Here is a 144179-nt window from a genome sequence, read left to right as displayed (position 1 = left end):
GCACTATGGTCTGAAACGGATGGACACATTGAATGAGTATAGACTCATACGTATTTAAATCAGAAGTTTCTGCAGGAATATCAACCAATTCTAAATTATTATGTACAGCTCTGGCTGGCATTCTATTTTCTTCTAACTTGTTATAACAGTATTTACAAATACGCTGATCTTTACCCAAATCAAAACTATTTGCCAGAAATATATATGTTGCAAAATCCTTCCACTTATAATTATCTTCATTTTCACTTTTTTTATACAGATCAACATTTCTTGTTTGAATTTTATAATGGCTTCTCTGGCAACAAATCTAAGTAATATTTGGTCTTTCATTAGAGAGGATAGTAAATTTTGTCATTTGATCTTCAAAATTTTTACTGACAGTGGGTTCTACATTCTCTTCCACATTTTCTTCAATAACTGTGTCATTTCCTGCACTTTCTTGTTCTGGACCAAAGTAACATAACTGAATTTCATCAGTAACCTTCTCTACATCTGATACAGATCCACGGAACAGAGCCCTATTCAACTCATTTAACTTTAGTGCTGGACTTTTAGCAAAATACAATCTTCTCACAAACTTTCTCATTTCAGTATGATGAACTGCCAGCATCCTAAAATGGTGAAAAACACTTTGGCAAACTTTCCTAGAAAGACAAGCCAGAGAATGTCCTTGCAAACCAGTATTCTCTCTCACTCTACATGGATGTAGTCTTTGAAGCACCTTAATCTTCTGTTTAACACTTTTTTTTACTATATTCTCTTAGAAACTCGCGTAATTTATCAATAGATTCTTGTTGTACAGTACAAATACTACTACAATTCCAAGTGTACACTGGGGCTTTAGGACGTCTCCCCATAACCTCATCATCTATCACTTCTTCCTCATTTCTTGGAACCATTTTCTCCTTTTCCATTACACAACCATCTTTCACTTCATAAGCACGACCTCTGGCGTCAACTGCATGCAGCAAACTATTACTTTGAAGATAACTCTCTTCATTAAAAAATGGTTCAGTACTTGAACTATGCATCCATTCTCCTAAAAACACTTTACAAAAGTTATTTCTTTTCACTTCTCTTTTCGTTTTGCTTTGTGACTTCATTACATTGACCATTTTATCTAATGTATGGATCCTGTTCAAAATTAAAATGAATAGTTTTCTTTTTAATTCTAAAGCCTTAGCTACAATTGATTCAATATCTTTCTTTCTCTTATAAAATTTCGCTTTCTTCTTATATTTTTTCACATCCTTTAGCAAATTGGACATCACTCTTCTCTGAAACATTTTTCTACGAATGTCTTTAAATGCTGTTTTTCTTTTTAAGTCAATCTTTATTGCTTCTGATTGTACATTAGCATTTAGTAATTTCTCACTTTTGTCCTGTTGTTTTCTACTTGAAACACTATTTGCAGTGGGGACATTTTTCAAATTTTTTCTTTTTTTGAAGATATTTTTAAAAAAAATCCTTAGTCTGCTTACCAGAAGACTTTCTTTTTTCCAACATGAGGATCTTCAACTAATTTGGGTCCTCCAGTTGTCTTCAAATATAAATGTTTTTTCTGTTCTTTTCTCTTTCTTGATTTTATAGTCATCTTTAATTTATTTCACTGATGTTCAGCAATACCTGAAAGAAACTAAAAAAAAATCCCTTAATGTAATTTAAATATATTACTATATTTTTTTTGAGCTTTTCAAATCTTATAATACTATCTACCCCTTTCCTACGAGTGAAAAACACAATAAAACCAATAAATCTCTGAGAACAATTCCTGTGTGCACAGAGACTCATGGTGTGATTCTAGACAGAAAACGAAATTTGATTTGCAATTTGAAAGCACACTTACTACTGTGGTAGAGCAAGTGATAATTACTCTAACAGTCTGACACATTTTCATTATAGTTTTCAGAAACAGAAAAGAGCACATGTCCAAACAGCTTTTTGAGACCATGAACATGTGTAACCTGGATGACATACTACACTCCAGCAAAAGAAATGAGCCTTGGTGATGTTGAATGTATTAGCGTTACTCACTGCTATCTGAAACACCACACAGTTGTGAATACTAAGCATGATAGTACATGATAAGCAGCTGGGTGTGTGCTAAGAGTCTGCTTCTGCAGACTGTGTATTTTCAGTTACAATAGACATGTGCATGGACGCTTCCACAACAGCATAAACATTGGAGTGATGTATGTAAAAGTACATGTGTGGTAAGGGTTAATTGGAGTTTTGTACATGTAGGAACAACCTCACCCATTGCATGATTGGAAGTAAAATCTACCATATCAATTTCAAATGTTTTAGCATTTGCCTCCCATTTGTGAGATACTGTTTTATGCTGAATGCAAACCATCACAGTTCTAAAAAACAAGCTGCCCCTTTCCTACGAATGCCATTCTTACAGACCCAGACCAACACAAATTAAATCTCTGACAACAATTCCTGTGTGCACACAGACTCATGCTTTGATTCTAGGCACAAAACAGTATTCCTCACCGATACCAGTACACCTTCACTTATGGTGAAGACATACTCCATAATATCTTACAAGTTCAAGACAGTTAAATATCTCCCAAAACACAAAATGTGAAACACAACTTTAAAAGAAGAATCACATTTCTATTATTTATATCAAAATGCACCACATACATCCCCTCTCAAATTCATAACTCACCTTTAAAAGTAGTTAGTTGAGAAAGAAATGTGGCACTCAAACAGCAGATTATCAGAGCAACAATCTCTGAGCTGTACACCTCTCTCCTCTCACCAGAACCAGTTAATGGCAATGTTTTCCTCTCTTTTTTCACACATATACATGTTAACTCCAAATCACAGTGCTTCCCACATTTTTTTCAAATGAAAACACACATTTCTATTGGTTGGAAATTTCAACCCTTTCCAAATGATCCCTACCCCCAACTTTACTTCTGCCTGCTACCATAGCAACAGGTCATGGAACACTGGTGTGAGCAGAGAGGTTTGAAGTTCAGCACACAATGTTTCTAATCCTTAGAGCAAGAGTGCTTGACTTTTCAAACCTAACAGCAAATCCAAAGTAATGTTCTGTGGGTACACATTTTTCTGAACCAATACAAAACATGCTTGTAAAAATCTAAACATACAGCCTAGTTTTAACTGTAAAATGGTTTGAATCAGCCAATGAGTTTTTTTTTTAAAGTATGTTAGCCTCCATTTTACAACTATCTTTCTTTTCATATTGCCATTCTACTGAAAGACACCTTCTGAGTGCATCCAGATCTCCTTGAAAGATGTTCACAGTGTGGATTGTAGTTCATAGCTATGTCTTCTGGAGTGAAAAGTTTGCAGAAAAAAGAGGTATTGTGAAAGACCTTGCTTTGCCAAATGTAGACATTAAATGGATTGGTCAGAGAGGGTTAAAGTGGCACCAATTAATGCCTTTGGTGAAAACCTTTCTACATCTCCCACAGCCTAACCTTATAATTGTGCACTGTGGTGGAAATGACCTAGGCACTTTAACTGGGGTAGGTCTGGAAATGCTTATTAAGGACACATTTGTGCAATTGATGTCACTTTTTCCACAAACTGCCTTTGTATATTCTAATATATGCCAAAGGCAAAAGGGGAACTGGACCAACCAATTTTGTCCGCAGATTGACAAAGCAAGAAAGCACGTCAATAAGTCTGTTTCTGCTCTCCTCAGAGACTATGGTATGGGTTCTATATACCACAACAACTTGCGTTACAACATGCAAGACATTTATAGAGGAGACGGTGTACATTTCAATGATGAAGGGAACAGAGTCTTCCTCTTGAACTTTAGACTCTGCATCGGTACTTACTTGTAGGTACCAAAAAAACACTTCATAAACACAACAGCTCTTTTTAGAGCCACCTAACATCTAAACATTTTATTATGTTTTTTAATTCTATTTTTTGTATTTTTTTTTACCGCCGTACGCGTACTGTACGCGCACAGTACGCACACTCCACGATTTAAAAAAAAAAAAAAAATTAATTTCACACTTCTGGGTCCTTCTTGGACCCCCTGACAAAGGCTAGGGGGTCTGCAACTCTCTACCTTGCCCCCTTTTCACGTTCTCCACCTTTGTTTTTCAGTGCGAGACACACAAAATGGCAGCCGACACTTCCTGATTTCGACCGACTGGAATGTTTACTGTCATGTAACCACCAATCAGAATTACGCTCGCGCACGGCAGCATGCGCGTACGGTATGTGTACCGTGCGCGCACGGTGCGCGGCTATAGATATGTATGTACTTTTAACTGCAATTTTCTCAGGAACTACTGAACAGATTGACTCCAGATATGCAAAAGGCACATCCCTGACCTGAGGACTTTCTCTTTGCCAAATTTCAAATAATCCTGTTTAGCCGTTTGGGCTGTACCTTGGACTAAAGGTCCCTATGGAAAATTGCATGGGAAAAACGCGTTTTGGGACCCCCCTTTTTTCTCAGCCAAATAGAATGTTGCGGATTTCCTATGGAAACACGGTCCTAACTATAACTATCTACTGGCGACCGCCAGTAGATTATATATATATATATATATATATATATATATATATATATAGTCACTGAAAAAACCATAGGTTTTACAGCTGTTATAGTCAGGAATTAGCATTTTAAAAAACCATAGAAATTCACTGAAAAAAACCATACGTTTCAGGGACGTTATAGTTAGTTTGACATTTGACTCATATAAAACCAGATAAATTCACCCGTTATAGTTAGTTGAGCTAACTATAACTCACGCACCTTCAATGCACTGGTGAGGACGTCACATATTACATCACTCATGACATGGTCAGTGACATCATTGACATCACTGATGACATCTCATATGACATCACTGATGATGTCACTGATGACATCATCCAATGAATGTTTGTTTCTGTAAAGTTTAAATATTTTTCATATATATCTATGCCAAGGTGTATTGAAGAAAGAGAGGATTTCCAAGTGCCTAAATGGACTATTTAGTAGGTGCGTGACTGACTGTATAAGTGAGTGATTGAACTTGTGGAAGTGTGGCTCAATGATTAGAGCGGCAGACCCTGATGCAGAGGTCTAGCCCGGGACCAGGGTTCAATTCCCCGGCGGCGGGTCTTGGGCTCAAAATTCCACGGACCTGATAATTCTTGCCTCTGTGCCATTCCAATCATGGAGTCCCACTCTGCAACTCTGGGCAATAGCTTGCTTAATCTCCACAATGGCCCCCACAACGCTAAGGATGCCTGGCCTCCACCTTGGGGGTGCCCAGGAGTGGACGCCTCACAGGGAAAGTCAGGATGGGTTCCACAGCGGTATTCGTACAAGCGCCTTGAGACCCTTGCGGGTGAGTAGTGCGCTATACAAGTATCAATTTACATTTAACATGTGTTACTGAATGTATGGGTTAGTTACTAAACTGTGTGAAAGTCTGTATTAGTGTCTCAGTTGGTGTATAACCGGCTGCATGGGTTGGTGAGTAGCTACATGAGTGTCTATATGGGTTATTGATTTGTTGTCTGAGTATCTGTATGGGTGCCTGAGTGTCTGTATGGGTGGGTGGGGGGTGTGCGACTATGTGCATAGATGTCGGAGTGGGTGATTCACTGGTTGTATGTATTAAAAAGTGCATCTGGGAAGGGCTGTATGGGTGAGTTAGAGTGTGTATGGGTGTGTTGGTGAGTGAATGAATGTCTCATTGGTATATGTGTGAGTAACTACATATGTTTTAAGACAGTATATGTGAGTGTTGGAGTATATAAATGACTATAGGTGAGAGTAAGTTATTTGAAGAGTGGGTGTATAAATGAGTGTCTGCTTATGTCAGTGATTGTATAAGATAATAAGTATGTGTTAGTATCTGCATAAATAAGTGATGTGTGTGTATAAATAATGGAGTTAGTGTGTATAACTGTATACATGAGTAAATGGGTATGTGATAGATTCTTTGCATGACTGACATGGTGTGTGAGTAACTGTATGGATGAGTGGCGGAGTGTGACTGTATGTATAGATCTATAAGTGCATATTATAATACTGTATTGATGATTAACTGCATGTATAAGTAACTGGAAATGTGTAGAGCTAGGAAATAGTGGGTGGTATGTAGTATCTGGCATTCTTGTGTGTATGGTTTCAAAAATAGTAGTCTGTTTTTCAGAGTGCGGGTATCAAAGTTTATATCAGGGCATCAGTATGTGCATCAGATTATCATGTGCATGTTGTAATCAGTGATGTCACTTACCATGTCATGAGTGATGTAATATGCGACGTCATCACCAGTGCATTGCAGGCGCGCGAGTTAAAGTTAGCTCAACTAAGTATAACGGGCAAATTTCTCTGGTTTTATGAGTCAAATGTCCAACTAACTATAACGTCCCTGAAACCTATGGTTTTTTCAGTGAATATATATATATATATACACACACACACATATATATATATATATACACACACACACACACACATATATATATACATATACACATGACTAAAAACACTAAGAGGAGAGACCCTGTGGGTAAAACTACAGAACCGGTGAGGATGATCACACAGTTTAACAGCAGATCTGCTCAGATTATGCAGATCTTTAAGAAGAATTGGAGAATTCTCCAAACTGATCAGATACTGCGTAGAGACCTCCCACCCAGACCCATGATCACCTACAGAAGAGGGAAATCTATGGGTGATCATCTTGTGCACAGCCATTTCCAACCCATCCATCCCAGAAAAGACATAGCTACAGGCTTCTTCCCCTGCATGCGCTGTAAGGTGTGCAAATATAGCAAAAAAGTCTCCAGCTACAGGATTAATAATAAAGATCCTAAAAGCCTGTGGAAAATAAACTTGCTACTTAATTGCAATTCGGAATATACTGTCTATTGCTTGACCTGTCCTTGCAATAAGCGGTATATTGGTAGCACGATACACCCCGCCCAAAAGCGAATCCTGGAGCATGTGCGGGCGATTAGTCATAAAGATACCAACTACCCCATCGCCCGCCATTTTGAGGAAGCCACCAGAGTAACCGAGATCTACTCAGCTTCTTCTGTTTAGATCAAATACAGAAGAATGAAAGGGGCGGTGATAGAACTAGGAAACTGAGGGTCTTGTAATAAAAGTAGATCATTAAACTCCAAACCATGACTCCGGATGGCTTGAACAGGGATGAAGAGATGTGGGTCCATCTAGACTCGGATTCCCACTCTTCTCCTATGCTTTATTGCTGCACATATGATAACATCTTAGGCAACACCTTTTATCTTGTAAAGTTGTGTCCGCTAATGCCCTAGATCTTTAGATTTTTTCATTTCCCACTTGTTGTACATTTGGACCATATACATCATACTTAGGAATTTGCCTGATTGTTTTAGCTTAAGCCAACGCTTTGCCATTACCACAATACTTGCAGAATGATTAATGAAATGCGTAGCTTGTTCTGTCAATATGCAGTAAAATGATCGTAGATATATGTGGGATTAATGAATTTCAAATCATAGTATTAGCTCAACCACTATGAACCGTATATTGTTTTTGTCTTTGATTTTAGCCCATTCAGGGCACAATTATGAGGGGTATACGAGATTCTCTCGAGAATTGAAATTTCTATGCACTTTCTATTGAAATAGGTGTATATTTTTCATAAATTTTAAGAACATGATTAATGTGCATTCCCATCCCCTACATACGTAATTATTTACGTTTTTCACCATTATCACTGATTACCTTTGCACGTTTCAAGATGGCCGCTATGAATTTGAGCCGTCAATATTGTTTTTTGTTTCTATTTTTATTTATGTCAGTATCACATGCACCAATGGGTTTGTACTTAAGTCAGTGCTTGGCTTGAGGACATTGAGAAAGGCGTTGTACGCCGAAACGCGTCTGTCGGTGCAGGGGGGGTCCGCACAATAAAAAAAACATAAGGAATTGACCCGCGGGTGCGTCCGTTTGTGGCTTTGATTGCACCGCTATGGAAAAATATATACATACATACACACATATATACACATACACATATATATATACACCACGAATGATCAAGGTTCAGTATAGCCACGAGGAATCCCTTCTAGTCACGACATGGATTAGAAACAAGGGCACTTGTCCTTCCACTTCTTCAACGGAGCCGACTTGCAACTATGGCACTAGTCCTCTTATTTCTTTAAACTAAGTCTCTTAGATGTGACTATTTTCTTTCACTACAGTTAATACGGACCATGAATTGCCCTTGGAACTGTATTTTGTGGAATTAATTTCCATTACTGTTTTTTTGATTGCTAAACAGCTGCGTCTGTTTTCTGTTTATCACACACATATATATATATATATTCACTGAAAAAACCATAGGTTTCACACATGTTATAGTTAGCTGGGCATTTCACTCGTACAAAACCATTGAAATTCCCCCATTATAGTTAGTTCAGCTAACTATAACTCGCGCGACCGCAGTCCACTGCTGATGACGTCACATATTACATCACTGATGACATCTCAAATAACATCTCAAATGACATCACTGATGACATCATCCAGTGAATATGTGGCTTTCTGAAAAATAAATATTTTTTATATATGTATATCTAAAGGTTAATGGAAGAATAAATGGGTAAATAAGTGTCTAAATGGATGGTTTTTTTTGTAAAATTAATTGTATAACTGACTTATTAACAGTATCTTAGTGAATAAAAGTATAAGTGAGTAATGTTTAAATATTTAAATATCTGTATCAGTGTCTCACTTTGTGTATAAGTGGCTGCATGAGTTGGTGAGTAGCTACATGAGTGTGTATATAGGTTATTAGTTTGTTTTTAGAGTATCAGTATGAGTGTCTGTATGGTTCAGTGGGGGATGTTACTTAGCGTATGGATGCATGAATGAGTGACTCACTGTTTGTATGTATTTTGAAGACAGTATGTGAGCAGGACAGTATGGGTGGATGAGTGTGTGTATGGGTGAGTAAGAGAGTGAATGACTGTCTCAATAGTGTCTTTATGAGTAAGTCCATATGTTTTGAACTAGTATATGTGAGTATTGATGTATATAAGTGAGGATATATGAGAGTGAGAGATTGGAAGAGTTCCTGTATAAATAAGTATGTGTTTCTATAAGTGATTGTTTAAGAGAGTAAGTATGTGTACGTTTCTGTAGAAGTAAGTGTACTGGTGTGTGTATAGCTGTATATGCAAGTAAATGGATGTTTATTTACATGTGTGAGTATGTGTGTGAGTAACTATGTATGAGTGTAGGTGTGTAACAGGATGTATAGGTGTATGAGTACATATGATGACTGAGTACATGTATGAGTGACTATATAGAAGTGTTGATGAATGAGTGGATGCGTATGTAGATTTTGGAATTACTAAATAGGTTGTTCTAACTGGTATTGGTATCTTGATAGTTTTCAAAACTTTAGTTTGTATTTTTCAATGTGTGTATCAAAGTTTATATTCGGATAAGAGGAGGTCTGCCACTCTTACACAGGGATGATGTCATCAGTGATGTCATTTGAGATGTCATCAGTGATGTCACTGACCATGTCATGAGTGATGTAATATGTGACGTCATCAGCAGTGGATTGCGGTTGCGCGAGTTATAGTTAGCTGAACTAACAATAACGGGGGAATTTCAATGGTTTTGTACAAGTGAAATGTCCAGCTAACTATAACATGTGTGAAACCTATGGTTTTTTCAGTGAATTTGCAAGGTTTTTTAAATGCTAATTCCTAACTATAACGTGTGTGAAACCAATGGTTTTTTCAGTGAATTTGCAAGGTTTTTTAAATGCTAATTCCTAACTATAACGTGTGTGAAACCTATGGTTTTTTCAGTGAATTTGCAAGGTTTTTTAAATGCTAATTCCTAACTATAACGTGTGTGAAACCTATGGTTTAAGTGAATTTGCAAGGTTTTTTAAATGCTAATTCCTAACTATAACGTGTGTGAAACCTATGGTTTTTTTAGTGAATTTGTAAGGTTTTTTAAATGCTAATTTATGTATGTATTATTATATTTTTAAAATATTTATTTTACAATAAACTACCTATGTATATAGTTATAGATTGACTGTATCCTGTAATATGGAATGGCTCAGCTCTTTTTTTGAATTTGGATAAAGTTGAACAGCATAGTTAATATCTTCTATAAACTTATAAACAGTTTAAAATTTTTTTTTTTTTTTTAAAGGGTTTTTCACGGTGCGCGCAATTTTTTTTATTAAAGGAAATGTTTTTTTTTTTTTTATTTACGAGGTCCTTTAGGGACCCCCTGAGAAGGTCTAGGGGGTCAGGGAGTGTCTTCCCTGTCTCCTTTTCATGTTTTAGAAATCGGGTTAAAAGTAATGCATTTCTGATGCGTGCATGCACCGTGCGCGCAAGCACCGTGCGCGCACCGGCAATTTTTTTTATTAAACGAAATGTTTTTTTTTTTATTTACGAGGTCCTTTAGGGACCCCCTGAGAAGGTCTAGGGGGTCAGGGAGTGTCTTCCCTGCCTCCTTTTCATGTTTTAGAAATCGGTTTAAAAGTAATTCATTTCCGATCCGTGCGTGCACCGTGCGCGCATGCGTGCGAGCACCGTGCGCGCACGGCAAGTCATGTGATTACGAAACACTTTTCATTCGTTCATAGTAGTTTCTGTTCCAGAATCTTCAAACACCACACCCACTCCCCTCACTATCTCTTCTTATTTCCTGGGAGAAGGAGCTGAACTGCTACTCGAGTGAAATCTTACTTGAAAATGGCAGAACAGCAGTCAACTTCAGGGAGTGAGGAGGAGACCTTTGTGGAACCACCAAGGAAGAGCAAACAAAAACACTCTTTCATCTGGAATTATTTCACCTTTCCAGAGGGCCAAAAGAAGGTGAATGCGCCGAAGGTGACATGCACTATTTGTGGAAGTGTCTTATCTAGAGGAGATCCCAGCAAAAAATACACTTCAAAACAGTGCATCCTATACGTTATGCTCGTGAAACAACTAGAGCCCTAAGGGACAACCCTCCACCTGCTCAGCCGAGCACATCATCTGCGGTCGCAGATTCACCGTGTACCAGGCCACTGGACATCCGCCCCCTTTTCGAGAAGGTGCACATACATTGCAATGTGTGCAGTGCTGTCATTTGCTACGGTGGGAGCAGTATAAACTTGATTGAAAACAGAATACAGCAGCACACATGCTCCAGCCCATAATTTTTTTCATTTTTTTTTGTTCCTGTTAAACAGATTTTAATTACCAGTTTTTTTTGGTGCTCTAAAAAAATAAAATACAAAATTGTTAGAAAAAAAAATACAAAACAAAAAAGACAAAAAAAACAGTTCTTTTCAGAACTCACTTCACTTCTCCAAGTAGAGCTATATTCCTAATATACTGTGTTGTAATTTTATTGAATGAATGTGTAGTGTATACATGAATGATTGAAATGATTGAAATGACAGTGAAGAGGAGGAAAGGACAGAAAAAATGAGTGAGAAAAGGAAAGTATGATCAGTCATGAAAGGGAAGTGAAAGTGACTGCAACAAAAGGACTAAGGGTAGAGGATACAGGTAAGAAGAGTGAATGAGTAAGAGAATGGCAGTGAGTAATGGAGAGTGATGGAGAGGGAGTGATTAAAGGGGATTAAGGGACGGAGATAGGAAAAGGGAGTAACAGATGAAGCGGATGAAGTACAGCAGGGTAAAGGGATTGAAAGTAAGAAGTGGAGTGATGGTGAGATAAGGGGTATGAGGATTAGAAAAGGGGGTAAGGGAAAGTGAGAGATGGGGAGTGAGGGGATGGAGGGATTTAGGAAACTGGAGTGAGAGAAAGGGAGTCAGGATTTCAATGAGCAAAGTGGAGTGAGGGAGAGTGAAGGAAAGAATGCGAAAAGATGAAGGGGTGTGAGATACAGACAGGAGGAAGTGAAGTAGGGGAATAGGAGTGACTATGAGTAAAGGATCGTGACAGTTAGGGAAGGTGAGGGAAGGAGAATGACGGAGAAGGTTAAAAAATTAACATAGATGGAAAATGAGTGATGGAGAGAGGAGGAGTGGTAGAAACAGATGTTAAGGAAATTAAGGGTAAGACAGACAAAGGGAGAGAGACAGAGAGCAAGGAACTGAGAAGGAGTAAGGCAGTTAGAATGACAGACATATGGAGACAGGGAGAGAAACATGGTTGAAAAAATAGTGATGGAGGCAGTAAACCTAGAGGAGTAGTAGAGTAGGAGTGAGGGAGTTATGAAAGAGCAGTAAAGGAAGAAGAGAGAGGGAAGGGGAATGAGAAAAGCAGAGTGAGGAGAAGTGAAGAAGAGGGAGCATGAAAGTGAAGGGGTGAGAAATAAAGATATTTTAAACTTACCTGACCAACAAAATAACTTAAATAGAAATAAAAAAAAAAAATTAATTATAAGAAAAATGGATTCAATTTCCTAAATTTTCTTTCTCGATCTGAAAAAAAAGAAAAAAGTAGTAATATTTAACAATACATTTTAGAATACAGTACACATATTTTCATATTTAACAAAGTAATTGTTTGCCCTTTTTCTGCTGTTTTCAGAATATATTGACTTTCACTGAAAATAGTGATATCAATTGCATTCATCACTTAACAGCGGGCAAAAAAATAAACAATCTGAAAGATTGTTTAAAAAAACCCTGAATTTATCCTCAGTAAAACATACCTTGATAGAAATGTAACATATATATTAAAAAATATCTTCTAAGAACAATAACTATTTGCAATAAATAACGTCTGTAAATCTTATTGCTTAAGCACATACACCAAAATAATATCTGTCAAAGAAGTCCACAATAGAAACATTTACCTTTCCATGAGGCCAAATGGTAATTTTTAAATCTTTTTTAGGTGAAATATCCAATGGTAATCCTATAAAATCGAAATAATGGTTTCTTCACATGCTGCAATTTGTATCTAAAATTTTGGTTTTAGAAAAATTAAGTAGGAATTTGGTAATTCTGCAGGCAAACGTTGCTTGAAAATCAATTGAGAATCATTACACAGTGTCCAGCCTTTTTCACATTTTAGATAAACTGTGTAATGACCAGAAGTTATAGAAGGTCCATCATGGAAAATTATTGCAACTGCAAAAAAAGTCTTTCCTGATATTGATAATTGATTTCCTACAAACTTCTTTATTAAAGTGTCCAATTTTGTTCCATCAGCTCTACAACGATGCATCATTAAAATTATATACTGTCCATATTTCTTTAAAAATAACGTTGATAACATTTCTGATTTACATTGAGAACATTCCATGTTGTGATTTGCATCTTTAACTAATTTACTAAAAGTCACTGATTTACTCTCTGGTAATGTTAAATGTATGAACCTTTCAGAATCAACATTAGTGCTGCATGTGTTCATACAGTTTTCACAACAATGTTCCCATTTATAAGAGAGACCAAACATATTTTCTATTTCTACCCCTTCATCTTCCAGTACCATAAGCATATACATTAAGAATTCCTGTGTATCTTGCTGGACATTTTGAGTAAACTGTGTACATCCAGAACATACATCTAAAAGATTTCTAACATCAGAAGCACTTTCTATTTTAGTTTTATCATTACTCAACTTCTCATAAAGGAAACTCAGCAGAGAACAAAATCTTTTTTCATGATTTAGTATCATCTGCTCTTGCAAACTTTCAAGATAAAATACAACATTCAGCACTACATTAGCGTAGCAGTTGACACCAGAGCTATTTTCAAAATGACAACCAACAACCTCTTCAACATTGTCCTTTTCTTTTTGCTTGCAATCACATCACTCTCCTTTTGTTTTCTCTTCTGAACATCCTCATTACAGATATTCTCAATTCTCCTTTTCCGACAAACAACACGTTTTCCAAACACAGGATACTGACCTAAATGAGGAGCATAGCTTCTTCTTAATCTATTATACTCCTTTACACAATTTGCATCACCACTAACTTTTGAGTCATCAAAGTCTATCATGAATAAACCAGATAATTTTTTCACTCGTGACAAAGCAACATATGTCATACCTTCTTTAAACACACTAGATCCAATGTTTACAAAAGCAGTATCTACAGTTGATCCTTGAGATTTGTGAATAGTTACAGCATATGCTAGAGAAAACGGAAACTGCTTCCTACGTACATATAAGTCTTTCACAAGCAAAAAACGAACTGAACAACGACTAATGTCTTTAACCTCTTCAATCTGATCAAATTTTATTTTTAAAAATTCAATTCTATCTTTTTTCTGGTAATTAACAAAACCCAAAACTTTACCCATAGCTCCAATCACTAAACCTTTTTCTACATTCAAATTAAGTCTTAAAATTACTCGACAGTTCATACATACATAAAGATTCTTTTCTAAACCAGCTGTTTGATATGTTTTTCTCTAGAGAATCCAATTTAGTTTTCAATTTGCCTGTCAATATAATAGTTATTCCTTCATGCTGTATTTTATCCACGGCTTCCATTTTCAGAATCTCTTCATTTTCCAATTTCAAAAGTTCTTCATTGAATATAGAGCATTCATGTAGTGTTGGCATTAAGCAGATTACAGTATTGTTTTCTGCAATTTCCTTGTATATTTTCTCTGGAACTATTTGTTCTGTTGGAAACAAATTACATAGCAATCGACTCTGTAAAGCTTTTCTGCCATGTTCTGTGAGTAGTCCAATTCTGATATCTTTGAGAATACTTGCATAATCATCATCATTTGCTTGCCGCATATTGGCAATGAGTTCTTTGTACTCAAAGTATGACCAAATATTCACATTACCTATACTTCCTAATGACTTTTTCGTGTCTTCATGTGCAAGAGTATTAAATACTGGTTGTCCTTTAACTGGAGTGAGCTGCAGTAGATCCCCAAAAACTATAACATGTTTTCCTCCAAATAACACGCCATAGTCTGTCTTTAGAATTTGCTGCATTCTTAAATGCACAAAGGCAAGCATTACGTTTGATACCATGCTTACCTCATCAATAATGAGAACTTTCATTTTCTTCAACAGTCTTGAAACTTCAAAACATGCTTCTCCTGTTAGCTTGTGGTATTCGATTTTGTTCTCATGCTCTACTGGTAACATTAGCAAACGATGTAAGGTAATTCCTTTTATGTTATATGCTGCTAACTCAGTTGGAGCAGTAACAACACAAGACAAAGTTGAATCAGTTTTTTTTCTGTAGGTAGCTTCTAATTACTTTAATTAAGAAACGTTTTCCAGTTCCAGCTTGTCCACTCACATACATTCTGATTGGTTCAAATGATGTGCATGAGCACTCTTTATTTTCATGTAGTAATCCATGATCAATTTGTTTTGTGACTTCTTCATAAATTTGTTGTTGTTCATCATTCAGTTGTTGTTCCAAATTTGGTAAGTCTATTAAATCTTCCTGAGCTTGATTGATAGCTGTTTCTACTTCAGTCATGGCTATTGCAGCTTCATTTTCTACGATTGGTTGACCTAGGGGATCTTGACTGAGCGTACCAGAACTTTGACTGTCTTGAGAACTGTCTCTAGCTACTTCAGCTGCAATTGTAGCTTCTTGTTCAATTTCTTCATTTAACATTTGTACATAATTTGTGAAAGTACTGCATTCTATGCTATCTTTACATGCATTAAATGAATCTTCATAGCTCTGAAAATCTCCAAGTAATTCATCCTCTGAACGCCATGGTTTAAACAGCTGTAAAAGTGCTAAGTAGTAAAATTCCTTTGTCAGTAGTGTCGCAACTCAGCTTCCTGTGATTAATCAAACTTCCTTTTGTTTGTTTCACCAAACATCCTTCCTCACCAATGACTTTATATTTTCCATTGTTGATGTCTTCTGTGGCATTCCGTGTAAAAATGTAGTTCTGCAGCACGTCATAGATACACATGTTCTCAAGATGATGACTTCTGTTTGGGTAATATGTGTCCAACATATTTGTTTTCAAAATGTCTGTACTTTCTGGTTCGTTCTCTGCTAAATATTAAATTTCTCCAATAGATTTCAGTACCCGATTTCGCATTCCTGCAAGGCCTAAACTTACCCAAATTATTCTTCTGGATTTGGAGTACAGACTTGCAGATGATAACCTATCTGAGCATTCGTATGACCCAATTTCTCGATGCGATAACATCTTTAAACTGAAACTGTATAGCTTTTTACTGACAGTCTTCTCATGAGAAATCTCTTCCCACATTTCTATTAAATTCAGTTTTCTCAGATTTAGTGATGTAAGATGTGACATACCGAGCAACAGCAATAGAATTTTCAGCTACATACTGAATATCCATGTTAGCATTCCACATGGATAAAATGACTGGGTTGTAGTCATTTATATATTTTGACTCTTCTTTTCTTCTTAGGTTATAGGTATTTTTCGGAGATTTTCTTGTAATGGTATGTCGCACAGCTGACATAAAACGGTTTACTTTTCCTTTTGAAAGAACAGGTCGTGGAAATCCAAATCGACATTTTGTGTAGAATTTATCCTTACTCTTGTACTTTCGTCGACAGTATTTTCCACACCGATGACTTTGGAAACGTAAAACTTGCTCTTTTAAGTTTTTTTCTTCTGTGCTTTTAGGTATAGCACATGTTGCATATTCTTCAATGAAAGATAAAACTGCATCATCAGAATCTGTTCCAAATTTTGGGGCATCCTTGATCCACAACAGCATATGAATATGGAGGAGCACCTCTTGCTTGGTACTCTTTTCTCCAAAAGAAATCCACAACTTCTCCAAGAGGTGGATTTTTTTTATTGCAGATGAAGGACATCATAGCCTCAAATCTATGATTGAAATATCTGCAAACATTAACCGGATCCAATGAGCACAATTCTCCTGCTGTCTTGTATTGGATGTTTTCAATATTTGAATTTGCCTCTCGAAGAAAATCCAGTAAATCATCCCAAGCGTACTCAGCACAGCTTAGGGTAAGGAACCATGTAGGAGTTCCTAAATTCCGTAACATACATTTCAATTCTCCATGGCGTCGGTACCAATATTCATTAATTCCACGCTGACAAGCCATCAGATTAATCAATTGAGATTCCAAATGATCATCTCGCTGTTGCACTTTGTTCATAAAATCCTTTGCAGACACATTATGTAGATGTACTCCAGTTTTTAAAATGTGATTTACTGCATAAGATAGTGCAGACAAGTCACTTTCAAATAAAAGATGGAACAAATAAGGAATACTTTGACGAAATCTTGGATCTTCTGCATATAATCTTGTAGTCCGATACTTGGAAGCAGGAATCTGTACTGGGCGTTCATCATATCGTCCATCTTTTCCTGTAGGAAACAGCTGGGGAAAACAACGAGCTTCCAAGCTCTCCTCCAATACACTCACGGGAGTTCCTTTTGCTTTTTTCATCTGAAACAGATCAATAGTGTTTCCCATAACTTCTTTAGAATGAAGAGGATGTATGCTGAAATGTTCATAAATTTCTTCTTCTTTAGACTTATCCACTTTTTCAATTTTCCTAGTTGGTATTCCTGTGTCTGCTAGTAAAACTTCTACATCTTCATCCATATAAATTGATTCATACCATTTATTATTTCTTTTCAAATATAAATTTGCTCTTTGTACTTTTCGTACATCTACTAGCTCCTGCCAAATTTTCTTATTCTTTGTAGGTACACCATTAACCAGAATAACGAATGGTTCAGTTTCCAAACTATCTGCATCAATTGTTTCAATATTTTTTTCAAATCTAATGGCAAATAGACAACTCTTCCTTTTAAACCGCTTTGTAAATCTGAAGGAGGTAATTTACCTGTTTTGGGCTCCATACGAACTATAGTCTGAAACGGATGGACAGATTGAATGAGTATAGACTCATACGTATTTAAATCACTAAGTTCTGCAGGAATATCAACCAATTCTAAATTATTATGTACAGCTCTCGCTGGCATTTTATTTTCTTCTAACTTGTTATAACAGTATTTACAAATACGCTGACCTATACCCAAATCAAAACAATTTTCCAGAAACAAATATGCAGCAAAATCCTTCCACTCATAATTATTTTCTTTTTCACTTTTTTTTATAGAGATCAACATTCTTTGTTTGAGTTTTATAATGGCTTCTCCGGCAACAAATACAAGTAATATTTGTTCTTTCATTAGAGATGATAGTACATTTTGTCATTTGATCTTCAAAATTTTTACTAACAGTGGGTTCTACATTCTCTTCCACATTTTCTTCAATAACTGTGTCATTTCCTGCACTTTGATGTTCTGGACCAAAGTAACAAAACTGAATATCATCAGTAACCTTCACTACATCTGATACAGATCCACGCAACACAGCACTATTCAACTCATTTAACTTTAGTGCTGGACTTTTAGCAAAATACAATCTTCTCACAAACTTTCTCATTTCAGTATGATGTACTGCCCGCATCCTAATATGGTGAAAAACACTTTGACAAACTTTCCTAGAAAGACAAGCCAGAGAATGTCCTTGCAAACCAGTATTCTTTCTCACTCTGCATGGATCTAGTCTTTGAAGCACCTTAATCTTCTGTTTAAACTTTTTTTTTTACTATATTCTCTTAGAAAGTCACGTAATTTATCAATAGATTCTTGTCGTACAGTACAAATACTACTACAATTCCAAGTGTACACTGGGGCTTTAGGACTTTTCCCCATAACCTCATCAGCTAACACTTCTTCCTCATTTCTTGGAACGATTTTCTCCTTTTCCATTACACAACCATCTTTAACTTCATAACTTCGACCACTGGTGTCAACTGCATGCAGCAAACTATTACTTTGAAGATAACTCTCTTCATTAAAAAATGGTTCAGTACTTGAACTATGCATCCATTCTCCTAAGAACACATTACAAAAGTTATTTTTTTTCACTACTCTTTTCCTTTTGCTTTTTGACTTCATTACATTGACTATTTTATCTAATGTACGGATCCTGTTCAAAATTAAAATGAATAGTTTTCTTTTTAATTCCAAAGCCTTTGAACAATTGATTCAATATGTTTCTTTTTCTTATAAAATATTGCTTTCTTCCTATATTTTTTCACATCCTTTAGCAAATTGAACACCACTCTTCTCTGAAACATTTTTTTACGAATGTTTAGAAATTCTGTTTTTCTTTTTAAGTCATTCTTTCTTGCTTCTGATTGTACATTAGCATTTAGTAATTTCTTTCTATTGTCTTGTTTTCTTCTTGAAACACTATTTGCAGTGGATATAGTTTGTACATTTTTTCTATGTTTCAGGATATTTTAAAAAAAATCCTTAGTCTGCTTACCAGAAGACTTTATTTTTTTCCAACATGAGGTTCTTCAACTAATTTCTGTTGTCCAGTTGTCTTCAAATATAGATGTTTTTGCTGTTCTTTTCTCTTTCTTGATTTTATAGGCATGTTTAATTTATTTCAGTGTTGTTTAGCAATACCTAAAGGAAACTAAAAAAATAAATATCTATGCAATTTAAATATATTACTATATTTTTTTGCGCTTTTCAAATCCTATCATATGAGCTGCCCCTTTCCTACGAGTGCAAGTCTTACAGAACAAGAGCAACACGAATTAAATCTCTGACAACAATTCCTGTGTGCAGACAGACTCATGGTGTGATTCTAGGCAGAAAACGATATTTGATTGGCAATTCCAAAGCACATTTACTACTGTGGTAGAGCAAGGGATAATTACTGTAACAGTCTGACACATTTTCCTTATAGTTTAGAGAGGCAGAAAAGAGCACATGTCCTAACAGCTACTTGAGACCATGAGCATGTGGAACCTGGGTGAGTGATTAGACTAGAGCAAAGGAAATGAGCCTTGGTGATGTTGAATGTGTTAGCGCTACACACTGCTATCTGAAATACCACACAGTGCTGAAGCATGGGAATGCAGGAGAAGCAGCTGCCTGTGTGCTAAGAGTGTGTTTCTAGAGACTGTGTATTGTCAGGTGCAAGAGAGATCTGCATGGACGCTTGCACAACTGCATGAAGACTGCAGAGATGTATGTAAGATCACCTGTGGTAAGGGTTAATTGGAGTTTTGAACATGTAGGAACTACCTCACCCATTGCAGGAGTGGAAGGAAAATCTACCCTGTGGTTTTCAAATATGTTAGCATTTGTCTCTCATCTGTGAGATATTGATTTGTGCTGAATGCGAACCATCACAGTTCAAGAAAACAAGCTGCCCCTTTCCTACGAGTGCAAGTCTTACAGAACAAGAGCAACACAAATTAAATCTCTGACAACAATTCCTGTGTGCACGAGAGTGACGGACCACAACAAGGCACACGATGAGCTAGTGGAGAACATGGCGGCCGCAGGTTAGGCGGTGCGCGCATCCTAGTTCTCGCCCTCACCCTTACCGCACACTTCCTTCTCCTTTCCATGCCAGAGCCAGAGCAATGAAGATTTCGGGTAACGGGTAACAGGAGCTTTCCTTGTTTCATCCCGTTTCTACAGCTCTATCGGCATCCCCTTCGGCATCCACTTCAGTGCTTTTGCCACGGCCTCTGATGTGTTTTGGCACAGTCCTACAGCCCCAACACCCCGCCTTCCTGCCGCGGTGGAAGCGTGCAGCCGTGGAGCTGAGGCGCGGCCGAAGGGCGGCGGCTCGTGGCCTCTTCCGGGGGATCACCGGCGGTGTCAGAACAAGCTCTGCAGCCGGTCAGCGCCTGGCATTTCCCTCTTCTTTTTTTGATCCTACGAGGAAGTCCGAGACGCTGGAGGTTGGGGGCGCTGAGAACGAGACCTGCAAGAACTCCTTTGCGGATGGCGTGAGTAGGGCTGGGGATTTAGCCAGAGGCAGTGAGTGCCCCTGCGACTCTGTGTAACTTTCAAGAGAAAAAACAGGCTGTAAGGAGGGCAGCAAAGGGAAAAATGCGGGGCAAGGGATTTAGAGGCTCCGATATCCCACAGGGATTGGGGGGGCTCACCAGCCTAGAAGAGAGTTCTAACTCAGTGGCAGATGAGGTTTTGGTGGGTGAGGTGGACAGGCGGAGTCTTCGCCGTAGGCAAGCACTTAGGAAGGTGGAACCAGATGTAAGCTCCAATCTCTGTAGGGGTTCCCAGAGAAAAGATGCTCAGAGAGGAGCAAAAAAAGACCGCGCATTAAGAAATGCAGTCCTCATTACCCCCTCACTACGCTCCTTTTTCAGTCTGTTGCCTCAGGTGTTAGATATACATCCTCTGTCATCCACAGGTCTCCCTACTACCCAAAACATCAGTATGGCTGAACCCTCCCAGGTTTCTTTAGCCCCTCTGGCTCCACCGCTCCCTCCTATTGAGGTCATTGTTACAGGGGGGGCCACGCAGGATGATATATCAGGGGTGGCGAACCTTACAGCCCCTTGTTCTGCCTCTCCGGCTATTCAGAGCCAGCATGTTGAGGGGGTTATAGAGAATGGGGGTGGAATGTCGCTAGAGGCTCTTCTCACTTCTATGAGGGAAGAGATAAGGAGCGGCTTCTTGATTTCTAAGGAAAATCAGAATGAGATTAGGGTTGCTTGCAAAATACTGGAGAGGAAAGTAGATGGACTTTACGCAAGAACAGAATCTCTAGAGGTTTCGGTGGGCTCTCTCAAGTCCAGTTTGTAGTCTGCTGAAGTAAAGATCCAAAGTCTCCACAAGGAAGGGGACGCTCTGCGTGAAAGAGTCAAATCACTGGAAAACTACTCCCGACGTAATAATCTTCGTCTCATGAAGGTCCCGGAGGGCAAAGAAGGGAGTGATTTAAAGTCTTATGTGGTTTCGTTGTTAAAAAATTCTTTAATGCTAGAGGAGTCTTTCGATGTCCTGCTGAAAGATATCCAGCGGATACACAGGGATCCCTTTCGATTAAATCCTGGCAGAACTAAACCTAGAAAAATTTTGGTTAACTTTCACACGTATACTTTGAAAGAAATGATCCTAAATTTAGCATTGAAAGCTAAATCACTAAAGGGCCCAGACTTTTCTTTTGAAGTCCGTTCGGACCTTTCCAAATCCACCCTGGAGCGGCAGTGGGAACTTGGCCAAAGGATGGACAAATTTAGAACATTGGGTGCAACGGTACAAATGAGGTTCCCTGCTTTTTTGCGGATTATGTTCAACAACAAAATGTATAACATCAGATCCCCCTTGGACGCTGATCAACTGTTGGAGTCTATCAAGGGCTCCTCGGGTGGTCCCAGTTAGTCAGCAGATCAAGTTCGGTATAACTGTCTAGAAACACTCAATAGCTTCTGTCCCTTGTTCTGGTTCCTCCTTGTAGGTGAGGAAACGATAGTTTTCAAAACCCCCCCCCCCAAATAGGGGGATCTTTAATAGGGGGAAACAAAAAAAACAAAAAAGTATAAAATAAATGCGAAATATACAAGTATAGAAGGGTGAATAGTAAAAATAACCAAAATGGGAAAGAAAAAAAAAAGAAAAAAATAACACACTATATACGGGAGCTTCAACACACATTCTAGGTCTTAGGGGTGTTTCAAGTGAATTGAATTGAAGGTAGTTGAACTTTTTTTCATTTATCACTCTCCCCAACACTTTACTTGTTACTCTTCGTTCTTCACTTCTCTGACAGGGATTCTTAGCAGCGTTAGGTGTGTAGGGGAGGGGGCAGGACTGCCAGAGGGCATCAAACTGGCCATATATCTAGCCAGTTTAAGAGGGGAGGGGTTCTCCAGGGGAGGGGAGGGGTGGGGTAGAGAGATGGGGACACGGGGTGTTCTGGGGAAAGGGGAAAAATCCAAAAATAATCCTCACATGCCAACCCTCTTATTTTGTCTTATGGGTGGGCAAGGGTGAGTGTTCACCCTTATACTTTCAAAATCTCTTACTTCTGGAGGCAGGGATGCGTCACTTAACGTCGGTTTGCTGGTCGGACGGGACATTGAGGGGGAAGATCTGATATGAATTCCCTTCATTATTTATCCAGGAATGTCAATGGCCTGCGTGGTAAACATAGAAGAGATCGCATTTTTCAATATCTAGGAGACTCTCCCGCGCAGGTCATTGCCTTACAGGAGACACACCTCCTCAAAGCAGAGATTACGGATATACTAAAAAAACAGAAATGGATTGATAAATTCGCAGCCACAGATCAATCGGCGAATATAAGAGGGATCGTCCGTATTTTTAAAAAGCGCGCTAATGCCCACATTTTAGAGCATAAAGAGGATCAGAGCGGGAGATGGCTTCTGTTAAGAGCCTCATTAGGCGAGAGGATATATTCACTGGTCGCTTACTATGGCCCAAACCAAGATGATCCCTCGTATTTAGACATCATTCGGAACCATTTGGTAATTGTCAATGACCCGATTATTTGGTGTGGGGATTTCAATGTCGTGTTGAACCCTAAGCTTGATAAGTCTCCAAACTCGAGAGCTTGTGTGGCCTCTAAATCACGGCAAACTTTGATGTCAATAATGGTACAAATGGGCCTAGCCGATATATGGAGGGAAAAGGCGGGGGATAAATTGGGAGTCTCATTTCGGAATCTTAAATTTAAACATAAATCTAGAATTGATCATGCTTTGTTTAGTTTTTGTCTTAAAGTTCTATTAGTGAAGATATCATATCTCCCTTCCCATCTCTCCGATCACTCAGCCATCTGTTTTACCTTGAAATCTGGCCAACAGATAGGACACGCTTCTTGGTCATTTGATCGGTCTATCTTATATGCAGAGGACGAAATTAGTTTCTTACTAACTGAATCTAAGTTTTTTTTAGAAGTAAATATGGATTCCACTGAAATCGCCATTGTATGGGATGCTCTGAAGGCATTTTGGAGAGGCACTATTACCAGTAGAGCCTCTCGGAGACGGAAGAAATATAGGGAGAAGATCACAAACCTAGAAGTGGAGATGAACTCTATCGAACAACAACTTAGTTCCTCTATAGGGTCTAAAAGAGAGCAAGAAAAATTGGCAAACTTAAAAAGACAATTGGAGAATATCTTACAAGAAAGGGTTGCTAGGAGATGGGAGACAACGAAAAATTCCAAGTTTGAGTTCGGGGAAGCTGCGGGGAAGGTTTTAGCCTGGAAAATAAAATCAGATCAAACAAAAAAATATATTAGAGAGAGAAAGATGGAAGGCGAACAATCCCCTCGAATCTCAAATTTGGATATCGGGAGAGCTTTTCACGATTTTTTTCAGGCCATCTATAAAGAGGAAATCTTAGATGACCACTCCGTAAGAGATTCTTGGTTGAATAAAGTATCCTTGCCAAGCCTCACACATATTCAAAGTTGCTGCTTGGAATCTGAAATCTCAGAAGCAGAGGTTAGAGAAGTTATAGGGCAACTTAAGCAAGGGAAGGCAGCTGGCCCCGACGGTCTACCAGCAGAATTATATCATACTATGAGCGAAGCTATTACACCAATTCTGACGATCCTTTTTAATAACATTCTTTTAAGAGGTGATGACCCTCCAAAATCGTGGAGTGAAGCTACTATAGTTTTGATACTCAAATCTGGAAAGGACCCGACTGAGTGCGGATCCTACCGTCCGATCTCACTCCTCGATAATGACTATAAAATATTTGCGGCCATCATGTCCATCAGGTTGGGGAAGGTCATCGGCTCTATTATACATCAGGATCAGAAAGGTTTCATAAAGGGTCGTCAGCTGGCAAACCTCACGCATGACTTAGTCGGGGCCATAGACATCGCTTTTAATTTCTCCCTTCCGTTAGCTACTCTCACTCTAGATGCAACTAAGGCCTTTGATAGGGTGAGTTGGCCCTATTTGGCTGCGGTTCTGAAAAAATTTAAGTTTGGAGACAATTTTTGTCGGATGATCTCTCTTTTGTACAAGGCTCCAGCTGCTAGACTCTTAGTTAATAATACTCTAACAGAACCCGTTAAGATCACAAGGGGGACAAGACAGGGCTGCCCCCTTTCTCCCCTTCTCTTTGATTTGTACATTGAGCCCTTTGCTCAGGTACTTCGAGAAGAGGTTAATATCCCCCCATTTAAGTTTGAGGGATGGGAAAGGAGGGTAGCCCTGTATGCGGACGACATTCTTATTTTTACAGCAGATCCGGTTTTAGCCTTCCCAACAGTCATCAAGCGCGCAGAGGAATTTGGGCAGGTATCCGGATACGAGATAAATGCCAGTAAAACTGAGATAATGGTGTGGAACATCAATAATATACAACTTGACGTGACCTTGTCCATGCGATATCTCGGTATTCGTATCACCCATGGAGCTGGGAACATTGCTCAAAATAACTTAGAGCGGGTCTTTAAAGAATGTAAAAAAAAAATTAAAAGCTTGGTCCTACCTTCCTTTATCTGTATTGGGGAGAGTTAATTTAGTGAAGATGTCTATCCTTCCTAAGTACACATTTATTTTTAACACCATTCCTCTAGCCTTTGATCCTAAACAAATAGATAAATCTCAGCGAGAAATTAACTCTTTTATCTGGAAATATAAAGCCACTAGATTGGCATGGAAGAAACTGAGAAGGAGGAGGGAAAAGGGGGGCTTGGCTCTACCCAACCTGCAGTATTATGCTTGGGCCTTCCAATTGTCCTACTCTAGAATGCTTCTGAAATCACCATTTAGCTCTTCGATAAGATTAATGTTCCAGGCCATGCTAGCCGGGGCTGAATTACCACCTCAAGGTTTTTTGTTTAGACCAAAAGTACTTTAAGAAAGGTAAACTAAAGAGTCTCCAATCTATGGCCAGTCTCTGGGCACAGATCAAAAAGAAAATAGGGTTGTCCTATTTTTCAAATTATGCCCCGGTGTGGGACTCCCCGGGCCTACCCATGTGCTTGAGGGACGGGTTGGCGATTCCTTTGAAACATGCTGGAATTGTAAGATGGGGAGAGCTCTTGGTAAAGGATTCAATTGTGACATGGGACGAATTACGGGACATGGTAGGCCCCGGCCTATCAAGGTTTAAATATATGCAGCTTGTTAGTTGGGCCCGGGCTCTTGGCGGGAAAGGTGCCCAGCTGGGAAAATTCAGTAACCTGGAACATCAGCTTGTGGTAAGGCAGGTGGGTGGTAAAGAGGTGGCCTTTTGGTATTGGAGTATCCTGGAGGAGGTGGATGGAGATTTTAACCTCCCTGATCAATTATGGGGGAGGGAGATAGGTCGTCAGTGTGAGCAACTATGGGTAACCTCATTTACTCTTCTACATAGAATAGTTAAACCTGCTTGGCTAAGGCGCAAGCACCTTTTTACTGTCCACCGTGCATACCTCTCTCCTCTTCGACTATCAAAATTCATGCCAGGAAAGAGGCGTAATAAATGCTACCTCCCTGAAGCTCCAGATATACACATGTTCATGGATTGCCCTTATATTTGCATTTTTTGGGAGAAAATAAAGGCGACATTGGAATCCATACTTAACTTCTCCGTGCCCATCACCCAGTAACTAGTCATTTTTAGCATAGATGAAAACACTCTTGGCCAGGCAAGATCCTTTCTTTTTTATGCTATCCTTTTGGCAAGACGGCAATTATGCAGGTTTTGGGTAGAAGCAACTGCTCCTTCATATGAAGATTGGCTGACATCCCTATATGATACATCTAAGGTGGACCTGGCTAGACGTGTTACCAAAAAAAGTTTGGCTTTTTGGGACTTGTTGGCAAAGTGGAAATCGGTACGCCAGGGATTTTTTTTTTTTTCCCCGGGTCCTATGATTATGTCTACTTTACTCTACGGATCTTGAACTCCGGTCTCCCCGTTCAATGACTCGGCTCAACAGGTTGAAAGATACCTTGCTGGAGTAACTTTGCTAACTAGCATCCCTCCTTGTGGAACTATCTCCCGCCATTCTGTAAATTGTGTTCAGGAACGAGAGCTAACTTTAAAATCTGCAGCCGTTTTCTCAGTTCGTGACACACAAGGTGGTTGGTCTTTCCTTCAAGAGGGTAATGGCAAATGACAAAAAAAAAAAACTGTATTCCTGGGTGATACCAGTACACCTTAACTTATGGTGAAGACATACTCCATAATATCTTACAAGTTCAAGGCAGTTAAATGTCTTCCAAAACATAAAATGTAAAACACAACTTTAAAAGAAGAAACAAATTTCTATTATTTATATCAAAATATACCACATACATCCCCTCTCAAATTCATAACTCACCTTTAAAAGTAGTTAGTTGAGAAAGAAATGTGACACTCACACAGCAGATTATCAGAGCCAGAATCTCTGAGCTGTACTCCTCTCACCAAAACCACTAAATGGCAAAATGTCCCTCTTTTTTCACACATATACATGTTAACTTCAAATCACATTGCTTCCTACATTTTTTTAAATGAAACACACATTTCTATTGGTTGCAAATTTCAACCCTTTCCAAATGATTCCTACCCCCAACATGACTTCTGCCTGCTACCACAGCAACAGATCATGGAACACTGGTGTGAGCAGAGAGGTCAGAAGTTCAGCACACAAGGTTTCTAATCCAAAGAGCAAGAGTGCTTGACTTTTCAAACCTAACAGCATATCCAAAGTAATCTTCTGTGGGAACACATTTTTCTGAACCAATACAAAACATGCTTTTAAAAATTTAAACATACAGCTTTTGGTGTTGAATGGTCTGAAACAGCCAATGAGCTCTTTTTATTTAAAAAAAGTATGTAAGCCTCCATTTTACAACTGTCTTTCTTTTCATATTGCCATTCTACTGAAAGACACCTGAGTGCATCCAGATCTCCTTGAAAGATGTTCACAGTGTGGATTGTAGGTCATAGCTATGTCTACTGGAGTGAAAAGTATGCAGAAAAAAGAGGTATTGTGAAAGACCTTGCTTTGCCAAATGTAGACATTAAATGGATTGGTCAGAGAGGGTTAAAGTGGCACCAATTAATGCCTTTGGTGAAATCCTTTCTACATCTCCCACAGCCTGACCTTATAATTGTGCACTGTGGTGGAAATGACCTAGGCACTTTAACTGGGGTAGGTCTGGAAATGCTTTTGGTTGTTCATTTCACAGATGAAGGGAACAGAGTCTTCCTCTTGAACTTTAGACTCTGCATCGGTACTTACTTGTAGGTACAAAAAAAACACTCAATGAACACAACAGCTCTTTTTAGAGCCAACCAACATCTAAACACTTAAACTTAATTTTTGATTCTATTTTTTTATCAATTGTTTGCCGCCGTTTTGGGACCTTAGAGGTCTTTAATGGTCCCCCTGAGAAGGCCTAGGGACAAATAGAGACCCTTGCGTCTAGTCAGGATAAGGGGGTACACTCCTAAAATAACCTCTGCTCACCTCCTTGGTAGCTCGGCACAAGCAGTGTGTAAAGCATTTGTGAACACATACAGTAATGAGTGACATCACTACAGATGGACACCACACAAGTTTTAAATAAAAAATAAGTATTCTTTATATAGACTTATCACAAGACCACAAACGACAAAAATCCACAATACTGTTACTTTAAAATGGTAGAATTTAGCTTAGTTCTCTTAAGATGGTAAATGCGACAATCAGAGTTCAATGTACCTGAAGATGCTTAATGCAAGACAACGAAAGTGTTGCAAGGACGGTGATGCGTTTAAGATCTGGTGCAAAGAACCAAAGATGGCGCTTTCTTCTTGAAGCGACACGCTTCCCGGTGATGCGGCGGCATCTGCTGCGACGTCGATCCTCTTCTCCGGCGATGCGAGTTGCTTCCACAATGATGCGAGGCGCGACAGGCCCTGCGACACGCTTCCCAGTGATGCGGCGGCATCTGCTGCAACGTCGATCCTCTCTCTTGGCGATGCGAGGCGCTTCGTGTTGTGAAGCGGCAGCGGCAGTTCGGTGACACGGGTCTTGCTCGTGAGTCGCACTTCCAGCTCCTTGCGACACGTAGTCCCTCAGAAAGACTCGCAAAACAGCAGGCACTTCCAAAGAACTCTTGGGGAGCTGGTGGGTGAAGTCTGTTGTCCCCGAAACTTCAGCAGGAGGCAAGCTCTTTTCTCAAGCCCTTGGAGGGCCTTCACAAGTTGAATAAAGTACACAAAGTTCCTTTCTCCTCTCTTTGGCAGTCAGGCAATCACTGCAGGCCAATCCCCCGAGCAGCTCTTCAGCTTAGGGATCGTCTCTCCTCAGTTTCTTCTGGTTCCACTCCTCAGCAAAGGTTTCTTCTTGTTTCCCAAAGTGATCTAAAGTTCTGGGGTCTGGGTCCCCTTTTTATACACAGTTTCTCTTTGTTCACTGAAGGCAGAGAGGCCTTTGCCTCAGTCCTGGAGCACTTTTTTGACATGACTCCTTATTTCCTTTCACAGTGCAGGGCAGAGACATCAGACGCACCACAGGAGGTGGAGCCAGCATTGTGGAGGGAACACACAGCCCTATTCAGGTCCCAGGTGCAGCTCCTCCCACCCATCTACATGGAGATCTCTCTATGCAGCCCTTTGCTGACTCACCCTGTCTACGGAAATTCCCCAGCCCCCTGGATTTCCCCAGCCCCTGTCACTCAAACTCCAGACAAGGAATACACAACCTAGCAGAGGCAGGTTTGGATGGTTAGACAAGAAAATTCCTACTTTCTAAAAGTGGTATTTTCAAACACAGAATGTTAAAACCAACTTCACTAAAAGATGTATTTTATCATTCTGAGTTCAGGCATACTAAACTCGAATTTCTACCATGTTCCCTGAGTCAGTTAGGATTATAGGATGTAATCAAACTGCCCATTCTGGCCTATGGGGAACAGGTAGCCTTGCAATAGTGAAAAACAAAAATGGTTGTAATTCACTATTAGGACATGCCACACACATCAGGGCTCGTCCTACCTTATACTTACAATGCTCCCTGCCCTTGGGCCTACCATAGGGGTGTCTGATATGAAGAAAAGGGAAGGTTTAGGAACTGGCAAGTGGGTGCACTTGCCCAGTCAGCATGGCAGTACCAGACTACACAGGCTCTGCAATGGCAAGCCTTAGATACACTTTTACAGGCTGCTTCTGTGGGTGGCACAACCAGTGCTGCAAGCCCACCAGCAGCATTTGGATTACCAGCCCTGGGCACTCCTCGTGCACTGTATCAGGGTCTGACAAGTAAACCAAATCAGCCAATCATGGAATCACTAATCCATACATCAATTTACAATAGGGAGAGCATATGCACTTTAGCACTGATCAGCAGTGGTAAAGTGCCCAGAGTCATAAAACAGCGAACACCAGGTCAGAAAAAATACAGGAGGAAGGCAAAAAGTTCATGGATCACCCTGCAAAAGGGGCCAAGTCCAACACACACACATATATTTATATACACACATACACATACTTGAAGATGAAGGATCACAAGAAAACAACAGCCAGCCAGGGCAAAAATCTGGATCCCAAAGGATACAATGAGTCACAAAGAAATAAAATATCCAAGTAAGAAGTGACTCAAACAGATAGATTCGCCAAAGAACAAAAATATATTTCCACTACAACGTTTCAGCTTCCGCCTTCCTCAGGTAGTACTAGATGGTTTGCTCTGTGGCTGCACAGATGACAGCTGAATTTTCAAAAAGCATCATGAGTGAAGATTCCATTTGGAATGTGGAATCAATGCAGTCCTGAGAGCTCTTGAGATATGCAGTAATCAGGCTGTGTTGTCAGTAATGTTCAGTCCATCTGACAACACAGCCTGATTACTGCATATCTCTGTATGCACACATACACACATATATATACACACATATATATACACACACACATATACACACACACATATACATATACACACACACACACACATATATATACACACACATATATACACACATCCACATACACACACATATACACACAAACATACATACACAGACACACACACATATATACACACACACACATACATACACATATATACACACACATACACAGACACACAGACATACACAGACACACACACACACACATATATACACACACATACAGACACACACATATACACACATGTATAGACACATATATATAGACATATATAGACACATATATACACAGACATATATACACACACATACACAAACTACACATACACTACACATATATATATACACATACACTACACATGCACACAACACATATATATACACATATATATGCACACGCACACACACACATATATATATATATATACACACACACACATCAACCACAAAAGTTTCTGTAATGAACAGGAACCACTCAGACGCCTTCGTGTGCTGTCAATAATACCGTATTTAATGGCAAGCAAAGAACTACGCGTTTCGGCTTTACGCCTTGATCACGTTAATCAACACTACATGTCAACATGATTAAATACCTTATTTACAGAAATAAGCAAAGGACGCTTAAACACCCAGTGTGGACCCAATACTGTGGCGGCCATCTTGTAATGTGTACAAGTAAGAATCAATATAGGTGAATACCGCTCATGAATGTGTCTCCCACAGCCCATCCTACAAAATATACATACTGGCTTCCTATAAAATAGTGACATTGCTCTATGTTAAATAATATGCAGACTCTTAATTGTGACATATTCTTACAAAAACCCAAGTGGGTTTAAAGCAATAATACTATTTGACGCATTTCATGATAATGACTGCAAATAGTTACAATGACACATAGAGCCCTAGTGGGCTGAAAATGCAACATCACAAGTGAATAATATCATAAGTCCAATTGTAAATATAAGACAAAAGACAAAAAGCCCCAGTGGGCTATAGAGCAGTTGTCACAAATCATTCATAATTGCTGCCCAAATGGGAATACTTGAAACATGATTCTTAGATCCAAAATTCTCAGTCTTTCATGATAAGTGAAAATATCTGTGGCCACATACATTTCTCACAAATACATAAAGATCACCACCTGGAACAAAAAAAAGATAAAAATATAATTACTAACAACTACTTTTTCTTCATGACAGTCATCAGATCATTATTTCTCCTGTAGGTGAATTGCCAGCTCCTCACTCGAATTCAGACCTTTGGGTACCAGACTTTCAAAATCAATAATATACCTAGACTCCAATTGTCTAAGTGTCAGTTCTCTGTTTCCACCTCTGACTCCCAGATCTACTGAATCAATGACAACCATACGAAGTAAAGTTACATCTTGAAAATGTTCTGAATGAAAGTGACGGGCTACTGGGTATTGTCTGTTGTTATTCTTAATAGCCCGCATATGTTCCAGTACTCTCTTTTTAGCTGGGTGTTTGGTACTTCCCACATACCACTTCGTACAAGGACAGACCAGTACATAAATGCAATATGTAGTATTGCAAGTCAAGTTCTTCCTTATTAAGAACTCTCTTCTTGAGTTAGGTATTGTGATTTTGTCACAATCAAAGCTGCCCTTACATGCTTTGCATTTTCTACAGCACTTAAAGCCTGATTTGCCTTTGACAACACTCTGTCCGGTCTCAGTTACATAGTTGTGACTAAGTTCATCTCTCAATGAACGACTTCCTAAATGTAATTTGAGGATTACTGCCAAGATTTCGCTTCAGATGTTCGTCTGTAAGCAGTATATGCCAGTGTTTGTCAAAGATTCTGCGAACCTCGTTCGCCTGCCCTGAGTATGTGGTAATGAATCTTATATCATCACCCTCAACTGTTTTTCTTCTGGGGTGCAAAAGTTCATTTCTAGTGACTCTTTCAACCCTAGAGCGAGCTTCCCCGATGGCTTTGTCACTGTAGCCTCTTTCCTTAAAACGTTTACACATGGTAGCCTCTTCAGTTTTATACGCATCAGTAGTGTTACAGTTTCTTTTGGTGCGCAAAAGCTCACCGTAGGGTATACTGTAAATAAGATTTTGTGGATGGGCACTGCTGGCACTGAGAATACTATTGCCGGCAGTTTCTTTGCAAAACAATCTAGTCTCCAACACATTCCCTTTGACTTCAAGAGATACGTCCAAAAAATCCATAGAACTTTTGCTGATATGTTCAGTCAAGATAAGATTGTATCCATTGACATTCAATTTGTCAACGAAGTCCTTGGCTGAACTTTCATTGCCACACCAAATGAAAAAGATATCGTCAATGTACCGCAGCCACAGGGTTACATTGTTCTCAAATTCAGTCATCTGCGAGACCACTTGCTCCTCTCACCAGTCCATGAACAAGTTCGCATAACTGGGGGCGAAGCAAGTGCCCATCGCAGTACCCTGTGACTGCCGGTAGATGGTATCATTGAAAATGAAAAAGTTGTTAACAAGACAAAATTGAATCATGTCTGTAATCATTTGTGAGTGATGCAGCAGTGAAATAGATCGTGTTTTTAGGAAGTGTTGGATAGCTTGTATGCCTAGATTGTGTTGAATACTGGTATAGAGGCTACTCACATCCAGGGTCACTAGGGTGTAGCTGTTTTCCCAATGGATACCATCAATCACTGTAAGGAAATGTGTAGTATCTCTTAGATATGAGGGGAGAGCTACAACATACTGTCTGAGATAATGATCAATAAACTTAGATGTATTCTCCAGTAGAGAACCCATTGAAGAGACAGTAGGTCTCCCTGGGGGGTCAGATAAGGTCTTATGGAGTTTAGGAAGTAAATAGAGGATGGGAATCTTAGGGTGGGGACAGTACAAAAAATTAAATTCCTCCCACTCCAATAGTCCCCTCTCCCTCCATTCAACTAATAATTCTCTATAACTCACATTGGATTTTAAAATGTCTGCCATATTGGATTTGCAGTAACAGTTTACATCACTCAATTGTCTGATCCCTTCCGCTATGTATTTGTGTTTGTCCAAGACAACGACATTGCCTCCCTTATCCGACTGTCGGATTACAATGTTGCTGTCAGCTTTGAGATTTTCCATAGCTTTGATTTGTGTCAAGGTTAGTTTTTTTCTATTGCAGGGAGTTTTGGTATACCTTAACTTATTTAGATCCGACAAAACACCTTTTTCAAATACATCTATGGCATCACATTGCACATTGGGAAGGAATACAGATTTGGGTTTGAAACTACTACCAGGGTTGATGTCCAACTCCTCCCCCCCATACTTCCACATTTTCTGGTATACTGCGATCAGCAGTATTATTGTCACTCAAAGTATTAAGTATCTGTAACATCTCAATGTCAGCAATATTCAAATTACTCACTTCACATGGTGTGATGTTGACTGTCCTTCCAGGTGGACGTGTATTAAAACACTTCTTCAATTTGAGCTTTCTAGAGAAGAGAAAAACATCAATCCTTGTTTGGGCATAATTCATGTTCGAGGATGGGCAAAAGGACAATCCTAGAGAGAGTCTCAGTTTCTTCAATGGAAAGAGGTCTTTAGGAAAGGTTCACTACAGTCATATTTGCTGTTTCCTGCCCCTTGTCTCCATTCTCACCGGAGCTTTGTCTGCGCCTCTTCCTCCTCTCTTTTGCCTTCCTGTTCCTCTTGTTCGTCCTCTGCCTCCTCGTCCTCTGCCCCTTTGTATTCCTAGATCTTGTTGAAATTCTGTCCTGGTTTGATTCATCAACTGAAATTGTAACAAAAAATTATTCGTCTTCCTCTGTGGGTCATGTATTAGCTCCTGATTCACAGCTGATGTGGATACACATATATATACACACATATATATACACATACATTTTTGCTTGCAAAGTGCCCGCAGTCCATGAGGAAGAGCTGTGCTAAGCATGAAACGCGTTGGGCAGGACTCTATGAATGACTAGGCATGCTGTGCAACTGAACCTGTACTGTTCTTCCAATAAATGTTTGGCGTATGGACACTTACCTGTGTGGGCCCTCTTACGACAGGCACCTTTGGTTTGATTGATATATATATATATATATATATATATATATATATATTGCCACAACTCGCATCCTTCGTCGTCTGCTGCAGACAATCAAGAGCGGACCCAAAAGTAAGTGCAAATTCTATTTTATTGACCGCAACTAGGTCTCGCCATAACGCGTTTCGGCAGTCGCCTGCCTTGATCACATGACAGCGTTTGGGATTTCCTGTGCTACATTTAAAGTGTCAGTACTGTTACAATTTACAATGGACATAGATGAAATACTAATAATCAAACTTGTGTTTTTTCTCTCCTCCTGCTCCTTTCAACATTTGCATAATATATTGCGTAAATGCATATTTTCCCATAAATTTTGGGAATTCCATTTTCAAAAATATTTATACATTTCCAAAAGTTTTATATCCAGCAGTTAATTATCCTTTTCACTCCCATTTGGAAATTCACGGCATAAATGCAATAAAATTCATTTCTTGAAATGTACATATTTCTAAAATTACATCACCATGATTTCAAAACCAAATTTACCTAATACTTGTGCAAAAAAATTTGATTAAAACCTTAAAATTACCCGAAAATAAAGTGCATATACATGTCTTATCATTATAACATTTGTTTGCTTAGACACATACCCATATTATCTATTTGTATTGACAACATGTCTTCATCAATATGTTAGGAAATTATCACTGTGGGTATGGTCATTGGGTGCAAATATTCGCCTGTGCAAATGAGCAATATTGAATGGTAGGATCGATCAAATTAATTCCATAATTGATTCCCATGGTTGTAGATATAAATATGTAATTAAATAATCATATAAATATATAAATACATAAATATATAAATACACACATACAATATCTTAAATACAACTCAATCATAAAATCTCTTCCATCAATAAATTATTGCATAAAATTTGCTATATATACAAACCATGCACATAAAAACTATACTGAAAATGTCAATTTTACTTAACCCCTTCTGTGCCCGCCCCTTTCCCCGCCCTGTGCCGGCCGTTGAATTAGCGGGCGGGGTCTATGACGAGCTGGACTCGTCATGGGCACAGCGCCACCGCGGCCCATGACGAGTCCAGCTCGTCATGGGCACTGAAGGGGTTAAAAAGCTAATATTTGTCCCATATTTTTGCTAGGTTCATAAGAAACAAGTGAAACTTATGATCTGATTGGATTTTCATATATTAAAAAGATACATTTTTTGTTGTTATAATAAATTTGTTGAAGGGATATAATTTATATGTGCCACAAGTTCACTTATGTTTCAGTGCGATTTCATTCGTTTGTAAACAATGTTACGGAAGGGTGTTTCTTGTAACCAATGAACTGACCCTGTGTTGCTAGTTTTGATACGGTGTATGAGTTCCTCACAAAAACGTATAAAGGTCCTCAGACGTATTTAGGCCCCCCGGATATTTAGTATCTAACTCCAAACTATAATGTGTTTCTAGCCTTCTTAATTAGGCTTCCCTGTTGCCTCCTCTCTTATCCAGTGGAATTGCATCCACCACATAATATTGCAAATGAGAGAGGTTACTCTCATGACATTCTTTAAAATGTCTAGCGACAGGATAGCTTGGGTCATTATTGATAATCGCTCGTGTGTTGCAAAATTCTCTTATGGACCGCTAATTTGGTACTTCCAATATATTTTAACCCACAGCTGCATTCTAAAATGTAGACCGCATACTCGGTCTTACACGTTAGGTGCGGAGTAATAAATCGGGGAACCTGGTTGAAAGCTGTGCAATACTGTGTTTTGTTGGTACCAAATGTGCATGCCTTGCAATTGCTGCATTTAAAGAACCCCTTCCTAGCAGATAACCATGATCCAGTGTTATGATCCTCTGGATTGTTACAAACCAGAGCATCCGCCATAGAGGCAGTCCTTCTATACGAAATTGACGGTTTCTTAGGCAGATACTGTCCTATAACTGGATCATCCAATATTATGGGCCAGTTACGTCTCGTATATAGATATATATATTACCGACTGGCAGTCGCCAGTAGGTAGTTATAGTTGGGACCTATTTTCCATAGGTAATCCGCAATATTCTATTTAGAATAACGTTGGCGCCGATTGACAAATCTTCGTGAACTTTTCCAAACTTTTGGCCAGCTCCGGTCAGCTCCTATCCTGAAAACTTCACGGTGATTCGTCAAGCGGGGGCCGAGAAAAAAGGGTGGCCCCAAAACTCGTTTTTCCCATGCATTTTTCCACAGGACCTGTTGACGCAGCTACAGCCCGAACTGCTGAACGGAGTTACACCAAATTTGGCAAAGAGGTAGTCCTCAGTTCAGACTCGTGCCTTTTGCTTAAATGGTGTAAATCCGTTCAGTAGTTCCTGAGAAAATTAGAGTTAAAAAGATAGATATATCTGGGCGGAGCCTAACCACACATCTCATCGTGAGATCGGATTGGCTGTCAGTACTTTATCCAAGAAGTGTTGGCAGCCATCTTGGGACCAATATACATGATAGCACCTCATTAAAAAGTATTGCAGTTAATAGAAGGATTTAAGACTTTAGTTACATTATAAATCATTTGTTGATGGTACCATACTCATTTTAGGAATTGTGGTGTGTTCCAAGGTGATTTTATCATGTGAAAAATCCTTCTGCTGTGATATCAAGAATCATGTTTGAGAGAAAACTATTTTCCCACAGAGGTTTGGAAGGTGATCTATCAGCTAAACTGAGAGCATATTTTCTGTAAATTCACATTATCTTTCTCAGTCATGTGAGAATGAAGTCTGACATTCTCAGTAAAACTTGTACATCCAACAAGGTCAGTGAGTGGAATAAAGTGGTAACTCTTAAAACATTTAATTTACAAAGGAACAAAATGAGGGGGTTCATTTTGCCTAGAAATTATGATTAGTGCTGCAGAAAGAAAAATTAGGGCACATTTTGACTTCTCAAATCCTCTTCTATTTCATTAAAAAATTCTGACATGCAGACTGAAACATGCACTTTCAATACCAGCAGCAGACTTCCCTGGTGAGCAGTAGCTTTACTACAGTGATCTAATGAGCAACTAGAGTGCTAACATTCTGAATTTATGGCAAATGTGTGACACATCTGAATGCCTTCTTGATGGAACCAAAGTAAAAAACTGAAAGTATTTCCTACTGAGGAGACTGCAGTAAATGAGGAAATTAGGAAACATCATAACAAATAAATCTCCCAAGATGGCCGCCAGAGACAAAAGAGCCCAAATGTAGCCCAAATATCACCCAGATGTAGCCCACATGTAGCCCAATGACAGAAGTGTGCAAAACACTTATTTTTTGTGTATTTGCAGTTTTATATAGTGCAGACTTGTCAGGTATTGGAGTGCTTTACATGAGCATTGGTTACATCACACAAGAACAAATTCATTTTGGTTGTAGACATGGGGAGACTAAGTGATTTGACCAGAATCACAGAATGTCGAGCTGAAGCAGAAACTCCAACCTGGTTCCCCAGTTGCAAAGTCTGCAGCTCTGGAAGTAACACCACATCCTCTCCCCTAGGTGCAACATTTAATCAAGTGGTCAACTGGATAAAAAAACAAAGATTACAAATAATTTAAAAGTTCTTTGTCGCTATTTGAAAAATCTGAAAATATGTCCTCATTTTAGTTTTTTAGAGCACTAACCATAATTTTGATGCAAATAAGACCCTCTCATATATGTAATTTCTAAAGGAAATGCTCTAGGTATTACAGTTTTGATTACATCAAGATGACGTCAGGCGTTCCACACTTTTGAAATAAATATAGAATGTTAGCAATCTAGTTGTTCATTGGGATACTGTTGAGAGGCAGAGGCCAGGGGCACGGACTCTGAAAATTGAAGGCAGGTAGGAGAGTGCAGAGGCAACAATTTGACAACACTGGGCAGGCAGGAAGGGCAGTGGCAGCACAACAGACTATGGAGGGCAGTGGAAAGGGGGACAGGGGCAACAAACCAACAATACAGGACTGGCAAGAGAGGCTGTGGCAATATAATAGACCATTGTGGGCAGAAGGAAGAGGCAGTGGTAGTACAACCATACATGCCAACAGACCCGTTTCAGCCAGGAAACGTCCAATGTTTTTAAGCTCAAATGGGCTTTATTTGATCTGTCTCCTGTTTACAATCTCCTCTTTTTCAATGTAACTCAAAGGGGATAATCAATACCCCAGTTTCTTTTCAAAATCTCCCTCTTACCAAGTTCAAAATGTTCGCAAGTATGGTACATTGGATCATGGTAGGCAGGAGGGATTGGGGTAGGGACATGGACTCGGACAACAGAGGACAAGAGGGACATGGAGAGGTGCACCAAACTGACCCTACAGGGCAGGCATCAGGGTTTGCAGCAGCACAATACACCACAGAGGGCATGCGGGACGGGAGTGCAGCACAACAATCCATAGAAAGCAATAGGGACGGGACAGGACCATGCATGTGGACAACAGAGAACAGAGGGAAAAGAGGCAATGGCAGCTAGCTGACCATAATGAACAGACAGGAGAGAAAGCTGCAGCATAACAGACCATAAAGGGCAGGAGGGACGGATCAGGGGCATTACAATGGAACAGACAAGCCAGGAGGGAGGGAATAGGGGTCTGCACATGGAAACAGATGGCTGGGGGCAAAGGGGGCAGGGCAGGAGCAGCAAGAGGACCATGGAGGTCAGGCAGGATGGGCACTAGAAACAAGACACACCATGGAGAGCAACAGTGAGACTATGATGGCATACACACAGACCATGGAGGGAAGGTGGGAGGGGGTCAGGGGCAGCTAGCTGACCACACAGGGAAGGTGGGAGGGGCCATGGCAGCACAGAAGACCATGCATGGCAAGCGAGAGGGTTAGTGGCAGCACAATGGCTATGATGGGCAAGAAGGAGGGTGCAGGGGCATGCACAAAGGACCATGGACCAAGGACCCCACAGCCGGTCGCTCCTCCTCCACTGCTCTGCCGCCTGCCTGCCTGCCGCTGCCTGGCGCCTGCCTACCGCTGTGACTGCTGACTGACGCCACTTACCTCCTCCACGCCGCTGCCTTCTGCCTGCTGCCTGCTGCCTCTTAGGTACCGCCTGCCGCTCTTTGCCTGCCGCTGCTGCCCCTTCCTCGCCCGCTGACCGCCGCCGCTGTCCCGGTCACTTCCCCTCCGTTTTTCCCGCCGCCGTTGCCCCGGTCTCCTCCTTCCTGCTCCCGCCTCCGCCTGCAGTCCCGCCTCCCCTCCCTGCCCATTGGCCACCCCGCTCCCGCCTCCCAGCTGCTCCTCCCCCCCGGCTCCTTACTTATGACGCCCCCTGAGCGACCGCGCAGCGGACGCGTGCAGCGGGCGCGCCTTATGTGCGCCAAAGGTAAGCCCGTCTGCGCCCGTCCGCGCCTGGACCGCGCCCAGTGCCAGACCCCCTGGCTCCCGTGCCCGCCAGCCCCCCCGCAGGACCTACAACTTCGCTGCACTCATCGCACTCAACACCGCCCGAGCCCCCGGATGCTACCAAGCATCCCCGCGACGCACCCATGGACCCTTCGTCTGCCGATCCTGCAACTTCTCCTGCCTCCGAACCTGCACCGCACCCGCCAAGACTGGAAGCAACAACCACCTCAAGTGCATCATGCTCAACACCCGCTCCATCCACCGCCACGCCGTGGAACTCTGGAACCTCCTCGACACCGCATCTCCAGACGTCGCCTTCCTCACGGAAACCTGGATGAACGCCTCCTCAGCCCCAGACATCGCCATAGCCATCCCGGACGGCTACAAGATCATCAGGAGGGACCGCATCAACCAGACCGGAGGAGGCATCGCCATCGTACACAAGAGGACCATTTGCATCTCGACTGACTCCATCAACACATTCAGCGCCGCTGAATACCTCCACTTCCAGATCCACACCGACCCCAAGACGACCCTCAGAGGCACCCTCATCTACAGACCCCCGGGACCGCGCGCACAGTTCTGCGATGACATCACGGACTTCATCAGCCCACACGCCCTCCCCTCCACCGACTACATCCTCCTCGGGGACCTCAACTTCCACCTGGAGAACAACAACGACCTCAACACCACCGCCCTGCTGGACAACCTCGCCAACCTCGGACTCAAGCAGCTGGTCAACACCCCCACCCACTACGCCGGCCACACGCTCGATCCTATCTTCTCCTCCAGCAAGCACGTCTCCTTCAGTCACTCCACCGGACTCCACTGGACCGACCACAGCTGCGTCCATTTCAGCTTCGCAAAGAACACGGTCCACCACCACCCGAAGCAGGATCCCCACAGGAACTGGAGCAAGATCACCGCCGACCAGCTCGCCACCTCCCTCAGCCAGAACCCACCCGTCAGGACAACGGACCCTAACACAGCAGCCTGCAACCTCACGCAGTGGCTGACCACAAGTGCTGACTACCTCGCCCCACTGAAGGACCCACTCACCAGGCCCAGAAGCAAGAAGGCTCCCTGGTTCACCGACGAACTCAAGGACTCCAAGAAGGCCTGCCACACCCTCGAGAAGGCCTGGCTCCTCGACAAGACCGCCGACAACATGACCGCCCTCAAACTCGCCACCCGCAGACATCACCAGCTCATCCGCACCACAAAGAAGAAATCTCTGAAGGAACGACTGGACAAGAACGCCCATGACAGCAAGGAGCTCTTCAACATCGTCAAGGAATTCTCCAACCCCAGCAACAACGACATCACCCCCTCACAGGACCTCTGCGACTCCCTCGCCTCGTACTTCCACCGCAAGATCGCCGACATCCACAACAGTTTCGGCGCTCAACCCCCGCATCCATCGATCGAACCTACGCACCCATCCGCCATCCTCCAGACATGGACCGAGGTGACCCCCGAAGACACGACAAGCATGATGAACACCATCCACTCCGGATCTCCGACCGACCCATGCCCCCACCACGTCTTCAACAAAGCGGCTCCCACCATCGCACCCCACCTCCGAGACATCATCAACACCTCCTTCAACACAGCCACCTTCCCGGAGAGCTGGAAGCACGCCGAGCTCAGCGCACTACTGAAGAAACCAACAGCGGACCCGACCGACCTCAAGAACTTCCGCCCCATCTCGCTCCTTCCCTTCCCGGCCAAAGTCATCGAAAAGGTCGTCAACAAGCAACTGGCCGCCTTCCTTGAGACGAACGGATCCCTCGACCCATCGCAGTCCGGATTCAGAGCCAATCACAGCACCGAGACTGCCCTCATCGCAGCCACTGACGACCTCCGAGCCCTGCTCGACAATGGTGAAACAGCGGCACTCATCCTCCTAGACCTCTCCGCTGCATTCGATACTGTCTGCCACCGCACCCTAGTCCAACGCCTCAACGACACCGTCATCCAAGGGAAGGCCCTGGACTGGATCACCTCATACCTCTCCGGAAGAACACAGAGAGTACGCCTCCCGCCGTTCCGCTCGGAGGCCACCGAAGTCATCTGCGGCGTCCCGCAAGGATCATCGCTCAGCCCCACTCTCTTCAACATCTACATGAAACCACTAGCTGCCATCGCTCGCAATCGCAACCTGAACATCATTTCCTACGCCGATGACACCCAGCTGATCCTCTCCCTCACCAAAGACCCCGACACCGCCAAAGCGAGCCTCCACGAAGGGATGAAAGACGTCGCCGAATGGATGAACAACAGCCGCCTAAAGTTGAACACGGACAAGACAGAAGTCCTCATCCTGGGACCATCGCCCTCCGCATGGGACAACTCCTGGTGGCCCCCAGCCCTAGGCACCGCACCCAAGCCAACAGACCATGCACGCAACTTGGGCGTCATCCTGGACTCCTCCCTATCGATGACCAGACAAGTCAACGCCGTCTCCTCATCTTGCTTCCACACACTCCGCATGCTCCGCAAGATCTTCCAATGGATTCCGACCGAGACGAGGAAGACGGTCACCCAGGCCCTCATCACCAGCAGACTGGACTATGGAAACACCCTCTACGCCGGAACAACAGCCAAGCTTCAGAAGAGACTCCAGCGCATCCAGAACGCCTCCGCCCGAATCATCCTGGACGTCCCCCGACGCAGCCACATCTCGAGCCACCTGAGAGAGCTACACTGGCTCCCTGTCAACAAGAGGATCACGTTCAGACTCCTCACCCACGCACACAAATCCCTCCACGACCTGGGCCCAAGGTACCTCAACGACCGCCTGACCTTCTACACGCCCACCCGCCAGCTACGATCGGCGAACCTCGCCCTCGCCGTCGTGCCTCGCATCCAGAGAGCCACCGCCGGAGGAAGATCCTTCTCCTACCTTGCGGCTAAGACATGGAACTCCCTGCCCGTCCACCTGCGGCTGACCCAGGACCACCTCGCCTTCAGGAAACAGCTCAAGACCTGGCTGTTCGAGCAGTAGCAGACCCCGCTCCTCAAGCGCCTTGAGACCCTTCTGGGTGAGTAGTGCGCGATATAAATGCCATGATTGATTGATTGATTGATTGATGGAGGATAGAAGGGAGGGTCAGGACCTGGGCACAGACAAGAGAGTTCAGGGGAAGGGGCCTCACAACAGACAGCGCAGGGCAGGCAGGAGGAGCAGTTGCAGCACAACAGACCAGGGAGGGCAGAAGGGTGTGGCAGTAAAATAGACCATGGAGGACAGGAGGAAGGGGATAGGGGCATGGCATGTGGACAGGCAGGGTGGAGGAAGCAGGGACATGTTACAGTCATCTGACAATGCTAGGCAGGTGGGAGGGGAGTGGCAGCTCAACAGAACACTCAGAGTAGATAGGAGTGGCAGGTCCATGGAACAAGGTGGGCAAAAAGGATGGAGCAGGAGCATGCACAAAGACATCGGAGGGCAGGGGGAAGGAGAATAGGGGCAGCAAGCTAAGGACAGAGGGTAAGCAGTAGGTCAATGATGGGCCATAGAATTGGGCAATGGAGGGCAGGAGGAGTGGACTGGTACATCATGCTAAATGGAGGGCAGTGGCAGCACATCAGACCATGCATGGCAGGAGGGAGGAGGCTAGTCCATGGATTCAGACAACAGAGGATAGGGAGGAGGTGGATGGGGCAGCAAGCTAACTGTTCAGAGAAGGTGGGTATTAGGAACTTTATTGTTTTTAAAATGTGTGTGTGCGAACTACTTAAAATATGAACAAGTATGCAGCATAATCTCACTTTTATTCAGGAAGAGGACGTTTGTGACTGACTCCGGGCTCACTTGGCAGAAACACCCCCTGGCCCTCCACCCCCATCGCAAAATGTAATGCCTGTGAAAAGGGTACGTGGACGCAGTGTTATATAGAACATAGTCCTGAGAGCACGATTGAAAATGAAAGATATAGTATTTGGTATAAACTATGCACCAAAAAGTGTGATATAAGATGAACCTGGGCGAGAAATATAATATGCAATACATTGTGCGCAATGACAGATTCATTGGAGAGCGCAAGATAGCACAGGCACTAGCGCTTGCTATGCGATATGCGCCTTGGAGTGCAATATGCACAGGGCAGTGTTGTGTAACCCAACTAGTCTCTAAAGTTGTAATATAAAATATGTGCAGGGGAGTGTAACGTTGCATATGCACTGTGACAAACATATGGATCCCAGATTGTAATATGTATGGCATAGCACTGTGCGTTATAACATATGCATCGAGGAAGGCACGTTAGATGGGGCAATATAACCCGCGTGAAGGCAAGTGTGGCATGACATATTCACGGGGTGGTGTTACAGTGCACATGGGCTAGAGAGTGTCATAGCATATGCACTAGCTTGTGGAATACAACACAGAGGTGTGTGGCACTCGGCGGGCACTGGTGGGTGTAACACAGCATTGGACTCAGCCAGGAGCATGCTGTGACTCAAGTGAGGTTTGTCTCCTTTCCAGAGAGTAAAATAAAAAGTATTACACATTCGGCGGTGGATGTGTGTTTTATTAACCATGAGGGGGGGTTTCTTGCATAGTTAGTTGAATTTTTGTCGAATCCCCTTTGAATGGCTTGGTGTGCGTGTGTATTAAATGTGCCCGTCAATAGCTACCCAGGTTTGTATAAATAAACGACAAGGGTGTCTACTTGGAGTACCCACCGGTGGTGGCACCGGGATTAGGCACGGTAGGGCGTCAGACATGTCAGAGCTTCACTAGCGGTGTAAATACATTCCACGTGGATTCATTGTATGCATAGTCGCCTTTTAATGAATATCACGCAAATCGTCATGGTTATAGGTACATACGGTTTGTCCAGCATGTCCTAGGTGTTTCTATAAATATATTAAAAAAAAAAAAAAAGGCCGCCCCCGGGGGATGGGGTCCCCGGGGCCATAAGTGGCCTGAGGAGGGGGGGCAACGCAGCCCCCCTCCTAAAGTATAAAATAAAAAACGCCATGACCCGGGGTTGGGGTCCCCGGGGCCGATTAAGGCCTTGGGAGGGGGGCCACGTGGCCCCCCTTCGAAAAAAAAAATTTCAACAAAAAAAATTAGGGTGCAGGCCCTGGGGGATGGGGTCCCCAGGGCCAGTAAATTAGAAAAAGAAGGGGGGCCACACAGCCCTCCTTCTTAAAAAAATAAAATAAATAAAAGACCGGCATCGCGCCGGAGGCCACGCCCCCTCCTTGAAGCACTCTGCAAACGCACCCCCTGGCCAGTTGTAAGTTGGGGAATTAATTCCTTTTCAATACTGAGGGTCCCTGAGGGCCAAATAGCCCAACAGGTATCTCCAGTATGCGCCAGGGAGCTGCGTTGCAGACAGATGTTCTGAGGCCACGCCCCTTTTTACATCTCTATGCAACGCAGCTCTGTGGCGCTTACTGGAGATACCTAGTGGTCTAGTTGGACCTTAGGGACCCTTAGGATTCAAGGGGACTTAATCTTCCAACTTAAAACGGCCACAGGGCGTGTTTACACAGTGGGGAAGGGAGGGGACGGGGCTTGAGGTGACTTGTGCAAACACGCCCTGTGGCTCGTTTTAAGAGGTAGTTTTAATCCCCTGCCCTATTATATACTAGGGGCTTACAGAGGAGGTCATCACAGGGGGACCCCAACGCATAGTGTTCCCTAGTGTATGTAGGTGTTTTCACTGTATTCTGAGTGTCTTTTAACATAGCACTGGCTCTAGGACTGGTTAGTCAGACTCAGTTACCACCAGTATCCGTCTGAAAAAGTTGAGGGTACAGGATGATTTTGCAACAAGGCTTATTTCTGCTCTTCTGTTAGTTCTTTCTGCACGTTATCCTTCTTCCTGCACTTTTCTTGGTCTTTGAGGACTTCTGTGCTTCTTTCTGCATTTCTTTTTCTTCTTTCTTCACAGGTCCTATCTCTGTAGGCATAGTTAGAAATTAGCATTTAAAAATCCTTTGAAATTCAGTGAAAAAACCATAGGTTTCAGGGGCTCTATAGTTAGCTGGACTTTTCTATCGTACACAACCATTGAAAATACCCCGCTATAGTAAGTTCAGCTAACTATAACTCGCGCACCCGCAATGCACTGCTGATGACGTCACATATGACATCACTCATGACATCATCTTTGTGATAGAGTGGCAGACCTCCTCTCCCCCAATATAACCTTTGATACACACATTCAAAAATAGAAACTAAAATTTTCAAAACAATGGACATACCAATACCAGTTACATCAACCTATTCAGTAATTCTAAGATCCACATACACATCCACTCATTCACCAACAATCCTATACAGTCACTCATACATGTACTCACTCATCATATGTACTCATACAACTATACATCATGTTACACAACGCCACTCATCCATAGAGTTACTCACACACAGTCACTCATGCTAATAAAGAATCAAACATCCATTTACTTGCATATACAGTTATACAAATACCACCACACTTAGTCTTTTAAACAATCACTTATAGAAACGCATAACTATTCATACAGGAACTCTTCCAATCTCTCACTCTCACATATACTCACTTATATACACCAATAGTCACATATACTAGATTAAAACATATGTAGTTACTCATAAAGACACTATTGAGACAGTCATTCAGTCACTAACACACCCATGGACACACTCATCCACCCATACAGTCCTGCACACATGCTGTCTTCATCACATACAAACAGTGAGTCACTCATTCATGCACCTATGCACTACATAATACCCCCCCACCGAACCATACAGACACTAATATTGATACTCAAAAAACCAACTAATAACCTATATAGACACTCATGTAGCTACTCACCAACCCATGCATCCACTTATACACAAAGTGAGAGACTGATACAGATATTTACATATTTAAACATTACTCACTAAGCCATGTATTCACTAAGATACACTTAGTCAGTTATACAATCAATTTTTCAAAAACAAATCATCCATTTAGACACTTATATACCCATTTATTCTTCCATCGACCTTGAGATATACATATATAAAACATATGTAATTTTCAGAAAAACACACATTCACTGGATGATGTCATCAGTGATGTCATTTGAGATGCTAATACCTAACTATAACGTGCCCGAAACCTATGGTTTTTTAAGTGACTATATAGATGTATAGATATATATATATATATATATATGATACGATTTCCAGAAAAAACGGAATGTAGACGCCGTGTCGTTTGGAAAGTTGTTTTAATGTCAGCTGTACAGAGTCAGACGCGTTTCGCCTGCCCAGCAGGCTTGTTCACCAACAACTCCAATAAAGTTTTTGCCACCATTTAAACTAGTGCATACGCTCCGTGTCACATGATTAAACTACAACAATGAAAAGTGAAGACATACTCGTAGTTCTTTGGTCATACCATATATCAGTCTCATTTTCGCTACTGAATATGAGGTTCAAGCATTGTTGGATATACAATTATTAACAACAAACAATTTTGGTGACATTAAAATGGCCTATTCAATTGCCATAACGCTAATCAATTATCAACATCAATGTCTCCAGTGAGACTAATCACTGCCCTCACGGCATAGGATCCAAAGCAATGTTGGCTTACGGGCCACATACACCCATGTTCTTTGCAACGCGATGATATGCCCAAGTGGGCCTTCATCTAATGTGTCAAAATCCATTACTATTCTTTTGTTACATCTTGTATATTGCCGCGCATGTGCGCAAAAACCTCTATCATACTTATTACATACTCCTGGATATATGCTCTTAATTATCATATTTCATCACACCGGGTTGTCCTCACTTTTCTAAGTGCAAGTGAAAATTAATTAACCAAAACACAGAAAAAATAGAAAAAATAATTAAAATGATTAAAAAAGGGTGTATTCGGATCATGAGGATAATTTATAAATATGTATACAGGTCTTCTTCCATATTTAACCCCATGGGGGTTTTCGTATTAAGGCTGATGTAGCTTGATTCTAGTCCGTAGGGTTTTCTGACGATCACCCCCTCTAATGTTGACTGGTACAGCATCTATGACAAAATATGTCAAGCCACTGACATCTTTGTTATGTGTCTGGTTAAAATGACAGGCAACCGAATATGATTGATCCGCATTCTTTATGGCTCGCAGGTGTTGCAGCACCCGTTTGTGCACTTGTAGGATTGTGCTGCCTACGTATCTCAGGCCACAAGGGCACTGAAGCACGTAGACAGCATACTCCGTTTTGCATGAGAACTGTCCTTTGATTTTATACTCCTTATTTGCAAAGCCAGGTACATAACTGTTGGTATTTTTGCCAAAAGTACAGGCCTTACATTTCGTGCATTTAATAACCCATCTTTCCTGGTTAGCCATGTTTTATTAACCTTGGATGTTCTATCAGTTGGTAGCATGTTGCTCACCAATGCTCGCTTTAACGAATGTGCCCTTCTAAAAGTGATGACAGGTTTTCTTTGGACACACTGATTTAGAATTGGATCACTTCGGGTGATGTGCCTATGCACTAGTTTAAATGGTGGCAAAAACTTTATTGGAGTTGTTGGTGAACAAGCCTGCTAGGCAGGCGAAACGCGTCTGACGCTGTATAGCTGACATTAAAACAACTTTCCAAACGACACGGCGTCGACATTCCGTTTTTTTCTGGAAATCGTATCAGATTGTTGGACCGGGCTTCGGAGGTCCGCTAGCGCTGACGCGCCTTGTGCTCAGGAGGTGGTGGGTTGCAGAAGCAAGTTTGAAACCGATATATATATATATATATATATATATAATCTACTGGCGGTTGCCAGTAGATAGTTATAGTTACAACCTAGTTTCCATAGGAAATCTCAAAATTCTATTTTGAATAACTTTGTCGCCGGTTGACGAATCCTCGCGAAATTTCCAAAACAAATGGGGCGCTCCGTTCAGCTCCTACCCTGAAAGTCTCGGGGTGATTCGTCAAGCGGGGGCCAAGAAAAAGGGGGGGGTCCCAAAACGGGTTTTCCCCATGCATTTTTTAATAGGACCTTTAGTCGCAGCTACAGCCCGAACGGCTGAACAGAATTACGTGAAATTTGGCAGAGAGGTAGCCATAAGGTCAAGGAAATGCCTTTTGCAGGTCTGGTGTAAATCTGTTCAGTATTTCCTGAGAAAATAGCATTTAAAAGCATATCAATATCTATACGCGCACACCGTGCGCGCACTGTGCGCGCACCCTGCCGCGCGCGAGCGCAATTCTGATTGGTTGTTAGATGTCGGTAAACATTCGAATCGGTCGAAACCAGGAAGTGTTGGCCGCCATTTTGTCTCTCCCAGTCTGAGGGGGTGAAAAAAAAAGGTGGAGAACGTGAAAAGGGGGCAGAGTGTACAGTTCCTGACCCCCTAGCCTTGGTCAGAGGTCACGGTGAAAAACCTGAATTTTTTTTTTTTTATAAATACATAACTTAGCATTTAAAAAAAAACGTAAAAATTCACTGAAAAAAACATCGGTTTCACACACGTTATAGTTACGAATTAGCATTTAAAAAACCTTGCAAATTCACTTAAAAAACCATAGGTTTCACACATGTTATAGTTAGCTGGACATTTCACTCGTAAAAAACCAATGAAATTCCCCCGTTATAGTTAGTGCAGGCAACTATATCTCACGCGACCGCAATCCTCTGCTGATGACGTCAGATATTACATCACTGATGACATATGTGTCTTTATGAAAAATAATATTTGTAATATATGTATAGCTAAAGAGTAATGGAAGAAGACATGGGTAAATAAGTGTCTAAATACAGTGATGTCATATCTGACGTCATCAGCAGAGGATTGCGGTCGCGTGAGTTATAGTTGCCTGCACTAACTATAACGGGGGAATTTCATTGGTTTTTTACGAGTGAAATGTCCAGCTAACTATAACGTGTGAAACCTATGGTTTTTTAAGTGAATATAGATATATATAGAGATATATATAGAGATAGAGATAGAGATATATATATATTTATTAACTACTGGCAGTCGCCAGTAGATAGTTATAGTTAGGACCTATTTTCCATAGGAAATTTGCAACATTCTATTCCCAATAACTTTGGTGCTGGTTGACGAATCTTCGTGAAATTTTCAAAACTCGTGGGGCGCTCCGGTCCGCTCCTATCTTGAAAGTTTCTGGGTGATTCGGCAAACGGGGGCGAGAAAAAAGAAGGGTCCCAAAACATGTTTTCCCCATGCAATTTCCCTTAGGAAACTTTAGCTGGGGCTACAGCCCGAACTGCTGAACGGAATTACACCAAATTTGGCAAAAAGGTAGTTCTTGGTTCAGAAAGAACCCTTGTTTTAAATGGTGTAAATCCGTTCAGTAGTTGCTGAGAAATTCCAAAGTAAAAACACATACATAACTAGGGCCGCGGATCCTCCCGAGCACGAGCTTTATGCCAATTGGCTGTCAACACTCCAAACCAGGAAGTGTTGACAGCCATCTGGTGCCTCGGGGCACAAGAAAAGAGAAAAAAAAACCAGTGCAAAACACGAAAAAGGGGCAGGGTAGAAACACCCTGACCACCTAGGCCTGCTCAGGGGGTCCCACAAGGACCCCCAAGGCCCCAATTTATTATTTTTTTTAAAATCGGCGAGATTCGCGCACCCAGCGTGAATTTAGGCCAAATTTTGTTTTTTAAAAACGAAGCGCGGGCTCCCGCGCTTCGTTTAATTAAGTCCCCGGGTGGGCCAGGTCTCGGGGGCAGAAAAAAATGTGTGGGGGCCACAATCCCCCCCACACTGCCCCAGGGACCGCCACCACCCGGAGCTTTGCATACATATTTGCGGAGGGCACACGATCCCCCACAGCCCCGGGAACCGCCATCCCCGGGCTTGTTTTATTAACGTTGGGGGGCCTCTAAGGCCCCCATACCCCTGGGACCACCAACACCGGGGCTCTTATTAATTATATTCGCAGGAGGGCACACTGCCCCCCGCAGCCCCAGGGACCGCCAGCCCCCAGGGCACTAATTATTAAAAATGGGGGGTCCGTAACGGACACCCGAGCACCGGGAACCACCACCCCCCAGGGCTGTGTACATGTTGGGAGAGGGGCCGCGCAGCCCCCCTCCTGGAGCCCTTGATGGCCCTGGGGACCGCCACCCCCCCAGGGCTGGCTCCTGCAGTGTCCCGGGGTGCCCACCCCCGGGACACTGCTGTTTGCAATGACAGGGCAGGAGCCTCCCTGTGATTGCAAACTGCTTTGCTTCATTGAAGTGAGAGCAGGGAATCCTGCTCTTGCTTCAATTAAGCAAAGCAGATTGCTTTTCCACATGGGGAGCTGCATGTTAGCAAAAATAATAAAATTTAAAAAATGCAGAGGCCAGCCCTGGGGTGAGGAGGGTGGGCTACACAGCCCCCCTCCATAATAGTAATACAAAAATTGGCCATACCCCGGGGATGGGGTCCCCGGGACGGAATTGGCCACGGCAGGGGGGCCCACGCGGCCCACTTCCCGTTAATAAATTATTTTTTTAATTCGGGGGTCAGGCCCTGGGGGATGAGGTCCCCAGGGCCCCAAAAAAGTAAAAGGAAGGGGGGCCACACAGCCCCCCTTTCTACAAAAAAAAAAACACGCGCTGGTGCCTAGGCCCCGCCCCCTCACAAAAACACTCTGCAAACTCGCCTTGTGACTAGTTTTAAATTGGAGAATTAAGGCCCCTTCAATATTGGGGGTCCCTAGGGGCCAACTAGCCCACCAGGTACCTCCAGTAAGCGCCACAGGGCTGCGTTGCAGAGAGGTGGTCCAGGCCATGCCCCTTTTTACACCTCTTTGCAGCATACTGGAGGTACCTGGTGGGCTAGTTGGCCCCCAGGGACCCTCAGAATTGAAGAGGAATTAATTCCCCAACTTAAAACGCGCCACAAGGTGTGTTTGCACACATGTCTCCTCAGGCCCCGCCCCCTTCCTTCACCACTGTGCAAACGCGCCCCCTGGTGAGTTGTAAGTTGGGGAATTAATTCCCCTTGAATACTGAGGGTTCCTGTGGGCCAACTAGCGCACCAGGTACGTCCAGTATGCGCCAGGGAGCTGCGTTGCAGAGGTATTTAGAGGCCATGCCCCTTTTTACACCTCTCTGCAATGCAGCTCTGTGGCGCTTACTGGACCACCAACAATTAAAATTATGTATTGTCCATATTTTGTTAAAAATAATGTGGATAACATTTCTGATTTACATTGGCTACACTCCATGTTTTGATTTGCACCTTTAACTAATTTATTGAAAGACACTGATTTACAGTCTGGTAATGTTAAATACAGAAATCTTTCAGTGTCTACATTAGTGGTACATGTATACATTAAATTTTCACAATGATGTTCCCATTTGTAAGAAAAGCCAAAAATATTTGATATTTCTACACCTTCATTTTCAAAAATGGTAAGCATATACATTAAAAATTCCTGAGCATCTTGTTAGATATTTTGTGTAAATTGGGTAGAACCAGAACACGCATCCAAAAGATTACGAACATCTGAAACAGATTGTATTTTACTTGTATCTGTTGTTAATTTTTCATAAACAGAATGCAACAGAGAACAAAATATTTTTTGCCGATTCTGCATAATTTGTTCTTGCAAACCTTCAAGATAAAAAACAACATTGACCACTACATTAGAATAGCATTTGCCACCTGAACTATTTTCAAACTGATAACCAACAATCTCTTCAATAGTGTCCTTTTTCTTTTTACTTGCAATCACATTATCATCTTGTTCTTTTCCCTTTGCGACACCTTCAGAACAGATATTCTCAAACCTTCTTTTTCGACCAACCACACGCTTTTCAAATACAGGATATTGACCTAAATTTGGAGCATACACCCTTCTTAACCTATTATACTCTTTTACACAGTTTGCATTTGCAGTAACCTTTGTCTCATCAAAATCAATCGAAAACAAACAAGATAATGTTCTGACTCACGACAAATCAACATATGCCATACCCTCTTTAAATACAGTAGATCCAATGTTCACCAATGCACTGTCTACACTTAATCCTTGAGATTTATGAATAGTCACTGCATATGCCAGAGAAAATGGAAGTTGTTTCCTACGGACATAAAATCTTTAACAAGCAAAAAACAAACTGAACGACGACCAATTTCTTTAACTTCTTCAATATGATCAAATTTAATTTTTAAAAATTCAACTCCTTTTTTCTGATAATCAACAAAATCCACCACTTTACCCATTGCGCCATTAACTAAACCTTTTTCTACATCCAAATTACGCCTTAAAATTACCCGACAGTCTACACACACATATAGTGTCTTTTCTAAACCAGCAGTTATGGATATTTTTTTTTCTAAAGAATCCAGTTTTGTTTTCAACTTTCCCGTCGAAATAATAGTGATTCCTTCATGCTATAGTTTATCGATGGCTTCCATTTTTATAATTTCTTCATTTTCCAGTTTCAATAGTTCTTCGTTGAATATGGAACACTCGCACAGTGTTATTTTCAGCACTTTTCATGTACACTTTGGCAGGAACTACATTTTCATTTGGAAACACATTGCAAAGTAAATCGACTCTCCAAAGCTTGTTTGCCATGTTTTGTAAGAATTCCAATTCTTATATCTTGAAGAATACTTCCATATTCAGCATCATTTGCCTGTCGCATATTTGTTGTCAGTTCTTTGTATTCAAAATTAGTCCAATTGTTCACATTACCAACACTACCAAGAGACTTTCTGGTATCTTCATGTGCAAGTGTTTTAAATACCGGTTGTCCTTTTACCGGAGTTGCAGTAGATCTCCAAACACTATGACGTGTTTTCCTCCAAATAACACGTCATACTCTGTTTTAAGAATTTGCTGCATTCTTAAATGCACAAAGGCAAGCATCAAGTTTGAGACCATGCTCACCTCATCAATAATGAGAAGTTTCATTTTCTTCAGCACTCTTGAAACTTCACAACAAGCTTCTCCAGATAGCTTGTGGTATTCCAATTTGTTCTCATGCTCTACTGGTAGCATTAGTAAACGTTGTAAAGTAATTCCTTTAATGTTATGTGCTGCCAACCCAACACAAGACAAATGCGACTCAGTTGTTTTCTGCAGATAACTTACAATTACTTTAATTAAGAAACTTTTTCCTGTTCCAGCTTGACCACTCACATACATTCGGATAGGTTGAAATGATGTAAATGAGCACCCTTTCTTTTCATGAAGTAATCCATGGTCAATCTGCTCTTTCACTTGTTGATATATTTGTTTCTGTTCAACATTTAGTTGTTCTTCCAAGTTTCCTAACTGTATTACATCTTCTTGAGCTTGATACATTGCTGTTTCCACCTCATTCATGGCAGTTGCTGCTTCATTTTCAACAATTGGTTGTCCAAGTGGATCTTGACTCAGTGCAGCAGAACTTTGACTGTCTTGTGAACTGTCGCTAGCAATCTCAGCTGCAATTGTAGCTTCTTGATCAATTTCATCATTTTCACATAATTTGCAAAAGCACTGCATTGTATGCTATCTTTACAAGCATTAAATGAAACTTCATAGCTCTGAAAATCTCCAAGTAATTCCAGTTCTGAACGCCATGGTTTGAACATTTGCAAAAGGGCTAAATAGTAAAATTCCCTTTTGTCAGCAGTGTCGCAACTCAGTTTCCTATGATTAATTAAATTTCCTTTCCTTTGTTTCACTAGACATCCTTCGGAACCAATCACTGCATATTTTCCATAATTGATGTTCTCTGTAGTATTCCGTTTAAAAGTGAAGTTTTGCAGCACTTCATAGATACACATGTTCTCAAGATGATGACTTCTGTTTGGGTAATATGTGTCCAACATATTAGTTTTCAAAATATCTGTACTTTCTGGTTCTTTTTCTGCTAAATATTCAATTTCGTGAACAGATTTCAGTACCCGATTTCGCATTCCTGCAAGACCTAGACTCACCCAAATGATTCTTCTACTTTTGGAAGATAGACTTGCAGATGATAACCGATCTGAACATTCATATGCTCCAATTTCACGATGCGATAACATTTTCAAACTGAAGCTGTATAATTTCTTACTTAGACTCTTCTCATGAGAAATCTCTTCCCACATTTCTTTCAATTCCGTCTTTTCTGATTTAGTAATGTAGGACATTACATATCGAGCAACAGCAATGGAATTGTCCGCAACATACTGAATATCCATGTTAGCGTTCCACATGGATAAAATAACTGGATTGTAGTCATTTATGTATTTTGATTCTTCGCTTCTTCTTAAGTTGTAGGTATTTTTCAGAGACTTTCTTGTGATGGTATGTCACATAGCTGACATAAAACTGTTCACTCTTCCTTTGCATAATACAGGACGTGGAAATCCAAAACGACATTTGGTATAGAACTTATCCTTTGACTTGTACTTTCGTCTACAGTATTTTCCACACCTATGGCTTTGGAATCGTAAGACTTGTTGTTTTAAGTTTTTATCTTCTCTGCTATTGGGTACGGCACATGTGGCATAATCTTCAATGAAAAACAAAACAGTTTCATCTGAATCTGTTCCAAATTTGGGGCATCCTAGATCCATAACAACATATGTATATGAGGAGCACCTCTTGATTGATACTCCTTTCTCCAAAAGAAATCCACAACTCCTCCAAGAGGAGGATTCTTTTTATTGCAGATGAAAGACATCATAGCTTCAAATCTATGATTGAAATATCTGCATACATTAACAGGATCCAATGAGCACAATTCTCCAGGTGTCTTGTATTCAATATTTTTTATATTGGAATTTGCCTCTCGAAGAAATTCAAGTAAATCATCCCAAGCATACTCAGCACAGCTTAGTATAACAAACCATGTAGGAGTTCGCAAGTTCCGTAGCATACATTTCAGTTCTCCATGACGACGGTACCAATATTTATTAGTCCCACGCTGACATGCCATCAGATTAATCAACTGAGATTCTAAATGATCATCTCTCTGATGCACTTTATCCATAAAATCCTTTGCAGTTACATTTTGCAGATGCATTCCAGTTTTAAAAATGTGATTTACTGCATATGAAAGTCCAGACAAGTCACTTTCAAACAGAAGATGAAACATATAAGAGATACATTGTCGAAATCTTGGATCTTCTGCATATAATCTTGTTGTCCGTTATTCAGATGCAGGAATCTGCACAGGACGTTCATCATATCATCCACCTTTTCCTGTTGGAAACAACTGCGGGAAACAACGAGCTTCCAAGCTCTCTTCCCATACACTCATGGGACTTCCTGTTGCTTTTTTCATTTGGAATAACTCAATCGTATTCCCCATCACCTCTTTGGAATGAAGTGGATGTACACTGTAATGTTCATAGATTTCTTCACATCTGGACATGTCCACTTTCTCTATTTGTCCACTTAATGTTTCAGTATCTTCTGCTAAATCTATTTCTTCTTCTCCTACAAACACATTTCTATAGTACTAATTTTTTAACAGATACAATGATGCCTTTTGCACTTTTCTAACATCCACTAACTCTTGCCAGATTTTCTTATTCTTAGTAGGAACACCATTAACTAGAATGACTAGTGGCTCATTTTCTGCATGGTCTACACCAATAGTTTCAATATTTTTCCATAAATCTAATGGTAAATACACAACTCTTCCTTTCAATCCTCTTTGCAACTCTGATGGAGGTAATTTACCTGTTTTAGGCTCCATACGAACAATAGCCTGAAACGGGTGAACACATTGTATCAGAATAGACTCATACGTATTTAAATCTATGAGCTCTGGAGGAATAGCAACCAACTCAAGATTATTATGAACAGCTCTAGCAGGCATTTTATTCTCATCTAATTTATTATAACAATATTTGCAAATACGCTGCTCACATCCCAAATCAAAACAATCCTCTACCAACAAATAAGTTGCAAATTCCATTCACTTATCATTATCTTCTATTTCACTTTTTAAATACAGATTGACACCCCTAGTCTGATTTTTATAGTGACTTCGCCGACAACAAATACAAGAAACATTTGGTCTTTCACCTGAAATTACCTTAAACTTTGTGATTTCATCCTCAAATTTTTTTGTAATTACGGGTTCTACATTGTCTTCAACATTTTGTTCTACTAATGTGTCAGTTTCTGCACGCTCTTGCTGATGACCAAAGTAACAAAACTCAATATCATCACAAACCTTCTTCACATCGGATACTGACCCACGCAAAAGAGCACTGTTCAACTCATTTAACTTTAGTGCTGGACTTTTTGCATGATACAATCTTCTCACTAACTTCCGCATTTGAGTATGATGAACTGCCAGCATCCTGAAATGGTGAAAAACACTTTGACAAACTTTCCTAGAAAGACAAGCCAGAGAATGACTTTTCAAACCAGTATTTTTTCTCACTCTGCAAGGGTCTAGTCCTTGCAAAACCTTAATCTTTTGTTTAACACTTTTTTACTATATGCTCGTAAAAAACTATATAATTTATCAATAGATTCCTGTCGTACACTACAAATACTACTGCAATCCCAAGTGTACACAGGGTGTTTAGGACGTCTCCCTAGAACTTCATCAGCTATCACTTCTTCTGCATTTCTTTCAACCATTTTCTCTTTCTCAATTGGACAACCATCTCTAACCTCATAACCTCTACCACTGGTGTCAACTGCATACAATAATTTGTTGCTCTGTAAATAACTCTCTTTATTAAAGAAAGGCTCTGAACTGGAACTGTTTCCATTCTCCCAAAAAACAATTCTATTAATTACTCTTTTCCTCCTACATTTGGCCTTCATTAAATGGATTGGTTTATCTAGTGATCGAATTCTGTTTAATACTAAAATGAATAGTTCCCTTTTTACTTCAAAAGCCTTTTCAACAATGTTTTAAATATGCTTCTTTTGATAAAATAGAGCTCTTTTTATATTTCTTCACATCTTTCAGCAAATTATGTACTACTCTCTTGTAAAAAAAAATTGCGTAATTCCTTATACGGATTTTGCCTTCTTTTATCATACTTTGTCTCCTTTGACTGACCATTTGCTTTTTTGCTTTTCCTCTTATTTTGAATTTTTTTTTCTAGTTCAAGCATTCTCAGTAGTTTCAGCATTCTGTACATTCTGTTTATTAAAAATGTTTGTAGGAGCAAATTGCTTTGTGATCTTACCAGAAGATTTTTTCTTTTTAGCCACATTATCTTGTACATTCAATACTTGTGGTTGATGTTTCTTCAAGTAATTCTCCTGTCTCGGTTCTTTTTCTTTTTCTTTTTTTTTCTGGCATGATTCCTCTATTTTAACGTTGAAAAACAGTATCTGTAAAAAAGAATCACAAATAAATGTATATTAATAACTTTCAAATGTATACTATTCTATTACTGTAGAAACATTTTATATATAAACTGACTAAGAAACTATAGCCCTGAAGCACAAGTGTGAGGAATGGTTAAAACACTACATGCATAGCGCATACTACTTTGAAGCAGTTCATGCCCTAAAGCCTACCTCACTAAAAGACTACATGCTAACTGACTGAATGATTACAGTACTATAAGGAGACACACTGGGTGAGTGACAGGGTGTTTGCTAGAAGTGTATGAATACTGACATGGGTATTGATGGTGTGAAAGACAAGTGTTTAGGTGATTTGAGACCTACATGCATAGTGGATACGTGTTTGAATCCATCCATATGTTAAGGCCTGTCTCAGTCCAATAGTACTTGGATACTGACTGAATGTTTTGAGTATTGCAAGGAGAGTGCCAGGATGAATTTATAAGTATTTGTATTTTGGTGCAGTAAAAACATTAGTACATGGTGCTGAATAAGTCACTGGAAAAGTATAAGGGGAGTGACAGAGTGTTTGCGGGAACTGTATGAATACGGTCTGGGATATTGAAGGTGTGAAAGACAAGTGTGTAGGTGGCTAGAAACCTACATGCATACTGGATAGACGTTTGAAACAGTCCATAGAGTAACACCTGGATCACTGCGAAACTACCTGGAAGTGTAGGAATACTGACTGGGGAATTGAAGGTGTGAAAGACAAGTTTGTAGGTGGTTAGAGGACTGCATGCATAGTGGATAGGCGTTTGAAGCAATTCATGTGCTAAGGCCTGGCTCACTGCATGAGTACTTGGGTACTGACTGAATGATTAGAGTACTACAAGGAGAGTGGCTGGGTGAATTTATAAGTGGTTGGCTTTTATGGATTACTACATGGTGATGGGTCACTGGAGAAGTATAAGGAGAGTGACAGAGTGTTTGCGGGAACTGTATGAATACTGTCTGGGATATTGAAGGTGTGAAAGACAAGTATGTAGGTGGCTAGAGACCTACATGCATAGTGGACAGACGTTTGAAACAGTCCATAGAGTAACACTTGGATCACGGCAAAACTACCTGAGTACTGACTGAATCATTAGAGTACTACAAAAAGAGTGACAGGGAGAATCTTTAAGATTTTGGATTCTAGTGCAGTGAATAGATTAGTACTTACTGCCAAATGAGTCAGTGGAGGTGTGCAATTTAAGTGACAGAGTGTTTGTTGGAGTTTATAGATACTGACAGAGAAATTAAAGGTCTGAAAGGAAATTCTGTTGGTAGTTAGAGGCCTCCATGCATACTGGAAACACGTTTGAATCAATCCATGTGCTAAGGCCTGTCTCACTCCATTAGTACTTAGGTACTGACTGAATGATTAGACTATTGCAAGAAGCGTACCTGGGTGAATTTACAAGTGTTTCAGTTTTGGCACAGTGAATGCATTACTACATGGTACTGAGTAAGTCACTGGTACACTGCAAGGGGAGTGACAGGATGTTTGCTGGAAGTACATGGATACTGACTGGGGAATTGAAGCTGTTAAAGACAAGTGTATAGTATATTAGAAGACTGCATGCATACTGCATAGACATTTGAAGCAGTCTATGTGGTAATGCATGGTTCACTACACGAGTACGTGGAAACTGACTGAATCATTAGACTACTGCTAGGAGAGTGCCTGAGTAAAACTCAAGTTTTTATAGTTTTGGCACAGTGAAGAGATTAGTACATGGTACTAGATCAGTCACTGGATGAGTGCAAGATGAGTGACAGGATGTTTATTGAAGTATATAGATACTGACTAGTTAATTAAAGAAGTGAAAGACAAGTGTGTAGGTGACTAGAGGCCTATATGCATACTGGATAGGGGTTTGAAGCAGTCCATGTTGTAAGGCCTGGCTCGCACGCATGAGTACTTGGATACTGACTGAATGATTAGAGTACTGCAAAGAGAGTGCCTGGGTGAATTTATAAGTGTTTGGGTTTTGGCGCAGTGAATGGATTAGTACATGGTGCTGAATGGGTCACTAGAGGAGTACATGGGGAGTGACAGGGTGTTTGCTGGAAGTGTATGGATACGGACTGTGGAATTAAAGGTGTGAAAGAACTGTGTAGATGGTTAAAGAACTGCATACATAGATGATAAGCATTTGAATCAATGCATTTGCTAAGGTCTGCCTCACTCCATTAGTACTTGAATATTAACTGAATGTTTACAGTATTGCAAGGACACTTCTTGGGTGAATACATAAGCAATGACTGCCTTCTAATTCTGCCAAAATTAGAGAACAGGAAAGTTTTTAAGCAGTTATGCGTATTCAAAGATATGAAGTACCCAAATGCTTCGCTCACAGTGGTTCCCAAATACACACAGACTCACAGTGTGATTCTAGACAAGCAACACTATCCCTAGGAGTTTACCAAAACTCATTCACTACTGTGGAAGGGGTAAGGGGACTGCACACAATCTACATATTTCAGGACTGCACTTTAGTGTCAAAGCCTGACTCATTTTATCGATGCATAAGCAAAGACTGGCTTCTAATGCTCCTAAAACTTGAAAACATGACAGGTTTTAAAACACTTATCTGTCAGCAAATACATGATGTTACCAAATGCTTTTCTCACAATAGTTACCCAAATGCACACAGACTCAGTGTGATTATAGACAAGCAACACTATCCCTAGGAGTTTACCAAAACGCATTCACTACACTGGAAGTGATAAGGGAACTGCACACAATCTACATATTTCACAACTGCTCTTTAGTGTCAATGCCTGACTCATTTAATCAACACACAAGCAAAGACTGGCTTCTAATGCTACTAAAACTTGACAACATGACAGGTTTTAAAACAGTTTTCTGTCAGCAAATGCACGATGTTACCAAACGCTTCTTTCACAGTGGTTCCCAAATGCACACAGACTCAGTGTGAATCTAGACAAGCACCACTATCCCTTGCACTATATCATAACACATTTCTTCATCTAGAAGTAGTACTACATTTTAGTATAGAAACATAACTCATTTCACAAATTCATAAACAATGACTGGTTTCTAATTCTACCAAAATATAAAAACAGCACAGTTATCTGTCTGCAAACACATGAAAAACACAAATGCTTATCACAGAATGATTTCTACATGCTCACACACTGTCAATAAGATTGTAGACAAATAAAAGTACTCCCTGCAATTTAGCAGGAGGAATACATTAGTCTCATTAAAATCAAAATAGACCACATACATGCCCTCACAATTGAATAACTCACCTTTCAAGTTGTTTTGTAGATTAAGAAGTATGTCAGTCACACACCAGATTTTCTTATACAGAATCTCTGTACTGTGCACCTGTCAGCAAAACCAAAGAATGGCAAAGTTTCCCCTCTCATTTTGCACACATATACATGTAAACATCAAATCACATTCCTTCCCACATTAATTCAAAAGCTAACACACATTTCTATTGGTTAAACATTTCAACCCTTTCCAAATGACAAACTTCAACCCTTCCCCCAATCTGCCTTCTGCCTGATACCATAGAAACAGGTCAGGGAACACTGAACATCACAGTGTGCTGTCACCTCAGCGTTGGTAGTAGGCCTGGATGTGTAGCTACGCACGCATCCTCCTGCATGCACAACTGGCGTGTGGCTGGTCTGGGGTTCACAGGTCAGTGCAGGGGTGTGCCTATCCGGAAAGGGGAACGGGGTGTCTCGGACATGTCCGTGTACAGGAAGTGCAGTGAGTGTGTCTCTGTGTTCTGGTGTGGCCTGCTACAAGAGCTGCAGCAGTTGATGTTGTAAACTGGCATGCACCACCTCCAAACGGCACTGTGATGTTGTAGTTGGAATGTAGCAGGACATGCGCAAATAGGCATTACAATGGTGTGCCGTACGAGTGCACGAGATACAACAGCGCACCGTACAAAAGTGTGGGGGTTCGTGGGAGGGAGGTGCAGCAGTTTGGCAACATAACACACAGTGAACTCGACCATGTGCCACATGCTGGGCATCTCATCCATGATGACCACGGTCGCAGACATCCCACAACACCAACGACTGGCCTTTGCACACATCCTGTATGAATGCAGCGTGGTTTTCACTTCTATGCTCGTTCAGTGGTGTGATGTTGGCGGGTTGTGTGACTTGTGCTGCTTGTTGGTGTGTTTCATTTTGGCCATTGTTAGTCTATGTGTGTGTTGTACTTAATTGTGCATGTGTGCCATTCTGCCCATCTCCCCCCCTCCCCGCTTCTTCCTAGTGCTGTTGTGTCTATAATTTTGTTGCTGCACACATAAATACATGTAAAGAATAAATTAGAATAGTTCCTTGATTCTTTTAGGTTTCAAAACTTCTCTATTGGTTTCTTTTTAATTTTCCATATGGACCGTTTTTTGAATATTCAACAACACATAGAAGTCGGAAGTGCAACGTATTCAATCAACACACTTTCTAGAACAGTCTACAACACGTGCAGGTTAAAAGTTCATCAATTTTTTAAAACTTAACGATATTTTTTTGTAACATTTTCTTGAATATTTAACGACACTTGCAGGTTAAAAGTTGACGATTGTTATAAGTTCGAACAGTGCCTTCCAAATGCAAGTAGCAGGTGTGGTTGATCTGAGCAAATTTTATCCTTTGATATGTACTCCACGTTGAAACTGCTTTTTCTTAACCAATCACAAAGATGCTTTTCCACAAAACTAATGTGCACCCTACTTTTAAAAAAGAATGTTTTTCATGATATCTTCAGAGATAAGTTATAGATAGGAATTAGCATTTAAAAAACCTTAGAAATTCACTGAAAAAACCATAGGTTTCAGGGGCGTTATAGTTAGCTCGACATTTCCCTCGTACAAAACCCTAGAAATTCCCATGTTATAGTTAGTTCAGCTAACTATAACTTGCGCCCCCGCAATGCACTGCTGATGACGTCACATATTACATCACTCATGACCTGGTCAGTGACATCACTGATGACATCACTGATGACATCTCAAATGACATCACTGATGACTTCATCCATTGAGTATGTGTTTCTGAACAGTTTTAATATGTTTAATATATATAGGGAAAGGCCTGTTGAAGAATAAGTGGGTGTACAAGTGTGTGAATGGGTGATTTTCTAGGTGCGTAACTGACTCTAAGTGAGTCATTAAATGTATCTTACTGCAGACTAGTGACTAAACTGTGTGAATGTCTGTGACTAACATTTGTGAAACCTATGGTTTTTTTAAGTGAGTTTGCAAGGTTTTTTAAATGCTAATTCCTAACTATAACGTGTGTGAAATCTATGGTTTTTTCAGTGAATTTGTACGGTTTTTTAAATGCTTAGTTATGTATTTATTACTATATTTTTTATATATTTATTTTACAATAAACTACGTATTAAAATTTGTTTTTTTGGGGAGTTTTTGACCGTGCGCGCACCCCGCGATTTTTAACAAATATATTAAAATGTTTTATTCTGCCTTCGGGGTCCTTCAGGGACCCCCTGACAAAGGCTAGGGGGTCAGGAACTCTCTACCCTGCCCCCTTTTCACGTTCGCCACCTTCCTTTTTCACTCTCGCACTCAAAACAAACAAAATGGCGGCCGACACTTCCTGATTTCGACCGATTCGAACGTTGACCGACATGTAACCACCAATCCGAATTACGCTCGCGCACGTTAGGGTGCGCGCACCGTGCGGGCACGGTGCGTGGCTATAGGTATTTATGTACTTTAACTGCAATTTTCTCAGGAACTACTGAACAGATTGACTCCATATATGCAAAAGGCACATGCCTTTTGCGACCGCCAGTAGATAATATATATACACATACATTTATATATATCAAAAACTGTATTACAGAGGAGGAGCCTAGCGCGCAACCAAGATGGCCGCGTAGGCTTGTGGCTCCCGAGGGCCTCCGCAACCTCCCACGTCTATCCTGTCATAATCCTGATTTTTTCGACGGGCTTTTGTTTATGATCTTGCGCTAAGGTGCCACTCGTTTTCCGAATCGAAATTGGACTCCGGGAACCGGTTTTTTGGCGATCTGAAGTTTGCGGCCTTCTCCAGCCTTGGTCCCGGACTCGGGTGGGTGAGGTGCCCGGCTGTGAAGTGAACAACAGCGGCATGCCAGGCTGAGCCTGCCCCGGACCCCGCACTTTCACTTTCGGTTTCGAGTTGGTCTACTGACACTGATGAGGAGACATTGGGAGAGCTGCGCCGAGTACGGAGTGCAAAGCCTAGTCTTGACCTGTAAACGGGCCTACTTCAGCTAGCGGCCCGGATCTCCTAGCCTTCCTCCGGGTGCTGGAGGGTGCTGACCTTGCTGATCGCTGACGATGACGACAAGAGTGGATGGCGACAAACTGAAACCCAAATCTACCCGGAGGGGAGCCTATTCCCAGGCCAACAATATGGACCGCTATGCGCAGCCAAAGGGATCCCCTAGTGGATCACGTAAATCGCCTGAGCCGCCCAAGGAGGCCTCGGGCGCATCACCCGAATTGACTCTGCTGGATGTCATGGGGGCCATTGAGGAGATGAAGGTGACTGTGAACCAACAACTGGATACTCTGGCCAACAAATTGGACTCGGTGCTGATTGATGTCACCTTGGTCAGAGCGGACCTGTCGAAAACCAATGACCGGGTCGACTCGTTGGCCCAAGCGTCGTCGAGCCTAACGGTTGATGTGGCCGCTTTGCAGACAACGGTGCGGAGGTTACAGCTCACTAGTGACCTGACTGAGCGTCGCCTCGAGGACTCTGAAGGCAGGGCCGGGCGGAACAACGTCCGCATTATCGGCGTGCCCGAACGATCGGAGGAGTCTGCTGTGGATCTCTTTGTGGAGGATCTAGTGGTGACTCATCTAGCACTCAAAGGGCTGAGCAAGTTCTTCGCTGTTGAACGGGCCCACAGGGTTCCAGGGGGTGCGCCTAAGGTGGGGGCCCCCCCGCGGCCGATCACTGCCCGACTTTTTAATTTTCGGGATAGAGACGCTATCCTGCAGGCGTCGAGGGTGGCTGGGCCATTACGATTTGAGAACTCTAATGTTAGCTTTTACCCAGACTTTTCGCAAGCGGTTCAAAAGCAACAGATGGGTTTCTCGGCCATCAAACGGCGCTTGAGAGACATGGACTTCAAGTATGCGATGCTATTCCCAGCTAGGCTGCGGGTCGAGCTAGATGGTCGCTCACACTTCTTCGACCGGCCGGAGGCGGTGGGAGAGTGGCTGGATGCCCTGCCCAAGAGTCGGGAGCCGGAGGGTCGGATGACGGAGAGCGGAGAGGGTCTGACGGAGTAGGAATGGAACAGTGATTTTGGCGCTGGACTGCACTGGTAACGTTTTGCACCTGTGGCTGCACTGGACTCCAGTTTGTGACACTTTGCCCCGTGGTGTTTGGAGGTTGCGGGGGGCTTGCTGGGGCCCTTTCCTCCTTCTGGGGGTTCTTTTTTGTCCTTTTTGTAGTGAACTTTATATTGGGGCGACAGGCACACTGCAGGTTGGGGGGGCTGTTCGGGCTCACGCAGGGAGGGGGGAGTTTTGTTGGGGTTGATGGGGTGGGGTTGGGGGTTGTTTGTTCGTTTCACAAGGCGGGGTAATATTTCATGTTGTGCTACTATGATTGTGCTCCCCGGGAGAGGGATGTTTTGTGTTGGGAGGGATGGGGGGTAGGGGGCTGAAACTTCTTTCCTGGAATGTGAATGGGCTGGGGGACAGGATAAAGCGGGGGGTAGTCCTGCAGTTCTTGAAACGTATTTCGCCTGACATTGTGTTCCTGCAGGAAACGCACCTCATAGGGAACTCTTTCCATGCCATGAACAGACGAGGGTATCGCCTTCTGGCCCATTCTGGTTTCACCTCTGGCTCGAGGGGAGTGGGCATTTTAGTCAGGACCTCTCTCCCGTTGGTGGTGGATGAGGTGCTCCACGACGACAGAGGGCGCTACACTGCGCTGGTGGGGAGGTGGGAGGGTAGGTTGATTACGCTGGTCACGGTCTATGTGCCGCCGGGCCTGCAGACAGCCACCTATGCCGATTTGGGACGCCTGCTGCTTGGGCTTCCGGGGGGGGGGTGTTGGTCCTGGGGGGGGGGACTTTAACGCTGTGGTTTCCGGAGTTGAGGATCGATACCCCCCTAGGGACCTCCCTCGGGCCCAGAACTGGCTGGGGGGCTTTCTGGATACCCTGGGACTGATAGATTTTTGGCGGTTGAAACACCCTGGACAGGTGCAGTATACCTTCCATTCCGGGGCCCATGGTAGTCTTTCGAGGCTTGACTATATGCTAGTGCCTGCGGCCCAAGCTGGGATGATCGGGGAGGTGCGACATTTGGCACACGGTATATCAGATCACTCCCCCCTCTTGTTACACCTAGATATCGCCCTGGGGGCGGAGGGGAGGGTGGCGCCGATCAACCCCTGGTACCTATGAAACCCCATGATTCGTGCAGACCTGGTTAAGTCTCTGGAACACTACTTTAATGACAACGTGGGGTCGGTGTCTTCCGCCATCTCCCTTTGGGAGGCCTTTAAGACGGTGCTCCGGGGCCAGGCCCCATCTCTCATTTCCTACACCAAAAAATGCGCTGCGCAGGAGGTTGTTCGGCTAGAAGATGAGATCACTGAGTAGGAGAGTGATTTGGAGCAAGGTGTTACGGATGATAGATTGCATGTGTTGGAGCTTAAGCAGGCCGACTATAAGGCGCTGGTTACTGAATCTGCTAGGAGTATGAGCAGGGAGCAACAGGGGCGTTTGTATGATATGGGTGATAAGGCCGGGAAGTTGATTGCTTGGTTGGATAAGAAGGAGAGAGCGAGTCGAGTGGTACCGGAGGTTGAGAGGGTGGACGGTGTGTGTGTGACGGACCCCGGTGATATAGTTGATTGCTTCGTGGAGTATTTTCACAGGGTCTACTCTCCGGTCTCAGAGCGCTCGGAGGAGACTCCCGACTGCTGCTTCGAGACATCGCTCTGCCTTCCCTATCTGATGAGGATAAAGTATTGATGGATGCGGCCCTGTCGCCAGATGAGATTGCTTTGGCCATTCGCTCTATTGCCTCGGGTAAGGCCATGGGTCCTAACGGACTTCCCATCGAATTATACAAGTTGCGCCCAGATGTGATTGCGCCTTATCTCCGAGACATGTTCCTTGAGGCTAAGGCGGCGGGCTCCCTCCCCCCTGACCAACGTCTTGCTACTATTGTGGTTATCCATAAGGAGGGGAAGCCGCGGGATCGGTGTGCTTCTTACAGGCCCATCTCCTTGTTAAACGCGGAGCCCAAAATCCTCGCCAAGGTACTGGCCAATCGTCTGATCCGGGTTGTGGGCGACCTGATTCATCAGGATCAATCCGGCTTTATACCCCACCGCAATACCGCTTTGAACCTGCGGCGATTGCATGGCGTCCTTGCTCGCGCTCCATTCATTCGTGAGCCGGCCATTTTGGCGTCCTTGGACGCTACCATGGCGTTTGATACCTTGGAATGGCCGTACATCTGGGCAGCATTGGCGAAGTTTGGTTTTGGCCTGGGTTTTATCGGTTGGGTGAAATTGCTTTATGACAATCCACTGGCAGAGGTGGTGGTCAACGGACGTGTGTCGGCTCCCTTTGTTTTGGGTAGGGGCACCCGACAGGGATGTCCACTGTCGCCTCTTCTTTTTGCGCTTTGTCTGGAGCCCCTTGCGGAGTGGTTGCGGTGGGAACCCTCGATGCGTGGCCTTCGATGGACGCCTGAATACGAGGATCGGGTCTCCCTATACGCGGACGATATCCTTTTGTATCTTGCATCACCGCGCAAATCGCTCATTGTGTTGGTGGATGTTTTGAGCTCCTTTGGTCGCAATTCCGGATTGGTCATCAACTGGGCTAAGTCCTGTGTATACGTTCTTTCCGGGGAGGCCCCCCCCCCCTTCCGCGGGGGTGCCCTATCCAGATTGCGCCGTCGGGATTTACGTATTTGGGAATTTTTATAACACTGGACCCGGTGGCCCGCTACGAACGGAATCTTCTCCCCCCCCTTCAGCGCCTAAGGGCGGATGTGGCGGGTTGGCGGCGGTTGCCGCTCTCGCCACTTGGCCGGGCAGCACTGTTCAAAATGATGTCGCTGCCACGCTTTTTGTACGCCCTGCAGAACACCATGGACGTAGTGCCGGCCCGTTATTTTCGGGAGGTGGAGTGTCTCCAGCGTCGATTGTTTTGGGATGGGCGGCCGCGGATTGCTCTTGCCAAACTAACTCTACCGTGGTATGATGGGGGGGTCGCCCTCCCTGACATTAAGCGATATTACTGGGCCTCCCAGTTGGCTGCCGTCAATCACGGGATGTATGGCCCTGCTTTGAACCCGGCTTTTGAGATGGACAAATTGCTATTACCGGGCGGAGACTATAATCGAGCGCTATACTCGGGGTCCCTTGATGCGCGGTTGACGGGCCCGACGCGGGTCGCGGTACAGGTGTGGCATGCAGCAAATGCGGCGATGGGGTGGAGGGATCGTTTGACTCGGGCTACGCCATTGTATGCGTCCCAGCGTTTGGGTTATCTGTATACTACGAAAGGCTTTGATAAGTGGGATACGATTGGTATCTGCACGGTAGGGGACCTCTGGACGAAAGGGAAATTTAAGACGTTCGACATGCTGAAAACTGAATACCAGTTGAATGATAGGGAATACTATCGGTATGCTCAGGTCCATCATGCCTTGTGTTCCGTGTTTTCGGACGTGGCGGCTATTCCGGAGCATTCCCCGTTGGAGGACAGGATATTGGACGGCTATGTGCCGGATAGCACCATTTCGCTGATTTATAAGAAGCTTATTAATGATCGGATGGGTTTGCTGGCTTCATTGCGGGAGACATGGATTGCCGACGGCTTAGAACTGGACGACGAGGATTGGGTGTCGGCGGTGGCCTCCCCGAAAGAGGTGGCTATCCCGGCCCGGTTGCGGTTCGTCCAGCTTAAAATACTCCATAGAGTGTACGTCACGGGGCCTGCTCTGATGCGTATGGGGTATTCGGTGGATGGTTTGTGTAAGCGAGGCTGTGGACTTCTGGGGAGTTTCCTCCATATCCTGTGGGAGTGTCCGGAGGTGACTCGGTTTTGGTGCAGAGTGCATGCGGTGTTAGAAGAAGTCACGCATGTTGCCTTGTTGCCGGAGGCACAAAGATGTTTGCTGAATGTCTGGGAGCCGACTGATTACAATGTGACGCAGACACAATGGGTGACTCTGGGCTATATGGTAGCGAAGCGTGACATTGCACAATTGTGGGGCTCCCAGAGGCCACCCACGGTCTCCGAGTGGAAAGAACACATGGACTGGTGTATGTTCAGAGAGAAAACGGTGTATGTGGCGAGAGGCAAGCCTGGGAAGTGGATTAAGGTGTGGGGTCCCTGGAACTCCTATCGTGGAGGTATATGCGCCCCGCCTCAGATGCGTGAGATAGATGCCGCTCTGTCTCCCTAGCCCGCGCATTCCTGTGTGCTCCTGCGACATGAGAATTTGGTTTCTTCGGCCTTGCCCCCCCCCCTCTGTTTATCCGGGTTGGATTACTCCCTCGATACGAGGGGCACATGCTACTGCTATTAATTTCCTCTGCCTTGTGTGTTTGCTGTTTTTCGTTTCCTAAAAATATGAAACCTTTTTTGTTTGTTTATGGACTGCGGCTGCGGCCGACTGCGATGATTAACTCTCCAGTGACTCCTTTTTTGTTGCTTCATCGATCTGAATGTTCAGCGGTGCCTAGGGTTACACTGCATTTTTAGCGGCCGGCCTGTTGGTTGTAGGCCCATACTTGTATTTCTCTGAAATTGTAATAAAGGTTTTTAAAAAAAAAAAAAAAAACCTGTATTACACCCAGTATAAGATAGGTTGCTGCAGAATGGTTTAGTCAGAGCCACTGGAATTTGATGGTCATTCACAACCTTTCAAGCACAGATGAAAGAAATTATCTGTGTTTGCATAATGTTATGTTTGCTCTGTATTAATTTGCCTTCACTAGGCTGGATAGGTTCAGCGATCTTTGATGTATATATTGCACATTGCCTTTCTGCTCTAAAGCCCTCACAAGCACACATTCCCTCCTGAGCACTCTACCCCCCCTTTTCAAGCACCGTTGTTTTAAAAAAAAAAAATATGTATAATCATGCGGTCCTCTATAATCATGCGATGATTAGAGAATAAATTGTATTCATTTGATTTGGGTGATGCTTTAATGATTTAATTTCTTTTTATGTAAAATTTATCCCCGCTGTGACCATCTTTAGCTGCACTGGAATTACACAGCAGGAAAGATAAATTCTGCATCAGAGTTGATGAAAATATGCAAGAAAAGAAATTATGGAATAATGTGGCATATTTTTTAATAGTATTATTTAATTATTTTGTACGGTAATACTGTTTGGGCAAATATTGCACCTTATTAGTACCAGTATAATAGCAAAATACTGAGTTAAGCAAATGAAAGGTGATCAGTTAACCTTTGTGAAGGTCCTTCCACTGCGTGGGAACACGTCACCACATTTAGGTAACTTGATTCGTTTGGGTAAGAAACACATTTTTTCCTTATATCTGCAGTTTATGCACCAGATGGTGGATGTGGTAAGTGTGTCATACCCATAACTATGCAAAAAAAAGCCACAAAATTGCATACTTCCAGTGGCTCTGGGTCTAGTGTTTAAGATAAAACACATGTTTAAAGCATATATTTAGTAATATGTGATGAGACTGTACCTAGTGCACGTATTCTTCTAAAGTATTCATTAAAAGGACACTTTCCAGAACTCAACTTCCTTATGTCACTTGTCTTCATGAAACTTCCTGTGACTCCATCACTTAAGGCTTATATTTTGGTCCCAGGCAGCCCTTTCGTTTGATCAACCAACCAATTGCACACAATTTCATTTCTTTCAGGTAGCAGGCACCTTGGTGAGAAGGACTATTTCTTCTTTACCTCTGTTCCGCCCTCGGCTTTACAACACGAAAGCCCCACCCCTCTCTTTTCACTGTCACACAGAGGCACCACAAGGTCCACATTAACCATTCAGGGATGGCTGTTTCTTTTTTGTTAAACAAAACGTACGGGAACTGGTTTTGTGAAATGAAAAAAACAGGCACATCAGTCCCCACAAATCCTGCCCACTTCAACATGCAGCTGCCACACACAAAGCACGATAAAAGCACATAAAACAATTACAGGACATGTCAAACCTAACAAGACTGTACACATCAATCAAAATACATATTGGAAAAAGGCTAATAAATACAATAATAGAAATTATAACTCGCAGTGCGCTCTATAAAAAGCCACAAGGTTAATCAAGCATGGAATCTCTCACTCATTACCGATCTTAAAAACCTAGACACTATACAAATATGTTCATAAGAGAGTAACTGCAGAGAGCCGGTCTGACTTGCCTATGATTCAAGGATTTCATTAAAGGCTTCATTTTCCTTCTCCTGGTTGCCTTAAAATAACTACAGAACATCATAAAATGAAGGGTTTGCTGCGGAGAGACACATTGTGGCAGCCGTAGGGACTCAATAAGCCTGAACGACTCTAGCTCCTGGGAGAAGCCAGAAAATAATGCAGCATCTTTTTCTCTGCTTTGCTGATCTTAGTAGCGCGTTTGATTTGGTAGATCATGGTTTACTATGGTCAACCCTTTTGGACCTAGGTGCCCCCCCAGGCTATTATTTTCTTTTTGGCACGACTCTATGTTCAATTATCCGCAAAAATACGCTATGGCCAAGCAGGAGAGTGTACAAGCCAAATTACGGTGAGCCTTGGCATTAGGCAAGGTTGCGTGCTGGCACCCATTCTCTTTTCTCTTTTTATCAATGCCATAGAAGCCGACCTTAAAAAAGTTAAATGTGATGCTCCGCAAATTGAGGTACAGGAGGTACCTGTGCTGCTTTATGCTGATGACACGGTACTCCTCTCAAGAACTCCCATTGGTTTACACAAATTAATGTATAGATTTTCTGATTTTATAAAGGAAAGGAAACTAAAACTCAATTACTCTAAGACTTTTATTTTACCGTGTGAACGTAAAATAAGGAATTTGAGATCCTTCCATATTGAGAACCATAAAATCCTTCTAGTTAATAACTTTTGTTACCTTGGCATCATGTTTTCGAGTAACGGTCTGTGGTATGATGAGATTTTAAATGTTAGGGCCAAAATGGCCAAATGCGCTTATGGTGTTTTTAAATTTGCAATCAAATTGGGGGATCGTCGCATATCCGATATGTTACAAATTTATAGAAGCAAATGTGTTTCGGTAGTGCCTTATGGTGCAGGGGTTTGGGGCTATTGCCCTCATGGCGTGCTTCAGGTTGAGGAAAATGTTTTTCTAAAAAAGTTATTATGTCTGCCTTATCCGCCCTCACTGTATTAATTCATAACGAGGTGGGGTTAAATTATCTAACTGATCTGATAGAGCTAAAACCCTTAATGTTATGGAGATCGATTTGGTTGAAGCAAGAGGCTGGGTTCAACAGAAGCATCATTAAGGATTGTCTTTGTCTGGACAATTGCCTACAAATCCCCTGGTTAAAATATGTGGTATCTACTTTTAAGGATTTTTTCAAGGTGAATATTTTGGAAAATCCGAATTATGCGTCTGACTTTTCTAAGTCAGAACTTAAACAAATTTTTTTGAGGGAAAAAGTTCATCGCCGCCATTGTAAGAATATGCAGCTGGCAACCGTGGCTTTTTATTATTCACAGGAGCATACTGAAGGGTTCCAACTATACCTTTCCAAGGTTACCAGAATCTCGCATCGGTTCGTATTGACCCAGTTGAGATTAGGTATCATCCACCATTTGGTGGCTTTTCCATCTATAAAAAAATATCCCACTGCTCCTTGTCCATGTGATGGAGTCACTAAACAGTGTTGTACATTTTCTCCTTACATGTGATTTATACATGCATTTGCGCATTATCTATCTGAAACCACTTTTTAAGAAATAAGAGTCTCGTACTTTGAAATCCGCTTTGAATTTGTTGACTACTTTAAATGAGATAGATTTATGTTTTTTTACTGCCACGTTCATTTTAAAATCTATTGCTGCTAGAAAAAGTATGGTTTTTTAATTTTTATGTTCAGACGGCTGATTATTTTTCTAAAATTCTGTTCTGTAAATCCCTCAAATTGTTTTTTATCTGGTTTATTTGCTTAGTAAGTTTTATATCTGTTGTCTTGTGCTTTTATGATTGTTTTTAATAATCGAATAAAGCTTACATTGATTGATTGATAATGCAGCATGTTAAATCTGATAAGAAACCTTTCCCTGTCGCTCAACACAATTTTAAGTAAGGTTCCATGGACTGAACTGTTTAACACCGTAAAGTGGTTTTCACCTGTTCAGATCAGACTGCTCTCTACCTAAACACTTTTTCTCTAGGACATTATCCGTCACCCACTTCAATTCTATAATACTCAGTCTGGGGACTATAGAATAAGTCCTCCACCCACCCACTCACCCTGCCTTGGATACTGAAAGTGCTCTTGATATATGCAATCCACTCCATTTCGGCAGCATGATCCAAGGATAAACAGTCCTTTAAGATCAGCCTATTCAACTGCGATTCTGCCCTGGTCCAGACCTTTATCCAACAGAAGAATGGTGGAGTACTTGAGGGGACCTGCAACACATGCCTTAAACCTGGTTTTTAGCGGTCTGAATGCCATCTACTTTCATGTACCCAATACATCACTACCATATAAAGTCTTGGAGACACACTTAGCCTGATAAACCTTGTTTAAGATTCCAGGTGGGTTCCCAATCTCTGAGGAAAACTAAAAACAGCGGCATTAGCTCTACGGTCTTGTTTTCAATTAAGGGTTTCCAGGTTTTAATTTGAGTCAAACAGCATCCCCAAGTACGAAAAGACTGGGGATTTTTTTTCCCAGGGCGTGAGCGCCCACCTTAAATGTTTTGGATTTGTTACACCTTGGGCCCACTACCATCACATAAGATTTAGTAAAGTTGAATGCAAGGTCCAAGCTGGCCATAAAGTTTACAAACGTATCTAACAGCAACGGTAAACACACTGACCGCATCGTTGGCGTATAGTAAAACTGCAAGTGATCTGGGCATGGACCTTGGGGAGACTGCCCCCACCGAAAGAAGGACTTGCTCAAGCCGGTTCACAGATAAAGTAAACAAAAAGGGGGCAAGAATGCACCCAGTCACACACCCCTGCTACTGCTAAAAGTCGTGATGCAGGCAACCCACTTGAAAGAACCACATCAATGTTGTTCTGTGGGCGTGTAGCTCTCTTAAGAGCAACACGATGTTAGGATCCACCCTCATCGTGAGAAGCAAGCACCACAATTTCTCAAGATTTACCCTATCAAAGGCAGATGTTAAATCCATGAGGGCCAGGTGGATAGACTCTGACCGACAACAGTATATCTGTTTATAACCAGATATAAATGTAGGCATTGGTCCATGATCGATCTACCCGGCTTAAAACCATATTCGACATCTGAGATTATATTATTCTCTTCTGCATACCCCAACAACCTATCTTTAACTACCCTACCCAGAACCTGCACTACTGCATCAATCAAAGGTATTGGCCGATAGAATTGAGGATTATTTTTGTCCCCTTTCTTAAATATCGGGACAATTACAACAGTAGACCACGAGGACAGAGGACCCTCCTAACTTACATTTAAAAGCATTGTCAAGGCTGGACCCCACAGTTTGATGTCATCCACGAAAAAAATCAGGGGGAATCTCATTAGGCCCCTAGACCTGGATGCCCTTCCTGACTTCAAAGTGTGCCACGCACTGATGCCGAGTAATATGATAGCACAAAGCAGGACCATTGTCACTGGTGAGACCAGGTCGATTTATTAATCACCAGAACACGAGCCAGGTCCCCTTTTGAATTGTTGATTGCCAAGTCCCCGTTGGACATAAAACTAGAGAATGTGGTTAAAAGGGATTGCAAGCCCATTTCTCTAGTTTTATGTCCGACCGGAACTTGGCAATCAACAATTCCAAGTCCTACGTCATGATGGTGGGGCAAAATTGAAAAAGAGCTTTAATTTTAGTGTTGGCCCCGCCAAGATCCCTTGTTCGCATGTATTTTCATATTTAAGGGTGTTCTTCGACGACCAACTCAAATGGGGTCCCCTAACTGTGAGGCAAAAAGGGGATCTGGCTCGTGTAAACACTGCAATTTGTAGGTCTCGCCTGACCCAGCGCATGCGCTGGTCTGGCGAGACTTTTTGAGAGGGCTCCAAAAAGTGCTACCAGGCCAGCCTAGAGCTACAGTGCATGTGCCCGGGCGCGCGCGCCACGCTTTTTCACGATTACTTTCACTTTCGCGGCCGCTTTGATGTTTGATCGCGATCACTTTCGCAGCTGCTTGTTTTAACTTGTAAACTGCTTAAAAAGATGATACAAGACCAACACCACCGCCATAGCACTCAAAGAAAATAGCTGTTTTCTCGTCACTTCCTCCAGCAGGAGACAATGTCTCAACTTTACTGTTCAATTATGCATTGACAGACTACCATTCTCATGTTTAAACCATGACTGTGCAGCACTTACATAAAAATTGGGAAAGTGTAACGAGCAAAATTAAAGTACAGCAGTTAACTGAATTAGTTCTGATACGCCAAGAAACTCCAACTGTGGAATAGAATAGATATTTTAGAATAAAAACTATTATCACCACAAACACTGAAGTTCAAATTACAGCGCATCAGAGGACTCAAATGCTCTCCTTTTTCCAAGCATTTTATCGAAATTTTCCAACAGACCAACTGAACAAAAGCTACAATTCCTATCCATTCTGACAACATTCAATTGAGGTACAAATATACGCACGGGTACATTTTTAGTGGGCAGGAGGCAGGGGCGTAGCTAGGGGGGGGCGGTGGGGGCGGTCCGCCCCAGGCGGCACTATTTTGGGGGCGGCGCTGCGCTACATACGTGTATGAAGTGCAAGCGGAAATGCTTGCGAATGCAGCTGTACGCACGTTTCCAGGCCGACTTGGGATTTCATGCCAAACAGCTTTTATCGTTTTGGATGGTAAAAAGAAGCGGGGATAGATAGAATAGATCCCTGTGAGACAACCTGATTTATGCTCTTAACTTTATAGCCTGTGTAGAGGTGAACCGCCCTGAATGCCCTCCCGCCCGGCGTTCTGCGGTCCGCCCGTGGGAGAATCGGAGTCATACTTCTGATTGCGGCCACAAGTGCACTTTACCGAAGCTTTAAATTGCAGCAAAAAAGTAAGTAGAGCAGGGAATGCTCCGCTTTTGTTTCCTTAGTCATAATTTAAATAAATAAACAGCCGCCGGCCGGTAAACTGTTAGAATATAAATAAATCTCGTTTATTGTCAGGGTAGGGCAGGCTCCTTTCAGTGCACTCATGCTTGCCTCCACAGCCTGGCTGGCTCCGTCAGCGGATGGCGCATGACTTTGGCCATGTAATAATGATGTTAGTAACGAAAATTCAAGAAAAGCTCCGTAAAAAAATGCACTTTTAAAGGTTGCACTGCAACTGGGCTCGGGGACCTGAGTGCAGAGTAAACAATGAAAGCTGAAAATGGTGCGCGGATTTCAGACGGTATCCTGTTATAAGGTACTAAATGTGGATCATTATTTACAATTGCTGGCACCAATGAGATGAGCTAATGCCTTGATGCATTGGCAAAACCTCCATACGTCATGACTGGCTTACAGACAACCAGTGACAGAAGAATGTGAGTTAGGATACTGACAAAAGCCTATGGCTGAGGGGTAATCAGCTCACAGTTAGTCTCAGTATAGGTTGTATGAGCTCTGAGGCAGCTAATACTGTCTCAGACTTACGTCAATGTTCGTCACACGTCTGACCCTCAGGACATAAACATGAGAATACTGCATGAAATGCCATTCAATCAATGGAATACTGAAGTGTTTCAATTTAATTTCAATGCCATTTATTAGACCGTGTGGCCTTTAAGAGGTGACCCACACAAAACTTATTACAACATGTGTTGTCCCCATCAGTTATACTGTCTTACATTGAACAGAGCGATATGCCATTTGTCGCTTAGTGTACACTGCGCCCATTCACCGCACTAAACATCTGATACAGCACTGTCTGCTATTACTACGAGGATCTATGTCAGTTTTCACACAAACACAGGTGTCTGTATTCATTAGTTAGCAATCATCCAATCACATGTATGTAAAGAAGTATATGTATTAAGAGGATAAGATGAAGCACTGAGTTTGCAATGTGGATGCAAACATCATGTTCTTCAAAGATATGGATTTAAAGCAAATAACTGTGTCTTCCTCCTTTTTCTGTTTTGTTCACAATTTTTGTGTTCTGATAAATGTATGTGTCCCTAAACAGTGCAACTAATAACAGCCATATTTCACTCTAGAAGTTTGACGCTATTCCTAAAAGGCTGAGTGATTCATGAGTCCGAAGGACCATAATACTGAAATATATAGTGAATAAATGAGGGATGACAATTATAAGCCGACACCGCAGTGGAGGGAAAATGTTAATATCATAAACCTAACTCCAGACAGGATCAGGTATTTTTGTACATGTCCTGCCGGGCCCCCAGGAAGACATTGCTGCGACCCTGGTAGGGCCGTGGCAAAATAAAGTACGTTACGGTGAGCGCTGTTTTTAAAAGACACCCACCGCGCACACTGCAGTTCTGCTGCTGAGAGCATTGCCCTTTCTGCCCGGGTCAGAGCACCGTGGTGTATGGACTGCCCCACAGACTCGAGCACAGCACTGCAGAGCAGCTGTCAGCAGTGAGTTTGCCACTGCAGCTTAGAAACTACAGCCCCAGGCAGGATTTTCCCATTGGTAAGTGGCCTGTAACACTACGGCGCAAACACTAGACTCAGTGCAGTGATGTTTGTGTTTAGGAAGAGGGCACGCAATAAGGTTCAGATTGCAATAAGAAAATGAGTTGAGTTGCTGAACTAAGTACGATAAGGTGTTCCGTAGCCAAACATGATCTGTCAATTGTACACTGTCAAATGCAACCAATTTTTCTGTGGCTTTGCAAGAAGCAGTAATGATTACAAGTGTAAAATCATGTAAGATGTGAGTAGTTTGTGGGTATATGATCGTTTTATAGTAGGACCAGGTGTTTTGCAGCAGTTCCAAGTTCTTATCATAACTTGTCCTTGCTCAAATAAGTGTCATTTCTTAACGTTTATCTGTTTCCATGTACTTAATTTGTTGATTTTGCTCCAAACATAGTGTCATACATTTAGTAGTTGAATGTCATTCATAGGTGTCCTGAAACCTTGAAAATGTCACACATAAGCACACTTAACATGTGGCAGCTATGCAGTCTGTGTTTCATGTCAGATAGTGCCCTTCCATTTCTGGTGCTTTGCAATAGTTTAAGATGATTGTAGAGTTTTTTGTTGCTCAAATGGCTGTAATTTCTGATATATATGTTTCACTCATTTTCATTGCTTGATTTTTTACTGGTGAGAAAGTGTTACTCATAGTTGTTGAATGTCACTCATAAATAATTACATTGAAAATATGAAAATGTCACACATTAGCAATCTTGGCAGCTATGAAGTCCGTGCTGGAGGTGGGACTGGAGCGCCGACTCCTGCTCCCTGTAACAGTCCGGTGAGACAGAGACGAGCCGGGGCTGTCCGATCTGCAGGCGGACAGCAGCCCTGAGCCCTGCGCGCGGCCTCTTGTTTAACTTTGGGACAGCAGCAGGGCATCGCTGACTTTTGAACCCTTAAGTAATATACAAACACACCCTGAGCTCTGCACCACCACCAACCTGTTTATTGAAGACTGTTTCGCAGCAACCCAAAGCAACCCCCTGGTCCGGGATCAATGTGCGAGGCTCCCGGGGAGGTCGGGGGTGAGAGAGCGATACATCCCGAGACTCAGGGCCGGGGTGGAGCCAGGCCTTAGGGAGTCCAAACACCTGCAGCCAGGCCGCTGGCGCGCTCGAGTCCAGTGCGATTTCATCTTTTCTAGCCACCCTAGACCACACTCCATTGCAGCCATCCTAAACAGCCGCCTTTAAACAGCATCATCGCGTCTCCTATTCTCAACCTCCCCCACCCCGGCACCCCCACACCCGTAACTAATTTCTAAATCGTAATCTTCTTGAATTCGAGCCGCGCCACTCTCCTTCAGTAATAGATTTCCTGACCTCTGTTACAGTTGACCTCATCTCTCACGTGTTTTTCTTCTTCTCTCAAACCATCACCAGCCACCTTTGCCTGCCTCCACACACCCACTCACGACGACCCCCCCCCTTTACCTTCACGGGGCCCTTCACACTCTTCCCCCCTTGTGCATGGGTGATCTGTGACGTTTGTGGCACCCCAACACTTCCTTTTTCCCCTTCCTATAGCGCACTGCGTCATTCATAAAGCACGCGGTGGAACTTTCGAGCCCACCACCACCCCATGTGTGAGAAGTTGGCCTGGTATATGATGCTCACTAGTTAAAGTGATCACCTTGTACCATGCCAAGCAACCCTTATGGTGTGGTTGTAAGTCAACCTTTTCGGACTAGCTGCCCTAGTGGTAGCGTAGGCTAAGCAGTCTTTGAGGCTAAACTCGTGAAGCGTGTTAAGCCAGCTGTTTTACCAAATGTAACCCCCTTTTATACGAATGAAAGGACACCACACAGATATATATTCAAAATATATATGTATTTATTTCTTAAGGTAACCCCTAGTCTCTTTATGAGCACAGGAGCACAGATCGTCAAACAAGATTACAGTAGAATACACAGAAGTTGCACTTTATATGGATAGGCCCTGGTGGCCGCTCGAACCATATACTAAAATAGTGGTATAAGTACCACGAACAGAAAAGGGAAAAGGCCTAGGGCCTCTAGAATCGCTGGGCCTACAAGGAGCTAACTTCAGTTAGTGACCAGGAGGTCCACGGGTGGCGTGTGCAGAGCAAATAGTCACACGCGTGCTCCCATAGGTTTCAATGGGTGCGTAAAAAGTACAAAGTTACTGCAAAGAGGATCTTCCGGATGGACTAGGAACTCAAGATTTGGAACACAGGCACTAGAGATGTAATACTACACTTGGGCACAGGAGTGCCAGCTTTACCTCACCCACAGGAAGCGGGTGCATAGGCCTCGAAGTGCGTCGGGTTTCTTCTATCTGTTCCGTGGAGCCTGAAGACAAAGATGCTGCAGGTGGTCGGTCCGGGAGAGATGCGGTGGATCCAAGAGTGGATCGGAGATGTTGAAGACCTGTAAGCAGAGGGGACAGTGTTCACAGTCACTAGCCAGTGACCAGCGTGGCACCAGGTGGGTACCAGGCAATGTCGGGTGCAAACAGGAAGAAAGGTGTAGCTTGTCTCTGCAGCCACGTGGTCCCTGGAGGTCGACGACGTCCAGGAGTCGGTTCACGAGCTGTACCACGCAGGCTCTCGCTGTCGGCGGTGTCGGCAACTTGATCGAAGCAAACAAGCCTTGGCAAAAGCAATTGTTGTAGGAGATGAAATAAGCTGATGGTTCTGGCCAGCAAGGTCAGAAGGACTGCTCCTTTGGAGGGGAGCAAGGGCCAGTCTGGAGCAACCTGACCAGCGGTGTATTTTGTAAAGTTCGTCGCCAAGATGGCTACTAGCCAGCGGGCCAGCAACCGGTTAGGCGCGTCGAGTGGCAAAATGAAGAAGGGCCCCACGCAGATCGTGGAGATGCTGGAGGGCTCACCTTTGGTGCAGATGCTGTTCGAGGGTTGGGCTTCTCAGATCCCAAAGCACAACTTGGAGGGAGCCTCGGTTGTTGCACTTGTCAGCTTGTCGTGGTCGTTTCAAGATGGCTGGCTCCACGTGTCTCGGTGCCTCCACGGGTCTCCTCTTTTCAGGGACTGTGGATCGGGCGGTGAGAGGTCTGGAGGTCCAGGTCTTGTCAGTCTCTGGGCTCGGGCGGGAGGCGGCGGCAAAGCAGACGTTGATTCGCTGGATGGTGCTTGCGTTAGCAAGGTGGTCACTCCCTGACCACAGGGGAGATTTCCTTCAGTCTTCTGTGCAGCAGAATGTCGAAGTTCCTGTCTTCTTCTTAGTTTCAAGTTGATTCCAGGATGTCTGAAGTCTTAGGACACAGCTCCTACCTTTAAGCGGATTCTAGGGGCCGGACTACCTGCTAGGTCCCTCTCTATGGGTGGGACCAGGAAGGGGGGTGGTTACACCCCCAATCCTTTGTCCAGCTCGCCCCAGGCCCGGGACTGGTGTGCCCCAGGACCGGTTTGAACTGGCATATGCACCGAGGCTCCTTGTGAGCCACAGGCATGTCTGGTTTCTTTCAAGCCCTACCTGACCAATACACAAAATCCTGTCTGGGGTGGTGCACGCACCTCCCCTGGCAGGAAACCCTTTGTCCACACCTCCCAAGCTGGAAGGACTCCCAGCAGCAGGAGGGCAGACTTGTGTCTGTGGTGGCAGCATCCATTTTGTGGAGCTGAGGCTATGTCTGATTTTACCCGGGTTTCAGGTACTGTACATGTCGTGTCCCTCTAGAAGGGTGGAATGCTAACCCCGTCGCCAGAATTGGCGAGGGGTTAGTATTCCAATTCGTATGACACCTTACTCGACATGTCTTGATAAAGCCAAACCAAAGATAGCATTTAACCGTGAGGTTCATAATGCACTTAAGAGTATATGGTATGACGATATCTGGAAACAGTAGAAGGAAGTTGTTCCGACCACTGCAGACAGGCTCAGCTCATGCCAGAGCACCATCTCACATGGAACCAAGCACTCTGCCTTCAGGATTGTTAAGGCCTGCCATAGGAGTGACTTATAGGTTACCAGGTGTCCCATTTAAGGTTAGGTATAGGTATACTACACCTAAGTAAGAGGTGATTACACCAACTTACCCCAGCTGAGTGATCAGCCAGTTGTGTCAGATTGTTAGGCCAAGCCTGGGGTGGCATAATACATGCTTCAGCCCCTGGCAGGCCTTGGGTACACCAATGCCCTGGGTACCTAGTGTACACTGGTACAGGGGCTGACAGGGTGATCCACTTCCAATTGGTTATGCACCTAGGGTGCATAGAGTTAATTTAGTAGAGAGAACAGCAGGCAGGGGGTCTGATTGGCAGGCCCACAGCCTCAATATGTCAAAAACCAGTGAAGCAAAAAGCAAAAATTTGGGGTGACCATAGGATAGCAGACCCTACTCTCCTACACAACCCCCCCCAAACGCTGGGACATTAAACTAGCCTTGACCAGTCTCGTCTTCATGTCCTAAGTGGAAGTACCTGGAGAGACCATCTGCATTCCCATGGTCAGTACCTGGCCGGTGCTTCACTGTAAAGTCCATCCCCTGTAGGGAAATGGACCACCTAAGCAGTTTGGGGTTTTCACCCTTCATCTGATTTAGCCATAAGAGGGGCTTATGGTCGGTCTGAATCTTGAAGTGAGTGCCAAACAAGTATGGCCTCAGCTTCTTCAGGGCCCACACCACAGCAAAGGCCTCCCTCTCAATAGCTGACCAATTCTTCTCTCTGGGGGTCAACCTTCTGCTAATAAAAGCAATGGGTTGGTCTTGACCATCTACATTAAGTTGTGACAGCACAGCTCCCACACCCAACTCAGAAGCATCTGTTTGGACAATAAACTCTTTGGAGTAGTCAGGACTTTTCAGGATAGGTGCAGAGCACATGGCCTCCTTCAGGTCATCAAATGCCTTTTGACAGCTTACTGTCCACTGAACCTTTTTGGGCATCTTCTTGGATGTCAGATCATTAAGAGGAGTCACAATGGACCCATAGTTCTTAACAAACTTCCTGTAGTACCCAGTCAAGCCCAAGAAAGCTCGAACTTGAGTCTGGGTGGTTGGAGGGGACCAGTCCTTGATGGATTGTATCTTACTCTCCAGTGGTTGAACTTGGCCTCCACCTACAAGGTGGCCCAAATATACAACCTTACTCTGCCCTATCTGGCACTTAGTGGCCTTGATAGTGAGGCCTGCCCTTTGCAGAGCCTCAAGAGCCTTCTTCAGGTGGATCAGGTGATCCTCCCAGGTGGAGCTAAAGACAGCAATGTCATCAAGATATGCTGCGCAAAAGTCATCCAACCCAGTAAGGACTTGGTTCACCAGCCTTTGGAAGGTGGCAGGTGCATTCTTCAGACCAAAGGGCATCACCACAAACTGGTAGTGCCCACCTGGGGTTGAGAATGCTGTTTTGGCCTTAGACTCCTCAGCTAATCTGATTTGCCAATAGCCAGCTGTCAAGTCAAATGTGCTCAAAAACTTTGCAGAAGCTAGTTTGTCTATGAGCTCATCTGCCCTTGGAATAGGGTGTGCATCTGTCCTGGTGACAGCATTGAGTCCTCTGTAATCCACACAGAACCTCATCTCTCTCTTGCCATCTTTGGTGTGAGGTTTGGGGACCAGAACCACTGGGCTAGCCCAGGGGCTCTCTGAGGGTTCAATGACACCTAATTCCAGCATTTTATGTACCTCAGCCTTTATACAGTCCCTGACGTGGTCAGGTTGTCTGTAAAGCTTGTTCTTTACAGGCAGACTGTCACCAGTGTCCACCACATGGGTACACCAGTCAGTTTGACTAGGTATCAAGGAAAACATATGTGAAAATGATTGTAGAACCTGTCTACATTCAGTCTGCTGATGGGCAGTGAGGTTGCCTCCAAGGGTCACTCCTTCAACTGAGCCATCTTCAGGGTTCTGAGACAACAGGTCTGGGAGAGGGTCACTCTCTTCCTTCTGTCCCTCATCTGTAGCCATGAGCAAGCCCATGTCTTCCCTGTCAACATATGCTTTAAGCCTGTTAACATGGAGTACCCTGTGGGGACTCCTGGGAGTTCCTAGGTCCACCAAGTAGGTGACCTCTCCCTTCTTTTCCAGGATTGTATGGGGTCCAGACCATTTGTCTTGGAGTGCTGCTGGGGCCACTGGCTCCAACACCCATACCTTATGTCCTGGCTGAAACTCAACCAAGACAGCCTTTTGGTCATGCCAAGCTTTCTGTAAGGCCTGGCTTGCCTCAAGGTTTTTGGATGCCTTCTCCATATACTCAGCCATCCTGGAGCGGAGACCAAGTACATAGTCCACTATGTCTTGTTTAGGCTTTTTGAGAGGTAACTCCCATCCTTCCTTCACTAAACACAGTGGGCCTCTTACAGGGTGCCCAAACAACAATTCAAAGGGGCTGTAGCCAACTCCTTTTTGTGGGACCTCTCTGTAAGCAAACAGAAGGCAGGGTAGAAGGATGTCCCATCTTCGCCTGAGCTTTTCAGGTAATCCTTTGATCATACCCTTTAGGGTCTTGTTGAATCTCTCAACAAGCCCATTGCATTGTGGGTGATAAGGGGTGGTGAACTTGTAGTTGACACCACATTCCTTCCACATAGCGGTCAAGTATCCTGACATAAAGTTGGTACCTCTGTCAGATACTACCTCCTTAGGAAACCCCACTCTGGAGAATACTCCCAGCAGGGCCCTGGCCACAACAGGAGCTGTAGTGGTCCTAAGGGGAATTGCCTCTGGATACCTGGTGGCATGATCCACTACCACCAGTATAAATCTGTGCCCAGATGCAGTGGGAGGATCCATGGGACCCACTATGTCTATTCCCACTCTTTCAAAGGGGACCCCCACCACAGGTAGTGGTATTAGGGGGGCCTTTGTTGTGCCACCTGATTTGCCACTGGCTTGGCAGGTCACACAGGAGCGACAAAACTCCTTTGTATCTTCATTCATATGAGGCCAGTGAAAGTGAGGGACAAGCCTGTCCCAAGTCTTGTTCTGGCCTAAGTGTCCTGCTAAAGGAATATCATGGGCCAAGGTAAGAAGGAAGCCCCTAAATTGCAGAGGTATAACCAACCTCCTGGTAGCACCAGGCTTGGGGTCTCTAGCCTCTGAATAAAGGAGCCCTTCATCCCAATACACTTTATGGGTACCTTGAGCATTCCCAGCAGCCTCAGCAGCAGCCAGCTGTCTGAGGGGTTCAAGAGAGGGACAGGATAACTGAGCCTGCCTCAAGTCAGCCCTTGAAGGTCCCCCTGTCCCCAGAAACTCAACCTGATCAGGTTCAAGCTCTTCAGGGACAGTTCCTTCAGGGTCCTCTAGATCAGCTTCCTGGGAAGGCTGATCATCACTCTGAGGCAGGGGGGAAGGCACAGCCTTGACCCTCCTGTTCTTCTTCTTGGTAGGTGCTTGGTCCATTGTTCCAGGATCCAAGACCTGAGGTTCAGTGAGGCACTTTTTGGCCTGTGACCTGGTCACAGCAAGGACATGTGATGATATACCTAACATCTCTGCATGAGTCCTGTACTCCACTTCTGACCATAGAGAACTCTCTAGGTCATTGCCCAACAAACATTCTACTGGGAGGTCTGCACTAACCACAACCCTTTTGAGGCCAGTTACCCCTCCCCATGAGAAGTTAACAACTGCCACACTATGTGAAGTAGTGGCATTGCTGGCATTGGTCACCAGGTAATTCTCACCTGGTATGTACTGTCCAGGGTCCACAAAGCCTGGTGTCACCATAGTGACACTGGCACATGTGTCCCTGTAGGCTTGAGCCACTTTTTCATTTATTAAAGGAGTCTGTCTGTACTTGCCCAGGTTACTGGGGCTCACAGTCAGGGACAAATCAATGTCCCCATCACAGATCAAGACTGCCTGTGTAAGGGTTCTGTCTAAGTCAGAATCTCCTTCAGTTCCCATAGTGATTCCCACTACACCCTTTGTCTGGGGACCAACACTGCTAACAGTAGTACTGGGAGCAGGTGCCTTAGGGGCAACAGTGTTGGGGGCTCCACCCTTCTTACAATCACTAGTCCAGTGAGTTGTATTCTTGCAATGATTGCACCAGGGTTTCTTTTGACCTTCTTTCTTCTTTCCCTTGGATTGTTGTTGGGACCCACCCTCCTTAGCAGTAGTTTGGGGCCCTGTTGAAGACTTCTGGTCTTTAGATTTCTGATCTCCACCCTTTTGGTCTGTTTTCTTCTGATCACCCCCTTGGCCCTGGTTCTGGTTCTTTTGCTTAACCCTGGTTCTGACCCATTTGTCTGCCTTCTTTCCCAATTCTTGGGGAGAGGTCAGATCAGAGTCAACCAAGTGTTGATGCAGTTGCTGGTTTTGACAGTTATTTAAAATCTGTTCTCTCATCATCAAATTATACAATCCTGTAAAATCGGATACCTTACTTCCCAGCAACCAACCCTCCAAAGCCTTAGTGGCACATTCAATGTATTCAGACCAGTCCTGAGTCTGTGTCTTTTGGGTGTCTCTGAACATTAACCTGTACTGTTCAGTGGTTAAGCCTAACCCATCAACCAGAACACTCTTCAGGACCCTGTAATTTCTGACATCCTCTTCTCTAACAGTGAGGAGTCTGTCTCTGCCTCTTCCTTCAAAGGAGAGCCAGAGGATTGCTGCCCACTGGTCTTCAGGAACCTGCTGTACTTTGCAGGCTCTCTCAAGAGCAGTTATCCATTTGTGGATGTCATCCCCACTTTTGTAGGGGGGCACAACCTTAGACAGGTTCCTATTATCAAAGACCCTATCTTTGTCCTTAGGGACAATGCTGCCACCAGTGGGTATAGACCCACTCTCTCTAGGTTGCCTAGCCTTGTTCGGTTTTTCTTCCATCAGGGCTACCTCTAGCTCCTGCTTCCTGATCCTCAGCTGGGCTTCCTGCATTCTGGCCTCATGTTCCCTCCTCTGAGGGGTGGTCATCCTTTTCCTGGAGTGACCTTGAGAGCCTCTAGAGGCATGAGAAGCATTAGAGTCACCTGAGCAATTCCTTTGCCTCCCAAGCCCCTGGTTAAGTCCACTGGGGAGATCCAATGGGATGATCCCATTGTCAGTCCCCAATAGCCTTAGTTTAGCTGGGCCAAGTATAACACTTGGCACTGGGCTAGTTCTCCCTTCATCATCACTACTTTCTGTATCCTCCCTACTTTCCTCCTCTGTAGTATGGTTCTCATCTAAGGGATGGCTATTGGAAAGGGGTACTTCTGTAGCATCTTCAGAAGGGGGGCCTCCTGTTCCTGACCCTAAGGGGGCTAACTGGGAAGCTTTCTTGAGCTCTCTCTGATTTTCATCATTTTGCAAGAGTTCTCTGAGCTCAGCAGAGGTAGGGTTCTTGGGCTGTTTAAGGCCTCTAAGAGTTGCCAAATGCCTGAGCTCATTCTGATTAAGGGTAGCAAAGATGGATGGTGCCCTCTGGGGGTCACTCTCAACAGAGATGGGTACAGTGGACCCCTCTGCCCCAGCCATTGCTCTTAAGTGTGGGTGGATGTGTTGCAATCTACCTACACTTGGGTTTACCTACTAAACCTATCTAGTAGTTGTAGTCAGGGTGTGCTACTCCCTTTGCTCTACAACAACTAAGTTCAGTAGAACTTATGTATATCTAATCTTGTTTTATATGTACCTACAGGTACCTATGTGATCTTTCAATTGGTAACCAAGAGATTACAATGGTAAAACACAGCAAGCTCAAATCCAACCGCTGCTCACCAATGTGAGAAGTTGGCCTGGTATATGATGCTCACTAGTTAAAGTGATCACCTTGTACCATGCCAAGCAACCCTTATGGTGTGGTTGTAAGTCAACCTTTTCGGACTAGCTGCCCTAGTGGTAGCGTAGGCTAAGCAGTCTTTGAGGCTAAACTCGTGAAGCGTGTTAAGCCAGCTGTTTTACCAAATGTAACCCCCTTTTATACCAATGAAAGGACACCACACAGATATATATTCAAAATATATATGTATTTATTTCTTAAAGTAACCCCTAGTCTCTTTATGAGCACAGGAGCACAGATCGTCAAACAAGATTACAGTAGAATACACAGAAGTTGCACTTTATATGGATAGGCCCTGGTGGCCGCTCGAACCATATACTAAAATAGTGGTATAAGTACCACGAACATAAAAGGGAAAAGGCCTAGGGCCTCTAGAATCGCTGGGCCTACAAGGAGCTAACTTCAGTTAGTGACCAGGAGGTCCACGGGTGGCGTGTGCAGAGCAAATAGTCACACGCGTGCTCCCATAGGTTTCAATGGGTGCGTAAAAAGTACAAAGTTACTGCAAAGAGGATCTTCCGGATGGACTAGGAACTCAAGATTTGGAACACAGGCACTAGAGATGTAATACTACACTTGGGCACAGGAGTGCCAGCTTTACCTCACCCACAGGAAGCAGGTGCATAGGCCTCGAAGTGCGTCGGGTTTCTTCTATCTGTTCCGTGGAGCCTGAAGACAAAGATGCTGCAGGTGGTCGGTCCGGGAGAGATGCGGTGGATCCAAGAGTGGATCGGAGATGTTGAAGACCTGTAAGCAGAGGGGACAGTGTTCACAGTCACTAGCCAGTGACCAGCGTGGCACCAGGTGGGTACCAGGCAATGTCGGGTGCAAACAGGAAGAAAGGTGTAGCTTCTCTCTGCAGCCACGTGGTCCCTGGAGGTCGACGACGTCCAGGAGTCGGTTCACGAGCTGTCCCACGCAGGCTCTCGCTGTCGGCGGTGTCGGCAACTTGATCGAAGCAAACAAGCCTTGGCAAAAGCAATTGTTGTAGGAGATGAAATAAGCTGATGGTTCTGGCCAGCAAGGTCAGAAGGACTGCTCCTTTGGAGGGGAGCAAGGGCCAGTCTGGAGCAACCAGACCAGCGGTGTATTTTGTAAAGTTCGTCGCCAAGATGGCTACTAGCCAGCGGGCCAGCAACCGGTTAGGCGCGTCGAGTGGCAAAATGCAGAAGGGCCCCACGCAGATCGTGGAGATGCTGGAGGGCTCACCTTTGGTGCAGATGCTGTTCGAGGGTTGGGCTTCTCAGATCCCAAAGCACAACTTGGAGGGAGCCTCGGTTGTTGCACTTGTCAGCTTGTCGTGGTCGTTTCAAGATGGCTGGCTCCACGTGTCTCGGTGCCTCCACGGGTCTCCTCTTTTCAGGGACTGTGGATCGGGCGGTGAGAGGTCTGGAGGTCCAGGTCTTGTCAGTCTCTGGGCTCGGGCGGGAGGCGGCGGCAAAGCAGACGTTGATTCGCTGGATGGTGCTTGCGTTAGCAAGGTGGTCACTCCCTGACCACAGGGGAGATTTCCTTCAGTCTTCTGTGCAGCAGAATGTCGAAGTTCCTGTCTTCTTCTTAGTTTCAAGTTGATTCCAGGATGTCTGAAGTCTTAGGACACAGCTCCTACCTTTAAGCGGATTCTAGGGGCCGGACTACCTGCTAGGTCCCTCTCTATGGGTGGGACCAGGAAGGGGGGTGGTTACACCCCCAATCCTTTGTCCAGCTCGCCCCAGGTCCGGGACTGGTGTGCCCCAGGACCGGTTTGAACTGGCACATGCACCGAGGCTCCTTGTGAGCCACAGGCATGTCTGGTTTCTTTCAAGCCCTACCTGACCAATACACAAAATCCTGTCTGGGGTGGTGCACGCACCTCCCCTGGCAGGAAACCCTTTGTCCACACCTCCCAAGCTGGAAGGACTCCCAGCAGCAGGAGGGCAGACTTGTGTCTGTGGTGGCAGCATCCATTTTGTGGAGCTGAGGCTATGTCTGATTTTACCCGGGTTTCAGGTACTGTACATGTCGTGTCCCTCTAGAAGGGTGGAATGCTAACCCCGTCGCCAGAATTGGCGAGGGGTTAGTATTCCAATTCGTATGACACCTTACTCGACATGTCTTGATAAAGCCAAACCAAAGATAGCATTTAACCGTGAGGTTCATAATGCACTTAAGAGTATATGGTATGACGATATCTGGAAACAGTAGAAGGAAGTTGTTCCGACCACTGCAGACAGGCTCAGCTCATGCCAGAGCACCATCTCACATGGAACCAAGCACTCTGCCTTCAGGATTGTTAAGGCCTGCCATAGGAGTGACTTATAGGTTACCAGGTGTCCCATTTAAGGTTAGGTATAGGTATACTACACCTAAGTAAGAGGTGATTACACCAACTTACCCCAGCTGAGTGATCAGCCAGTTGTGTCAGATTGTTAGGCCAAGCCTGGGGTGGCATAATACATGCTTCAGCCCCTGGCAGGCCTTGGGTACACCAATGCCCTGGGTACCTAGTGTACACTGGTACAGGGGCTGACAGGGTGATCCACTTCCAATTGGTTATGCACCTAGGGTGCATAGTGTTAATTTAGTAGAGAGAACAGCAGGCTGGGGGTCTGATTGGCAGGCCCACAGCCTCAATATGTCAAAAACCAGTGAAGCAAAAAGCAAACATTTGGGGTGACCATAGGATAGCAGACCCTACTCTCCTACACCATGTCTAAATTATTGCTAGAGCTCCTATTGCTTCTGCCCAACACCCATCTTGGTAGCCTTTAGGCAAACAACCTTTAACAAATGAGCCCCCCTCCGAGGTTAGAAGAGAGTAGTTCTCGCAGTTTTGACTGTTTAGTCACTGGCCTCTGTTGCTTCAGCAATACTGGAAGTTATACAGTTCTTTTACCAGGAGTGCAGGCCTTTGGAAGCATGTGGATGAGAGAGCATGAAACTGCCTGCGCTGTGGGCAAAAATAGGTACATTGTATTTTTTTTACTCTTGAAAGTAATGGGGGATAATTTTGGGAGAACATTGGCAAAGCAGGTTTTGTTTTGGGGTAAAATGTTAACTTACTAAAATGGAATGCCTTGAAGCTGTGGACTGTCTTGCAGCTCCAACACATGGGTGGGAACTAACCTAGTTAGTCAGTATGCAAGTGACATCATGGTGTGTGCCATCACAGTCAGTGATGTCACAATGCATGACATCGCACATGGCATCACAGTAACCAACAGCTCAAGAAGTAACATCAGATATTGTGATCTCACATATTTGTTTTTATTAGGTATATCATGAGATTTACCAAATTAGATTTTGCTTTGGGGTTGTGCTAAAAAAAAAAAAAAAAGTGGCGCAATCCTGATGCAAAATCTGCGTCTCAACTAATTTTACACATTTTTTAAAACCCTGCCACAAAGAAATTGGCAACAAGGAGAAGCATGTTAGTAGATCTTTTATGATTAATTGGTTACAAAGTCTGCGTTTTCTAATATTTTTTATAGGGTTTAGTCATCTGCTGCAGAGGTGCCCAGTAAATGTCAGGGGATAATACTTGGTGAAATAACCCTGGAGATTAAAATATTTCTTGGAGAGATTTCTGTTTGTGTAGTCCCAGATCTGACTCAAAGTAGTATAGAAGGTTAATGTGCCTGCAAAGCACATCATGTAATATGCAGATGGCAGAACTGTATATTTTTTTGGGGGGGTGTAGCTAGGTAAGTGGGTTACTGCTTTGAACACAGATCCTTTTGTTACTTGCAGTTCTTAAATACTAAGCCTTTTAATATAGCACAGAGAGCTATGTAGGATATGTGACTGCTACGCCTTTTAACCCTCACTGACACATGCAACACATCTTGTACACTGATTTACACACTTGCGTGATTTATTGTCAATCTGCATGTTATGTAAATCTCTCTGACACCCTGCATTGGGATGCGAGGTTAGTATTGGGCACGCTGCACCTCCGCTCCTACCTTTGCTTTCACCTGCAGTGGAGTAGAGAGTGGCGTCATAAATTAAACACTGCCAATCCACCCCCGCTGCTCACCGTCCTTTTTCCCCCCCACACCTCCTCACCTGCTACCTGCCATGGGCGGCAATTTGAGGGATAGCCCCGGGCGCCAGAAGCTCTAGCTACGCCACTGGCAGGAGGTCTGATTCCTGCTCAGGGTGACTGGATTCCAGGATGCAGTTCTTCATGCCCTTAAAAAAAAAAACGCAAAGTCAAATATTAATGTTTATATAAATGACAGAAATGCAGTCTGCAGCCTCCTCTAAGTAATTAAGCACGCACATTCTGAAGAGAGAAACACTGACGCAATGTCCTTTTTTGGAATACACACTAACCTTGTTTAAAACCTGTTCTTTCTCGATGCTTCACACGACTGTGCGTAGGTGACTCAAGCAAATAAGGGTTAAATGGCACTAGCCAGCCGCCATTGTGGCACCCCTATAAATGGCACAGGGAGCACTCCAAAGGAGTGCTGAGACCCGTACCACAAGATCGCAGGGAAAAGCAAAGCCTGCAATTAGGTAAAGGTCGCAATACTAATAGGCATGAATTACCCCCTTAAGGACTTAATGAACATTCATTTCGAGGAACTCAAGTGAAGGAAAAAAACAAATGCCCAGAGTTCACAGTATAGTCAGAATTCCTTGGCAGCGATAGGACGGTGAGGTACTCACCCTTCTGGTAAAAAAGGAGCATTTGGATTAAATGGAAGTTTAAATCACAGCATAACGCCCCCACCAACAGACAGAACACGCACACCATCTTAAACAGATTCAATTACTCCATCGAAAACTGTTCAGTAAGCAGCGTATGGCTGAAAAAACAGACGAGGAAAATAATCGGGTTCTATACAACAATGACACAATTAAAAAGAAATAAAACGTCCCGACAAGCCCAATTTACTTAGGTAGAGGAAGGGGAATTGTAAAGAAGCTTAATGTGGTACAAATGAAATGCTAATGTGCAAATGATTTTGCTCAAATAAACTAATGAAAAAGATTGGGCTTCAAGATTTGCTTTCTCTAAAAGTGTGTTCCAGATTTAACTGTGTACAATCAGGATCTAGCTTAGCTGTAATAAGAACATCTTCAAAAATACTTCCACGTGACTTATGAACATATAGACTCCTATCTGGACAAACCCTTTGCCATTTCTGGACCAACTTACATAATCTTTGGCGCCCCCAAGGGAGCTGATCGTGGTGGTCAGTGGGAAAGTAGAGAACAGCCACAAGGTTGCAACTTTATGGCTTACAGTCATACAACGAGTAGGGGATTTTGAGATAAGCCATAAAGTTGCAACTGTGTGGCTGTTCACTACATTCCCAATGACCACCACCCGCTAGAGCTGTTGAATAGTTGAGCTCCTGGTCTTTGACAACAGCTCTAGCTGGTGGTGGTCATTGGGAATGTAGTGAACAGCCACACAGTTGTACTTTATGTCTTACCTCAAAATCCCTTACTGGTTTTATGACACTAAGCCATAAAGTTACAACTGTGTGGCTGTTCACTACATTTCCAATGACCACAACCAACTAGAGCTGTTGAATAGTTGAGCTCCTGGTCTTTGACAACAGCTCTAGCTGGTGGTGGTCATTGGGAATGTAGTGAACAGCCACACAGTTGTACTTTATGTCTTACCTCAAAATCCCTTACTGGTTTTATGACAGTAAGCCATAAAGTTACAACTGTGTGGCTGTTCACTACATTTCCAATGACCACAACCAACTAGAGCTGTTGTCAAAGGCCAGGAGCTCAACTATTCAAGTCTACCAAACGCTTCTGCCTGTAGAAGAACCACCCAAAATTCAGATTCATATGCAAATAAGCAGGCTTTTTCTAAAATAACACTCTCGGGGCTTTTACCTCTGCTTTACCATTGTGATTTTCATCTGCATGTATATCCATGGCAACGGTCTCCTCTTGAGGCTGACTCGCAAGATATTTGTCACTGCACTACAGGATTCCGCTTACAGCACACAGGATTCACCATGGGGAGTGACCCTTACACCAGGGAAGGAGCATTACCTCCATAGGTACAATACGTTGGCCATTCATAGTAGCCTCACGTATGGTGGCCTTTCTTCAAGTGGAAGCTGTGACGTTTAGAAAGAAGAGCAGCATATCATCTAACATGATTTTAAAATCTGCCGTGGACTAGCTGCTTTCAAATTACCAGAGAGCTATCGACGCGGAAATAATGATTACATGTCTTTATCTCCTTATAACCAGCTTAGGTGTCATTGACCATTATCGTTGGGCAGCTAGGCTTTGTTTCATAGAAGCAAGAGAGCTGAGCAGAAAATGCCTGCCTTCCATTAGGTCCGTGGATGGTTCTTCTATACAACTGTGTCCATGTGCAAAGAGACACCTCAAAGTTCAAAAGGTACATCCAACTTCAACAGAAAAGTGACGGTGAGGAACACAGTAGCTCAGTTCCTTGATTGACTTCGGATCCTCCACACAGTCCTGGAAAAAGAAAGAAAGAAAAAAAAGAAAATAATGCACACAATTCAGGTTTATTAGGCAAGCGTCAAACAGTTGGCCATAGATAAAATAAAAACATACATTGATCAACAATGATGGCAGAAACGTAAGATGAAAAATACAAACAAATAAATCATCATATCAGGAAAAGAATGATTAATGGAACATTTGGGAGAGTATTTGTAATTTACAACACAGCTATAAAAACAGGAAAAATAGCAGTCCTAGGAAGCACACAAACAATTACCAATCAGCTTTGTAAGTGCAGGTGAAACCTTAATGTTGTTACACTTTAAAAGCGGATAATAGAAGGGAACCAAGAAAGAGAGAGAGAGGCAATGAATGGGAACAGCAAGAGAACTAGGCTTGGGTTGAAACCGCTTCTCCGGAGCTCACTGCTTCTTCAAATTTCATCAGACATTTTCTTTCCCTTTATACATTCTTTCACTTGAACCCATTTGAGCGTTTAGACTCGAAGCAAGTTTAAGTCACTAGGCGTCATAAGTCCTGATCCGACCTGGTTTGTTTTTACGATGCACAAACATTATGTTCCACAGGTTATGCATGGCTCAAATCATGATCCTTTTTCCATTAGAACACTTTCAGCTTTGCTTGCTTTCAGGAAGGCCATGAAAATGTGGTTGTTCAGTAAATAGTGACCTGTGCCTTACACGAACCGGATACTCCAGTCCTCAGCGCCAAGACAGCTTTGGGTATTCGTGCGCTTAATGAATTTACTAACATAACATAAGGTGCAAATTGTTTTGGATGTCTGTCAATCTGGGTCACATTCTTTGCACCTTTAGCTTTTATCGTGCTCCAGTAGGTATTGGCTTAAGGTTGGAGCACGGAGTTTCAGGAAGCGTAGAGGTTTGCAGCGTGTTTTGGGTAAGAAACCTCATGGGATTCCTGGAAGGCACCCACTCCGAAATCACCTGGTTATCTAGTTTTCAAAAATCCCCGTCGCTCGTAGGTTTGCATGGGTCGCGCCATAGCATGGCCACAAATACAGTAGCTACCCCTATTGCTTATCTCTCAATGTAGCGCTTTAGAGCCTTCTGTGTTGTGCTCTCTTGGCACACCCACACAAGTGGGGTACCGTTCCGATCAGGAAATGCATGTGAACTCAGGATGGTAGGAAATTTGCGGCTCCCTGAAGATTTCAGAACTTTCCATCACAGAAATGTGAGGACAATGTGTGTCTTTTTTTTAACCAAACTTTGTTGTCTGCAAGGGCTTCTATGAGAGCACTGCAAATCACACACCCCTGGACTTCCCTGGATGTCTCTTTTTAAAAAATGCGCAGGTTTACTAGGTATCCCTAGGTGCTGGTTGAGCTAGGGACCAAAACCCACAGCTCCCCACATTGCAAAACAAGCATTTGCAATGCAATAGGTCTTGCATTTACGCAAGTTTATGCTATTGGCATTTAAATGACATTTATTTGTGTTTTGGTTTTTAAAACCTAAATAAAAGGCAAAGGCATTGTCATTTACAATGCCAATAGCTCAAACTTGCGTAAATGCGAGACCTATTGCATTGCAAATGCTTGTTAACTTTGCCTCTAAAATAGGGAAGAAACCTACAGGAGCTATGCTGCAAGTTTATCAAGCTAAAAGCATGGCCATAGCCACCTACGGCAGTGAAATTTGGGGATACACTGCCGTAGAATCCCTGCAGGTAGTGGAGAACAACTTCCTGAAACGCTTACTATGTGTCCCTCGTGGAACCTCTAACTTAGCGGTCCATGAGGAACTAGGGGTCCCCTACTTAAGTGATGCTCTTGCCCTGCGTCCCCTGATTTTTTTGGCTCAAGTGTTGGCTGAATAAAGACCTAACTCTTAACCATCTAATATTAAGGGAGTGTATGTCACTTGATAAATCGGCCCGTATCCCCTGGCTTACGTATATTAAAAAAACTTTGAAGGGGTAGGGCAGGGTGATTAATTCACCAACCCTGAGGCCATCGTCAAGAAGGATGTGGAATTTACTAAAACAGCCTTTCTGACTTTTAGGAGAGCGGACAGGGAAGCTAAGGAAGTGCTGAAACCTAGGGTCCGGACGTACTTAAAGCTTAAAACAACCCCGATGACAGAACCTTATCTTTTGGGGTCCCTGTCATCACATGAGAAGTTTTTGCTAAGTAGGTTCCCGGATGAACCTCTTCCACTTTTTGTTAGCTAGACCTAAGGGTTTTAGTAGTGGTCTAGCTCCCTGCAGCTGCGACCGTCTGTCTCCGCAGGATTTGCTGCACTTTGTTTTTATGCAAACTGTATGAGATTCCCCATAAGCACTTCCTGGTTCCCATTTTAAAAAGAATGAATTTTAAACAGGCTCACCCGGCCATTCTGTATCTCCAACTTTTGAAAGAAGACTATCTTTTTTTATAGTAGGGTTTTTAAAAGCTTCTCTGAAATCCAGGACTTGTATGGATGTGTAATGTTGGTACAACTAGGCAAGTTTATTATTTCTTCAGCTGATTCACTAATGGTACAGAAAAATTGTTTTAAACTATGTATCAATTCTTTTGTAACTGTTTTAAACATCTGTATTTGTGTAACTTATGGTTTTACAAACAAAAACCGAATAAAGTTTATTTGAATTTAATCTTCAGAACAAAAAACTATCCTTAATCTCGTGAGCCTGGACCAGATGTTTCCAGGTCTTCTCTTTAAGCCTAGTCCTACAAAATGCGAGTTCCAATTTATATGCACTGTGGCAAGCCACAACGCAATCCTTATCGCTAGGTACCTGCTTTACAGCTTTCCTCAGACTGCAAAGGGCTTTAGAGCAGTTACGGTCAAACACTCTGGGGTCCTGGGGCCTGGTGTTCGTTAGAGGGGCCATGAGTAATGCTAAATGCTTGAGACATACCCTTGAACGTCGATAGGATAGTCTCACTGGAGGCACCTAAATTCAAACATGTATGGATCTCATGCTTGCACTCCAAGATTTTACACTGTGTGTAGTCCACCTGGGACCATGTTAACTGCCTACCTTGATCAGTTGGAATAAGCACTCCCTGAATCTCAGGGGGGGACCCTAGGGCCACAGGATAACCCTCCCAAACACTACGGAGAGAGGGTTGTGATCACTAAAAGGACTGTATAATATACTAAAATTAGAAATACAAAGGAATAAGGGAGCGGACATAAAAATAACAAGCATTTACAATGCAATATGTCGCGCAACTGCGAGTTTTAGAACTATTGGTATTGTAAATGGCAATGCCTTTTGAAAAATTAACAGGTATTGTAATTTAGAATAGTAATTTTCCACCAGTACCATAACTACCACTATTATCACTATCACCACAGAGTAGTAATAATTGAAGTGGTGGTTATGGTACTTGTGGTGGTTGTAGCGGTGGTGGTATTGGTGGTCTACGTGGATTTTATTTCATTACTTATGCTACTGCTTAAAAAATGTTAACAAAAAAATACAAAAACTAAAAAACATTATCATTTGCAACGCCAATAGCTCAAACTTTTAATAATGCCAGCCTATTGCATTGCAAATGCTTGTTTTATGTTGCAGGTATGAGGTGCATCATCTACTTCCCAATATACAATCTTAGATTTGTAGACACTCGTAACAGTCCTATGGTAGGAGGCACGTGTTCAGCCAGTGTAAGGCTAATAGATACACAACTTTGCATTTTGATACCTGAAGTTTTAAATTACAATAAATGTAGTAGACCTCAGGCAGGAGACTTGAGTAGCCAGTAACTGTGGAAAGAGCAATAACTGTAGAAACCGGTGCTTTATTTCACCTTTTCCGTGGTGTGAAGGTTACGTAACTGTTTTATTGCATTCTAATGGGCACAATGGGGCTTTTTTACAAGTCCCTTGCACTGCCGGTGCTTCACTTGTGTGGGAAAAAGTGACGCATAAGGGGCTTGTAAATAATCCCTAATTTCCTGTTTCTCTGGCTCTAAAGCAGCTTTGCTGACCTGGTTCTCTGGCTCTACACGGCTCTGCTGACCTGGTTCTCTGGCTCTACAGCAACTCTGCTGACCTGGTTCTATGGCTCTACAGAAGCTCTGCTGACCTGGTTCTATGGCTCTACAGAAGCTCTGCTGACCTGGTTCTATGGCTCTACAGAAGCTCTGCTGACCTGGTTCTATGGCTCTACAGAAGCTCTGCTGGCCTGGTTCTATGGCTCTACAGAAGCTCTGCTGGCCTGGTTCTTTCCCTCTAGAGCAGCTCTGCTGACCTGGTTCTTTCCCTCTAGAGCAGCTCTGCTGACCTGGTTCTTTCCCTCTAGAGCAGCTCTGCTGACCTGGTTCTTTCCCTCTAGAGCAGCTCTGCTGACCTGGTTCTTTCCCTCTAGAGCAGCTCTGCTGATCTGGTTCTATGGATCTAGAGCAGCTCTGCTGACCTGGTTCTCTGGCTCTAGAGCAGCTCTGCTGACCTGGCTCTATGGCTCAAAAGCAGGTCTGCTGACCTGGATCTATGGCTCAAAAGCAGCTCTGCTGACCTGGTTCTCAGGCTCTAAAGCCGCTCTGCTGACCAGGTTCTCAGGCTCTAAAGCTGCTCTGCTGACCAGGTTCTCAGGCTCTAAAGCAGCTCTGCGGACCAGGTTCTCAGGCTCTAAAGCAGCTCTGCTGACCAGGTTCTTAGGCCCTAAAGCAGCTCTGCTGACCAGGTTCTCAGGCTCTAAAGCAGCTCTGCTGACCTGGTCCTCTGGCTCTAAAGCAGCTCTGCTGACCTGGTCCTCTGGCTCTAACACAGCTCTGCTGACCTGGTCCTCTGGCTCTAGAGCAGCTCTGCTGACCTGGTCCTCGGGCTCTAGAGCAGCTCTGCTGACCTGGTCCTCGGGCTCTAACGCAGCTCTGCTGACCTGGTCCTCGGGCTCTAACGCAGCTCTGCTGACCTGGTCCTCGGGCTCCAACGCAGCTCTGCTGACCTGGTCCTCGGGCTCTAGAGCAGCTCTGCTGACCTGGTCCTCGGGCTCTAGAGCAGCTCTGCTGACCTGGTCCTCGGGCTCTAGAGCAGCTCTGCTGACCTAGTTCTCTGGCTCTAGAGCAGCTCTGCTGACCTAGTTCTCTGGCTCTAGAGCAGCTCTGCTGACCTAGTTCTCTGGCTCTAGAGCAGCTCTGCTGACCTAGTTCTCTGGCTCTAGAGCAGCTCTTCTGACCTGGTTCTCTGGCTCTACAGCAGCTCTGCTGACCTGGTTCTGTGGCTCTACAGCAGCTCTGCTGACCTGGTTCTGTGGCTCTACAGCAGCTCTGCTGACCTGGTTCTGTGGCTCTAAAGCAGCTCTGGTGATCTGGTTCTCTGGCTCCAAAGCGGCTCTGCTGACCTGGTTCTCTGGCTCTAAAGCAGCTCTGCTGACCTGGTTCTCTGGCTCTAAAGCGGCTCTGCTGACCTTGTTCTCTGGCTCTAAAGCGGCTCTGCTGACCTTGTTCTCTGGCTCTAAAGCGGCTCTGCTGACCTGGTTCTTAGGCTCTAGAGCAGCTCTGCTGACCTGGTTCTTAGGCTCTAGAGCAGCTCTGCTGACCTGGTTCTCTGGGTCTACAACGGCTCTGCTGACCTGGTTCTATGACTCTAAAGCAGGTCTGCTGACCTGGTTCTATGGCTCTAAAGCAGCTCTGCTGACCTGGTTCTCAGGCTCTACAACGGCTCTGCTGACCTGGTTCTCTGGCTCTAGAGCAGCTCTGCTGTCCTGGTTTTCTCCCTCTAAAGCAGCTCTGCTGACCTGGTTCTCCCCCTCTAAAGCAGCTCTGCTGACCTGGTTCTCCCCCTCTAAAGCAGCTCTGCTGACCTGGTTCTCCCCCTCTAAAGCAGCTCTGCTGACCTGGTTCTCCCCCTCTAAAGCAGCTCTGCTGACCTTGTTCTCCCCCTCTAAAGCAGCTCTGCTGACCTGGTTCTCCCCCTCTAAAGCAGCTCTGCTGACCTGGTTCTTAGGCTCTAGAGCAGCTCTGCTGACCTGGTTCTCTGCCTCTAGAGCAGCCCTGCTGACCTGGTTCTCTGCCTCTAGAGCAGCTCTGCTGACCTGGTTCTTAGGCTCTAGAGCAGCTCTGCTGACCTGATTCTTAGGCTCTAGAGCAGCTCTGCTGACCTGGTTCTATGACTCTAAAGCAGCTCTGCTGACCTGGTTCTCTGCCTGCCTCTAGAGCAGCTCTGCTGACCTGGTTCTATGGCTCTACAGCAGCTCTGCTGACCTGGTTCTTAGGCTCTCGAGCAGCTCTGCTGACCTGGTTCTTAGGCTCTTGAGCAGCTCTGCTGACCTGGTTCTCAGGCTCTACAACGGCTCTGCTGACCTGGTTCTCTGGCTCTAGAGCAGCTCTGCTGTCCTGGTTTTCTCCCTCTAAAGCAGCTCTGCTGACCTGGTTCTCCCCCTCTAAAGCAGCTCTGCTGACCTGGTTCTCCCCCTCTAAAGCAGCTCTGCTGACCTGGTTCTCCCCCTCTAAAGCAGCTCTGCTGACCTGGTTCTCCCCCTCTAAAGCAGCTCTGCTGACCTTGTTCTCCCCCTCTAAAGCAGCTCTGCTGACCTGGTTCTCCCCCTCTAAAGCAGCTCTGCTGACCTGGTTCTTAGGCTCTAGAGCAGCTCTGCTGACCTGGTTCTTAGGCTCTAGAGCAGCTCTGCTGACCTGGTTCTTAGGCTCTAGAGCAGCTCTGCTGACCTGGTTCTTAGGCTCTAGAGCAGCTCTGCTGACCTGGTTCTATGGCTCTAAAGCAGGTCTGCTGACCTGGTTCGCTGGCTCTAAAGCGGCTCTCTGCTGACCTGGTTCTCTGGCTCTAAAGCAGCTCTGCTCTGCTGACCTGGTTCTCTGGCTCTAGAGCAGCTCTGCTGACCTGGTTCTCTGGCTCTAAAGCAGCTCTGCTGACCTGGTTCTCTGGCTCTACTGCAGCTCTGCTGAACTGGTTCTCTGCCTCTAGAGCAGCTCTGCTGACCTGGTTCTTAGGCTCTAAAGCAGCTCTGCTGACCTTGTTCTCTGGCTCTACAACGGCTCTGCTGACCTGGTTCTCTGGCTCTAGAGCAGCTCTGCGGACCTGGTTCTCTGCCTTTCCAGCAGCTCAGCTGACCTGGTTCTTAGGCTCTAAAGCAGCTCTGCTGACCTTGTTCTCTGGCTCTACAACGGCTCTGCTGACCTGGTTCTCTGGCTCTAGAGCAGCTCTGCGGACCTGGTTCTCTGCCTTTCCAGCAGCTCAGCTGACCTGGTTCTCTGCCTTTAGAGCAGGTCTGCTGACCTGGTTCGCACGGCGATTTAAAAACCTGAGGATAAGTGGCAGGATAGAGTGCGGGGCAGATAAAAAGCACGGAGAGGCAAGAACAATACTGTTGTGTGTTGAGGCAACAAAAGCGAAAAAAAGCAAAGCCAATACCATGCGGCACAAAGTTCTTGATATGCTGAAGCGCTGACATTTATGTGCCTTGTATAGTTGCATCGCGCAGTGCAGCGCTGAAATTTAGGTGTCTGCCTTGTATAGTTGCATTGTGCAGTGAAACTGAAACCTAAATCAAGGTGGGAGCGTGTGAAAGCTTACATCGCTAGAGAGGAGACCCTGTGCGCGTGCAAATCGCCTGTCCGTGTGCGCACATGGTTTATCTCCCTTCGCGCACCAAACCGACAACCATAGTCTCGCCAAGGCGAAGCAACGCTTGTGCTGCGTTCGCTAGGCGAGACCTAAAAATCAATTATAGAGATGCACTCCCTACCCTAAAGGTAGGTAAAATGCAGGGACTGATGGAATTCCACAGTGAACAAGGTTATGATTCTTTATCACATTTAGCTCGGAGCCTTCCCTTGTATGTGCCATGTGTAACCCCTCAACCATCAAACATCTGGGCTTGATATTATTTGAAGCCAACGGAGGCTCACACAGATGACAAAATAACTAACTAGAATTACCTTCTCCTACCCATACCTTTGGTCTGACAAAGTGTCAATAGCAGGGCTTATAGATCAGACTACAAAGCTCCTACGCCCAGGCTTTGGAATTGCAGAAGTTAATTAGTGCAACGAATGTAAAACTGAGAACAGTTAACTTCAGCACTTGCAACATCCCAGACGAGATCCTTAACTTTCCCGCCCACATTCAATGAGAAAAAGTTATCAACCCCCTTTAGCCTGCCCTGTAAAGTAAGTTTTGTAGCCTCCCAGAAAAAAAGTTCGACTCTTTCCACATTTCCTAGAGGCAAATTACCTGTAATTGCCTAACAAAAGAGACCCACTGATCATCGTTAAATTTGGCTAAAAGGGTTGCGATATTCCAGGATAACAATAAGAGTTCCTGGTAATTGACTAAAGTGTTGGTGGGAGTAATTGTGTTTTGGTAGAGTGAATAAGTCAGTTACAAGCCTCCAGGTTACTCAGGGGAGCAAATCTAGTTCCAAACCTGGGAATACTTGAGGAGCAGATATGCATCTACCCCGAGGAGCCTGCACTGGGGAGCATGATTCCATATGTTCGTGTGAACCATTTCTGGCTTGTAAAAAAAAAAAAAAAAGTGAAGTAGGTCTGAGATCTGAATGCGAATAAAGTTGTCTGGACTCGTGCCGCAATGGTGGGCCTGTTGACATGTATCACCACACAATCTCCAGCCCACGTCTTCACATCAGGCCCCAACCAATTCATCCGTCTCACTAGGTTGATGACTCCATACAACTGCATCCCCAGATTAGAATGCCTATTTAGCCAATATACCACTTCATTCTTGAGTCCGTCATGAGATTCGGACCTTGGACTCAAAGGAGACACATTACCCAGAACAGATATGAATGGAGTGGCTTCAGGCATTAGACTGATTAGAGTCCCTGTGATAGGAAGTGGGGGGGCTCATTTAAGGTACAGGGGACTGGGGTGTGGCCTAAAGTGGACAAAAGGAGTGTTGTGGAGTGCCCTGTTAAGTTGAGGCATTTCAGAGGGGTGGGGGGGTCTGATTTAATTAAACGTTCTTGCAACAACCGTGGATGTACCAAGGAGGGCTTATTAGATGAACCACTTTTGAGCACCAAGGTCCGTTTCCTGCATTTGTTCTTGAGGTAGGTTTGTAAGACCTCACAAGAGGAGTCAATTGGGGGACCACTCTTACAGGTGAAAATGAAGATGCTAGAGCTGCTGGCAGGTTTCCTTATGTCGACCATCCCACATCTGAGTTATGGGATCCTGACACACAAGACGGTGATTAAGACATGAAGAAACAGATACAGAGCCATCCCCAGTCAAGGATAATCGTCTCTCAGCTAGGGCGCCTTTCTTTTCCCCATGCTCAGCTGATACTAGGAACGAATGGAAGCTAAGCGCTGCTTTCCAAATGAGGCAGCCACACAGGTAAGAAAAAAAACATAAGCAGTACCTGGTCTGTGCTCTGGAGGTTAAGCCAAGGGAGGTGACCCACCCTGCCGACGTCAGAAGACGATGGGCGCAGCGGGATTGCAGAGAGCACTTTAAGTGCGAATTGGAGGCCCCAACCCCTTCCTGGCAGCCAAGTATGCACGGTTGCCTCCAGGCATGAGGAGGTGAGGGTCGTTAAGTCCACTCCAACAGGTGCAGTCCACGGGGCTTACAAACCCTCTTGACCTCACTCAAAACGTAATTTCAGTTAAGTTGAAGGGTGGCCCACCGGGTTGTATTCAGAAGCAGAGCCCTGATCATCCAGACCTCTGGTGCTTCGGAGTAATGGCCCAGGACATAGGAAAACAGCGACATCCATGGATAACAAAGACATGGCTCATAGAAGGGGTGCTAGCTAGGGGATAATTGTTGCATCTACAATTGGACAGACATATGGGCAACATACGAGGCACACTTTTTTTTTGTTTAAAAGGAACACAGTCTGTTTCAGGATTGGATTGATGGTCAGGTATAGTGGGAAACGCAGAGAGGCAGCCTGCTACTCACAGCTGCAGCTATCATTAGTGCAGCTGGTACAGTTGCATTGGGGCCCAGGACTGTGAGGGGCGCACAGTGCCCAAATTACGTGGGTCAGAGTTTTTTTGTCAATTTGCTTGTTTGCGCTCTTTTATACTGCTAACATTTACTGCAGAACTTGAGCTACAGAAAAGTACTCTGAGGAATCAGATTGGACAACAGGATAAAGAGAGGCTGTGATCTAGGGTCTGAACTGAAAGATGGTCAACATTGAGATAAGGTGACAAATGAATCACTATCCTTGGACAGCTTCTGCAATGCGACCAGGTCTAATTCTTTGTACTATGTGAATGCATCAATTTGGCAAACTGTAAGGGCCTGGTCAGAAGTAGTTAAATTAACCTCGCTCTATCTATATTCAGGAGATTCCATCCCTCTTTGGATAGATACCATCATTTCGCTTTCGCAAAACGATGCCCTGCAGTGGCAAAATGAAATGACAATGCAAAAGACTTCAAGGCAAGGAGGGAGCGGTCCATGACATTGCAGGTGGCTCAGTCATATCCACGTGACCCCCACCACCAAGTGAAAAAGTGGACTACAAGTATTAGTCACACAGCTGTACAAATGGTTACCAACTGACAAAGTTGAGGCATCGGTCCATGTTCTACAACCTAAACTGCATTCTGGGGACCGAAATGAGATGTATTCTCATTCAGAATCACCTTGAACCATTGTGCCGTGGGCTAGTTGCTGGGTGTTGAGTGTGCATACTAAGCACATAGTCTGATGATAAACTGGCTTCCTACATACAACCCTTAAAAGAATATATCAAAAAACTCACTCACTCGAAAAGTGATTTTAAGTGGCAGTAAGAATGCAGTCTGGACATGAAACAGATTCTTGCTACCTTGAATTTGGTTTTTTATTTGTTTCTTACATAGAGCAATATGACTGCAGCCCTAGTGTGAGCAGACTTTGTAGGACCATTTAGCTTCCACTTTCTGCATCTCTGGCAGAAAACCAAGCATCGACTGGTGTCGGGGCCTACAGACAGCTGGGACACATTTGGGGTGGATTTAAGATAATGGCACGTATCCAGGGCCAGGATCTGGATAGAATCGCCAAATGCCCCCAAACTTGCCTTTAGAATGTTTTGGGGTGTTTCGCAATGCCATCTTAGCTGCTCCGGTGGCCCCAATCTTACAATGGTTAAGACTCAGCCAGTTCCTACTCAGAGAAGGGAACTTAATGTCAACTAATTGATGAAGTTTGATCTGACCGTCTGTGGAGTGCCTTTTTTTCTTTTTTAGAAAAAAGAAGATCCTTTAGCAGCAAAATTATTTAGCGCACACATGTCCACCAGCTTTTTTTGCAAAAATAAAATAAAACGGGTGCTCACAAATTGATCTGAACACAATATTTTTATTTTTTCTGGAAATGTCACACGATTGGACTGTAACGAGAAAGTTCCCTTTCATTGCAAAAACAAGCTTTTTGAATCCTGAATGGGCCTGGCGGCTCAGGCACTACAGAAATTTAGCCTGTGAGCTGATGCAAGATGTGACCTAATGGCTTGAGTGGTCGACCTCGAAGAGGGGGAACCGGGTTCGAGTCTCAGCAGGGACGCTCAAAATCCCGCAACTCTAGGTAAATCACTTAATCTCCCCATGCCCAACGAAAAAAAAGTGTCAGTTTTTAACGTAACTGGTGCTCATGTAAAGCCTCCGATACCTTTGGGTCAAGTCCGCGCTATATAAAATTCCAAACAAAATCAAACAAGCATTTGCAATGCAATAGGTCTCACATTTACGAGAGTTTGAGCTATTGGCATTGTAAATGACAATAGTTTAAATTCTCACAAATGCGAGACCTATTGCAATGGAAATATATTTTGTTTACAAGCGCTCCATACCGTGCATTCACGTTAACTGAGTGCACGCCCCTTTCTTTAGGCGAGCCCCCTAAAGACAGGGGCATGGCTGCTATTAAAGTTAGTGCAGTATGGGGTGCTTTAACCAAAAAAAGGATTGGTCTGTCAAGTTGACAAACTTTTTTTATGTAAAAGCGCCCCATGCGGCGGTTTCACTTTAATAGCGACCGCAGACCTTTCTTTAGACACGACTCGTCGAAAGAAAGGGGCGCAGACTCTTAACTTGTAGGCGCGGCATGGGGCACATGAAAACAACAAAAAACAAGCAATGCACGTACACAGTATGTAAACAGGATATGCATGTATGCAACCATGGCAACATGTAAGCTCTGAGACTGGCTGGCCTGAGTTTGGAAATGTAAAATGTTTCCTTTCCCCTGGTGATCTAAGGTGTACTGTTGGAAATTGTTTGGTCATTTGTACAGTGGGGGATGGAATAGGGGGGGGACAGAGCATATTAAAGATTTATAGAGCGTTGCTCACGTAAAAAATGTGTTTTTTTTTTAAAAGGCACACGAAGGTCACAGATGGGGGAGGAAGGGGGAACAAAGGAGGAATCATCCAAGCAGATTTACATGCACGGAGGGTGTTTAAAAGAAATGCAGCCGCCATTACTGAAGCTGGCGTCCAGTACATGCTGTGTACATTAACTAAGTTAATAGAGCTTGGAACTGCTGACAGCTCCAGAGTATGGACATATGTAAAAGGGCCAGTCCTCATGGGAGGTACTAAGAAGGGACTAATAAGCTTATGAACAAAATCAGGAGGCCAACATTTACAAAAGACAATGACAAGCCAATGGAAAATATGGGCGGAGCTTCAAGTCCACACCTCAATACAGCATGTCTCGAAGAGACAGCGCAAGCGCTGCCTAGGCAAGACCTAAAAAGGCAATGCTGGAATAGCTAGTCAATCTGTGCTGATACCACTGTGTGCCTTGTGTATCTAGTAAAGGGATCAGAATGTAATGCTTGGCAATGTAATAGAGGTGAAGTAGCACTGGATCTCTCTAATCATGTTGAGCAAAATATGGACTTGGGAAGACTCAGAAAAAGGCAAATGCAGTGGTACAGTCTGAAGAGAACCACAGTCACACCATGATGGTAACATGGTTTTCTTGCGAGTGGAGACACTATCATATTATCTGCATAAAATTGTTTAAGCTAAATCGATTGTTTTAACTCGGTGTTGAACTTACTGTCCTTTTACTCATTTTCAATTCTATTGCACTTACGATTGCACTTTGCTGGTGACAGTTGTTCAAGGGCTCAAGTCGTTTTAGCCAGATGGGAGAAGGAATTAGAAGCGCAGAGCGATTAGCGCTCTAGAGGTTCCAATAAACCTAGTCAAACTAGAGCGATGTATGGCCAACGCCGCTGGCAAGCCTGTCTGTGCCCAGACAGAACTAGCCAATATTCATGGCTCGTGACTTATGCGTCTACTCCACTCCGAAGAAGGAACCAGGAACATTTAATACCCTCCACTGATACGCTCACAATATTACAGACCACAATTTATAACCAACATGATAAAGGTACGGATAGTATATTTACCCAGATCAATATAAAGAAAAACCATACTTGCTGAACATAAGATCAATGGTGAAACATAGTATAGAGGTTTGTGAAATGCTGGGTTCAGCCCAACCAGGCATAGTTTTGCTGTCAGAAACAGATAGCAGACACCTTGTGCCCTCACTACTTGAGGCCATTTCGGAAGCTTTATATTTGAATGATAACCGACCAGTAGGTAAACAGGAGGGGGTGGCAGCTATCTTGAAACAATGTCTTACAGCAACCAAGCTGGAAGCTGATCCAAAACCGGAGGCGCTCTTTTGATTAAATTAGAAGTTGGTCATAACCATCTGAAAATATGTGATTAATTTTTCCATTGATCTCTATAAAACTATGTGCTCGTTGTTGATAAAGCACAGCAATATACTGATAGTAGGAGACTTTAATTACTGGGCACATACTCTTAATGGCTGCCCTCAAGGCAAACAGTTCTTTGAGCTCATGAGTTCCCTTGACTTGATTCAACACAAAAGAACCCATGCACTGTAAGGGGAAGATACTGGACTTTGTCTGGTGCCTGAATTGCCTAATTGAGAAATACTTCATCTAACAATGTGGTTGGTCCATCACAGGTTAATTCACTCCTGTATTAACATCCTCAAAGGGGGGGGAGGCAGGGCAATGAGACAGCCCAGATATGTAGAGAGACGTTATGGAATTGGGAAAGGTAAACAAGAATTATTTGTAAAAGAGACTACATTTTACAAAACCAATACTAAAGGATATTCCAATATGGTGGTTCAGGAATTCAACAGCTGAAAAGGCTAGGCTTAAGCATGACTCCCCCACACCCTCCCCCTGAATTAAAATGAGTAAAAAGAAGAGCTGCTACATGGTTCATTAATGAACCTGTAGAAGCTAAGCTATAACACACATGCCTTACACGGAATTGGTGAACAAGCTACGATTCTTCTAGTAAGCTAGCTTTTAAATAAACTATGCTTAAGTATAAGAAGCTTATTATCCAAGGAGAGAGGAAGTTCGTCACGAATAGAATAGGTACATACCGAAACCCACAGAATGAATTAATATTGTGCCCAGTGTCTCCAATATGCATAGAATTAGTAAATCTTGGACTGATTCGCAAGAGCTGCAAAGAACTCAATGAGTTCTTTGAGGATAAAAACTAATAGAATCATCAATAAAGAGATAGCCAATAGTCCAGGCATGGACTTTGATTGGCCAGAAAGGGAGGAGAACAGTTAGAAGTTTGAGGAGTTAAAAACTGAGGGTGTCCATTGCCTGTTAACTAAAGTCAAGTCGGGCTCTCCTTGTGATCCATGCCCCCTTAGAGTGATTCCGTTGATGGCACCCTCCATTACACATTTACTAATCTTTTAAATGTCTCTTTAAGAGCAGGTGAAGTCCCTGCTTTTTTCATTTTGAAAAGCTATAGTTAGCCCATTATTGAAAAACAGTGGCTGATAAAAATAATCTTAAGAATGTATGCCCTATTTATTTTCTGCCCTATAGTTCTAAGCTTTTGGAAGCTCATATAGTGAAAGAGGTGAGCTCCTTTCCTTTCTGGTTCAAAATATCTGGACCCTCGCCAAGCTGCAAACAATATAGCACTGGATGGAAGGTTTCGGGGAGGAGGGGTGGCTGGGGGGTGGGAGTATGTGTTGGGGCCTATAATTAGCATACCTCCCCAGAACCCAGAGAGTGCAAATCACCCCTTTCAGGACACCAGAATTAAAGATAGAGTGTGATATTCCACAAGGGTCTGCTCTTTCCCCCACCTTTTCAATATCTATAGTCAGCCCCTTCAGGAGCTTTCCAAAAGAGGCTGTCAGGTTGTCAACTATGCTGGCAATTGTCAGATTTAACTCCTGCTAGATACTCCAGAATCTGGACAAGCTCACTTCAGGAATATGATGCACTTTACTTTATCAGTAGGTGGATGAGACAAATTCATCTAAAGTTGAATGCAGGAAAGACTGACATTGTGGGGTTAGGTGAAATCCCTCTTTATGGACTAATTCCTTTGGCCTCCTGAAATTGGTGTGTTATCCTCCCCCCAAATAATCGGCTAAAAGTTTGGAAGTTTTTATTGATCAATGTGTATCTCTTAAGCCACAAATCAGTGCAGTTGTTTCTAAATGTAATTCATATTAAGAATTAATATGAAGACCACCATGGTGGCCATTATTGATGCCAGATTAGATTATGTCAACAGCATATTTCTTGGCCTTCCTGAACGTGAACTAACAAGGCTGAAGTTAAACTAGAAGGCAGCTGCCAGGCTGACCTCTAGTATCCCTCGGAGAATGCAGATCACACCCTATTGGAAGGGCCTCCATTAGATACTAATCGGATTACATTTAAAAAGATGTTTAATCTTTAACATGTTGGAGGGGGTGGCCCTGGTTTTTTAAGAGAATTAAAGTTAAGACACTTCCCATGGAGGAACCTTTGACCAGTATCCACCAAGTTTTTGGCATTCCTAGATATAGGAAAACTAGTACTGAAGGGAAAGGATTTGGGGTACTTGCCCCTAAGGAATGGAAGAGCCTTTCAGTAGAGATCAGTTTTATCTCTGAACTCGCCCCATTTAGGAAAATGTTAAAGATATGGTTTTTTAAACAGACATTTGACAATTAGATCATTTGTGTCTCTGTTATGTTACTCTAATGTTGTGCCAAGAAAGCCTTGAGTGAATGATGTACTTGAAAAAAACTCATAACAAAGTTAACAGCATACGTTTAGCAGGATGTGTTATGAGATGTCGAGTTGAACATGGCATTGCTTAACTAGCACTTCAAATCACGCTTAGAGGGGTAAGTCTTCACCAAGGAGAATGGAGAGCTTTCTGTTAAGTGTAGCAGTTACCAAGTAGATGCAAGTCCAGCACACAGCTTCCTAAAATTACAACAGCTGGCTTCTATAATAATGTCATAGGTCTACAACTAACCGAGGTGACAGTTTCAACTGTACATCATGGTAAATGGAGTAACGTCGATGAGGAGGGAGGTCCTTTGTACTGCTGTGGTGGACTCACTAATCCATTCCCTTTAAAGAGTAGGCAAAAATATTAAGGGAATTGCTCAATAAATGAACAATAACCAGGACATAGCTTGCACTCTCATAAGAATGGTCGTCTGGTTACATAGGCCCCGGGTACTAAACACCATTTTACATGTACACGCTTATAGTCAACATCTTTTTTAAATGAGGACTTAACACACATTTTCTTGCACACCAGTATTGGATAATGTTCTCAGAAATAGTTTTGCTTACACTAATTGACAGGCATATTATCAGGCCTGTGAGCATTCTGTACAAGAACTAAGTTCACGGCACAAAACATCATTGTTGGTTGACAGCTCTGCAAGAGTAGAATAAATAACAGCTAGACTAGAACTCTGGCATAGAGAGTATGGGTGAAGATTAGAATAAAAACTCTCCTAGCCCTTCGTTTAGAGAGAGGAACCTTTTGCTGGCACTGTCGAGGTCGCCCCATTCCGGAATGCCTGTTACCATCCTGAGAAGGACTGTGGCCTGCTCTATGCCAGAGACGGGCTTCCAGATGACACATACCCACAGGTAATGGGGAGTTAGACCACTCTGGGGCATTCTAGCAGGTCTGCACACCCTATGCATATAACATAGAAAGTACTAGGTAGGAGTATTGATGCAGTTATATGTACCCATATAATCAATGTAACAGCACAATGGTTGAAATGTTTATTTTCTTTACCATTCTCGAAATGCTGATTACTCGGTTAAGCTTCCTTCTATTAATCATTGCAGCACACATTTTACACAATAATCTTATTGCTTCAATAAATCTTTGAAATGCTGATTTAAGTATTTCTTGTGTTTCCCTTTGGGCATGCCAAAGGCATTTAACGAAAATGTAGAATCTGTATCTATGATTTCCTTGGGGAGTTCGGGTGGTCATGTTCTGAGGCTGCACATACCTCTCGATACCTTGTAAGGTTTAGAGGTCCAGATGGCGCACAGTGAGCTAGCCAGGACAAAGGACAAAATATCCTGATTGTGTGCATGGACTCATTCCCACACAGTTATGTTGTCCAAACACATAGCGACCACTGCGCCCTCCACGGCCTGGTCGCCCCCACGCTGCCCGCCTGCTCTGCCTGCCTCCTTACCTGCTGCCTGCCCGACCTCGGATCCCCGGCGCCCCAGCCGCCGCAGGGCCGCCCACCAAGCCCGCATAGGTTTTCCCGCCGTTCCCTGCCGCGACCCCGCCCCCCCGCCTGCCGATTGGCCCCCGCGCTCCCCGCCTCCCCGCGGACCCTCCCTCCCGGCTCCCTTCTGATGACGCCCCCTGAGCGACCGCGCAGTGGACGCGCGCAGCGGACGCGCGCAGCGGGAGCACCGATTGAGCGCCGGAGGTGCGCCAAAGGTAAGCCCGTCTGCGCCCGTCCGCGCCTGGACCGTGCCCCGCGCCAGGACCCCTGGCCCCCGCAGACCCCAGCCTACCCGCCGGACTTACGACGCCGCCACCCTCAACGCACTCAACACCGGCCGAATCCCAGGATGCTACCGAGCCACCCCGAGACGCACCCACGGACCCTTCAGCTGCCACTCCTGCAAGTTCACCTGCATCCGGACCTGCACTGCACCAACACTCACCAAGCCGAACACCAGCAGCAACCACCTGAAGTGCATCCTGCTCAACACCCGCTCCGTCCAAAGACACGCCGTCCAACTCTGGAACCTCCTCGACACCACAGCTCCTGACGTCGCCTTCCTCACGGAAACATGGATGAACGCCTCCTCAGCGCCCGACATCGCCATCGCCATCCCAGAGGGCTACAAGATCACCCGGAGGGACCGCGGCAACCAGACCGGAGGAGGCATCGCCATCATCCACAGGAACACCATCCGCATCACGACCAACACCGACGACACCCTGACAACCGCCGAACACCTGCACTTCCAGATCCACACCGACCCCAAGACCACCCTCAGAGGCACCCTGATCTACCGACCCCCGGGACCCCGCACACCATTCAGCGAAGACATCGCCGACTTCATCAGCCGGCACGCCCTCCCCTCCGCTGACTACATCCTCCTCGGGGACCTCAACTTCCACCTGGAGAACGACCGCAACACCACCATCCTGCTTGACAACCTCGCCAACCTCGGACTCAAGCAGCTGGTGACCACCCCCACCCACCTCGCCGGACACACACTCGACGCCGTCTTCTCATCCAGCAAGGACATCGTCTTCAGCCACGCCACCGGACTCCACTGGACGGACCACAGCTGCATCCACCTCAGCTTCAGAAGGACCACGATCCACCACCACCAGCCACAGGTTGCACGAAGAAGCTGGAACAAGATCACAGCCGACCAACTCGCCGCATCCCTGAGCCAGCACCCTCCCGCCAGCTCAGCGAACCCCAGCCAGGCCGCCGACAACCTCACGAAGTGGATCAGCAACTGCGCGGACGAACTCGCCCCTCTGAGGACCCCGCCCAGCAGACCAGGCAGCAAGGAGGCCCCTTGGTTCACCGACGAACTCAAATGCTACAAGAAGAACTGTCGAGCCCTCGAGAAAGCCTGGAGAAGAGACCCAACACCGGACAACATGACTACCCTCAAGCTCGCCACCCGAAAGCACCATCAACTGATCCACGCCACCAAGAAAACAGCATTCAAGGACCGCCTGGACAACAACGCACACAACAGCAAGGAACTCTTCAACATCGTGAAAGAGCTTTCCAACCCCAACGCCGGAAACGACATCACCCCATCGCAAGACCTCTGCAACTCCCTCGCCTCGTACTTCCACAACAAGATCGCTGACATACACAACAGCTTCAGCACACAAACAACGCCCCCCACGACCGCACCAACGCCCCCCACCACCACCCTCAGCGCCTGGACACCGATCAACACCGAAGACACCATCCGCACGATGAACTCGATCCACTCCGGATCCCCAACCGACCCCTGCCCTCACCACGTCTTCAACAAGGCCGATGCTGTCATCGCACCCCACCTGCGGGACATCATCAACACCTCCTTCGACACCGCCACCTTCCCGGAGAGCTGGAAGCACGCCGATCTCAGCGCTCTACTAAAGAAACCAACAGCGGACCCCACCGAACTCAAGAACTACCGCCCCATCTCGCTCCTCCCGTTTCCAGCCAAAGTCATCGAGAAGACAGTCAACAAGCAGCTGGCCGCCTTCCTCGAGACGAACGGATCCCTCGACCCCTCACAGTCTGGCTTCCGGCCCAACCACAGCACCGAAACCGCCCTCATCGCTGCCACCGATGACATCCGAGCCCTGCTGGACAACGGAGAAACAGCGGCCCTCATCCTCCTAGACCTCTCCGCGGCATTCAACACTGTCTGCCACCGCACCCTAGTGCAGCGCCTCAACAACGTCGGAATCCAGGAGAAGGCACTGGATTGGATCATCTCCTTCCTTGTTGGAAGGACACAGAGTTCGCCTACCCCCGTTCAGATCTGCAGCAACAGAAGTCATCTGCGGCGTTCCCCAAGGCTCCTCGCTCAGCACCACCCTCTTCAATGTCTACATGAGCCCCCTTGCGGCCATCGCACGCCAACACAACCTCAACATCATCTCCTACGCCGACGACACACAGCTGATCCTCTCCCTCACCAACGACCCCGCCACCGCCAGAGCCAACCTACACCAAGGGATGAAAGACGTAGCCAAATCGAGGACGACCAGCCGCTTGAAACTGAACTCAGACAAGACGGAAGTCCTCATCCTGGGCTCCTCGCCCTCCGCCTGGGACGACTCCTGGTGGCCCCCCGCCCTGGGCACCGCACCCAAACCGACAGACCACGCACGCAACCTGGGCTTCATCCTGGACTCCTCCCTCTCCATGACCAGACAAGTCAACGCCGTCTCCTCGTCTTGTTTCAACATCCTGCGCATGCTACGTAAGATCTTCCGGTGGATCCCCACCGAGACCAGGAAGACGGTCACCCAGGCCCTCGTCACCAGCCATCTGGACTACGGCAACGCCCTCTACACCGGAACCACCGCCAAGCTCCAGAAGAGACTCCAGCAGATCCAGAACGCCTCAGCGAGACTCATCCTCGACATCCCCAGACACAGCCACATCTCCAGACACCTGAGAGACCTGCACTGGCTCCCGGTCAACAAGAGAATTACCTTCCGGCTCCTCACCCACGCACACAAAGCCCTACACAACCAAGGCCCGAGTTACCTCAACAGCCGCCTCAACTTCTACGCTCCCAAACGCCATCTCCGATAGACCAGTCACCCCCTCGCCGCCGTCCCCCGCATCCGAAGAGCGACAACAGGAGGAAGGTCCTTCTCCCACCTGGCCGCCAAGACCTGGAACTCCCTCCCGACCTACGCCTGACCCAAGACCACCTCTCCTTCAGGAAGAAACTCAAGACCTGGCTGTTCGAGCAGTAGCGGACCCCCCCCCCCCCAAGCGCCTTGAGACCCTCCAGGTGAGTAGTGCGCGTTATAAATGCCTTTGATTGATTGATTGTCTTACTGAAATAGTATGAAATGTACACAATAGAGCCACCAACACTCTAGATTGGGTACTTACTTAATGGGCCTTCTGATTAATTTTTCTTTTGTGTGCCCAAACGCCTATTCACCAATTAACCAAAGACATCTGTGGTGTTAAGGAAAAACCCTCCTCAGCAGAGTAGGAAACCCCTAGATTTAGCTGAAGGTTGTTCAAGCTTCAATATTTAAAAGGACCACCCCATAATAGCTACCCTCTCTGAATCGCACATACTCAAATGGATAATCCATGAGCGGTGGTTTTACCACTAAATTGCAGACATGCTTCAACACAAATGTTAACATGGGCTCCCACAAGCAGGAGGAAATGTTATGTTATCTTTGTGGTGGAGTTCCACAAGGCATATAGAACAGAGGTATTCTGTTCATGGGTCACATTCCAGGTAGTAAATGTTAACACTGGAAATGTTCACACATTTACTGAAACATCAGTACCAACTATCGACCACATGAGGATTTAGAAATTCCAGTAACTTATCAGGAACACATTAACAGATTCCTAGGTGCCCTACCACATACATTAGAAAATATCAGACTGGGTCCCCTCAGTAATGAGGGTGCAACATGGTCAGAACTACCAGCTATGCACCATATCCGCAACCAGGAGTTCTCACAGTGGCAGAACTTGCAGTACTATACACAGATATAGTTACACTACACAGACGATTCATATAATTAGTTATGCAAACAATAGCAGCAATCCAAGCAAGGGCCGTTCAAGCTGCACAACCACAATTGGTGATGCCCAGAATTAGTCCAGCGACTATTAATGTAATTATGTGTAAGGTTCCTGTTAGGCGGGATGAGATACTGTTCAGGATTGCACAAAAACAATCCAGCTTTAAGCAGTGTTACCCCTACGGGACCCCTAAAAATTGGTAGAATTCTCATCATGTGCCTTCCTATGGGGATGGTTCCCCCAGTAGAAGACTATGCCACATGGCGCACAGTATTTGCTGTAATCTATAGCATAACGCACGGCACACTATCAATGGCCGTCTTGCCCAAGGTACTTAAACAGATTCAAAATGAATAGGAGCAAGCCCTGGCCCTGGATTTAGGGGATACAATTAAAGACAATTTTGCTACAGTATCCTTAAAAGGAAAACAGCAACATTGGCAATACACCAACGTCTCGCGTAAGTTGCTCAGGGAGACCGAAAGAGTTAACTACCTAAAATTAATCCAGAATTCTATTCCTTAATAGGGGAAGATAATTTGAGAGCCAGACCTAATAAGACACAATTAAAGTAATTTCGATAAGGATAACTCGAAACAGGCACCAGAGTCTTCTAAAAAAAAAAAAAAAAATGCTGGGATATTAAGAATAAAGTAAAGACTAAGCCACGGGGTGGATCTCCTCAACAGGAAGCCTCTGAGAAGCACTACAACTTGCATAACCGTGAAAAGATTAAACAGCCTGATAGGTATGAGGATACTGATACACATCCTTCTCGTTCCTTTCAGGAATCTAATGAAAAATGCTCGGAGAGAGCAGGGCGATCGGAGAAGTACGTGAAACCTAAGAACTCACAGTCCTCTTCAGACTTTATAATAAACAAGCATTTGGCAAGGCCGATAGGTCGGCAATGGTCGACCTTTGGGCGAGGTTTATGTGAATGTTTTTTAGCTGTATGTTTGTGAGGTTGCGGATGTGTGCCTCTGTTCAAATTTTTTATTACTTTTGAGGGGATGCCTGTGGCTGTGTTTTATGTGTTCATGTTTGGGAGGGAAATTACCACACTCAATACATTGACACACGGCATCCGCTTAGCAAGTAAAATACCACTGCACACCGAAAAACCCAGTGCTTTATATAAATGTCTCATTCGACCTATCAGCAAAAACAAGAAAACAAATGTCTTAATTTTGATAGAAAAGCACACAAAATGGGAAAAAGCCCGAAAATTTAAGGTCTGTATCATTCATCCCACATAACAATTAACTGTATCCGTTGAAGTACCGCCCATTAAAAGCAGCTCTGCTTAAGAGCGGACACAGTAATGATTCTTAGTGTGGACACTGTCAGACTGAATTGGCAATAATGAGATGTGACGGCCGTACACAACCATCTCACCATTTGGGGAATTTGTTAAACACAAGCCTTCGTTCACTATCACACAGGCTCACTCCATCAACATGCAGATTACGAACAAACAAACCTAAGCATTCCACAAACACGCTGCATGCAGTTTCAGCAAGCAATGCACACTCATAAATACGCCTGGCCTTTCAAGGATGGCAAGCTCTGCAGTGTCACACCCGTGCATCAACAACCTGTCAGCCTGCTATCACAAAAGCACCATCCACAGCACCTGGAAGTTTATGCTGCAAGCTGCTCTACTGTGCTCTGGTGGGGTGAGCAATCCCCGCAGCCATGCGTTTGCTCGCAGTTTACCAGCCAGACATGGCAGATGAGGCACAGCTTACACTGAGACAATGCGTTGGAAAGGGAAAACAAATGTCACAGGTTTGCCAGACTGATGCCACTGAGAACGGTGAGAGCAAAAAATAGGAGCGCTTTTAAAAAGCGTTCTTAAAGAAATAAAGTCGCCCCAAAACAATGCCCAAAAATGGCTGTTGCATATTTATTTTATCTGAAAGGTTTTATATAGCGCTGGCGAGACCTGGGAGCATCAGAGCGCTTTAGAAGAGCAGAAGCAAGTTTTGGAAAAACAGTTGTTCATGGAATAACACAGACAATCAGATACAACACACATTAAGTTAACAAGCATTGGCATAGCCAATAGGTCTCGCTTTTGGCACCTTATAAGTATTTAGTTATGCAGCACAATATCCTTGGTGCAACAACATCATCTGTTGCATGGCTAAACACTTATAAGGTCCCAAAGGCAAGACCTATTGGCTATGCCAATGCTTGTTTTTGTTTTATATGGGTGAATGAGACCTGAAAGTATTGGAAAGCGTTATGTTAAGAGTGCTTGTATAGCGCCTGGCTGCCCAAGCAACGGGGCATCACAGCGCTTGCAAACGGGTGACCTTGTAAGGCGGTTGCTAGCCAGATGGAAGACAGTACATGAGCACCATTACATATATTCAATTGTTTTACGCACATAGTATTTAAGTGATTTGGCCAGAAGCACAAAATGTTGAGCCATTGCCGAGACTCCAACCTGCTTCTCCAGGTCCAAAATCTGCAGCTCTGGTCCTAAGGCAACATACACTCCTGATTTTCTTCTTTTTTTGCAGTTTTTATAAAGCGCAAACTGGATCCTATGGTATTAGAGCACTTTATATCACCACCAGTTACATTAGACAAGGACACATTAATTTTTGGTAGGCACGGGAGATTAAGTGCTGTGCCCAGAATCACAGGATGTTGAGCCGATGCCAAGACGTGAGCCTGGTTCCCCAGTTCCAGGGTTGGCAGCTCTGGTCGTTACTCCACATCCTCTCCCCGAGAGTTGAAGTTGTGGTTGAGCCACTTGAGCTGTAGAGAGACCAGCAGATGCTCCTTGTGGTCTTTGACGCGGGTTCCTGTTGCTTGGGGATCTATTTTAAATCTGTCCTGGACACGTCTGATCAAATGCCTTGGGTCCACATAGCGTTCCTTGTTCTGGGTGGCACCGGGGTGTAGAATGTGCCAGGGGCTGTAAAGGCTCTGTTTGCAGGACACACGTGGGTGCCAGATTCCACACGTCCGTCGTGCATTTTAGGAAGAGTAATGCGACCTGTCAGAGACGCTGAACATGCTCGCAGGGACCCGATGGGGTAAGGGGGGGGGGGAGACAACATCAGCCAGTGCTAGCCACAAGGGAAGGGGGGCTGTAGTGGGGGCTTGGAAGGGTGGAGGTGCTGTACTGGGAAGGGTTGAGGATGCTGCCGGAGACCGGCATGCTGTTCAAAAGGGGGTGGTGATGGACGGAGCATCAGAACCAATCAAACACTCACACCCAGTCAACAGATCTGGGTTTAATCCATCATCATTCTTTAGCTTCTTCGCCACCCCAGTTCAGACATGGCCACATGCAAATCAGTCTGACCCTGTGCCTCATGGGAACAGTCCAGCCCGAACTGCCGGCATGCTGGCGGAACTATGGAGATTCTGAGGCAGCCAGCCCGATGCTTCTGAAAAAATGACTGATCGTGTGAGGTGACAAACTTCACCAGCCCTGGCAGGTCTGCAGAGGTGCAGGGACCATGGAATGTGTTCAGAAACTCTAGATTTGGTTTCAGGGTGACCCGGCAGCCCATAAATCACGTCCACTGTGTCTGACAATGGCCCCAGAAGGACTCAAAGGCCCCGAGAGGGGGACCCAGGACGGGGAGGGGAAGTAGATGGTTTGAGATAAACTGAGAGCTCCCTCCAGGACCATTCTTTCTAGAATTCAAATCTGTCAGCCACGAAGAACTTGAAGTGCCCAGTCACCTTCAGGCGCCCCTGCCCTCTCTCATTCAAGAGCTGCCCATGCAAAGAGGCAAAGCTTTGGGTAACACTGCAGCTCACATGCACCCCTGGATGTGGTATCTCAGTAGCCAGCCGCACGCCTCAGGAGGTTAATGCACCCTCTGCAGAGATCTGAGGGGAGTCGGTAAGTTCGATTCCTGCCTGCTCTGCCTTTCATCCTTCTGGCGTTGATGCAAGGTGAATTATTGAATGAGTGCCCATTATTTACAGTGCCATCAAAGGGTGTACTATGCACTACATGCAGACGCTTCATCGCAATCTCTATTCCAGATACAGTGGATTAATGTTATTAAAACAGACCGGCTTGCCACCGTCTCAGACATCAAATGCAGGCTGCAGTGCTTAGATATGGTTCGTTTCTAACTATTACACAAACCCACAGGCAAGTGCGCAAATGCACGTTCCAAAAAACACAGCCCGCTACTGGGCCACACCAATGACAGATTCTGTGTGCTATAAATCCCGGTCACACATGAAGTACTGTCCACCATAACATTAACGTCCCAGGCACCAACCCTGGAAGAAGCAACAAATGCAGGACGCCCACCTGCTCTAAGCAAACCATCCCAGGGTAACAATTCTAGAATGGGCCATTTCTTGTTACAAATGTCTGCTGTGAAGCCAGCCGCATCAGACGGCAATCAATTCACAAGAATACGAGGCAATTTTAAACCCCAGAATGGAGAAATACATGTAAAAGACGTGCCTGCTTATAAAGTTTCCAATTATCCGTGTATTAACCTCAGTCGGGGTTTGTTGTAACCAAGCACTAGAAAAGTCTTGCGTGCCTCTTGCTATTAATTCTCTGAGTTACGCTTCTCCTGATGATGCTAAGTATATTAGAATATATAAATAAAATAATATTTAAAGGCAGTGACTTGCTTTGGTGACACCACCTCTCTCAACAAAGTTACTTAAAACAAAGTCAAAACACTCTCCTGTTGATCGTACAGGCACCTCGATTCCTGCCACACATTTCTATGTTAAATTAAGCGATTTAGCTTCTTGAAATTCTTACCATAAATCGAGTGAGGCAGGACACAATCCTCAGGGGCTATGGGGAAGGCAGTCTGGAAATGGGTCACTCGCCTCTCCATGAGAGTGCAGATTGCAGCAAATAAAACCCTGAAACCAGAAGGGGCAAGAGGAGGTGCGCACCTCGACTCCACGCGGCGGCCTCTCTAAGATAAGTGCAGCCGCGAAAGAGAAAGCGGCCGACGCTGTAACATGAGCCACGATAAGGAGGAATGCAGTTGGCACAATGCATGCCGCTGCTTGCTCCCGAGACCCAAAGGCCGTGGGAGGGAACCTTTAGAGAAAAGGCGGGACATGCAGCCGCCTTTGGCCAATTACGTGCTTTCATTTTTGAAAGGCAAAGGCCAATAGAATGTGTGGAAAATAAAAAGCCACACGCACAAGTTTAGTGAAAGTCTGGAGTGATTCCAAGAGGCCCTCTCCTAGAGCAGCGCAGGCGCGCTGAGCTAGGCTCCACCTAAAAAAGGGGCAAAAAGCAATCTATATGAATAGAGGCAATCAAGAAGAGCGATTTTACAAGGTAACAAAAACGCAGGTACAGCTCACAAGTAAGGGGGGACAAATTCTGGGCGGATTAGCTGGAAATGAACAAATAGATCATATAAATCGGTGAGAACAATTTAGGCCAGAGAAGAGTAGAGTATCGACAGAGAATAAAGGAAGAGATATGGGGTAAAGGTAGGAGACGGGGTGGGGAAAAAAGGGGGTAGGGTGAGAGTAAACCGGGTGATAAGAAAAAAAAAGGGGGGGGGGGAGAAGAGGCAAGGGCCAGGAAGTAAACAAGAAAAACCAATGCAGGGGAAACAAAGTAAGGTCAGAGGAGAGGTTAAGGACCCCAACATTTGTTGAGAAGGTGATGTTTTAGGTCTTTTTTAAAGCCGGGGTAGGAGGGGTTACAGGGCAGGTCCCAAGGGAGTGCATTTCAGATGTTCAGGGTGTTCCCAGAGAAGGAGCGAGATTGGGTGGTTTTCTTTTTTAACAGCGGGGGAACGAGGAGGAGTGCATTGGTGCTTCTCATCGGTTGGGAGCAGCCTGCTTTGAGTTTGTAAGGTACAATGGGGTTTGTTGGTGAAGAGCTTTGTGTGTAATGCATGCTGTCCTGTAGAAGCATCTTTCTTCAACGGGTAGCCAATTAAGGGCTGGGGAGATGTGGTGAAATTGTTAAGTCAGTGATGAGTCCGGCCGCTAGGTTGAGCACAGATCTAAGGGGGGCTAGGTGTACTTTGGGGGTTCCGGTAAGGATCCATAATCAAGTTTCGAGAGGACTAGTGATTGGACAACCCATTTGAAGTCATCTAAAGGAATGAAGGGTTTGATTTTCTTGAGATGTCAGAGAGTGAAAAGAGCTCCTTTAGCCGAGTTTATGTGGTCATTAAGAGTTAGGTTTTTCTCAAGAGTGAAACCAAGTGATTTCACCAAGTTGGCTAAGGAGAGCAAATAATTGAATGCATTGAGGTCGGTGATCCAGCCTTGGATGGGGAGCCGGTTGTTTTTTGGAGAGAAGAGAATGATTTCAGTTTTTTTAGGGTTCAGTTTGAGATGGTTGGAGTAGGACCAGGATTTAATCTTACTCAGGGTATTGTTCAGATGAAGTACATCAGTGGGATCTAATCTTATAGTAGAGTTGGGTGTCATCAGCATAGAGGTGATAGTGGATTCCAGCTTGTTTCAGAATGAGGGTAAGCGGTTCCATAAAGAGGTTGAAGAGAGGGGGAGAGAATAGAGCATTGGGGGACGAACAGGGAGACAGATGTAGGGTTAAAGAGGCAATCATCGATTTTGATTTGTTGTGTTCGGTGTTGAAGGAAAGAGGCGAACCATTTGAGGACCAGACAATTAAGGCCAAAGCGAGCTTTAAGTGAATTAAGTAAGGAAGAATGGTTAACTGTGTCAAAGGCTGCAGAGAGGTCGAGCAGTATAAGTAGGCAGGTCTCACCATTGTCCAGGGAACAGTGGATGTCATCCACTATGTTTAGCATGGCGGTTTCTGTACTGCAGTCTTTTCTGAAGCCTGATTGCTTGGAGTCAAGTAAATTGAAATTGCCTATGTTTGTCCAATTGAAGCAGTGCACATTTTTCAAGGGCTTTAGAAAGAAGTGGGAGATTAGAGATAGGGCAGAGATCGTTCGGATCGGTGCGGTCAGCAGTGAGGTTTTTAAGAATGGGAGTGATTTGTCAGAGTTGGAGGGAGTCGGGGACACATCCCGTGGCAAGGGAGGTTTCGATATTAGTCCAAAAAGGGGTAATGATATGGATAAGATCTTGAACAAGGTTAGAAGGGAGAGGGTCTTTGGTGTGAGAGGTCGGCTTTAGTTTAGCAATGATATTAAAGACTTCAAGCACAGTCATAGGATGGAAATTATGCCAGGAGGCATTATTTTTCAGCTGTAAGTTGGAAAGGATATCATCAGGAGAAGTTGGAATGGGTAGGTGAGTGGAGGGATTAGGAGGAAGTGTCGGAGTCGACAAGGGAGGTATGTCTATGGCAACGTCCATTTAGGAACCGTGTGGAGAGTTGGATCGCCAGCGGGAGACTTCAAATAATTTAAGATCTTATAAGAAGAACAGACTATATTGAGGGGTTAGGATTCATAAGCCCCCCGTGCATTTAACTGACCCTGAAGGTTATGGCCCAATATAACAATATACTCGCCTTGGATATATTGCCGCTTTAGAATGAGACAACTCGGATTGCAGCGGAATTGATGTTGTTCCAGGAGATATATCCTTATATACCCTAGTCCTGATGAGGCCCGCAAGCAAGTTGGGCTGAAACGCGTCGACTACTGTTGAATACTAAGAGCCCCGGAAGAATTTAAATCATTGGTTGAATCGAGATATACATAGTACTAATATATTGTGTAAGGGGTGTAATTGTCACTACCTCCTAGTACTATTCAATGGGGCGACTTCAAACAATGGAATGCTCACGATAATAGTGTTAACATCCATTATTTTTTGTAGGGGAATAAGGAACGGATTAAATGTCCTTTGTTGTGTGTGTTTTTGTTTTTCCCTTTCTCTCTTTTTTTGAGTAATGGACCGATGTTCATTTAATTATGTGTGAAATGAATATTTGAAACTTTATTTATATGTTGATAAAAGAGATTTATCAAATGAAACTGTGTCCAGACAAGGATATGATTAACAGATGATTAATTTCAATATATGAATAACTTACTGTGAAGGAGTAATTTGTGGTATCCTTCATAATTTGAGAGAAATATCAATTGATCGGTTCCTTCGCATCATCCTGTTTTTTGTTATAATTACTATGGCAACGTCTAAGGCATATTGGGGGCTGGGGGGAACCTGAGTTAGATGGAAGGATTGATCTATTTTGGCGATTTTGTCCGAGAGGAAGTTAGCAATTTCCTCACATCTCTCAGTTGTAGCTGTCAACTCTGGGGGGCAGAAGATGTTTGTTTTCTAACAATGTTAAACAGTTCTCTGGGCCTATTTTTGGCAGGATCCAGTTGAGCTCGAAAGAAGATAGCATTTTCACTATGCTTATAAGTTGATCTAGCAGATCTGAGGAGGGCAAGATTAGAGGGAGAGGGGTGTTGTTTCCATGTTCTCACAGCCAGTCTAAGTGATAGTCTTTCGTTATTGAGATCCGGATTGAACAAAGATTTGAATGGAATTTTTCTTTGTTGTTTTAGTTTAAGAGGGGCAATTTGGTCCAGGACATCCTCAACGGTCTTATTGAAATGTTCAGTGAGCTCATTAGCATTTTGGGAGAGAGGAATGAGATGAAGTTGTGCTTGGAGTTTAGACTCAGGATCATCAGGGGTGGATTTGTTGAAGGTTTCCGGTCCATTTCATTGGTTTGATATTTTTTGTAAGGGGGAGGGGGGCGGTGGGGAGTAGGTCACTGATTGCGATCTAAAACAGAATAAGGTGATGGTCAGACCAGTCGATGGGGATGATGTTGGAAAGAGGCCAAGTCCGTGTTGGAAATGATAGCGTCGAGTGTGGCCCCTTTGGTATGGGTTGGGTTGTGACATTCATCTCAAGAAGGATGAGGCGGCACATGACAGTGGGATCCACAACATTGTTCCAGTGGATGTTAAAATCTCCTAAGAAGAGATTTTTAGAGTCGGAAAGTGAGGAGTGTGTAAGAAGGTCGGATAATTCATCAGCGAAGAGAAGAGGTTCACCCGGAGGGTGGTACATGGTATGTAGTCTAATCGCGGAGGAGCCCTGCACAGTGAGTTCAGCGCCAAGGTATTCAAAAGTTAAGTGGTCTGTGTTCTTTAAAAGGGTGAGTTGGAGTTCATTTGTGTAGTTTATAGCTTGTCCACCCCCTTTTCTGTCGGGTCTGTCTTACCTAATGGAGTAGCCGGTGGGGGTGAGTACGTCAAGAATGGCAGTCTAGTGGTCATTGAGCCAGGTTTCACTAAGGAAGGAGATGTCAATAGCCTCGGTGAGGATGTTTTCTGATATTCGTCACATGTCGGACAGCCGATCGGCAGTTAACAAGCATGCAGGAAAGGGGATTAGGGGTGTCTTTGGTAGGTTTGCAAGAATGGATGGTGGTAAGTTGAGCTAGAGGTCTAGGAGAGATGGGAGAGGAAGGGATTCTGTTAATGCCCACAATCACAGGGATGCTGGCGTAGGATTTGCATAGGTTAATTAGATCAGTGGAGAGGAAGCTCACAGCACGGAGTGGCCTATGATTCCGATTACAAAGGGGTATAGTTCGCCATCGGTTGTTTACAAGTAACTTGTCTATGCTCTTGGGGAGGGCTACACCCTGGAAGAGGCAGGATATGGACAAATGGGGAGAATGTAGAATAGTGAAACGATGGAACTAGCAAATCGGAAGCCCATGGGCAGGTTGAAGCCCAAAAAGTAGATGCAACATGTCTCTTTTGAAGACCGCGCATGCGCGCTGTATAGAGCGGATACCTAAATTGCCCGTTTGTGGGTTTGTTTTATTGTCTGCTGGGCCAGTTTTTATTGTTTATTAACTGAATATTGCCTGCAGGAAGCTCAAATTCATGCAAATTTCTATACTTTCAAAACACTGGGGGAAAGTGTCCATTTTTTTTTTTTTTAATGGTCACCCCCACTTTAGAACTTGCGCTGGAAACTGGTGAAAACGAGTTCCCCAGCTACGTGATGGCTACACTAAAAACAGATATTTGGTATCAATCATCGTGTATTAATAAACGCACACTGATTCTAGTGATCGATTTATGAATATATGCACCCAGAGGGCCGTCTGAAAACCTACCAACTATTGGTGTGTTCACAGACTGGTCTCAACCAGTCTGACACCAGAGACGCCTTTCTGACCCCCCCCCCAGGAGTGAGGGTCTTTGCTCTCAGGAGGACAAGAACAAAGCCTGCTTGGGCAGAGGGTGTTTACACCCCCCTCCCACAGGATGACCTGTGAATTAGCATCCCAAGTCCGGGAGCTTCAAAGAGCCTGCAGCCTTTGGTATGCATATCTGGCTTCCCTCACAGGAGAGGATGGCGACCCACTTTGTCCAGAGCCCCTTTGGCTAGTACCGCACCTAAGGTGGCCTAACCTGAAGTGGATGCAACTTTTCAACATCTTTGTGGTGGCAAACTTAGGAACTCTGGGACACAGATATGTCCACTTCCCACAAGACGTGGTCAGATAGGGTGCATCGTGACCCTAGGAGTAGGTAGCCCAGTGGCTACTACCCTACACTCCCCTAAAATTAGTATTTAGGGGAGCCCCTGGCACCAGGAAATCAGATCTTGCCGACCAAAAGAGACTGAAATGCTGCAAAAGCAAGAACTGCAGAAGAAGCAACTGACTTGGCACGAGCCCTGCCAGCCTGTTCACCTATTCGACAATTGTGCCAAAGCTCACCCTGCAAGCTGCTGATCTTCCAAAGCCTGGGAGGACTGTCAGCACTTCTCCAAAGACTCGAACTCCAGTGGTTCATCGGAACAGCTCCACTGCATCTTGCATGTAACAAGAAAGAACTGCTAAGCACCAAGAAAACCAAACACCAGAAAGCACCACTACATCCAAGCCATCTAGCCTGAGTGGAAGTGGGCCAACTGTGCCAACGTGGTCCCCAACACTAAAGCCCACATTGGGTTTCCCAGACTGTGGATTCTCGATTACACCTGCAGCCTGTTTGCAGGGCCCATCTACCGCGACCGATTCCAGTGACAAAAAAAACTGACGTCTAAGGACACCTCTGCACCCGTTAGCCCTGGTGTGGAGAAGAGGACCAAAGGTGTCCCCCACATCCCCAAGCATTGTGAGGCCTGAGCCCCCCCCCCCCCCCCCGATGGATCAGTCCGAGTGCTCCCCCCCAGTCCAAACCTGCAGCCCCTTAAGTCTAGGGTGATCCTGGAAATTGCACGGTCGACATTTGAAATCTAGAGGAATTTCTATCTCGAAACATACTTACCTGATCGTATTGATTCTAGCGCATAAATATAAAGATGTGTTATTTTTATAAATTGGTGTGAATCTCCTTATTGAGTTGTGTGCATCATTTACTGATTGTGTGTATTTTGCAGATGTCTAACACTCCTCATTGATAAGCCTAAGGCTGCTTGACCACACTACCCTCTGCAAGAGCACCTTGGGATTGCTAGAGCACACCCCTGTCCACTCATAAGGGAATACCTGGACTCTTTGCACGATATACCTCTTTTTGGTATATCATATAAAGAGCCAGCTTCCTACAAACACTTATACAGTGTGTCTTTATAAGTACAAACTGCCCCACTTTTCAAACATGGTCTAATTGTTTAGCTATCTAATTCTCTAATACAGGCCACTTTTATGTAGGGGCCCTGGCCTACTTTCTGTCCCAGTCGACCCAGATAAAGGTACACATATTGCATACTGAAACTTTGACTGCTACGCAGCAGTACTTCTTGCTATATCAATTTATATAAAGATTTCTGTGCTACTACTTCAGGATGGTACAAGGTGATGGAATGACAAGTTCAGAAGGCAATACTCGCCCCCAAGAAACTGACTGCAGAGTTTTATTTGCGCAGGAAGCGATACTGCACATCCGCACAACGGGAGCCACCATGGTTGCTACATAGCTGTCCAACTGAAGTGTTGCCTAGAGTAGTGTCCCCATGCACCTAAGAAGAAACATGAAGAAAGACTAGGTTATGCACCAAATCATACTGCTGCTAAGTAAATGAACACTCTGATGCACACTGGACAAGGAATGCATTCACATGAAATATCTACGTAGTTTAAGTATTTAGCATAATTGTTCTTGAAAAACTGATGTCAGGATAACGGAGTACTTGAAATGTAAAATTATTCAGTTTAAGGATTTATTGAAAGGAAAACCCCACAGCAGTTAAAATGCATATTCCAAATGCTGTCAGTGCTAGAGTAGATTAATTTACTGTTGAAAACAGGCACAAAACCCAACACTTCCAACATAACCTCTTCACTTACTGCTGGGCGCAGGCAGGTGTTTCTTTTGTTATAAGGGTCTGTGCCACAAGAGCCCAATGGACAAAGCAGGTGCCATGTGTGAGAGCGGGGGCTTTTCGTTCACAGTGCAAACATCATGAATATTTATGCAACTTCAGTGAATGCGACTGCAGCACACCATTAAAAGAAATCCAGAGTACATTGTTACATTTTTTACCATTAACAAATGCCAAGTACTACACACCTGAAGAATAATTATTCTAATTTTGAACATTAGACTGAAAAAGGCCCAATGATAAACCTTTTTCCCCAAAATTGAGTGTTAATCAAAGCAAAAACATACATATTTATTATTTTGAACTATCTTTAAAACTATCCCAGATGCTTCTAGATAACTACCTTCCCAAGATGCCCGCAGTAGATGCGCATCTCAATTTTTGCCCTGCTGGTGTCTCGTTTTGTTGTTCCTGGTGCGGTTTGTAGCAGCAAAATGGAGCCTCGCCTTCAAAGAGATGCCAAGCTCTAACAGTGCCATGCCCGTGCCAGAGAATCAAAAAGCTGTTGGGGGGGAGGGGACATACTTGCTTTCAGGGCTCGCTGCCTGAAATCACAAATGCACCCTTCGCAGTGCCTGTTTCGCCTGCAATTTACCAACCGGACATGGCAGGAAGGGCACAGCATAAACAGAGGCAATGCGCTGGAAAGGGAAAACAAACCACGCAGGTTCACCTCACTGTTTCCACCGAGAACGGTGCGAGTAAAAACAGGATTGCTTGTGAAAAGCGCTTTTAAATAAAGTAGTCCCGAAACAATGCCCTAAAATGTCTGTTTCTTATGTTTAGGAGTAACTGGTCCATTATCCGGGGGGGGGGGTCTAAACCTTGGAAGAGGCAGGACATGTGCATGCCATGGACAAATGGGGAGAACGAATAGTGGAGAGAAAATGGAGCCAGCACATCAGAGGCCTATGAGCAGGCTGAAGCCCACCAAGTAGATACAACATGCCTTTTTGAAACAATGCATGTGCACAATCTAGAGCAGAGACCTAAAATGGAAGAAAAACTTCCACAGCAAAAGCCTCAATTAAAAAAAGAAGATGGATTGGATAAAAGTTAAACATGCCACACATATTGAGGACTTTGCTTCTGAATCGGGAGTGGGCTCAGATTCTACTGGACAGCGCTGCATAAGTCACAAGAGTTCGCCAGAATCTTATGGAATGTCTGGCGGCACTAGCAAGGAGTGACTATGTCAAGGTGGAAACACCAGACTGGAGACCAAGTGTCCCAAGTCAATTGTATGGATTACAATTCCAAATGGAGGGTGATATACCCCTTATTATTAATGTTCGCGTTTGAGAGAACTTATAATTTGGCTATGACATTTTCTTGGCTGAAAAGGATAGGCCTCCTGAGCTTGTTAAACAAGTACCACGGGGAGAAAGCGTAATTTACCAGCTTTTTCTGACCTCGTTCCAGAATCAGTTAAACTTGCGATGGGCCTTCGCAGCAGCTCCAGCATTATATCACAACCACTTGGGTTGGGATGAAGATCCATCTTATCACATAATACCCATAGGGTCCAACCCACAAGTGCAACCATAATACTCCAAACGTGAAGCCAAAAGGTTAGAGAGCGAGAAACACTCGCACAACTTGAATACCAGGGTTGAATAGAAAGTTGCACCTCACCAACGAACAATCCTTTGTTTCCAGTGATGAAACCAGATCAGCCATATTGATTGTATGGACAATTGAACAGTGCTACATGCACATTTACAGTACAAGACTCGCATGGTGTGGCATTAATGAGTAACAGTGTGCAAGAAATACACAAGCACCTTAGACATCTCAAATTGTTTTTTCAGCTAAAACAACGCCTAAAAGCAGGTATCTGACTTCATTTATCGCCGGTGGTTCTCAAAAACCGTTAGGGCTGATTGTCACAAGGGTATAAGAATAACCCTGTGTTGTTTTCAGCCATTGTAACAGAATTTTTACAACCCTTTGACGACGAAGCATTGTCATATGTTGATGACCTATACTTAAAAGATGATGACTTAACACACCTGGAAAGAGTAGATCACAATCCTGGGATTTGCTCGATTAGATGATAAGGAATATGCTACTTACCAGTATGCATCTGTTCTTGGCATGTAGAGCTGCAGATCTACACACTATGCATAGATCGCCATCTGGTGTTGGGCCCGGATGTTTGCACTTGTTTTTGTCTTGGAAAGTCTTTGGAAGTCACGAGGTATGTGACTCCTCCTTTGGATCATAGTGCGCATGGGCATCGGCTCCATCCTCAGATTGTTTTTCGCCAGCAGGGAAATGATGTAGCTTTGTAAAAAACAGGAAAGATGCCCATGTGTTCTGTATCTAAATAAGATAATACTGAAACAGTTAAAGGTAGCCGGGGAGGCGGGTGGGCGTGTGTAGATCTGCAGCTCTACATGCCAAGAACAGATGCATACTGGCAAGTAGCATATTCCGTTTGAGAAATAGGAGCTGCAGATTACACACTATGCATAGATTGTTTAGCAGTATCCCCTCCTAGCGACGACCACCAGTATCTGTTGCAGTAGTTTGAAATAGTGTTTGGAGTACAGCCTGGCCTACACTAGCTTGTTGTTTAGTTTGCACATCGACACAATAGTGTTTTGTGAATGTGTGCCTTGTAGACCATGTAGCTGCTCTGCAGATATCGTCTAAGGGAATGTTCCCTAAAAATGCCATTGAAGCCCCTATCTTTCGTGTAGAGTGGGCTTTAGGAGGAACAGATAATGTATGTTTTGCTTTGTGGTAGCAAACTTGTATGCATTTGACAATCCACCTAGCTATCCCAGATTTTGAAATGGGGTTGCCCTTGTGTGGTGGTGAGAAAGACACAAATAGTTGTTTGGTCTTACGAAAAGGTTGTGTTCTTTCTATGTAGTACAGCAGTGCTCTTTTGACATCCAAGGTGTGAAGAGCTCGTTCTGCGACCGTTTGTGGCTCTGAGATGAATACAGGCAGCTCTACAGATGGATTGAGGTGGAAGCGAGAAATGACTTTAGGGAGGACTTTAGGATTAGTTCGGAGAACAAACGTATTATGATGCGTCTGCAGAAAGGGTTCCTGAATAGTTAGTGCTTGTAGTTCGTTAACGCTTCGTAGAGAAGTAATGGCTACTAGGAAAGCAGTTTTCCACGTTTAGAATTGTAGCTCACATTTATGTAGAGGTTCAAATGGAGGTCCCATTAGTCTTGTGAGAACCATGTTTAAATTCCACACAGGTGAAGGTGGTACTCTGGGGGGAATTATTCTTTCGAGTCCTTCCATAAAAGCCTTTATGGCAGGTACTCTGAAAAGTGATAGATGCTGCCTAGTGTGTAGATATGCCGCTATGGCAGCAAGATGCAGTCTGATAGGCGTGTAGGCTAAGTTGCATCTTTGGAGGTGTAATAAGTAGCCTATGATGTGTTTGATAGACACATCTAGGGGATCGGTGTTATGACAGTATATTACAAATAGTTTCCACTTGGCTGCATAGCCAAGCTCTAGTGGTAGGCCGTCTAGCTTCTTTAATGACGTTCATACAGTCAGGAGGAAGGTTAAGGTAACCGAATTCTAGGACATCAGGAGCCAGATCGCTAGGTTGAGCTATTCTGGGTGTTGGATCTCTCCATGGTTCCGGGTTAAGAGGCGTGGCGAGAGGTGTAATTTTTGGTGTGGAACTACGGAGAGCTCCAGCAATGTGGTGTTGGAGCAACTAGGATGAGCGTTAAGGAGTGTTGCTGTAGTTTGCGCACCACTAGTGGAATGAGTGGGAGAGGCGGAAAAGCGCACGCAAATCTGCCTGACCAGTTCATCCATATCGCATTGCCTTTGAACAATGGGTGAGGATACCTGGCAACAAAGTTTGGGTATTTGGCGTTTTCTTGGGTGGCGAAGAGGTCTATCTGTGGTTACCCCCACATCTGAAAAAACAGTTGAACTTGCGGCTGAAGTTCCCACTCGTGGATTTGTTGTGTTTGACGGCTCAACAGTTCAGCTATTGTGTTTTGGACTCCTGGGACATGTTAGGCTAGGAGAAAAATGTTCTGAGGTATAGCTCACCTCCATATGCTCTGTGCGAGCTGAGAGAGCTGCAGAGTGTGTCCCGCCTTGCTTTTGTATATAATACATGGCTGTCATGTTGTCTGTGCAGACTAAGACAGCTTTGCCTGATATGTGTTTTTAAAATGCTTTCAAGGCTAGGAATATGGGTAGTAACTCCAGGTGGTTGATGTGGAGTAACTTTTGTTGAGGTGTCAACCTGCCCTGCATGGTGTGATGTAGTAGGTGAACTCCCCAGATGGAGAGCGATGCGTCTGCTGTGATAACTATTTGCGGAATCGGCTCTAGGAACGGTCACCCTTTGGAAAGGTTCTTGGTGTTCCACCACTGCAGAGAGCGATGGGTACGACCGTCTACCAACACCAGATCTGTTAGCTGACCTTGAGCCTGGTTCCATTGACATGCTAAGCACTCTTGGAGGACTCATCTGGAGTCTTGCATGAGGCACTATGAATATGCAAGAGGCCATCACATCCCTATGAGTTGCATGAACACTCGAGATGGAAGAGTGTGTTGCGGTTGGAATTTGGTGAGAAGAGCTTTTATGCTTTCTATCCTGGCGGGACTGGGATAGACCAGCGCCCTTGAGGTGTCTATTGTGGCACCGAGGTATTGTTGCGTGTGGGACGGTTGCAGCTGGGACTTGGCCTGGTTTATTGTGAACTCCAGGTCGTGAAGTTGAATAGTGGCGTGAGTGTGTTGTACACACTGATTGTATGAGCTGGCTTTTATGAGCCAGTCGTCTAGATATGGGAAGACGTGGAGGTGTTGTCTTCTTAGGTGTGCTGCCACCACCGCTAGGCACTTGGTAAACACTCTTGGTGTTGTGGTGACTCCGAATGGGAGTACTTTGAATTGATGGTGCTGACCATCCACTACAAATCTGAGATATTTTCTGTGAGCGCTCTGAATGGGAATGTGGAAATAGGCATCCTTGAGGTCTAGGGTAGCAAGGAAGTCGCCCTGTGAAAGTAGAGGAAGGACCTGCTGAAGTGTGACCATGTTGAAATGGTCAGTGTATGTATAGGATTAGGGGTCTGAGGTCTAAAATAGGCCTTAGAGAGCGGTCCTTTTTTGGTATGAGAAAATAGAGGGAGTAAACTCCCTTGTTTTGTTGGTGCAGGGGAACTGGTTCTATTGCACTTTTTTGTAGGAGGGAGATTACCTCCTGCATTAGCAGTAACAGATGTTCTTGTGACATTGGACGCTGTTTGGGTGGTATGGTTGGGGGGGTAGGTGTTAGTTCGAGACAGTAGCCTGATTGAATTATCTGTTGCACCCACCTGTCTGAAGTGATGTTTGCCCAGGCAGGGAGGAATTGGTGGAGTCTTGCCCCGACTGGAGTGGAATGGTCTGGGGGAAGTGGAGGGAAGTCATGGGGTGGGGGTGGAGGCAGAGCTGGAGTTGTTTTTCCTCTGCCTTTGTTTCCCCTGTAACCACCCCTTTGGTAACCTCTAGTAAAGGTGGATTGGGTGGGAGCCTTGTAAGAAGTGGAGGGACTATCAGAGGAGTAGCCTCTGTGGATGCTTCTGAAGGATGAGCGACGAAAGGACCGTTTAGGAGCTTGTGATTGCAAGGCTCACATAGATTTGGCTGTGTCTGTATGCTTTTTCATTTTCTCAAGTGATATGTCCACATTGGGGACAAATAGGGGTTGCTCATCAAATGGCTGATTGAGTATGGAACTCTGGACTACAGGTTTAAAACCTGAGATGTGTAGCCAGGCATGCCTACGCAAAAGAACACTGGTGTTTATTGCCCTTGAGGCGGTATCTGCCACATCTAAGGCACAACAGATGGAGGTGTTCGTGATGGTTTTACCTTCCTGTAGGAGTTCATTGGCCCTGTTTTTATACCTGTCAGGGAGGTGCTGCATTATGGACTCAAGCTCATCATAATGTGCCCTGCCATACCTGGCTAAGAGCGCTTGGGTATTAGCAATGCGCCATATGTTTGCTGCCTGTGACGCTGTGCGTTTGCCAGAGGCGTCCAGGAGTTTAGATTCCTTATCTGGTGCGTCACCTGATGTTTGGGAATTGGCTCTCTGGTGCGGGGCCCTTAATGTATGCTGGATTAGTAGGAGCAGCCTTATTCTTTTTTTCTATTCTCGGGTTGATGACTCGAGCCCTGACTGGGTCTTTAAAGATCTCTGGTGTGTGCTTAATGACCCCTTTAAGCATGGATAAAATTGAGGTGGACCTTTGTGTGGTGTCGAAAGTGTCCATGAGAAAATCTTCCTCTACTGGGTGTGTATGAAGGGCAACCCCGTGGTACTGGGCAGCTCTGTGAAGGAGCTGGTTGAAGCAGATATTGTCCTCAGGAGGGGAAGGCCTGGAGGGGTAGATGTCGTCTTGTGGGGTGTAAGGGACGTCTGGGACACTAATCATCCCAGGGGTCTGGGGAGCCAGTAGGGGTAGGGTCCCCCAGGGGTTGATTGTCCGCACCTCCCCCTGCATCATCTGAGGTGTTATCATCATCATCTACTGGGGAAGGTGATGGTGTAGGAGAGCGGTGTGGTGGGGGAGGAGGAAGAGGAGAAGGGATCCTTAATGGAGAGGTAGCAAAGTCTCTTTTTCGGTGGTGGTGCCGGTGCAGTCACATCTAGGGGTCTATTCTTGATACTAAGCATTAAGTGACCAGTCTTGGTATCCTTCACAGGAGTCTTTTGGGTAGGATCTGGACGAAACCGTTCTTCTGTGGGAGGCAGATCCTTCGGAGTCGACAGCTTCGGTTAAGCTTTTTCTGAGTAGACTCTGTAGCGGTTCTAGGTTTGGAACCGTGCAGTTTTGCAGTATCTTTGTCCAATGGAACCTGTTGTTTTTTCGGTTCCGAGTTCGTAGCTTCAAAGAATGGGAGTCGGGGCCCTTTGGTGGGCGTTTTTTGATCGGCTCCGAGGGTGTTGTTGGTGCCGACGAACCGGTACTAGCTTTCGACGCAGAGTGCTTAGATGTTGAAGCAGCAGTCGGCATGGATGAGGACGTCTTCTTTTCGGTGCCTGAGTATGTTTTTCGGCACAGAGTGTAGGCTGACTCGAGCCAGAGTCACCTAAATGCTTAGTAGGCTTCTTTATCGGGCCCGAAGGCGGGGCATGGGAAGCAGTGTCTCGGTGTGCACCTGGGCCCGAAGGTGAAGGTGGTACTGAAGCCTTTTTTGATAGTGTCAAGGGGGGGTTTGGGTCGGGGTCGACGTCTGTACTCATAGCACTCTGAGCTGGAGTGATGTCCTAGACATCGGAGTCATCAGCTTCGGAGGCGCTGATGCCTTCTTCGACACGACCTTGCTCCGGAACATCGACGCCTTCTTGGAAGATGTTGTCCGGGATCGAAGATGACGAGCAAGCCATTGTTCTTCTAGCTCGTCGGTCCCGGATCGTCTTCTTGGAGCGGAAGGAGGCGCAAGCAGGACAGTCTCTGGCCTCGTGCTCCGGTGAGAGGCAGAGGTTACACACCTCATGCAGGTCAGTGTGGGGAAACTTCGACCCACATAGAGGACACTTTTTGAATGGCGTCCTTTCCATGAGCCGGAGATGAGGCCCAGGTAGGCTCGAAGGCCTTAGTCGACGACCGAATTCGAACACTTCGAAGTTGAAGGGTCGCGTGGATTGGGAAAACACGATCGAAACAATACAGTTGAGAAGGGAAGGCTGGCGCGTCGAAAGAGAAACCGTTCACGGTTCCGAACTGGAATGCGAGAACACATCCGAGCCCGATGGCGGAAAAAAAAACAATCTGAGGATGGAGCCGATGCCCATGCGCACTATGATCCAAAGGAGGAGTCACATACCGTGTGACTTCCAAAGACTTTCCAAGACCAAAACAAGTTCAAACATCTGGGCCCAACACCAGATGGGGATCTATGCATAGTGTGTAATCTGCAGCTAATATGCCTCGAACACTTAACTTCAAAAAAATTGAAAATTGCCTCTGTCTCCTGTTCTTGGTATACGAGTCAAATGAAGGTAAGAGCTTAGCAACATTCCTTAGAGAAGTTTGGTATAACATTTACACCAGATTATGCACAATGGGTTAAACCATTTTATGAATAGATTCGTCCAGACTTCACACACACATTGGACACCAGAACACACACACACATCTTGCATTCATGTCAAGCTGACATGCTAGATACAACACACTTACACACAAGTGTAAACACAAAAAACTTGGTAATCCGCAGAGACGGTTTTGTCAGGCCTGCAATTGTAACAAAATATTAACACTGGGTGATGGCACTGCACAGTTGGCTGAATTAAAAGCTCTAATTTTGGGACTTGAGAATACGGATCCTGAATTCCCCCCACTTAGTGTGTGATTTGTATTGTCATGTCAAGCCTATATAATGAGTACCTACACTATTGGAGCCAGAGGATTCAGAGATTCTAAAGGAACACTATCAAGCATAAAATACTCTGGGGACAGATGCCAAAACTTAAAGCAAGTTTGCCATGGGCTCATGTTATTCACATGCAGAGCCACCAACATGTAGGAATACACGTTGCAGGAAATTCACTGGCGGATGAAGCCACCAAGGCAACAGTGCAAGCTGCTGTCGTATCTACAGTGACTCGTTCTAACATGAGGATAGATGGAGACATTACGAAAGCTGTCACAGCTGGCACCACCTTACTGAAAGGTTATCCAGCATAATACTCCTACCAGTTAAGTGCACAAAATATTCTGTTTACTCATCTTCCCACAGTGGAGGATACAGTTACTTCAAATTCAGACCACAGGTAGGAATTAATTATAGCGCCACGAGGGTCTAGCATCTGCTCACGCTGGGGTGGCGGCTACTACGTAACTATTGAAGCGAACGCGACTGGAACAAACCAACAAGACTGTCCTTATATGTGACATTTGTCATAAATATTTCCACAACAGCACGCCCACCACAGACACCTCTTGATCTCAAACAAGCCTTTGGCTTGTGTTTGTTTAGACGACTGCAGGCCCCTACATTGCGATCACTCTTTTAAATACATCATTTTAGCAGTGGATGCCTGCTCTCAATTCTTATGGGGACAGCCACATTAATCGGCTGACACGTGAAATGTTATTGAAAGATTTGCAAGTCTTTATCGGCACATATACAGCAGCCACATTCCATTCGGACCAGGTTCCAGCATTTGCCTCTAGGGCTCATTGAGACACCATAGGAACAATTGGTGTGCAGTACACTATTTTTTGCCATACCAGCCTGAGGGAAACGCAGAAGTGTAGAAGAAAAATCGTGTCTTAAAGCAGTCTTTAACAGCTAGAGCATTACGTTCAGATCACAGTTAGGTCCACCACCAGTATGGGGTACAGACAGCCCTAATCAATCTGCTAAGAAGATACTTGAGTGGTCGGACTCCCTATAAATTCCAGTTCGGGGTTAAGATGTGGGTTCCAGACCTTGACTGTCCTAGTACAGTGGTGGCAGAAGCGCCTTTTGATACCAGTGAACGTTTGGTTGTCTTACAGTATGAGAGGGTATGGTACTATTGTGGCACCCCTCATAGACGTCGACAGTGCAATTTTTAGAATCTGCAAGGTTATCCTATGGAAGGAAGAATAAAAAGTGCATCCAGGTATATTACAGCGACTTTCAGGACCAATCTGCAGGACTTAAGGAGAGTGGTTGGCAAGGTGCAAGGCAGACCTCCACCAGTGGCAGTAGGGCGAGTGGGTGCACGATGCAAAACAGCATCAGGAGGCAAATGTTACTCTATGGGGATTGTTCTCCATGAAAAGAAGCTGCAGGTACTGGCAGGGAGGCCAGTTGGCTGAATCAACGGGGGACTCAGGCCTCACAATGCTCTGGTATGAGGGTACTCCTTTGGTCTTCTCCACAGCCCAGGGGTGACGGGTGCAAAGGTGTCTTTAGGCGTCTAGTTTTCATTACTGGAGCAGTCACAGTAGAGATGGCCTGTGTGCAGAGGCTGCAGGCGATGTCTGAGTGTTCAAAAGGAGTAAAAACACAAAGTACTCTGGAGGGCTGGGGGATCTCTTGGCATTGTTGGCCCACTTCAACTCGACCGGTGCAGTGGTGGCTTCAGCAGTTGGGTTTTAGCAGTTCTGGAGTCCTCAGAGTCCCTTCTTTGGAGTTTCTGCAGGATGCAAGGGACAGTTCTGCTGTTCCTTGGGAGGTCTTGATTAGTTATTGAAGGCAGGCAATCCTCCCAGGTTGTGGCACCATAGCTGCAGGATGAGACTTCTTTGGCGCAGGTTTAACTGGGAACAGCTCTACAGGCGGGTAGGGCTGAGGCCAAGTCAGTCTTCTGCATTTGCGGCTCTTCAGTGTCCTCCTTCACAGATCTTCAAGTCGGTTTCTCTGGTGCCAGGGGCACCCAAAATACAGAATTTAGGGACATTTGGAGAGTGAAGGGTAGTAGCCTTGGGGTCACAATGTCCCCTATATGACCACTTTCTATAGGAGTCTGGTATAACATTGTCCCAGAATTCCTTAGTATGCCATCACAAAGATGGCTACTTATGAAAAATAGTCTCCACCTCAGTTTAGGCCACCTTACGGGTGGTACTAGCCTGGGGGTGGCTTGCCTTCCCAACTAGTTAATTTTCTTGCAAGTCCGGGTGCCAAGGGGGCTCTGGACAAAAGGGGTAGGCTTTCTCTGCTGTGAGGGGAGCCAGATTTGCATTTCAAAGGCAGCAGCTCTTTGGAGCTTGCTGGCCTAGGAAGGCTAATCAGCAGTTCATCCTGTCGGGGAGGGTGTGACACCACCTTCCCAGACAGACTTTTGTTCTGAGTCTCCTGAGAGAAACAGGCTCTTACCCTTGGGGGTCAGAACAGTGTCTCGAGTAGCAAGCTGGCAGAAAACAGGGAGCAAACACTTGAGGCTGGTAGGTTTTCAGGGGGTATTTCTAAGATGTCCTCTGGGTGCAAGTATTGGTAAATCCAACACGGACATCAATGTGGGTTTACCAATACAAGATATTGGACACCAAACATCCCTACTGTAGGAAGCTGGATCTGCACAAGCCAAGGGTCTCCAACCTTTTTTGCTGTGAGATCTAATTCTGCTCAAGGAAAGTCCTCGCGTGCTACTAGCAAATTGTCTAACTGTAAAACAGTGACAACACGTGTTAACATTACACAATGACCACCCTGTGCAGAATTATCAGTAGTGACCACTGATGGAGCAAGGTTTCGTATAAAAAGAAACTTGCTCATATGCAATCCTCTCAAATAACCTGTATCATCGTAACCAACCGGTTTGTGAATACTAATTTTGCACCAACATTCTACAGATGGTATCCAGGGGACGCTTTCCAATTTGCCTTACTAATGAATAACCCGAGTGTCCCTAGATGGCCGGCAAAAACGCAGGAACTCTTCTGCGCATGCGTCTACTACATCTACGTAGTATGACGTCTTCTGTCGCTTGGGGGGAAATCTTTGCAGCTGCGCAATAGCTTTTAATATGGCTTCTTTAAAGTAACGCAATAACGCACATGCTGTGCTGAAACTAACCTATGCAAGTTCTACTAAGCTATTAATGCAAAAGATGTATTAAGTAAATGGGGATAGAGTAGAAATAAGTGGCATACAGTGAATTAATTTAAGTTTGTACTCTAACGTGTTCTTTGACTTTATTAATAGTTCATATTTGGGCCTTGGAGGGTGACCGCGTCTGTTTCCTTGTGGCTTCTACGCATGCACAACGTCTGCTTGTCCTAAAACAACTGAAGTTATTGACTGGCTGCCAAACCCTAAGCCGAGCAAGGACATGGGAAGAACTCTTGACCATACGAGAGGAAGAAAACGCAACATTGTATTACAGACTTATCGATCCACATATGAAATGCTTGTGGGAATAAAGCTTGTGGGTATTAAAATTAAGGGGCGGGGAGCTATACAATAGACTAAAGAAAATTATTACACTTAGTATGGTGTGATGTCCTCACCCCACTGTTTGGCCCAATCAAACTGCGGATAAACATGGAATTGAAACATTTGGGGGTGGATCATGTATTTGAATTGGTATAACAGAGGTAAGTTCTAGATAGTTAGACACACTTGACCTACGAGATGCTGATGCTATGCTGAGATGCTGCACGATTTTGCTGCAATCTGACTGAAGAATCCAACACTAGGGAAATTCGCGGAACAACCGAGGAGGCACATCTAGGAACGGGTCCGGACGAGCCTGAGCCGGAGAGAGTAGCACCAAAGAGGGGTGTAACGCTGGTGTTACACTAGAAAAGGTCACCTACCCGGTCCTGAACCCTTGACTCTCTGATGTCGGGGTCCTCACACCATACTAGGTAAATGTAACTTTAGGGTAAATGCTCCGTATTTGCTCTCTATTCTTTCTCTCCTCAGGTACTGTCATTACAAGAATTTAATTGATGCAACTGATTAGAAGCTAACTGTACTCTTTTTCCTGATGGAGAATTCTGGTATATCCATGTGTATTCCGATTTGACTCACAAAATTATTAATTCAGATAAACTTTTAAAACTCCTTCCGAGTCTGTGGTTTCTTTGAATAAAAGATAAATGTATTGTAATATTTCCTCCCTATTCTAACTATTATTAGATCTTTTGAATGTGCATTTACTCAGGAGACAGGATTGGTAAAAAACTGGTGTAAAGGTTTCCTAGGGTAAACAAAATTAATGATCAGAGGATATTTGCCAGCTCATTAAGTGCATGAATGTATGTGGGCACAAATGAGTGGTGTGTATGAATGTGTTGAGCTGGTAAACTCCGCTGCATCATCACCCAAGAGTTCCAGGCAAGGTTACCAGCAGAAACCCCAGAGAAAAGTTTATTAATATCAAAGGTTTCCAGCTGACTAATGAAGTAACATTCAAATCTTCTCATGCCCTGTGGCACAAAGGACATAACCACAGCAATAAGTCTCCCCAACTCAGCTTAAATTATCATTCACCTATCAATTTGAAAAGTGTTATTGTGAGAAAGTGCCATCTTTCTTGCATGGTATGCCCCCACTTTTTGCTGAATTGCTGACTGTACTTTGACTGAGTGTGCCCTGGGTCCTGCCAATCAGGTGCCCTTCCCTAAAACCTAAAACCCAAATTGGCAAACCCGGACCACATGTCAGACCATGGTAAATGGTACCCTAGGCACCCAGGGCCTTGTGACCAGGGAAGGCCTCTAAGAGGCCCTGTACCCTGACACAAACACACTGCCCTTGCAGGCTGAGTGTCTGGGTACAAGACAAAACAAAGTCGACATGGCACACATCCCTGTGTGCCATGCCCAGAACCTAATCTGCCCTGGCATACATCAGCCACCCCTCTAGATGGGTGCTCTATGCCAGTGGTGTGGGCACAGGAGCATGAGCCCAGTGCCCCTACAGTACCTGGGTCCATTCCTGGGCACTGCAAGTGTAGTGCTGCCATTTTAGAGTATATGGTGCTGGGAGCTCGTCAAACACGAACTCCACAGCACCATAATGGCAACACTGAAGACTGAAGTTTGGTATCAAACTTCTCAGCACATTAAACCCCCACTGATGCCAGTGTGTGATTTAATGTACAAAGCACTAGAGGGCATCTTATAGATTCCCCCTGAAACCGAACCTACAATCCACGTCTGGTCTGAGAGGCTGCCTAGGCTGCCACGCAGCAGACATGTTGCTGGACCCCAGGGTGGAGAGCCCCCGCTCTCCTGGGCCTGCAACAATGCACATCCTGGCCGAGGTGCTAGGTCTGCTACCCCAGGATGGGCAGGGGGAAGCCACCGTTGTGAGCTTCTCCAGGCCAATTGCTGTACCCAGCAACAGGCCCCCACCCTGACGGGAAGAATGGCCGGTAAGGACAGGGGATGTGCCAGCCTCTGCCAACCCCACCCCTCAGGTGGGGGAGGCGAGGTGAAGCACATCCGAGCTCTCGCCATCTTGAAGATGGGAAGCCCTGACCAATCAGGACTAGGCTACTGCACCCCTCCCACAGGAGAGTGGCAGGATAGGGGGTGTACCCACCCCAGGGCAGGGACCCATTGGTCCCTGCCCTTTACCTACCTCTAACGCCCCTAAATCTAGTATTTAGGGGCACCCTGAACCTTCCCTCCTCAGATACCAGATTCCGAAAAAGCAAAGGAGAACAAGAAGAACAAGAAGAAAGAAGACCTGTCTTGCAGCTGCTAAGAAGAGGACGACAACAACTGCTTTGGCCCCAGCCCTACAGGCCTGTTGATCCTCGAACCTGCTCCTGCTAAATCCTGGCACCTCCTGTGGCCAGCAACCTTACAAACCCCGGAGGACCTGGCTACCTTGTGACTCTGAGCATCTGGGACTCCCATGAGCAGTGGCTCTGCTCAAAGCAAGTTTCTAACCCCTGGCATCAGCCCGGAACCGCGAACCCTGCACACTCTGCACCCGCCAAGCCTGGCCTGTGCCGGAGTGGACAAAGAGCCCGAGGACGTCCCCCCGGCGACTGACCCCGAATCCGGCACCCAAGGACCCACCTAGACGCTCCTGACACCTGTAGCCTCAGAACCAGGGACCCCACCACCGCGATCAACAGAGGGTAAGATTCCCCGACATCAAAAGGCACACCTGCACCCAGCGCCCTGCGGCCCCCTGTGCCAGACTCCTGGTTACCTACCTATCCTCCAACTACCCAACTTACCTCTCGGAGTGGTGGTGGCACTCGAAGAATCTTCGTCCCCGAGCTTGCAGCCTTTGTTCATCCTTGAGCTTTCCCATTGAAATCTATTGAGCGCCCGAAGGCTCAAAAGCACCCTGTACCCATTTGCCCTGAGCAAGTGACCAGGAGCCCAGCTCCCACAGCCGCGTGGCCTGCTAGTCAGCAGCCACCAACCAAGGCCCCCCTGCCTCCCATAGGATAACATTGGGCCTAACTCACTCTGCACCCGGACGACCCAGTGCCGCTGAGGGTGCAACTGTACCAACCTGACCCTGGGAGACCAGAGTCAGTGACCAGAACCTTAACTCTGCCAGCCGAGTACTTACCCAAAAATAAGTAACTTACTTTTCTTCCATAGGGTAACATTGACTAGTTTCTTCTGAAATTTCTTCTAAGTGTGGAATTTCTTTAACTTAAAATATTCACCTAAAATCAACCGAGTAACGAAAACGGAAATACTCACCTGTTATTAGGAGAGATCCCAGTGCTGGATCTTGGTGCCCAGCACGGACCCAGAAAAGTACTTACAACCGTACTTACCACTAACTCAATTTTCTCCCATAGGAAACCATTGACTGTTTTTTTGTGAAATTTCTTCTAAGTGTCGATTTTTGCAAACTACAAATATTCTTTAAAAATCGTACCAACAGTGAAAATGTAATTACTTACCTGTTTTAAATAGATGCCCCAGTGCTGAGCCTAGGAGCCCAGCACTGGATTACAAAAGTAATGAGAACATACTTTACCCGTAACTTGAATTTTCTCCCATAGGAAACCATTGACTGTTTTTCTATGAAATTCCTTCTAAGTGTCAATTTTGCAAACTTATAAATATTCCTTAAAGATTGCCAGTATAACTTAAAACGCAGTTTCTCAACTGCTTACAGGTGGTACACTAGTGCTGGATCCAGGATCCAACACTGACCTAGAAAAAGTACCCATAACCCCACTTACCTGCTAAGTGAATATCCTTCCCTAGGATAATATTGGTTATTTGATCAGGAAAAGTTTCTAAGTGTCAACTTTTAAAATAGCAAAATATTGTTTAAAAATCACAACGGTAACTTAACTGAATTTACTCACTTGTTTCCACGAACTGTCCCAGGACTGAATCTAGGATCCAGTCCTGGAGTTAGAAAACTAATCCTGAAAGTAATTAATTGCATATAACTTAAAGTTCCCATTGAGCTCAATGTATTATTGTGTTTGAAATTGTGTTGCCTATTGCAACAACCTGTAACTATTACCTACAAAAGTCAATTGCATATTGCGAAAGTATTTAACTAAAGCATCTCATTCTGTGAAAGTATATTTTGATACCATTGCTGACTGAGTGTGTAGAACAAATGCTTTACACTGTCCTCTGATACTGCCTTACTGCTCGACCAAGCTACCACTTTAGAGAGTAAGGTTATATCTAACTTTAACCTCTGCCAAACCTCTGGGGG

The 144179-nt window shown here is 44.4% G+C and overlaps 1 long non-coding RNA gene across 1 annotated transcript; it reads right to left on the bottom strand.

Annotated features, from left to right (window-relative positions):
• Nucleotides 1–31088: 31088 nt before the first annotated feature.
• On the bottom strand, nucleotides 31089–94449 carry LOC146769068 (uncharacterized). Its single transcript, XR_014976503.1, has 4 exons — nucleotides 93684–94449; nucleotides 91884–92009; nucleotides 33991–34359; nucleotides 31089–31741 (listed from the first exon to the last, which is right to left on the bottom strand). It is a non-coding gene; the product is annotated as an uncharacterized LOC146769068 (long non-coding RNA).
• Nucleotides 94450–144179: the final 49730 nt, after the last annotated feature.

The sequence above is a fragment of the Triturus cristatus genome, unplaced genomic scaffold, assembly GCF_964204655.1.
Source record: "Triturus cristatus unplaced genomic scaffold, aTriCri1.1 SCAFFOLD_141, whole genome shotgun sequence".
In the NCBI taxonomy this organism is placed as follows: domain Eukaryota; kingdom Metazoa; phylum Chordata; class Amphibia; order Caudata; family Salamandridae; genus Triturus; species Triturus cristatus.
Note: the sequence above shows the minus strand (reverse complement) of the source record. Positions and strands in the feature narration are given on the sequence as shown.